The following is a 144,179-nucleotide window of genomic DNA, read 5'->3' as shown; positions in this document are numbered from 1 at the left end:
GGCGCTCACCTGCACGGCGCCAAACATGCATACGACCATCATTGGCACCAAGGCAGAAGCGACTCTCATCGCTGAAGACGACACGTCTCCATTCGTCCCTCCATTCACGCCTGTCGCGACACCACTGGAGGCGGGCTGCACGATGTTGGGGCGTGAGCGGAAGACGGCCTAACGGTGTGCGGGACCGTAGCCCAGCTTTATGGAGACGGTTGCGAATGGTCCTCGCCGATACCCCAGGAGCAACAGTGTCCCTAATTTGCTGGGAAGTGGCGGTGCGGTCCCCTACGGCACTGCGTAGGATCCTACGGTCTTGGCGTGAATCCGTGCGTCGCTGCGGTCCGGTCCCAGGTCGACGGGCACGTGCACCTTCCGCCGACCACTGGCGACAACATCGATGTACTGTGGAGACCTCACGCCCCACGTGTTGAGCAATTCGGCGGTACGCCCACCCAGCCTCCCGCATGCCCACTATACGCCCTCGTTCAAAGTCCGTCAACTGCACATACGGTTCACATCCACGCTGTCGCGGCATGCTACCAGTGTTAAAGACTGCGATGGAGCTCAGTATGCCACCGCAAACTGGCTGACACTGACGGCGGCGGTGCACAAATGCTGCGCAGCTAGCGCCATTCGACGGCCAACACCGCGGTTCCTGGTGTGTCCGCTGTGCCGTGCGTGTGATCATTGCTTGTACAGCAGCCCTCTCGCAGTGTCCGGAGCAAGTATGGTGGGTCTGACACACCGGTGTCAATGTGTTCTTTTTTCCATTTCCAGGAGTGTAGTATAAAATTAAATGTAATGGAAGAAATATATTTCTGCGTGGAAACGGGAACAAGAAACGGATTTCAAATTACCTGAGCAATCAGTGTGAAACATTCATATCTGAAACTGTTGAGTGCAAATCGACAGTGGTGAAGAATATTCGACAAAGAGCCGAGATGTAGATGCTCGACAAATTTGTGAGAGTTGTAAAAGACTCATCTTTGCTCGATAGTCGTGATAAAATGTTGCTCTGAGATCAAACACAGTTACATCGCAGACAGAAAAATAGACATGTGTAACGGATGCGAAAGTAAAATTCTGCCTACCGATCTGAGGGTAAATCTTAAAAAATTATGGTCTTACTTTAAATAATTTAATGGATCAAACCGTCCACCCCCGGTAGCTGAGTGATCAACAAGACATAATGAGAATCCTAAGGGCCCAGCTTCCATTCCCGGCTGGAGTCGCAGATTTTCTCCGCTCAGTTACTGGGTGTTGTGTTGTCCTAATCATCATCATTTCATCCCCATCGACGCGCAGGTCGCCGCAGTGGCGTCAGATCGAAAGAATTGTACCCGGCGAACGGTCTACCCGACGGGAGGCCCTACACGACATTTACATTTTTACTTTAATGGATCAAACCCATCTGTCAGCACAGTTAGTGGCTTAATGGCATCAGAATCGAAGATGACTGAGAGAAGGCTGAAACACTACATTCCTTTTTCAAAGATCGTAATTTGGTTCTGTCTTTCAGTCATGTAACTAGCGTCAAATGGAAACATGGTTTAATTTGTCATCATGGAATAGAAAACCAAAAAAAAATAATCGATGTAGAAGGGCAGGTGGATATCAACATGTTTCCACAGGGTCTTTCAGATGGCCCCGTACTTCTCATGACTGTAATTACATTTGTAAAATGCCAACCTAACTCAAGAAACACGGTCACCAATACATGAACACATGAAGTCACTTAGGGATATGCCTGCCAAGGAGGAGAGGAACCCAGTGTTCAGAGGATGTCGGCCCAGACGTGGAATGGACGCTTCCGGATGCCAAAAGAAGCACAGGTTACAAAAAGGTGCAAGCTGTGGCTCATGTCCGCACTGATGATACATGTCGCTATGGATCCAAAGAGATTCTCTAATGTTTCCGGGGACTTTGTGACGTGCTTGCTGGATGAAGCCGAGCGGAGTGTCTGAATCAGAGGCTCACAGGTTCTTGCGATGGTGTAGGCTGTAGATTCCGAAACTTCTAACATTGGGTGGTCTCGGGATCCGTTTCATAGATCAGTGGTCCATTACACCCATGAGAAGTCTACATGGATAACGGGGGCTGTGTAGAATGGACTGGTTAGTATTTGGTTAGAGCAGTGTCCTCAACCATTCTTTGTTCACCTTACACAATGTGGCAAGGTCCCGCTGCACACTGACATACGAGTTGGCAGCACCGAGACGGGGCTAACGTACGAGTAAGAAACAGTACGACAGCCTCGTCCAGCTCGCACCATCAAACCTTGTCTTTACGGCTCAGTTGTTTGTTGAATCGTTGTCCTAACGCAGTCCGTGCTGTGCCATATTTTGGGGCTTTTATAGCGATGTACGTGTATACAATGTTCGGCTAATACGTGTAAGGAAAAGAAGGAATTGCGCAGACGTCAAGTGATAAATTCGTCGGGTTCTTGAAAACATTTATAATATCGAAATGATGCTTCCTCTGGCTTTCGAGATAGAGCCACATGGTGACGTAACTTACGAAACCCCTTTAAATCGCCTCATGGTCGTTGAGAATAACATGGCACAATATTTTCGCTCCACAACTGTCCATAGATATGGTTGGTTCCATAATCCTTGTGCTGGTTCGCCAGAATCCAAACCGACCTTTCACTAGAGGCAGAAGTGCAGCTCGCAGAACTCCAGACAAAGAGAACATTTTCCACCGGACGATGAACCACCTCTTATCAAGTTTTGGATGATAGCGAAGAAAGAGCACCCAGTAATAAAAGTGAAAGCAGATAATACCCTTTATCATATATCCACCTCTTATTTGTGAGAACGATTTTCGGAACGAACCGAAATAAAAAAGGAAAAGTGAGAGACTTCTGTTCGATGAACCGAAAGTGCCTTTGTGATTACCTTCAATTTTCCACCACGAACTGAACCTTTATGTAAAAAGGGACAGGTTCAAGTCTCTCACTGATAGTTCAAGGCTGTAATGCGTTGACCAGAAAATGACCTGAATATATGTTTATGTTCTGGAATATTACTATATATTGTGGTTATTCTTTTATAATAATAAATATTCAGTGAAATTACTTCAATTTTGTTTATTAGCAATATCATACACCCTCAGAATGATCATGCAGAACCAATCAAATATTGAGACACAGTATTGTTTCATGGCACACCCGTTGAGAACCATTGAGTCAGAAGGTCTCTGAAAGGTAAACAAGAGATAAGTGTCAGAGGGTACAGGTCCGACACAGGACGAATTTTAGACCTAGGGAACACTTCAGTATCGTACTGATGAACTGTCGCAGCTGTGTCGGCAAGTAACCAGAACCCTAAGCGCTAACAAAACGTATTGAAGCTGATATTGTTATAGTTGCAGAAATTCGGCTAAGGCTGGAGATAAGTTCAGCGGAAAGTTTTACAAGGACGTAACGGCATACAGAAAGGGCAGATTAAATTCAGTTGGTGGTGTCTTGTTTGTTGGAGTTATAGTAGTTTATCTTCTACTTATATTGAAGTGTGGAATTGCTGAGAGTCAGATTGCTCAGAGTGTATACTTGACAATGGAGTAAATTAATAACTGGTTTCCTTTACTGATCCTCGACTCCGATGGTATAGCTGCTAATAGATTCAAGGATAATTTGAGTCTCGTTTCGGAACGGCAATTGACTCATACAACTATGATGGTCTGACTTTATTTTGTCTTCGGTATCTTGGCGAGAACACATGTTTAAACCCCGTTGTAGAAATCAAATATCTTATGAAGTTCTACATAAAGTTTCCTTTATAAAATTATTTTCTGTGAAGAGCTTACATGAAGCACAAGTGATTGCGATAATACGATTGTTTTGGACATGTTCGAAAGAACAGAAACCAAGCATTCATATAATAAGCTGAATTTGCCGGCGAATCTGTGTTAGGGCCGATGGAACGACGCGGCCGGGTGGCCCGCCACGGCCACTCCAGGCAAGCTACGTGCGTTAGCAAAGCAACGGATACAGAGAAAATCTGAGCTCTAGAGGATAATCAATAAGCCAAAAATTGATTATTTTAGGAGACTCCTCAGAGACATTCACTGGACATGTTTACACTGCTCATGGCATGGATGAAAAATATAGCACTTTTGCTAGTAAAGTGCTTACCTTATTCGAACACTGTTTTCCCCCAAAACTTACCAAGGTTAAAGCAAAGTCTGCAAAGAAGCCATGGATTACTCGAGAAATTGGGGTATCTTGTAAAACAAAAAGAAAACTGTTTCCGTCAATCCGAAACAGTTCCGATGTTGTTGCTACGGCACATTACAAGAAATACTACAAAATATTAAAGATTGTAATACGGACATGAAAGCAAATATATTAGAAGGAAAAGATAGTCACATCAGATAACAAAATAGAGACTATATGGGATATAGTGAAGGAGGAGACCGGTAGAACCAGGCATGAAGAGGGACAAATAGCATTAAGAGTATACGATACAATGGTGACAGACGCGTATAGTGTTCCAGAACTTTTTAACAAACATTTTATAACTGTTACTGACAAGATGGGGTTGTCAGGTTCTGTAGATGCTGCTATGGAACACCTCAGACCAGACATTTCAAGTAACTAACATAATATGAATTTGACCCTCACTACCCCAGCAGAAATAATATCCATCAAGAAATCTTTAAAATCAAAAACATCCAGTGGGTATGATGAAATATCAACAAAGTTAATTAAGGAATGTGATTCTGTGTTAAGTAACATATTAAGCCATCTGTGTAACCAGTCATTTATCAGTGGAATATTTCCTGAATGGTTAAAATATGCTGAAGTTAAGCCACAGTTTAAGAAGGGAGATAAAGAAATAGCATCAAATTTCCGCCCAATTTCACTTTTGCCAGCATTCTCAAAAATTTTAGAAAAAGTAATGTACAATCAGCTTTATAACCCTCTTATCTCTAATAACATACTGTCAATGTCACAGTTCGGATTTCTAAAGGGTTTGATATTCAGAAGGCTATCCACACTTACAGTGAAAATGTGCTTAATTCATTAGACAAAAAATTGCAGGCAACTGGTATATTTTGTGAACTATCAAAGGCATTTGACTATTTAAATCACAATATTCTTTTATGTAAATTGGAGTATTATAGTGTAACAGGAAATGCTGCATAATGGTTCAAATCTTATATCTCTGACAGGAAACAAAGGGTGTTATTAGGAAAGAGACATGTATCAAGCTATCAGTCATCATCCAACTGGGAACTAATTACATGTGGAGTCTCACAAGGTTACATTTTAGGGAGCTTACTTTTTCTTGTGTATATCAATGACCTTTCATCAGTAACATTACTAGAAGCCAAGTTCGTTTTGTTTGACGATGATACAAACATTGCAATAAATAGCAAATGAAGTGTAGTCTTAGGAAGGTCAGCTAATAAAATATTTGTGGACATTAATCACTGGTTCCTAGCCAATTCTTTGTCACTAAACTTTGAAAAAACACACTACATGCAGTTCAGAACTTTTAAGGGGTGTCCCACAGCATGTGCCTAACATACGATGACAAGCAGATAGAAGACGTGGACACTGTTAAATTCATGGGATTACACCTTGATAATAAATTCAACTGGGAGGAGCACACCACAGAGCTGCTGAAGCGTCTTAACAAATCTCTATTGGCAATGCGAATTGTGTCAGACATAGGGGATATAAAAATGAAGAAGCTGGCATGCTATGCTTGCTTTCATTCCTTAATGTCGTATGGGATTATTTTTTGGGGCAATTTATGTAGCCAAGCTAAAGTTTTCCAGGCACAAACACGTGCAGTAAGAGTTATATGTGGTGTGAACTGAAGAACATCCTGCAAAAGCCTGTTTAGGGAACTAGGGATACTAACTACTGCTTCCCAATATATTTATTCCTTAATGAAATTTGTCATTAAAAATATATCACTTTTTCAAACCAACAGCTCAATTCATGGAATTAATACTAGAAATAAGAATAATCTTCACAAGGGTTTAAAGTCACTTAGTCTTGTACAAAAAGGTGTGCATTATTCTGGAACACAATTTTCAAAAACTTGCCATCAACCGTAAAAAGCTTAACAACCAATGAAATTCAATTTAAGAGAAGCCTAAAGGATTCTTTGGTATCTAACTGCTTCTACTGCATTGATGAATTTCTCAGTGCAACCAATATATAACTTCTGCACAATTTCAGTGCAGTAATGTGTTCATTGTCAATAAGTGTGTGTGTGTGTGTGTGTGTGTGTGTATGTGTGTGTGTGTGTGTGTGTGTGTGTGTGTATGTAAGTACAATATAACTTCTGCACAATTTCAATGCAGTAATGTGTTCATTGTAAATAAGTGTGTGTGTGTGTGTGTGTGTGTGTGTGTGTGTGTGTGTGTCAGTACAATCTAACTTCTGCACTAGTTCAGTGCAGTGACGTGTTCGTTCTAAATAAGTATTTAGTAGTTGTATTACACGTTTATTACCTTACAAATAAATAAAAAACTTTTTGTTATTTTAAATTCAGTGCATTAGTATTTTTAAAATGATTCTTTCATGTAGCGTTCATTAAAAAATGTCGACCATGCTCCTTGGGACCTGTGGAAAGGTACATAAGCTTATTTGTATTTGTAAATATATGTCATGTATTGTTGTTTTTCGGACATGTTCTACATCGTGGAGGACCTCCTCACTACGGATGGAAGTAAATCTAATCTAATCTAATCTGTAGGGCTTTGGACGGCTGTTAGGTTGTATCCTACTTGAGCGACAGAAACGACCGACAGGGCGCGGCAGATTCGGGCGACAAAACACGACCGCAGTTACGGAAATGTCCAACGTGGCGGCATCCGTGGCACTGTCTGTTCTCTGCTACAACTAGCGACGCTTGAATTCAAACGTGTTTGAATCTTGTCGCTGCAGCACGCGCGATAGTGAGAGCGACAACCACGGGTCTTCTCCACAAAGCAATGGAGGTAACACTCATCATCCAATTATTCGGTGAAAAATTTTGATTCCTCTGCATCTTTTAGTTGATACTATTGGTAGAAGGTATGAAGGCATTTGTGTTATTCGCCATTGTTACTGTGCTGCACGTAACTGAGTATATGGCTGCACGAATTTTTTAAGAATTTGCGGAGGTAAAATCACATAGCATATACTTTCGGTATAGTCCATTTAAAGCCATACATTATTGCGTATGAAACACAACCAGTATATCTAAATTGTATTTAATGTTCAGACCGGAATGATATTTCTTTTCATTCTTCAGATATCGGCTGACGGGTCGATCGATTGGGGAATCAAGTGGTCGTAAAACCGTCGTATCTCATAAACGGTTCAAGATATCGAAGCGTTGTTCTTGAGAAATGACAGCACGCAGAAAGGACTATTTTATCATATTATGATTAACACTCGATACCTTTTTTGTAAACGCGTGAGCAGAGCGAAAACAAGACTTCCTATAAATTACACCGTGATGTTTTGTCCAAATTTTCATAGCCAAACAAAGAGAGAGGGAAATGCAAGCAGGGTATCAAAGAGACTAGCGTGAGATCTATTTTTGCATGAAAATATTTAACTGCTTCAAAGTAGTCAGGGTAATTAAAGAAAAGTTAATAAATGAGTTGAGGAGAAATTTAAATATTTCACGAAAAGCTGCTGCCAATCTGAGCAGATGAATTGTCAAAAAGTTCATGTGTTTAAAGCCTACCTATTTTGCACATAAAAAAATACGTTGATGCGGTATTTAAATGTCAAAAAGGCTTCCTTCGAATCAACTACCAAAGTTATAATTTTCGAGAACATAAGACGTCAGGAAGGCAAACAAGGAGTAAGTACATCTACATCTACATGGATACTCTGCAACCCACATTCAAGTGCCTGGAAGACGGTTCATCGAACCACCTTCACAATTCTCTATTATTCCAATCTCGTATAGAGCGCGGAAAGAATGAACACATATATCTTTCCATACGAGCTCTGAGGAGGAGATTAGTGTTTAACGTCCCGTCGACAACGAGGTCATTAGAGACGGAGCGCAAGCTCGGGTGAGGGAAGGATGGAGAAGGAAATCGGCCGTGCCCTTTCAAAGGAACCATCCCGGCATTTGCCTGAAGCGATTTAGGGAAATCACGGAAAACCTAAATCAGGATGGCCGGAGACGGGATTGAACCGTCGTCCTCCCGAATGTACGAGCTCTGATTTCCCTTATTTTATCGTGGTGATCGTTTCTCCCTATGTAGGTCGGTGTCAACATAATATTTTCGCATTCGGAGGCTAAAGTTGGTGACAGGAATTTCGCGAGAATATTCCGTCGCAACGAAAAACGCCATTCTTTTAATGATGCCCAACCCAAATCCTGTATCATTTCAGTGATACTCTCTCCCATATTTCGCGATAATACAAAACGTGCTTCTTTGAACTTTTTCGATGGACTTCGTCAGTCCTAATTGGTAAGGATCCCACACGGCGCAGCAGTGTTCTAAAAGAGGACGGACAAGTGTACAGTAGGAAGTCCCCTTGGTAGATCTGTTACATGTTCTAAGTGTCCTGCCAATAAAACGCAGTCTTTGGTTGGCCTTCCCCGCAACATTTTCGGTGTGTTCCAATTTATGTTTTTCGTGACTGTAATTCCTAGGTATTTAGTTGAATTTATAGCCTTTATATTTGACTGATTTATCGTGTAACTGAAATTTAACGGAATCCTTTCAGGAAATCGTGTGGATGACCTCACACTTTCCTTTATTTAGGGTCAACTCTCAACTTTCGGAACATTTAGATATCTTTTCTAAATCGTTTTGCAGTTTGTTTTTATCTTCTGATGACTTCATAAGTTGGTATACCAAGCGTCATCTGCAAACAACTGAAGTCAGCTGCTCATATTGTCTCCCAAATCGTTTATACAGATAAGGAACAGCAAAGGGTCTATAACACTACCTTGGAGAACGCCAGAAATCATTTCTATTTTACTCAAGGACTTTCCATCATTTACTACGAACTGTTACCTCTCTGACAGGAAGTCACAAATCGAGTCACATAACTGAGACGATTTTCCATAAGAAAGCAATTTCGCTATATGCCGCTTGTGTGGTACAGTGTCAAAAGCCTTCTGGAAAACCAGAAATACGGAATCGATCAGAAATCTCTTGTCAATTGCAATCAACAGCCGTGCGGTTAAAGGCGCTGCAGTCTGGAACCGCGAGACCGCTACGGTCGCAGGTTCGAATCCTGCCTCGGGCATGGATGTTTGTGATGTCCTTAGGTTAGTTAGGTTTAACTAGTTCTAACTTCTAGGGGACTAATGACCTCAGCAGTTGAGTCCCATAGTGCTCAGAGCCATTTGAACCATTTGAACCATTTTGCAATCAACATTTCATGTGAATAAAGAGCTAGTTCTGTTTCACTAGAACGATGTTTCCTAAACCCATTGTTGTGGCGGCTTCTGCCGCTGAATGTATCAGGATGACAAAATGTAGCGGGAAGACACAAAATGTAGTGGATAGGGTCAGGAGGTGCCGTATTAAAACTCGGCGAGAACTTCCAGATGATTTATTCGTTCCCACTACAGTGGTGTGTTCACGCTGGTCCGTGTCACAGGGCCCTGCAGTGCTGAGGAAGCACCCCAGCCTTGTAGGACCGCGTCGTCAGGGCTGCGCCTGCAGCCGGCTCAGCGGTCTTCTTACCCGTTGACTCAGTGCTGCTCCGCCGGGGGCCGCTGAGCAGACCGCTGCTTCCTTCCTCATTGGCGTCAAACAAGCGCCCGTGACCCGGCGTCCGAATCTGCATCCCTCGCCTCAGGAAGTCTCCGGCGTGGGTCGGGAGCCGAGAGGACTGCCCGCTGTAGCGAGCTGAAAAGTGGCCCGCCGCTGGCTGGCTGCAGACCCCGCGTTGGCCTCAAAGAGTCGAACCAACGACCCACCGTGGACTGGGATGCTGGGGCCCCATCTGTTGCTGCATGTAGCCCGGTGGTGTGATACACCCCACTTTCCAGGAGAGCTGCCACACTCGAATGAATCTCGTTAGAAAACGGCACCTATTTATACTCGGCTATGCACCTCTGTTTTGCCCAGCGCCCTGCTTCACTTCACATAAGCATAACTCTTTGGTTGGCCAGTGACCCTCTTCTTCCTGTGACTTGCGCCATGGAAACTGCCGTTTGCGCTCCGTCCGGCAGTTCTACACCCCTGTGGCCTGTACTTGCCTGCGCAACTGCTGGTATGCATAATTTACTGCAATCCGGGCAGCACATGTACGTTACTCATGCTCCGAATATCACACAAAACTAACTTTCCCTTTCCTAAACGGTGGTACCGCTACATTATTACCCTCTTCAGAAAGACATGGTCCCCAGGTTGTCCTTTAACTAACTCTTAAAGTTGTTTGGATTGGCATTTATGACATACTTACTTACTATTAGAAAAATCTTAGACGTGGTCTAGTGCTCCTAAGCACATGACATGAGGGAAAAAACATAAAAAAATCCTTAATGGATGACAACTCCGCTGAACGTTCGTTCAACTGCTTACCTACAACCTCAGTATCCAGTCTACTGGGACTTGGACAACCCTCGGATCCCTCTGGGAATTGGCTCTCATCCTGATCAGAAAGGAAACAACACATAACAATGTTAAGGCTGCGATGACACGTGGCACAGAGGTGCTGAAAATGATCATTATTTGCAGTTGCCTTTCCCTATACTGAGCGACATGTTGAACAAGCTGTTCAGCTGAAATGCGCTCCGCTTGCTCTAAAACGAACTGGTTTACGGATCTCAACAGACCTGGCTCCAGAGTTTGATTTAACAATGTCAGATTATGCTTTGGCAAAAACCTAAAGTGGCTTCTGGCCACTACAGTTCTGGCTGTGTAACATTCAATTGCGTAACTCCTGAAATTGACGCTGGCAGGTGGAAAATTGGTCCTCTAATGTTACACCTAGTTCCATTGACTAAAATTCTGCTCCCCTCGAGCTCTATACGTTTGGCTTATGTAAATACTCCCCGCTCAAAACAACTTTCTACAACTACCAAATTCTCGTAGGTGGAGAAGATCCAGCGCATCCTGACCTGTTGCAAGCTCAATTTTGGCTCCGCGATGTCCCTTGGACAATCTATTCCTTTCTCCCTGGCCAAATGTAACTCCAACGTCCATGTGCCCCGTATTTGTAGCTTCACAGATTTCCTTCCAAAATTCACTATTTTTCATCCAAACTCAACACTGATTGTGTGACTACTTTCATTCTTAAATTTACATTATATGAACTGGTGCAATAAACATGACTTTCCTGACCCAGCACTGTCGATAATTAAAAATTTAAACAGGAAATCGTTCAATACAAATTTATTACGGCTTTGCCGCAAAATTTACTCCGACGCTTTTATTTCTCCTTTCTGGATCGCAAAGCATGTGGTACTTCATGCTGTACTCTATTTTCCTGATTTTCTCTGTGCTTAACACCTCTCTTCACTCTCTCTATCTTCCTCTTTCCTTCCTGTGACACGCCTGGAATCACATCCGGGCAACCCTTAAATGGCCGTAACCGCCCACCGTGTACTATCGAGGTTCTAGTGGACAGCTGAAGCATAACATTAACGGGAGATGTGGTTTCAACAACTTGGTATAGCCCTTGGTACCTCGTGAGGAACTTCTTCATTTACCCTTGATGCGTATAGAGGCTGGACAGCATTATCCATTGCCCTACTGTATACTGCGGTAAACTTCTTTCCACTTTACTGGGTCTTACTGCCTTTCAGAAGCCTTTGTATTCGCCATTTGAACCCGTTTCCCACCATCCTGAATTGTTCTCGCGAATTGACGTACAGATTCATAGGTCCTTCCTTTCTGTAGCTTCACTAAATCAAACGGTAACGGCATTTTTCGCCCGTACACTACCTCATATGGAAAGAAACCGGTATTTGTATGGACTTTGGCATTGTATGTGCATACAAAATGCTTCAAATACTTGTCCCACAGATGGAAATGATAATCCACATAAAAACTGAGCATTCTCCCGATTGTTCTGTGTACCCATTCTGTCCTTCCGTTGGCCTGTGGATACAACGCACTCGTCCTCAACTTCCTTACATACAACAATTTACACAGTTCCTTCATTAAATCCGTCATGAAGTTGGTCCATTGGTCAGTAATTATTGTCTCTGGTACACCAAACATCAAAATCCAGTTGTTTACTAACGCTTGCATGACCATTGCTGCCTGTTGATTTTGAATAGCCACCATCTCCACATACCTTGGAAAATGGTCTATTATTGTCAGAACGAATCTGTTCCCTAATGGTGTTCACCTAAAGGATCCTAAGACATCAATCCAGAGCAAAGAGAATGGACATGTTGCTTCCATTTATATTTGTAGCTGTATCTGTTTCAGACTCAAATCTGCTCTCTGCTCACACGGTACACAATTCTTAAAATACTGATCCACATCTCCTTTCCTACCTCTCCATCAGTACCTCTCCGCCACTCTCCTATTCGTCGCTCTACACCCTCCATAACCAGATAACAAGTGATCATGTGCTTCCTTTAAAACCTCATCCCTCAACTTCGCTGGCACTAGTACCCTTGGCTCTAACTTCGTTTCCCTGCACACAAGACCGTCGTACATATTAAATGGTGGCTGCGTCTGATACAATTTACAATCGTTGTCCGCGTCCTGTAATACTTACCATACTGCTAGGTCATAACCTATGACTTCTACTTTTGCCGCCTTCCTACTTAGTGCATCCGTATTACTGTGCTTCTTCCCGGGCTTGCGCACCACCTCGTAGTCGAATTCACTAAGCGTAACAGCCCATCGAGCGAGTCTAGAGGACGGATCCTTCAACCGCAACAACAACTTCAATGCAGCATAATCTGTCACTACCCGAAATCTTCTCCCATAAAAATAACATTTAAAATATGTGATTCCATAGATTACGCTAAGCATCTCCCTCTCTGTTGTCGAGTAACATCTGCATTGCTATGACGCAGAGAAGCCATTGATTGTTTCTTGCCGCTAACACACTTCACATATGACCAGAATCTCTTTGCATTTTATGCCAAGTTTCGAGACAAAGTTTCGTTGTGGAAACTGTTATAAGCATCTCGCATTGAAGTCCATGCTAAATTTCGAGCTTCTGTAAAAGATCGCCAATGTTGGGGATATTACGTTTGTTTAAATTTGGCATGTTTGTTTCGTTGTTTCTGCAACAGTGTTCTGACCTATTTTGTATACCAAGGAGGATCAGCTCCGTCGTTTGATAATTTATTTGATATAAATCTCTTAATTGCTGCCGATACTATTTCTTTGAATTCAAGCCACATCTTGTCAACACTTACATCATTAATTTGGAAGGAGTGGAGAATCTCTCAGGAAGACGTCAAGTGAATTTTTATCTTATTTTCTGAAAAGGTATATTTTTCGTTTATTTTTGGAGAATTTGGGGGTTGCAATATTCAGTCTCGCTACGAGAACCTTGTGTTTACTAATGCCCGTATGCATTTTGATGCTCGTTATTAACACAGGATTATTTGTTGCTAAGAGGTGAAGAGTGTTTTGGCAGCCGTTTGCTATTCGCATGGGCTCCTTAACTAACTGCTCGAAATAATTTTCAGAGAATGCTTTTACCACAATTTCGGGTGACGCCTTATGCGCACCTCCAGAATTAAACATGTATTTCCGCGAACATATCGAGGGTAAATTAGAGTCACCATTAAGTATAACCATCTGAGACCAGTACGTGTTTGAAATCAAACTCAAGTTTTCTTTGAGCCTTTCAGCAACTGTATCATCTGAATGGGGAGGTTTACAATGACCTCTGCCCATATTAACTCACAGGAACCATCTACTTCAATTTCTTGACAAGATGAACTTCTTCTAACACCAACAAAAACGCCACCGCCAACCGTGTTTAGCCTATCCTTTTAAAACACCGTTAGGTTCTTCGCAAAAAATTGAGCTGAGGTTATCTCAGGCTTTAGCCAGCTTCAGTGCCTATAACGATTTGAGCATCAGTGGTTTCTATTAGCCCGTGCAGCTCTGGTACTTTCCCAACAAAGCTACGATAATTTACAACTGTTATAACGATGGTTCCTGTATCTACGTTCCTCCTGTGTTCGGCCTGCACCCTTTGTGGCTGAAACCTTTCTTGTGTTTTCCCGAGACCTGCTACACGTGTAGCCACCTGCAGCGTATAGTGGACATTGTGATCTATTCAGCGGATCCCGAAACGCAACCACCCTTCTGCGCAAGTCGAGGAATCTGCAGCCTACACGGCGCAGAACCGTCTGAGCCTCTGATTCAGACCCTCAACTTGGCTGTGTAACAAAGGCCCGCCATCGGTCCTGTCGACTATGCTGCACATGGTCAGCTCTGCTTTCATGTTGCAAGCTAGACTGGTAGCCTTTACCACTTCTGCTAGCCGCTCGAAACCAGAGAGAATCTCTTCTGATCCAAAGTGACACACATCATTGGTACCGACGTGAGTAACGACCTGCAGTTGGGTGCACCCTGTGTTTTTCATGGCATCCTGGAGGACACATTCCACATCTGACATGACTCCATCCGTTATGCACGCGGAGTCAACATTGGTTTTCTTACCCTTCTTGGCAGCCATGAGCCATGTCCTGAAGGGGCCCCATAATGCACCTAACGTTGGTGCTCCCAACTACCAACAATCCCACCCTCGGCGATTGTCCGCATCTTGCAGGTTGAGGGATTCCTCTGAAACAGGACCGGCGACAGCATGTGGCTCAGCGACAGCGTCAGCCACAGACAGCGCCTGGAACCTGTTTGTCAGACAAACTGGGGAGGCCTTACGTGCGGCTGCCTGGTAAGTCTTTCGCCGCCTGCTACGCCCCAGGGCGACCTCCCACACGACGACAGGTGAGGGGTCAACCTCAGTGCGAGCAGTAACTGGGCTGTTCACTGGTGAGGACCGCCCGTGGACTCGGACATGCCGGGCGTCCGCTGGATCCCCACGGCCGGCCCACAACAGTGGTGCCCATCCACAGCAGCTTCAAGCTGTGTAACCGAAGCCATCACAGCCTGAAGCTGAGAATGAAGTGTCACCCACTTGGCTCGCATCCGCACACAGCAATCGCAGTGTTTGTCCATACGAAAGACCGTGGAAAACAATACTATGCAAATAAACGGATTGTCAGCACTTGCTGTACAATTCTACTGTAAACCTTGACAAAAACACAGGAACTGTGTTTAATTAATTAGATTAGCACGAAGAAATTCAAAAAGCTTACTACCGAAACAGTGAGGTGAAACTAAATAATTCGGCCCTGATTAGGAACTTGTAAATTGTCACAAAATCGATTTAGTTTCCGACGCAAAAGAAAACACGAAAAATGTGGCTATTAGATACTAAATAAACACCCAGAAACACAAGAACGGAAACTACTGAAGCACACTGATGATGTAATAAAATTCGCATCTGGTTAGGAACTCGTAAAAGTGAAAAAATCGGTTACTTCCCTGTTGCTGCTTGTGTCGTGGCCGGCTTCTGCTGCTTGACTTATCATGCTTTCTGAATAAAACTGGAAAATAAAACACTGAAGGAATCGGTTAAATATTTTGTGAAATAATATATGCGAAATAAATAAATAGACCAGAGAAAATTCTATAAGACTCTGAATGATGCTGGAAATCATGAACAGAAAATGAGGTGCATCAAAGGTTTCATACTTTTAGACTGATCATTTCACAAAACGTTTGACTTTCTTTTTAAAACTTCTACATCATTTCCTGTTACTGACTATAAAGTTAACTGAAACGCTTCGCCGTAACACTGGTTGCTGATGAATTAAGTGCCCAACATCAAATTTCTGTAACATTTCGCGGTTGTTCGTTGTAATTTATTAGGAATTTAATGTGTGTGATATCCTGGGATAGGTTGATTCATTTCTGAGTAGTGAAGTGCGCGCGGACCGGTTCCGCCGCGTGGGGAAGTAGTGGGGGGTGTCTGGGAACAAACTGATGCTGCAGCATCTGCCTCCGAAACACTGGAGAGTGCGCATCGATTGCAGCGTGAGTGCGTGTGTTTGACATCTGTCGAAAAGTGGGAGAGGCGGAAATGGAGCAGCGTTATGTGATTAAGTTTTGCGTGCGACTGAACAAAACCGCCATGAAGGCTCTCGGTGTGATTCAAGAGGCCCGTGCAGTGGTTTTCATGTGGTACAAACGTTTCAAGGATGGCGCAGGAATGTTGAAGGCAACGACCGCTCTGGGAAGCCATCATCAGGCCGAACGGATCAAATTGTGGAGAGAGTGCGGGAACTCTTAAACAATGACCGTCGTCTTAGTGTGAGTGCTCCGCCGCTTGAGAGATCAAGATCGCCGCGTCCGCCCGGCGATCAAGGGCGAGTGGAATCTCAACCGCGACAATGCGAAGTTTTGGTCACGTTCAACGTGACAACACTGCCGCAGCCACCCTACAGCCCCGACTTGGCTCCAAGTGACTTTTTCCTCTTAACCCGAATCAAGACAGGCCTAAAAGGGAAGCGATTCGACTCCATCGACGCCATCCAGCAGGCTTCGACGAGAGCCCTTGACATCATGACGCCCGGGGCCTTCCAGAAGGGCTACGAACAGTGGAAGAAGTGCTGGCAGCGCTGTGTTGATGCTGAAGGATCATATTTCGAAGAATTTTAGTCCGCTGTACTTAAATGTCCAATAAATTTCTAGTTCTGAGTTGAGTCGTGGAACTTTTGAATCACCGGAGGAGAAACATACCTCTGAAGATGTCCAGCGCAGCTCTGGACGAAACGTTAGGAGCCGAAGAGTTTCATGGACCACGACCTTACATCCCGGAAGGTTTACCAGAAGATACACCCTGTATACTTCATGATGCAGTGTAAACAGTACACATAAACCTTAGAATACGGAATGGTCGCTCAGTCAGTTAAAAATAGGAAGTGGCAGGGTAAAACGTACGACCCTTCCGTAGCCGTACTCATAAACTCGGAACGCTACCGTTACTCCACGGCTCATTCTACTTTGTTCGTGTGCATTCCCGGCATTTACGCTAGTCACTCATTCTTCCGTATTGATAGGTTATTGATAGTCCTTGATCATGTAAAAAACATTCGTCTTGAATTTATTGATGACATAGTCGAATGCTTCTCTGCTCATTCACATGTTCTCGAAGAATTGTCTGGTGATCTTCGTAGTTGATGATATACATTATGAAATTCTCCATGAAAATTCCTCCCTTTGTAAATTTTATGCACAACATTCCTTTACGCTTTGTTTAGCTAAGCAAAGCTAATTTTGTAGCCTTACTGTCCAGCTACAGTGGTCTACAGTTTAGGGGCGCCGTTTTATAGTAACAGCTGGTCGGCTCTAAACAGCCATCTTGTAGCGCGACATGGTCTCTCGCACGCAGGGCACCCGACCTTGTTGCACGACGCTGCTGCTTGTCACTGGAGTGTCTTGAATCCAGAAGTCACTGGCTTATTTAAATGTTGATTCCAAGTGCTATTAAAAATTGGGCAAATTTAAATGTGGTCAATCGCACGTGTTAGGCATGCCGTCTTTGTAAAGGAATGCCGAAGGACACTTCCGAGAAGCAGGCCTAAGGCATAATTATTCTTTGACAACAATTCGATGTCATTTAAAGTGAGCACACTTGCACAAGATGCTTGTTTAGTTATTTACGAAACAGGTTATTACATTTATGTATTGTAAAGGGTCTGAATACAACCGAATGTTTATATTTCTTTTTATTATTATTTTTATGGCCTTCATTGGGCCACTCTAGTCAGTTATACAGAGATTTATACAGGTTGTTGTTATTCAATAATACAGTACATTTGAATAATAACTGAATAAGAAATTCAATAGTACAGTAATTATTCAAGGTTTGAATAATTTATTACTATATGACTGGTGTTTTGCCCTTCTGTATGCACAGTACTTCTTCATTTTTTCACATATTTTCTTTCTTTCTTGATATGAGATCACTATTCCTTTTATTGATATTCGTTTGTAGCTGGTTTGTGTATTGGAGTATTCTGGTTTTGTCTGTTTGGTTTTTATGTCGTCAGCTGTCATTTGGAGTTCTCTTACATCATCCTTAATTTGTGACATGCATTTAATGTTGCTCTCACTAGTCCGGAGTTTTTCTATTTTTCCCCTACTAATTCAGTTTTCTTGTACTCTCATCAGATGTCCAGGAAATGAGATACACATCTTCCTTACAGTGGTCATTACTGGTTCCATTTTCTTGTACACTGTCTCATTTGAAGCTATTCCCCAATCTTTATTTACTGGATACTGCAAATTTACGTATCCCCTTATTATCCTTCCTCCTATCTTAAGTATTTTGCCACCTTCTGCTGTCCTAGTTGTTCTGAAGATAGTTTCACCTGCGTATGTTATTTCTGGTTGTGTAACTGTTTACAGTGTTTTAATTTGGCATCTACGAACAGGCTTTTTTTCTTGTGTGTGTTTTTGGTAATGTGCTTTGCTAAGTTTTTTATTCTGTTTTGCCATGATGGTTTCTCATTATGGTTGTCAAGTTACGATTTCACCTAAATATTTCAATTTCTCAACAATTTAGATTCCTTGTTCTCCTACTATAATTTTGTTTCCAAGTGGTGTGTCGGTTAGGACAATCTCAGTTTTTTCAAGTGATGTCTAGAGGCCAATTTTCTGGAGTATTTCTTGTAGTGATTCCACTTGTTGCCTGATTTCTGGAACAATGTTGACTAGGAGAGGAAGATTATCAGTAAATCTCAAGCGGTTTAAAGTTATTTTACTTTTATAACTTTCAATCCTTATGTTCTATTGGTTATCCTACTACCATTTTATCATTATGTATTACAGGACACATCTGAACAATAATGGTGATAGACAGTCTCCTTGCCTTAAGCCTGTTTTTATACACAATGTTTCAGTAATGTCTTTTCTTAAATTTAGTTTTCGATGCGGTGTTGGTTGGATAAGTCCTATTAATTTACTTTAGGATAGAGTTCCAGACTCCTAAGAATTTTTAATACTAAAGACCTGTGGAGGTACTCATATGCCTTCTTAAAATCTACAAATGTTACTGCAAGAGTTTTGTTTCGTTTCATGCAGTATGAAATATTCAGTTTTAAACCATTGATTTTCTGTGCACAGCTTCTCCATTGTCTGGAATCTCTCTGATATTCCCCTAAGTCCTGTTGTAGTTGTTCGTTGATACCTCCATACACGATCTTGTGTTTGGTCCGCTGGAGATATTTTATTGCGTTCAAGTCCTTCCGTAAGCATGTTAGGATCACCCCATCCGCCACCTGGAAAGCTTCAAGTAGGAGTATCACCTCTTCTCCTGCTACGACAGCGTAGTAGGTTTGTGACGGATTTCTTGTAGTGAAATATTGCTATAATATATTAGTTTAGTGCGGGAAAGTGATCATGTTTAATCAAATCATGTCTGCAGAGCTTGAGAGATATGTATTTTTGGTGGGGATCATCTTCAGACAATGAGAGTCGGACAGTGGCGGACCACTGTTGGAGTCCAGTGGAGACTGGGACTTCTCGGGGGAAGAGCTTAAGGGGGAGATTCGGGACACTTTATGTCGACCTCTTCAAGAAGTCAGACCAGCCAGAGGTAACGTGTGTCACTCAGTCGTATAGGTGATTGTGGGCGGTGAACTGTCGCTTCCATCACTTTGCTTCTGAAGGGACTTTATACTTGGAGAGGTCTGAATGTGTTCCTTTATAGGACAGTAAGTTTTCCTACTTGACTTACTGAACTGTGAACAGACAGAGTATGAGTTACTATTTTTCGCATCGCGTGTGTTAATTTATGAATCAAAATGTTGGACCTTCAACGATTTTTAGCTGGCGAGTCTTTAGTGATTTGTGATCACGAAATGGACGTAGTTTTCGCTAGTATTCGATGACTGTTTAGTTTGGGAGTTTATTACCACTTTCGTAACGCTTTCAATGTAACTTTACTACATTCGATAAGAGTGTTTTCTTAATGTATTTCAATGCATTATCGCAAGACGACATCCCATTTATTAGAGATGTGTTTTCTTGGATCATCTGTCGTCTTCATCAATTACAGACGTTGTAGTAGAACCTTTTTATAAAATTATTGCTTTATCTTCCATTTTATATTTCTGTGTATTAGGTTAACTCGCGATTCTAGCCAAAGCACTGACTATTTGACAGCAGGACCACAGTTACATGTTATTATTTGCTGCGAATTAGTTGCGAAGCATGAAACCAGACGTGCGTGGCTCGACCCTATGACTACATCGAACTGTTATTTTTAAACAGAGCCGTGCATAGCCCCAGTACCTAAAGTACGAATAATTGCAGGTAAAGATGCAGCTGGGTCACTCGTATCATGCTGTTTGGGAAGAGCAACTACACAAGCAGTAATCATTAGGTACTGTCGCAAAGTGCCTACACTATGCTTGTCCGCTCTCTTCCGGAGTATTGATGCGCAGTACACAATACAGTTAGGACTGATGAAGGACTATGAGAGATTTCAAAGAAGGAAAGCACTTTTGTAATATAGCGGAACACGGTTAGGTTCTCACATATACACTCCTGGAAATGGAAAAAAGAACACATTCACACCGGTGTGTCAGACCCACCATACTTGCTCCGGACACTGCGAGAGGGCTGTACAAGCAATGATCACACGCACGGCACAGCGGACACACCAGGAACCGCGGTGTTGGCCGTCGAATGGCGCTAGCTGCGCAGCATTTGTGCACCGCCGCCGTCAGTGTCAGCCAGTTTGCCGTGGCATACGGAGCTCCATCGCAGTCTTTAACACTGGTAGCATGCCGTGACAGCGTGGACGTGAACCGTATGTGCAGTTGACGGCCTTTGAGCGACGGCGTATAGTGGGCATGCGGGAGGCCGGGTGGACGTACCGCCGAATTGCTCAACACGTGGGGCGTGAGGTCTCCACAGTACATCAATGTTGTCGCCAGTGGTCGGCGGAAGGTGCACGTGCCCGTCGACCTGGGACCGGACCGCAGCGACGCACGGATGCACGCCAAGACCGTAGGATCCTACGCAGTGCCGTAGGGGACCGCACCGCCACTTCCCAGCAAATTAGGGACACTGTTGCTCCTGGGGTATCGGCGAGGACCATTCGCAACCGTCTCCATGAAGCTAGGCTACGGTCCCGCACACCGTTAGGCCGTCTTCCGCTCACGCCCCAACATCGTGCAGCCCGCCTCCAGTGGTGTCGCGACAGGCGTGAATGGAGGGACGAATGGAGACGTGTCGTCTTCAGCGATGAGAGTCGCTTCTGCCTTGGTGCCAATGATGGTCGTATGCGTGTTTGGCGCCGTGCAGGTGAGCGCCACAATCAGGACTGCATGACCGAGGAACACAGGGCCAACACCCGGCATCATGGTGTGGGGTGCGATCTCCTACACTGGCCGTACACCACTGGTGATCGTCGAGGGGACACTGAATAGTGCACGGTACATCCAAACCGTCATCGAACCCATCGTTCTACCATTCCTAGACCGGCAAGGGAACTTGCTGTTCCAACAGGACAATGCACATCCGCATGTATCCCGTGCCACCCAACGTGCTCTAGAAGGTGTAAGTCAACTACCCTGGCCAGCAAGATCTCCGGATCTGTTCCCCATTGAGCATGTTTGGGACTGGATGAAGTGTCGTCTCACGCGGTCTGCACGTCCAGCACGAACGCTGGTCCAACTGAGGCGCCAGGTGGAAATGGCATGGCAAGCCGTTCCACAGGACTACATCCAGCATCTCTACGATCGTCTCCATGGGAGAATAGCAGCCTGCATTGCTGCGAAAGGTGGATATACACTGTACTAGTGCCGACATTGTGCATGCTCTGTTGCCTGTGTCTATGTGCCTGTGGTTCTGTCAGTGTGATCATGTGATGTATCTGACCCCAGGAATGTGTCAATAAAGTTTCCCCTTCCTGGGACAATGAATTCGCGGTGTTCTTATTTCAATTTCCAGGAGTGTATGATGTCCGAGTTGTGGTGATAAACATTGAAACGGACGTGGTGTTTGTTGCGGTGAGATATTTTAACGAAATTTTAATCACCTACACGTACACCTCCGTAGCTGAGTAGCTACGACGACCCGTAGCCCTTGTTGGATTCCCGGCTGGGTAGCAGACTTTACACGGTCGATGACGTGGTGTTATGTCGTCATCATATTTCATCCTCATCGTCGAGCGAGTCCGCGAGGTGGCCTGAAATAAAGATATCATGCACCTGGTGGCCGAACAACCATAGATGGGGTCTCCTTGGCCAATTACGTCAAATGATCATTTTCTTTTGTTTCAATCAGCAACATTCTGCTCCGAATCATATATATTATGTAGATACTCACCTACATTGCGATGAATGATCATTATAAAATAGGAGAGTGGAACAATCGAGGAATACCCTCCGCCAAGCACACACACGTAGAAGTAGAATTAGCTATAGATGCAATTGTAAATGTGGATGTGTAAAGGAATTAGACCGATGTTTGAAACGGGACGATGTGCGCGATCGTGGCTGTCAAGTCGGAGATTCGAGATTCGACAGGCCTTTGTGGTGACACAGGCGATGCGATTGGTTAGCACACCACTCCTTCCGCCTTTCTTAATCTTGGGGCAGCTACTTCTCAATCAAACAACTCCTAAATTGACATCAAAAGACAGAGTGCACCCCATTCCGGCCTTTCCACCAACGAATAATTCCCGACAGTACGAGGCATAGTGGCTAAATATGTTGACCACTGAGCTACAGAAGAGGATACACATAAAGTAAGAGAGTAATCGTAATCTTCAAGCCTCCTAGAGTCATAAAAACAAAAGATAGCTTCAGGCTCCCGGTATCCAGCTTCCCAGCAATTGCAGTATGACGGGTCGCTTGTCTGAGAGAACAGACACACACACACACACACACACACACACACACACACATATATATATATATATATATATATATATATATATATATATATATATATATATATCGGTAAGAGCGCGACGCTTCCTTCGCGTTCACTGATGCGCTAATATCCCCCAAAATCCCAAGAGGTTCAATAATTTGCAAGTAGTGAATTAAAGGCGAGGGATGGGCATTTCAGCTTCGGCAGGTGACCGGTGAGGACGTCTTGTATCCGCCACATCCTTGGATAAGCGAGCGCTCGTACTTTTTTACTTCCTGGCCGGAGTTAGTACTTCAGTCAGTTGACATCGAGTCGCTATGACTAGTTGTCAAAGAAAAGCAACCAACAAGATGAGCTTCCAACCCGACCACACAAGACAACGAGTCTTCAAAGTAGAACTCTTTACCCGTAACGGTATTCAAATACAACCATGGCACATCGTCGGTATTCACCCATCCCTCAAAAGCAGCACCATTTACGTCAAGATTGTCGATGAGGCGATGTATAACGCTGTTGTGAGCAGATGTGGGAACAAAGTTCGAACAATCCGATGTCCATATCGAGGTGGTTAATGTTGTCACCGCGGGACTAGGACTACGCTGTCGACGAGCCTTCTAACTCCAGTGCTAAGTCCTGCTACACATAATCACCTCGGCTTCAGAGCATACTGGACAGTCGTTATCCAGGGGCCGCAACAATCGAACATCTTTCAAACGTAATTGGTCCTCAACAGCGTACGACATGCAAAAATTAAATTTGCAAATTAAATGCCGCACTATGTATTCATAGGTGGTTGTCGGGCGGTAGTCCTGCGCGACGAGAAGGCATGTAAGGTAGGTCATGTACGATCTGCGAGTATTCACCTTTGGTTTACAGAAACCCCATTACGTGCATCGGCGCCACCCTCTCAATTAGGCAGGGATAACAAAGTTGACCGTCATGTCAGGCGGAGGACCACCTGGAAGACAGGGAACATCAGACCTCACAACCGCAGCAAGTTTACGATGGACCGCAATCATCACAGAGTCGTCACAGATTGAGGAAATCCGCCCACCGACTTCGCATGGAGATTCGTACAAGAGAATGGAAGTCGAGACGACGTTGTACCGCCCTCTGTGTTCATCCCTGAGGCGGATGAGGGGAAGGAACAGCACATTAATTCGGGTATGGATACTCCCACCTGCATACAGACCTTATCGACGCCGCACAAATGTCTCTGAGGTCATCAGTCCCTTAGACTTAGAACTACTTAAACCTAACTAACCTAAGGACATCACACACATCCATGCCCGAGAAGCTGTACACCCTACCACGATTATCTCCTGCGGTCGTCTACCTCGGTTCTGCACCGGAGGGCTTACGAAACAGGAATCTTGAATGCCACTAGGTCGCCCTCACTTGTTACTTTCCCACACTTCGACACAGTCCTCTACGGTCCCTCAGACGAACAGATCACGGCGACAGCGCAATTCACTGATACACGGCAGGCAACAACTGCAGATTAAACTTAGGTCACCTTGCTTGCAACTGCTTCACCACAGAGAAGTTAAACTTACGTACCTCCAGCTGACAACATTCAAGAAGATACTAAGGTAGCGAGGTGTATGAGGAGAAGGGTGTCCCCTCACATACCTCGGCCGCTCCCGAGCTGCAGCAGAGTAGGGAGCAGACACAGCCTACGAGTGATAGATCTCAAAATTTACGGCAACACTGAAAGCGACCATGAAAGTTAGCACCATTAGGAATGGACAGTATAATGAGTACAGAGTACAGAATAAATCGGAAAAAGAGAAAAGTGATGAGTAGTAGCAGAAAAGAGAACGGCGGGATACTCAAATTCAAAATTATTGATAAAGTTAAGGAATTTTGATACTCGGGCAGTGAAGTAACCGATGACAAAGGGAGAAAGCAGGATATAAAAAGCAGACTAGCACAGGTAAAAGAAGGGCTTTCCTGACAAAGAGATTTGCAGGTATAACCCACAGGTCTTAATCTGAGGCCGGCCGTTGTGGCTAATTGTTTCTAGGCGCTTCAGTCTGGAACCGCACAGCTGCTACGGCCGCAGGTTAGAATCCTGCCTCGCGCATGGATGTGTGGTTTCTTTAGGTTAGTTAGGTCTTAGTAGTTCTAAGTTTAGGGGACTGGTAACCTAAGATGTTAAGTCCCATAGTGCTTAGAGCCATTTGAACCATCTTAATTTGAGGAAGACATTTCTCAGAATTGTGTGGTAATGAAACGTGGACTATGGGAAAACCGGAGCGAAAAAGAATCTAATTCTTTACGGTGTAGTGTTACCTAAGAACGCTGAAAATAAGACGGCCTGATATGCAATGCAACGAGGAAGTACTGAGCAGATTCGCAGAGGAAAGGAATATATGGAAAACACTGAAAGAAAAAGGCGCTGAATGGGAGGACATCTGTAAAGATGTTCTAGAGGGAGCTGTTAAGGTTAAAAGCTGTGGAGGAAAGTAGAGATTGGAATGCACACAGCAAGTAACTGAGGACGTAGGCTGGGAAAGTGTTGCTCTGAGATGAAGAATTGGGCGCAGGAGAGGAATTCTTGGCGGGTCTTATCGAACCAGCCACAAGACTGATGACTCAAGAGTCATCCACGTTAGGTAGATTTAAGAGCCTTCCTCAAGTTAATACCCACGTCTGATACTAGCAATCTTCTCTTGCCAAGGAATGCCCTCTTTGCCATTGCCAGTTTGCTTTTGGTGTCCACCTCGTTGCGTCCGTCATGGGTTACTTTGCTATGTATATTGTAGTAGAGTTCCTTAATTGAGTCTACCTCTTGATCCTCAAATCAGATCTAATTTTCCCGCTGTTCTCCTTTTTGGTACTTCTCTTTACACTGTCTTTCTTCGATTTACATTAGGCATTTGTCCTCGGAGTCTTTCGCGACGGCATGCATAAATAAAACGTTCTCGGTTTTCAAGCCGCGTCAGTTCGAATAAAATCCTCGATCTTTCGATCATCATCTCGACCAGGGTCGTCAGGAGTTCACTGATTGACTGAGCTGCCACGGTTTCTCACTTATATAGGCATGATGACATCATCAGCGGCCAATCAGATAGAGCCAAAGTGGCAAGCGCGCGTAAGTTGACCCGGGTAACTAGCGGAGCTATTGCCCGTGGCTGCAACGGGGACGTCAGGTGGCGCCGCATTTGAAACTGCCACTCCCGCGCATCTGTCTTTGCTTTCTTTCGATGTCCAGCGAGGATTTTAATCGAGCTGGAGCGGCCTGAAAACCTAGAACGTTTTATTTACACTACGTTTTGTAAGTTTCCCATCTTTTCCTGTAGCTTACCCCTATTTGTCTCAGTATTTAGAATATCTAGCATCATTTTAAATTGTCGAACGCGTTTTCCAAGTTAACATTGCCTATGAATCTGTACTTTTTTCTTCACTCTTGTTCCCCTTATCTACCACAATGACAGAACTGCCTTTTTGGCGCCTTCGCATTTCCCAAAGCTAGTCTGTCTGTCATGTGACAGATTCTCTACTTCCCTTTCCTTTCTTCTGCATGTTATTCTTGTTAACATCTTGGATGTATGAGTTCTGAAGCTGAATGTGCCACAATAGGCTGTTTTCATGTATTATAAATATGGTTCGGATTGCTGTTATTGGGCTCAAATGGCTCTGAGCACTATGGACTCAACTGCTGAGGTCATTAGTCCCCTAGAACTTAGAACTAGTTAAACCTAAGTAACCGAAGGACATCACAAACATCCATGCCCGAGGCAGGATTCGAACCTGCGACCGTAGCGGTCTTGCGGTTCCAGACTGCAGCGCCTTTAACCGCACGGCCACTTCGGCCGGCGATTGCTGTTATTCTGATTCACTATACCTTTTCTGTAGCGTTTATGATCAGTTTCCTCACAAAATAGTTACTTTAATGTAACTAAATCTTAAAACTCGTTAAATATCAAATTGCGGTCACACGATCTAAAGCGCTCAGTTACTATCTGATGCTCTAGTGACGTCGCAGCGTAGAAGGAAGACTTAGCGATACTTACGAGGTCTTTACATATCTTTTCTGCAAACTCTTTGGCTATTTAGTGACGGAAAACGCAATTACAAGACTTAAGTAACAATAGAAAGAAATTTTGTGAACGCTGATAGTGTAACCCTTGCGAAAGTTGATGCGCTTGTGCTCCACCAATTTAGAACGGCGGTATGTGCAACGACGGACATTCTTTTCCCTACTCCCTACAACATCATTAAACTCGCTCAAAACCGAGGAACTGTAGAACTTTTTGCATCTGTATCCACATGCTATAACTAGATTGTCGACTGGCATGATCTACGATCCAAAGCGCAATAAAATCATCCTTTGCAAAACTTAGTGCTCATTTCCCCTGTAGAAGACACTGTGGAGAGATACAGTTTCTAGGAAGCGTTCAGTGGTGCGCGGGATAGCGCAAGCAACTGCAGATTGAGATGTCACATGTTGAAGTCGAGTGAGGGTCATACATTTTTAAAAGCTTTACACGGATTACGAAATAAGCGTTAGTAAGAACTGATTCTAGCAGCTGTTTTCATTGTGGTATGTATGATGTATAGCTTCACATTGGTCTTAGTCTGGGTAATGGACAACTGAGCTACCGAATAATTCAGTGGTAGATGCAAACAACGGTAGTTCTCAAGGGGATTATAATTTCGCTGAATGACACTATCCTTCGTTGTAACAGCGGGAGAGCATATCTTGGAGGTTAAGTTAACGTGTACTTCATAGTTCAACACATTTATAATTACGTTCGTGAACTTGTGCGTCGACGTTTGGCAATATGCCGGTGCAGTGCAACCACATTTCAGGCACCTTCTCGTTCTCCGGAACACTCAGAAACAACTTTTCAGAACTTTTTATAAACGTATTTGTACAATATGGCACTAAGCACCATTTTTATCCCATTTCTTGAAACGTAAACTCCTAAACAAGACATTACTGCGAATTACCAATACGACAGTAGGAGCAGTGACAGTCGTAGGCATCACATTACTCGAATTGAGCGTTAGCACCCTTTAAAACTGTTTAAAATTCAATTCAGTTTTTATGAAAGAATACTGAAATTTAATAGGAAAGAAAGCATATTATGAGTAAAAAATGATGTAATTCATTATTTAATACAATTTCGAGAAAATAGCCAAATACCCAATTCTAGCAAATGTCGGCTCTTGCAATATTGGGAATTGTGTGAATGACGTTTTTCCGAAAGTCTAGAGGTCTCATACATTCTTCACTCCAACGTGAACAATAATTTGGTCATTAGGTATGACACTGAATACTGTGAGAAATATAACACCCATATCTCCAGACTCAGACAGATCGGTTCCAAAGGCTGTACGTCGATGGAGTATCAACCGAAACACCGGTGTTGTTCGTGCTGTGAGCTGTCGTCCAGTAGAAGATGTGTGAAGGGTAATTAAAAATAGCACCAGAACCACGGAGCATAGGAAATCGTGTCTCTGAGTGGCTGTGTTGAAGATCTCGCGTGGGCGAATCGGCAGAGCGCTATATCGATCTTACCACAGGTCTCGCGTTCAGACCCCACTGATGACAAATTTTTGTATATGTTTATGTGTAAAACTTGTCCGAGAGAACACCTGCCTTCACAAACGTACTCCATAGATTTGCTACTTTCAAGTAACGAAGCGAAAGCAGACTGCCTAAAAGTCATTCCTACAAACTCCGAAAAGTCTTTTTTCAGGTCAGTACACTTGTTCTCCCATATAAAAGTGTAACGCGTACACAGTTAAAAACAATAGCTTCACTGGGGTTTGAATGCGGTATCCGTAGTGCGACATCCGTAGGCTGACCGACTCACCCACCCGAGATCTTCAAAACAACTACTCACACATAAGATTTTCCTGTGCTCCATAGTTTTGGCTTTTCTTTCAATTACATTTGACGTATGTACTACAGGACAACAGCACGTAACACGAACTAAATCGGTGTTTTCATTGACATTCTATCGACGTTTGATACAGTAATGTCCCACCTCCTTCCACTTACTGCCCACATGAAATAATGCCCAGTCCAAGTAATTAATAAGCAAAGTCTTTTATGAAGCGAGAGGAGCGAAGATTACAATAAACTTTCAAGTGTACTTAGCTTGTCAAGTTGAGATGGCTCCAGTTTTTCTTGTCTAGGGGTCTGATTCTTACAACTGAGAATCTAATATCAGGTCCTCACGGTCGGTATCAACTAAAGGAATCGGAAGATTATTGTTGCAGAATTTTTTACAGAAATATATTTTCCACTGATTTTCTCACATTTTAGCATATCATGCACTATTTGGATTTTTCACATTAACAAAGCAGAAATTACATTGTTCACACCTATTATATAAAAATAAGTCCGATCACATCAGAGGCAAGCTGGGGAAATAGAAATATTTTAATAGGTTTACTATTTTTCTTAACAAATGAGTTCCTACTAGTTTTCATTACATTATTAATTTCCATTATTATTTCATAAATGAATCCAGAGATAAACATTGTTAACAGTACAGAATCGCATAATTAAAAATATAAATTTTAAGTGTGCACATAATTTGTAATTTCAAATCTTTCCAAAAAGGAATAATTTTAACTGTCTATTCAGAACTAGAACTTATCGATTATAACATCGAAACTAAAATTTCTTATAAAGTAATTTCTTTTCATAAATTTTAGCTTGAAATATAGCACACTGTGTATGAAATTGTATGAAAGTTTTCAGGAAAGCAGCTGAAATAATATTAACCAGCCAAAAATTCGAAAAAGAATGCTGGTATCGACAACTACTGTTGAGGAAAGATAATGCTAGACGACGAAGTCCCATTACAGTACCGATGTGAGGGTCTGACATATGGAGGTTTTGGTGTAAGACTAGCATGACGTTCAGTGAAGATTTCTTTGGCAACTCACGTTCCCCTTGGCCCTGAAACCATCAGCTCCTCCACTGTACCGTTGCGCACACATGACACCGCGAAATGCAACGCCAGTGTAATGCTCGAAGGCTGTTGCAGATAGAGCTCACAGCGGAATGGTTCCGCTGGCGTGCACTGCCCGCTTATATAGAGACCGCGTGACCGTGATTACATATGAGCGCTGATAACGGACTTAGACCCTGCGCGCACCAGCGGCAGGAGCAATATAGCGTACGCGCGCTCTAGTCTTACTAAGGCCTGGCCAGACAGAATGCGGCCTGGCCGTCCGGCCTGTGGCCTTGAACCGCAGCGGGCAGGCCGCACTGTTGAATCGCTCGTTATTGTATGGTGGCTGTCACACAGAGTGCGGCTCTGACGCACCGGCACGCGGCCTGCCGCACCGGCCGCCGCCGGGTTGTCACAGATTACAGATTCGCCGCAAGCCGGAGCGGCTGCTTGCCTCCGTTGGCGCACTCAACCGCTCTGTGGTCACACTGGAAGCAGCGGCGTGAGGCGGTTTTTGTCTTGCAGCTCGTTGGGCATGCATCATGGACACAGAAAGACTTATAGAGGAGGTGAGACAATATAACTTTTTGAACGATACACGAGATCCTGATTTGGAGGTAGAATAATTTTGCCCTCGATATACTGTTGATAGAAAGCTGAATTCTCAGAAATAGTGTTGTCACTGTGACGTCCATAATTTCCAATATCAACTACTGTAAACTCGTAGTATGGATCAACGATCGCCAGGAGAACCAGCGAAAAGAATTGTTTGTAACAGAAGAACTGGGATCCACTATCCTTCGGGCATTTTAACCTGATATGCTTTCCATCTATGCTTCCAAGGCAGTTCAGAAACCCCCAAAGTTCTAGAAATCCTTTTCAGATTTCTTCCACATCTCTGTTGTAGGAGTGGGTAAATACTTGGGTTGTAGAACAGTCCATATTGCCTGGCACATTTGTTTCACAATTTCTGAGACTGTTGAACGTCCTAACCGAAAAGAAAAAGCTATGGTCTGCTGACTGTTGCCTGTAGTCAAGTATCTTATGCCGATAGAACGAATAGATGAGTTAACGGTCAAAGATATGTTTCCAGAATGAGATTTTCACTCTGCAGCAGAGTGTGTGCTGACATGAAACTTCCTGGCAGATTATAACTGTGTGCCCGACCGAGAGTCGAACTCGGTCCCGAGTTCGAGTCTCGGTCGCACAGTTTTAATCTGCCAGGAAGTTTCAAAGATATGTTTGTTTAAATTCAATGACAATGTTATGAATACAATGAAACAAAACAATCTATTAAGTAGAAAGTTCTCTCTAGCGGGACATACGGAACTAGATGTAACTATCGTTTGCTGTATTCGTAAACACTGCAGATAAATTTATCACTCCACTCGTAACTACGTTGTGGGATAGTACTTTCTTCCGCCGAACCTTTCATATGATACAGCAAAACTGAAATGGAATAAATTATAAGACTTCTGTTTGAAGCAAAAAAGGCAAAAAATGGTAAAACTTACCGCAAACAAATGGCTAGTCTGTGCCCTGTATCAACTGGCTTTCTCCAGTTCATTGTGCACTTCTCGGTGCTACCTTTTTTATCAGGCGATGCAGTTCCTCGAAACATTCTCGCGACATACGAAAATATTTGAAGAACCTATCTTCGTCAGACTCTAGATCAATACACAGATGATAGTTTTCTCCTAAGCTTTCTCTCTTGCTATTAATGTCGTGCACCCAACGCCTCCTCTTCTTGGTGCAATTTCGTATGGCTAGTGCGAGCTACTCATTTCTGCACTTAAAAAAAATAATAATAATAGTAACTCGCACAAAGATAACGTGTCCCGCGTGAAGCTTCCAAATCGTCTAACGCCAAGACGATTGCGCTACGCACGCAAGCTTAATAATGGGGTTCGGCCCTTTCTATAGTGTTAATAGCTGACGCATCACGAGTCGCTGCGGCGGGCCGTTGCCTGTGTGGCGTCCCTGGCCGCTGACTGGCCCGGCCTCCCGCTGCGCTGTCCGTCTCAGCGGCAGCGGCAGGCCTGATTCTGTCTGGCCAGGCCTTTAAGGCCTGGCCAGACAGAACGCGGCCTGGCCGTCCGGCCTGTGGCCTTCAACCGCAGCCGGCAGGCCGCAATGTTGAATCTCTCGTTATTGTATGGCAGCCGTCACACAGAGTGTGGCTTTGACGCACCGGCATGCAGCCTGCCGCACCGGCCGCTGCCTGGTTATTACAGATTCGCCGCAAGCCGGAGTGGCTGCTTGCCTCTGTTGGTGCACTCAACTGCTCTGTGGTCACACTGGAAGCAGCGGCGCGAGGCGGTTTTTGTTATGCAGCTCTTAGTGCACCCATCATGGACACAGAAAGACTTATAGAGGAGGTGAGGGAATACAACTTTTAGTACGAAACATGCAATCCTGATTTGGAGGTAGAATACTTTTGCCCTTGATATACTGTTGATAGAAAGCTGAATTCTCAGAAATAGTGTTGTCACTGTGACGTCCATAACTTCGAATATCAACTACTGTAAACTTGGTAGTATGGATCAACGATTGCCAGGAGAACTAGCTAAAAGAAATGTTTGTAACAGAACAACTGGGATCCACTATCCTTCAGGCATTTTAACCTGATAGGCTTTCCGTCTATGCTTCCTAGGCAGTCCGCAAACCCCCAAAGGTCTACAAATCCTTCTTCAGATTTCTTCCACATCTCTGTTGTAGGAGTAGGTAAATACTTGAGCTGTAGAACAGTCCATATTGCCTGGCACACTTGTTTCACAATTTCTGAGACTGTTGAACGTCCTAACCGAAAACAAAAAGCTAAGGTCTGGTGACTGTCGCCTGTAGTCAAGTATCTGGAAAAGATTAAAATCAATCATGCCGATAGAACGAATAGATAAGTTAACGACCAAAGATATGTTTGTTTCAATTCAATGACAATGTTATGAATACAATGAAACAAAACAATCTATTAAGTACAAAGTTCTCTCTAGCGGGACATACGGAACTAGATCTTACTATCGTTTGTTGTATTCGTAAACACTGCAGATAAATTTATCACTCCACTCGTAACTACGTTGTGGGATAGCACTTTCTTCCGCCGAACCTTTCATATGATACAGCAAAACTGAAATGGAATAATTTACATGACTTCTATTTGAAGCACAAAGAGACCACAAACGGTAAAACTTACCTCAAACAAATGGCTAGTCTGTGTCTTGTATCAATTGGCTTTCTCCAGTTCCTTCTGCACTTCTCGGTGTTACCTTTTTATCAGGCGACGCATGTCCTCGATACATTCTCGCGACATACGAAAATATTTGAAGAACCTATCTTCGTCAGACTCTAGATCAATACACAGCCGATGGTACTCTCCTAAGCTTTCTCCATTGCTATTAATGTCGTGCACCCAACATCATCTCTTCTTGGTGCCATTTCGTATCGCTAGTGTGAACTACTCATTTCTCAATTTAAAAAAAAAAAAAATGATCTCTTACAAAGGTAACGTGTCCCGCGTGAAGATTCCAAATCTTTTAACGCCAAGACAATCGCGCCACGCATGCAAGCTTAATAATGGGGTTCGACCCCTTCCACAGTGTAACAGCTGACGCATGAAGAGTCGCGCCGGCCGGCCGGCCGTTGCCTGTGTGGCGTCCCTGGCCGCTGACTGGCCCGGCCTCCCGCTGCGCCGTCCGTCTCAGCGGCAGGCCGGATTCTGTCTGGCCAGGCCTTTTATGAGCGCGCGTCTGCTGGTGCGCCGGCCTAGCGCCGAGCCAAGCGGGTTGCGTCACCAGCTGGCTAGGCGCATAGCGGGCAGTGCGGCACTATCCTTTGTTAATTTTTTCAAATTGTTGCCTCCTTGAGCCCCCAAATACCAGATGTACATCTAGCGGTTCTCGGCTGACACCCCCGGCTACAGGAGTCAAGGATAACACTTTATTAATAATTGTAATACAAAGTAATATCACCAGTAACAGTTACATTCTCAGCAAGTACACCAAGCCCTTTAATCCATACATGTATTTTCTCATCATTAGAAACTTTTCTACATGAACGGGTATACAGAGTAAAAGGCATATTACTATAAACAAAACTAGGTCTAGTTTGTGTCTTCGGGTCGATTCCACAGTGCCAGGTCTTGTAGGTGATGACATCTCGGTCGGCAAACGATTCTAGTCCAGGTAGCGATGCGTTCTCACAGCGGGCCACTGCGAGTGTCAACCACCCTCTGCCAGCTGCTCCAGTAGCATCCCGGCGGCGGACAGGCTGGTGCGTGGCGCTGATTGGTTCCGCTGCCGCCTGCGCGCCGCCATAAGAGCGATGGGTGCGGCCCGGCAGCGGGCCCGTTTTGCGGATCCTCTCCTGTCCCCAGGCGCCATTCATCATCTCGGCGGGTATTTTTCACGCACAAAACCGGAGGCGGCGGTGGGAAGCTGCAAGCTTGTTTCTGCTGCGCTCGCACCCTCTCCCAACGTGTTGCGACAGCGCGGTAGGACGGATTCTTCCCCTTCACACGTCACGTTACGAGTGTTGGTGCGTGGGCTTCTACGAGCTGTTCGCATACGTCTCCGGTGCTTGGAATGCGTTATACGTGGGACGTGACGTGCCGCAGGACGGCTTTGATTAATGGTGCGAAGCTGCTGGAAGCGGACGACATCAAGAGATGTCTCTTCCACACGGGACGCAGCACAGAATCAATAATAAAAGAAGAAGTATTCTCCTTTCTGAACGAGCGTCAAGAGGAGAGATTCACGAGGAATATTTATAGCCTCCCACAATAATAATATCATTCTAGACTTTTGTTAATTCCAGGCTTCTTGTGGCTGAGACATAGAGCAATGTCAATGATGAAGATATGAAATTTCTCATAAAGTAAATCGACATGAATTTGTAACTGTATCATGCCTTATATAATGAAGATAGAATAGAGTTCTTCCTCTTCTTTTTCTTCCTAGGCTTTTCGTTGTCTCGACTGGTGCAGTGTGTTATTTCGGATTTGGCAGTATTAGCGGTAGCGAGTGGATGGATGCCCTTCCTGACCTTCTCCCACGGGTAGACGATGTTTGTTCACCCCATCTGCCTGTCTCAAGAGTTATCTCTCATTCAAGTCGAGTGGGGTAATGCAATGGTTAGTAGACTGGACTCGCTTTTGGGAGCACGACAGTTTAACCCCGCGTCCGGCCATCATGATTTAGGATTTCCGTGATTCCACTAAACCGCTTAGGCAAAAGCTGCGATGGTCTCTTCGGAAGGCCACGGCTGCTTTCGTTCTCCATCCTTGCCTAATCCGAGCTTGTACTCCGTCTCCAATAACCTCGATGACGACGGGACATAATCACTTCCTCGTCTCTTATTCAGCTGTGAGAACGTTTGCTAAGTCAGCATTATCTCTCTACGAATTGTCGTACTCTGTAATATCAGCTTTCATAAAATAATTACATTTCAGAACTTAGTTTTCTTGAATTCCTATACAGTATTGTTTAATTAATCTAGATGGTGTTTTGACACCGTGACTTTGAGCAAGACACAGGGTAACTCTCGCAAAGAAAAAACAACAACCACGCACTATAAATAAGGTTTGTTTACACAAATAGCGACGTTACCGGTTTCGAACCGACAGAATGCTGTTAAGGCAGCATTTCACGTTTCGATAAACATCTATTGTTGCTTACGTTGGTTTTCCGGTCTTTATTGCTGAAGACGGAGAAAGTTCGCTAGTATAGTCCTGCCCTGGTGCATAAAAACCTCGAGGGAAACGGTTTATTTAACTGTAACTCTACCTAATAAGGAATGAACACAATGTACACAAATTTTTCAGACAGAAAAGTTCACCGCGCGGGATTAGCCGAGCGGTCTGGTGCGCTGCAGACCGCTGGTCCCGGCTGAGGGTCGAGTCCTCCCTCGGGCATGGGTGTGTGCGTTTGTCCTCAGGACAATTTAGGTTAAGTAGTGTGTAAACCTAGGGACTGATGACCTTAGCAGTTAAGCCCCATAGGATTTCACACACATTTGAACATTTGAACAGAACAGTTCCAGCTTTAGATTACTTACTTTGAAAATTTTGCGTTATTATGTTCAGTATTGACTCCAGTTGTTCAAAAAACAGGTCGCACCACCCAGACCACCACCGAGAAGGTCAACAAGTCATAGAAATGGCTTTGCAGGACATACCTGCGTCCTCCTCGGCTCTAGCGCTAGGGTTAAACAGTGTAACACATGGTACATTATCAAGGGTAACAGCCTGTCGCCGGTTATTACGGTACGAGTTACGTGCGCATCGTCCACGTCTCCCTCAAACTTTAACGAACGTGCAGAAATATGCTAGACGACCATGGTATGTGCAACAAGAGTACTGTGCAAGGAAAGGCATGAGATGGTGTTTCCGAACGAGTCCAGGTGTTTTTGTTGGAAAATGATGGCTGCATTTTGGTTCACCGCAGAGAGGGGGAGCGGCATAGCAGTGACTGCATTCACCCAACACACACAGCGCCAACTCAAGGTATTAATGGCGTGGGGTGCTATTGGGTACAACCATAAATCAAATTTGGTGCGTGTCCAGTCCCTGTGACCAGTGTGACATACGTGAATGACATTCTGCTACCCGTAGCCATATCCTTTCTACAGAACAACCCAGATGCCATTTTTCACAAGACAATACACGACCACATGTTGCTACACAAACATGTGTCTTCTTGGTGTCACAGGATGTCAGCCTTTCAGGTTGGCCTCGCAGGCCACCAGAAATACGTGGGATATGGTGTAGTGACAGACTCGGCGCTGTGACCCAATACCAACCACTGCAGATCAAATTTGGAACCAAGGTGAATGCAGCTTGGATGGCTGTACCACAGGACGCCATTCGCACCTTATACGCTTTGATTCCATCACGCATGGAACATGTTATCAGGGCCGATGGCGGACCCTGTGCCTCGTACGCAACAGGATACATCGTGAACCGAGGTGACTGAAATGCTAATCATTTCTACAGAACATACTAATAGACATACCCTGTGAATATGAACGTTCTATCACCAGTCTTTCAAGATGTTCTTTTTTCTCAGAACATGAGTCTATTTTCTGAGAAAATTTTTGTTGGAGAACATCGGTTATTTTATCACTTACAAATGAACGTGTAAAGGCGCAACCAATTGAAACAACTTTTCTTATGATGTTACCGGTTTCGATCTACTTCAGATCTTCTTCAGACCTCACACCATGCTGGTAGACGGTGACAGTTAGCGTTCGTGGTGTTGTAGCGCCTGCTCGGTTCAGTTTTAGTGACTGAATGAAAATTTTGAACAAATATTAGGAAGAGTTTTCAGTTAGCGAAATTTCATCTAAGTTCAACCACTGCATTTTTGTAATTGAGAAAATTTCAGTTACGTAACTCTTAGTCATTCTGCATGTTCTTGTAATTTGTTCTTTTATGCACTGTGATCAACAGACATGCATTTTTGATTGATCAAAATCACACTCAGGAAAATGAATTTGCGAAAATAAATTCATATTCAAAAATAGGGTAGCTTTGTCGATTGTAGATCAGAATCTGTACTTGGAAGTTTACAAATCATATTTGTTTTCAGTTCGTTATCGTTTTTCTTTTTTTCCTTTTTTACTATTGGGCCAAACCGCTAAGGTCACCAACCCCTACGCTTACGCACTACTTAATCTATCTTAAACTAATTTACGCTAAGGATAGCACACACACCCATGCCCGAGGGAGGACTCGAACCTCCGTCGGGGGGAGCTGCTCGAACCGTACCAAGACGCCCCAGACCGCATGGCTGCGTACTGTTCCAATTCACAACCATACAGATAACTTTCAATGAGTTTGTTATAAAATGTAAATGAAGTGGCGTTGTGTAAGTATTGTGGTATAAACAGGGGGCAAAATAAATGATTAGAAGTTATACACAAAAGTTAGAACAGTGGAACATCTGATAACACACTTTTAAAGCAGTATATATAAGAGCTCTTTTCTCATTCAACAAAGAAGTCCCTGAGGACGACTATTTGCAAAAGTAGACGAAACGTTGGATAATTTTACTCACAGGAAATGCCTTACATACCCAGAAGAATGTATTGAATGTTTTCTTACTTGTAAATTGCTGGTTCTCAAATGCATGGGCTGGAGCAGCATTTATTTCTGAATAAAACGCCATGATCGTTGGGTTATACGGAAGTGAGGGACAAATTAGCTGATTATTTTTTAAAGCAAAAGTCTAGTAGCGGCGGCACGCCATAAATCTATAAAGCAATTGTGAAACCTAAATAGTGTCTTAGGGAATCATTCCGGGCTATAAACTGAAGCGTGAAAATCGGGACTGTAAACTTTCTTACGCCAATACACTGTAATGATCTTATTGCCATAAATACTCCCTCTTTGGAGGAAAGTGTACAGGTCATAAAAATTTTTGAAAGAGCAAAGCAAACGAAAAGACCTCTCGATTATGGGGGAACTAACGTTTTTAAAACACATCTTTAGGACAGACTTTCACAGTGGCGAAAATATTTGAGGTTTACAAAACTTCCTAAAATACTGGGGGCAGCTAAACCCCACCAAATGAAGTCAAATCAAAATTTGTTGGAACCCCGCCATCTAAAGCTATATCTCGTACTCGGTGTTTCGTGAGTCATTAGAGGCAGCGGTGTGGTTACACAAACAGAACATGACAGTGTCGGAAAGGAACGTAAGGTTATATAATCGGAAGAAGGGTCTAAAGCAGAGGGTTATTCAGTGAAGCAATGTTGCACCATCAGGTTCTCCACTTACATAGATGACGCACAACGAATAAGGGATGACTTTCAAAATTGTATTTACAGCATTATTTCTCGACGAGATAAAGCAGTTATAGTGTGTGTAGGGCTCAATGGACTGAATATACAATTTCATGGTGGTACATATTCCCCTAAACTAAGTATTAAGAATCCTACTATGTTTCTACTGGTTCTCCACTTTTCTGCATATAACATGGCACGCTATCAAGTAAAATTGACCAGCTAATCTGAATCCAAATCTGCTGCATTGCGACTGTCAGGTATAGAATGAAACAGGTGCGAGCACTGCTGATGATGAAAAACCCAAATAGGCAACTTAATGGAACTGAACCTTTCTCAGCAGTATTGTTTCACCGTTTAGGATTCGGCCAAACGTATCCAAGTGAGGGGCATCACAGAACCCCAGCTTTCCAGGGCGTAAGGCTGCGCATCCCTGGAGTTGGTCACACTCATATTACGCCGGTCCTTTTCTGACCAATTGGCTGACTGTCATTATCGCTAACTCAGGGTATCAATACGCTTTCTGTAGGACCAGTACGCGGACACCCTAAACATTCAAGCCTCAGAAAGAGATTTTCTTTGTGGAGTGTCTTCCTACAGCTGTTGGTATGAATAGTGGCTCGCATTTCATTAGATATGGAGATATAAGACGCAAACACATGGATCAGCTCGTATCTAAGGTGGAAATATTTCTTCTTTGCAGGTATTAGAGACCTGTTTCAATTCCTGGTGCTTCCAACACAGCAACCCCTGTTTCAACTCCAAGTAATTCCAACATTTACATTTACATCTACATCTACATGGTTACTCTGCAGTTCACACTTAGTGCCTGGCATAGAGTTCATAGAACCATTTTCATACTGCTTCTCTACCATTCCACTCTCGAATGGCACGTGGGCAAAAGAAAGACTTCAATCTTTCCTTTCGAGCTCCGATTTCTCTTATTTTATTATGATGATCATTTCTCCGTACGTAGGTGGATGTCAAGAAAATATTTTTGCATTCGGAAGAGAGAGTTGGTGATTCAAATTTCGTAAATAGATCCCGCCGCAAAGAAAACCGCCTTTGTTTCAGTGACTGCCACCCCAACTCGCGTATCATATCAGTGACACTCTCACCCCTACTCCACGACAACACGAAACGAGCTGCCCTTCATTGCACTGTTTCGATGTCCTCCGAAAATCCTACCTGGCAAGGATCCTACACCGTCCAGCAATATTCCAACAGAGGACGGACAAGTGTAATGTAGACTGTCTCTTTAGTGGGTTTGTCGCATCTTCTAAGTGTACTGCGAAGAAAGCACAGTCTTTGTTTCGCCTTCCCCACAATATTATTTATGTAGTCTTTCCAAATTAAGTTGCTCGTAACTGCAATTCCTAGGTATTTGGTCGAATTGACAGCCCTTAGATTTGTGCGATTTATAGTATACTCAAAATTTATCGGATTTCTTTTACTACCCATGTGGATGACCTCGCACTTTTGTTTGTTTGGTGCGAATCGCCACTTTTCGCACTATACAGAGATTTTCTCTACATCATTTTGGAATTGTAATTGATCGTATGATGATTTTACTGGACGGTAAATCACAGTGTCATCTGAAAACAATCCAAGGGGGCTGTTCAGATTATCACTTAGATCATTTATTTAAATCAGGAACAGCAGAGGGCCTGTGACACAACCTAGCGGAACGCCAGATATCAGCTCTGTTCTACTCGATGATTTACGGTCTACCACTACTAACTGTGAACTCTCTGAGAGGACATCACGAATCCAGTCACACAACTGAGACCTTACTCCATATGCACGCAATTTGTTTAATAGTAGATTGTGAGTAACGGTATCAAAAGCGTTCTGGAAATCTAGGAATATGGAATCGATCTGAGATCCCTTGTCGACAGCACTCATTACTCCATAGGAATAAAGAGCTAGATGTGTTGCACAAGAACGATATTTCTGAATCCGTGTTGGTTATGTATCAATAAGCCATTTTCTTCAAGGTGATTCATAATGTTCGACTACAGTATACGCTCCACAATCCTACTGCAAATTGAGGGCAGCGATATGAGTCTGTAATTCAATGGGTTACTCCTATTTCCTTTCTTGAATGTTGGTGTGACCTGTGCTACTTTACAGTCTTTAGGAACAGACCTTTCGTCAAGTGAGCGGTTTATATGGTTGCTAAGAAAGGCGCTATTGTGTCTGCATACACTCAAAGTAACCTGATTGGTATACGATCTGGTCCGGAAGATTTACTTTTCTTAAGTGATTATAGTTGTTTCGCAACACCTAAGATCTCTACTTTTATGTCACTCATGCTAACAGCTGTTCTGGTTTCGAATTCTGGAATATTTACTTCGTCGTGTTCTGACGTGTTTTGTGTACCATGGTGGATCAGTCCCGCTTCTTATTAACTAATGGGGTATGAATCTATTGCTGTCGATACTGTATCTTTGAATTTGAGTCATACCCGGTCTACACTTACATAATTAGCTTGGAAGGAATGGAGACTCTCTTTTAGGAAGGCAACAGACGAATTTTTATCTGCTGTTTTAAATAGATATATTTTGCGTTTATTTTTAGTGTTTTTGGTTGATATGGTTTTGAGCCTTTCTACAATGACCTTGTGTTCATTAATCCCCGTATCCGTTGTGACGCTCTCTATGAGATCAGGATTATATGTGGCAAAGGGGTCGAGTGTGTTTTCGCAACCATTAACAATTCGTGTGGTCTCAGAACTAAGTGTTCAAAGTAATTCTCAGAGAAGCCGTTTAATACAATTTAGGAAGATATTTTCTATGTACCACCAGCTTTGAACATGTATATTCGCCAATAAATCGAGGGTAGATTGAAGCCTCCACCAATTATAATTGTTTGAGGGGCTACTTATTTCTAAAGAGATTTAAGTTTTTTTTGAACCGTTCAGCTATTATTTAGTCTGAGTCGGGGGGTCGGTAGAAGGAGCCAATTATTATTTTGGTACGGCTGTTGAGTATCACAGTAATTCGTAAGATCTATCTATTTCAACTTCACTACTGCCAACAGACACAAACACACCACCACCTACTTTATTTAATCAATCCTTTCGGAACACGCCTTGTTCCTCTGTAAAAATTTCGGCAGAATTTATCTCCGGCATTAGCCAGCTTTCTGTTCCTATAACGATTTCCGCTTCAGTGCTTCCCTATCAGCGCTTGAAGCTCTGGTACTTTTCCATCAAAGCTACGACAATTTACAACTACAATACCGGCTGTTGCTTGGTCGATTCCCGTCGTTTCTTTGCTCTGTACCCTTTGAGACTGGAGCCCTTTTTGATCTTTTCCGAGACTGTGTAACCTAAAAAGCCGCCCAGTCCACGCCACACAGCCCCTGTTATCCGTGTACCCGCCTCCTGTGTGTAGTGGGCACCTGACCTATTTAGCTGAACCCGACACCCCACTACTCTATGGCGCAAGTCGAGGAATCTGCAACATATACGGTCGCACTACCATGTGAGCCTCTGATTCAGACCCTCCACTCGGCTCTGTACCAAAGGTCCGCAATCGGTCCTGTCGACGATGCTGCAGAATGTGAGCTCTGCCTTCATCTCGCTAGCAAGACTGGCAGTCTTCATCAACTCAGATACCCGCCTGAAACCAGAGAGAATCTCTTCCGATGCATAGCGACACACGTCATTAGGTCCGACATGAGCCACCACATCAACCCAGGAAGGGTGAGCCACAGAACCACAGTAGCCTGCCAGTTCTGACACACTGCCACCACCAGAACTTAATGACACACAGTCCAGCAGGGACAGTACGGAGGCGAGGATCTAGGTGCACTTCGTCTGCAAGCCACAGTAGTAGCCGCTGGGAGAGGAAGGTAGTCTCTCATGTTACTACCTCTGCTAGATATTCTGCCCCTATGTCATGGTGACAGGTGGGTCGGTCTACATTAGGCTGAAGCCAACAAGAACCAGAGCCAGAAGCGGCTGCTACAACATTTTCGACGCCCGTCACGCACACCGATCGGGCAGAGAATGATATAATTCTGCCCGACATCTCGTGATTCCCAACATCAATCAGCATGGCTACTTAACTTGTGCCCCAGTGAGTTACAGTCAGGTATTTTCGTGTGGATTTCGGATGCTAGTAACAGTCTGAAGAGAGCCTAAGCCAGACAGGACTCAGCACACTACAGCAAACAGTCTAAGAAGATAGCAGCTGCTACAGCTACTATCGCTCAGTGACGTCAGTAACGCACACAGATATGATGGTCTTTATTGCTGGGAAGTGACCGTACCGTGTATTGCACTTAGTCTCAGCCTCGACGGATCCATATTAGTCCTTAACTGGCGGTCTCTGAGATAAGTAATTGAGTATTCTTGTTCTTTGTGCTTATTAATATGGTTGCACTGTTCAAGAACCCATTCGTTACAGCGGCTCAGTGATTTGAAACAAACTGAAACACATCAGTTCTCGCCAAGGTAATTTCCTTGCCAGTCCTAGTAACAACAATAATCACGAGAAACACAAATACACTCGTGTAGGTGTTCTAACTGTCACAAAGAATTGTGACTGTTACATATAGGTGGATGGTGTGTTCGTGTACGAAGTTAAGATTGACATCCAACGCATAATGACTTACTCGACATCTGCAGTGTAGATGTCTTCTTGATTTGTTTCGTTGACATAGCGGGAAGCTCGTCGTGTGACAGACAGAAACTCAACTGAATTTTTATTCTACAAATGCTAGGAGCAACGTGGGATACTTGAGACCCAAGCCATTACAGAGTTGCGGTTCTTCTCAGCCATTTATGTGAGCCAATTTCATTTCCATCGTCAGCCATGCAAACCGGGTTCATAGCCTCGTGTGTGTGTGTGTGTGTGTTTGTGTGTGTGTGTGTGTGTGTGTGTGTGTGTGTGTGTGTGTGTGCGTGTGTTCCCGCTTCTTGAAGCATTAGACTCTTAAGTACCATCTAAATCTCTTCATATGAGAAAATTATTAAGAAAACCAATGAGACAATTTTACTGTTGGTAATCAATGTAAATATTTGTCAAAGAAGCCAAGTTCATGCAGTTTGTAGAATTACTACTCTATATTCTTTACAACAAGATTAACAGCCAAGTTAATTTGTCTTGTAAATGATTCCTTTGACTTTTACTGCATTATTTCGAAGATTTAGGATGTAAGTGAAATATATTCCTTTTTGTTGACAATAATTGACCTATCTGTTAGATTTAGTCGTATGTAATTGTTTTAGAATTAATTAGCATTAACATTTCCTTTGTCATAAACATAATTGAAATGCCTGGGCTAGCAGGACAGAGCGAAACAGATTGTGGAAAGGGCCCAAAATTAGTTGCTGTCAGGTGCACTTAACACAAAAACATTATTTATCAACATACAGTATTACAACAAGGATGCAAAACACTAAAAACCTTAATCGACCTCCTTTGATTAACTCTAGATCGGATGAAGGCCACACTCAAAATCCAAGGCATAAGGTCTAGCCAAGAAATTGAAATAAAAGGTTCTTCTGGAGGTTTCACCCACGAATATTCTCTAAATCTTCAACCTAAACGGTCTGAAGGCCTCACCAATTTACTTTTAATGGATCTTGGCTGGAGGACGCATATTAAGCAATGAGTTTCAATCAAAAGGCAGAAGGACTTATCTTAAAACATTTCGTGCAAAATTCGGGTGAAGGCCCCATAAAAAAGCATAACTATCTTATGCCTGAAGGCCAAGACAAGAGCATTAATATAACAGATATTAAAACTCAGGTGAAGGCCTCACATCAGCAAACAACTTAACGGCTTAAGGCCTAGAAAAAGAGTTTCAATTTAAAAGGCAGAAAGCCTTATCCTAAAACATCTCATGTAAAATTCGGCTGAAGGCACCATATAAAAGAACAACAATCTCGTGCCTTAAGGGCAAGACAAGAACATTAATTTAAGAGATTGATACTCAGCTGAAGGCCACACATCAACCAAATAATTAAACCCAAACAAGAAAATTACTATGTAACACACAAGGAACGGTGCTTAGAAGTTTCCAAGGGTCGGCCTGTGATTGTAACACTAACGCCCGTTCAGGTGAGGCATGCAGTCTGTCCAACGACTTCTTAATCTGAAGGCAATCCAACCGCCAGACAGCCCAGCGACCAATCAATAAAATCAGTTCCACTCCACGCAACCAGCAACCAGCAAACGACACACAGAATATTGGCGCCAACAACGACCAACAACACCTCAGCTGTCGAACTACGCGCACGCTGGACAGCAACGACATGGCGAGGAAAATACACTGCAGAAAATTAGGTCAACGACCAGAGCAGGTAACTGGAACGTCAACGGCCCAAGGCAGAAGATACCGCTGGTCGAGTCCAGTAACAGAGAATAAATTAAGTTAAACTCCACAGGAAGACGCCTGGAATCTTAGCGGACTTGAATACACACACGTTGTTGCTCATGGGAATGTCCCAAAAGCGACAACCCGGATCAAACGAAGTAATGTAAATAGTCGAGGCTCGATAGTAGCTAAGTAAGGACTCAACTCTCATGTCCAAGATCGGTGGGCGACGAACTTCGCAGCACTCGCAAGCAGCACCTCACACTCCAACCGCACGTGCACACCGCCAGCAGCCCCGGCCCGATTACGCACAAGGGAGACTTCTTTGCTGCTCCACACCAACCGACCGACTGGTCACACACTGCCCAGCTGGAAACTATATCCGCCACACCAAAGATAGTACAGCAGTACTAGTAGCGATACACGCTGCCGCTGCCACTCACGGAGAGGACAGCAACATTATAGCGATAACTGCAGGAGAAATAAAACTACAGGACTGCAACGAAGGTTTAACCCAAGACAAGCATGACTCGAGCCAGCCACGTCTCAATAATTTCCATTGATTTTTATTGGTCTATAACGGCTGATGGCATGAAGTTGGAAGTGGATTGTTCCATGATGAAACGACAGAACAATGTAGGTGTTATATCGCTAATTCTTCATTAATCGGAGACAGAAACCTCATAAGATTAGTTTGCCTATTGTTTTCGTTGTCTTGCGTAATTTTCTACTCAATATTGTTTTCCAACCGATTGCTCACCCAATATACTTACTGGCCAGATGCACTCCTTTTTGTATTATTTTCTTTCTGCCTGCCAGACTGGCCGAGAGTTCTAGGCACTACAGTTTGGAACCGCGCGACCGCTGCGGTCGCAGGTTCGAATCCTGCTTCGGGAATGGATTTGTGTGATATCCTTAGGTTAGGTAGGTTTAAGTAGTTCTAAGTTATAGGGGACTGATGACCTCAGAAGTCCCATAGTGCTCAGAGACATTTGAACCATTTTACTTCTATTGTTATTTTTATTTTTATTTTTTTACTGACGCTGATATATATAAAAGTTAATAACTTTAATTTTTAAGAATAATCAATAATAGTAATTAACTTCACGCTGCATGTGTGGAAAAGATATTTTCCCATCACTATGTATTCTTGTTGCAATTATTAATTTACCTCAAGTCCTGCATCATTCACTGTATCTTGTATCGTCACTTAGTGAGAACCTTTTCACTGAAATATTTTAATGTACAAGAAAGGTACGTTTCATCTGGCAGCCAGTATGCTATTCCAAACGTGAAATTTGTCTCAAATTTAAACGTAAGTTGTATTAATCTTATATTAGTTGATCAACATTGAAGAAAAATTATAGAGTAATGCTTCGAGAAAGGCTAAAGCGCAATTAAATTTTACATCGTGGCTCATACAAAACTTCTTGATATTGAGGGGAGCCGCGGTACATTACTAGAAAACGTTAGGACACAATATTTCTATCGCTTGCATTGACGTGTCACGATTTTTCAAACATTGCACTGAATGGATCATAACCCAATCCAGTGCCAAGGAATTTAATTTTTAAATTCCACTGTTGTGAAAAAACGTGTACAGTGTGGCCTATTGAAAGGATGGATTTAAGATGCTCTTCTGCTGTTTTAAGTAGTGTTACGAAACGGAGTACCTTACAACATATTCCTTTCCGCGAACCAAACGGGGGGGTGGAGGAGGGGGCGGTGAAACAAAGAATTCGAGAAACACTCATTTCATTGGTAGGCACTGATTGTTTGTAGAAGTCAGGTTATGAGAAAAACTTGTGCCACGCTCAAAGCTTTCAGGTGGGTGAGAAAATACTACTCAGCATGCATCCTAAATCCTCGCATTTAAAAAGAGATAATAAAAAGTGGCAGTCAGCATACGATGGCCCATACAAAACAATAAAAGTCCTACCCGAGAGACACAGTCTTGTAGTATATCCCGATTCCAAATCAATTAAAAGCATATATCGTCAGAAAGATCTCAAAACATAAAAACAGTGAAAAATTGGTATTTATATTTTTATTCACATCGTTCATCTGTCATAATCGGTGAATTCAAATAACTTCTTTGAATTTTGTGTGATAAATTCATGCTCTAATTGGTAATGCAGAGACATTACTTGGAAACGAAATATCTGTGTACTCAAATATGAAACTGAAGCACAACACCTCCATTTATATATGCTGTGTGTATCCCTCTGTTGTAGTTTACTAAGTTAAGATTACGTAGTCAGTAAGAGAAATACGCAATGAACTAAAAACTTCAATTTTTGTGCACATGTGGACAGTCTTTGCATCTTTGATATGAAACATTGTCAGAAGGGAGAGAGTTTGCTTTGCAGAATAGCGCCTCCTAAATATTTGTGGAGGTATTAAATGAAGACAGACAGTTTCTCGTTAATCATCTTGCCATATGGAATAGTCATATAAAAAAGAAATATAAGTTTTGATTATTAGAAAACATGTATATTCATAGCGAGAGCAAAATCATTAGTGATTGTCACCTTGAGTGTAGTATGAAGCTTCCGAAGCAAGACAGGAGCTTTTGTGGTACACAAAACTGAATAAGTTGTATTCTCTAATCAAAAGATGGAACTGTTGAAAAAAGATTTCTCTTTGTTCAAATAACGAACTATGCCGAAACACTGCAAGGTAAATCACTTTAGTTCATTGGTACACGAATGACAGAGCAAATTTTTGACATGTAATTGCCTATGAAGTGATTTTTATATTTCTAATTACACTGAGACGAAGGATTAATTTTTATTTGTAGTAACTATGTGATCGTTCAATTTTTTTACATGCAAGTAACGAAACGTCATGGTGCTTGTGGGAATGTGGGCCACAAACTATTTATTGAATGTTTGATCATAATTAACGCCATGCCTTTTTTACGTGCCTATGCATGCATGTCCTGATCCGCTTGCGTGGCGAATTTGGTTTTATCCATTTTTCTTTCAGATTCGCTCTGAAATGTGTCAGAATCCGTCTCGTGCGGGTGTAGAACAGTGCTGTTCTCAGCATTAAAACATGTAACCTTATTCTTTAAGGGAATATTTTGTCTCAGGCCACTGAGTTTAATACACAGAAATTCGGCCTGATATTTCAGAAAAAGAAGTTTTTGAAATCTACGCTTTGCAACTATTATAAATGTTATTTCACTTTTAGTAAATACAATCTGGGGGACTGAAATGAAAGACTATACACTTCCCTGCGTGAAAGTAAACATGAATTCTGACCTATGTGAATATGGTGCTTCTGGATATAGATAATGTTAGTAAAGTGGAGAATGTAGGACACCCTCAACACTGACGCTGTTGGTCGATACAAACGGACAAATATTTTAAGACGAAATGTGAATGTGTGCTCACATTTGCCCAACTAGAAGTAGTGTGTAAGGTTATACTTAATCCACGGGCACTTTCTCCCTTGTGAGAGCACTGCAGGTGGCGTTAAAACCAAGCACTTTTAAGAAGCCGCAAGAAAATTAGTGCTCTAGCAAAGGACTAAACGACTACCGTGCCGGTGGCCAACTATAATAATTGCTACAGCTTCAATTTTCGTCTGTGATCACTCTTGTTGCTTAATGGATAAGAGTTTCAAAGTGCGCAAAGCACGAGTTTCTACACTACAGAGACACTCAGCTTAAGTGTGTACCATACCCATGACGTTATTGTGAAAGTTAACGAAACTAGTGCGACGATATGAAAACAATCGTAAAAACTAAAATATTGATAAAAGCCATAAATACGATGTGTTGTGATTAATTCAGTGAAATATTGTAAAATAATATAGAAAAAGAACAATGAAAATTACAATTAATACGAAATTTACGTATTTCAAGGATAATCTGTGAACAAAGATAAAAATGAGTAGGCAGTCCTCTAACGACAAAGCAAGAGCAAAAACTAACTACTCTTCGTATTGTTCTTGATTGTAGAAGGAGGCCTTTGACGATTTGTGATGAGAATGGTTAGTGTTTGTTACTTATACTGTAAGAAAAAGCATTCTTATAATAATAGTAATTAATTCTATAAATGGGTAAACTTGTGTTTTCCTTACAATAGTGTAAGTGAAGGTACCCCATAATTATTACGGAATAATTTTCCGTTTTCATATACTGAAATGATTTTGCTTCGAAGACGCCATTACGGGCGAGAGCATAATTTTAATTACGCCACATGGCTTAAAAATAGGAACTCAATCGCTGAGAATTATCTGCTTAAGTGTTTCACTTGAAAGTGAATTAATATTTCATTGCAGAAACTCTTTTTGTGTTAGCCGGGACCAGGTCTCACACGATTCACAACAATTACAAGTAATTGTAATTCAGGTTTAAATAGGAAATAGCTTTTAAAGTATTTTAATCAGTGCTATAACAAGATTTCAATGCGAACCTCACAGGAAGCCCAGAGTCTTTTCTCATTAACAGAACAATGAAGCTGGTCGGATTTAGTGTGCGTGACATTTAGCTTTGCTACATTTAATGTCTAATACGTTAAACACAAACATGCTAGACTGCTTAAACTCGCGGCTGAAAAGAAATTAATATTACTCACACAACACTCAAAGCCATTCACGTAACTGTCAAGATTTTGGTGCACTTCAACACAGCATTTCAGCTTCGTGTTGCACAGCGGCACTGCGCGTCTGCAAACGACGAAAGGTATGTGAAACATAATAGTCTTTAAACGACAGGCCCTCAGAAATTTAAAGTGTCTGAAGCCAGGGCGCCCAAGAGAAGTACATTTCATTTTATTGAAAATAGTAAAGCTCCATTAAGGTGGCTTTAATGGTGTTGAACTTTGTAATTTGCAACCTTTCATATCATAGAACATCATTACGTGCTAATAGAATTGAGTACTCTGCATTTACAACTGCATTTACCAATGATACTGAGAATAAGTCATCTCATTTATTTATTGTGCTACACGAAAATAGACTATAGCGTCTTACAGTACGGAAAGTATTACAACGGTTGAGTAGATGAACAGTGTTAGCAATTATGCTACAACTTAAGAGAGAGGCGGTTGACTTTGGAATGATGTAATAACTTAGAGACAGAAAACAGGGTTACCAAGTAACAAACGAAGGAAAATGCAAGACCTCGACGACTGTGGATAATGCTAATGTGTACTTAGGTGAATTAAATTTTCTCATAAAGTAAGTGTATTAACCCGACTTTATTCCAGTGCATAATAGCGATTGTCAAATTTCTAAGTAACATTGATACTGCCCTTCGGACTGTTTAATGCTTCCTTGTGGCGAGATGTATGAAGATGTAGCAAGAGAAGGTGCCAGACCGACTTGGCGTGCAAAAGTCGGCTGTTTCCTGAGACTTCTACACAGGTGTTCGTCCCGAACTCCGTGAACTACTCTCAAATGGGTAGAGAATCTTAAATGCGATACTTACATGAGCCATATAGGTCAATTCACTACTAAATCTCCATCTGACACTTCTCGAGCAAGTGCCAACGGCATCATACATGGCCTAACACCAATCGTCAAATTCAGTTTGTTATAACTACTGTAACTACAAGTCCTTACCGATACTGTCAGTCCTATTTATTCATTCATTCTATGATTTGCCAGTTTCTGCAAAAAACAGTATAGTATATAAGACTGAAATTTCGTACATCCATGATGTGACAGAATGCTTGAAGTGCTGGTTGCTTACACCATAACAGCCACCATTCAAGAGGGTGATTTTTCAGTACTCTCTAAAACACGCAGTGTGAGAAAATTATAAAAAATCAAAGGGTTAATTTTTATCTTCGTAATCAAAGTAAATATTTGTCAGAGAAACAAAGCCGCTCGAATTCTGTAGAATTTCTACTCCATATTGTTTATAACAAATGGATGGGCATGTCCAGTTATTTTATAAATGATTATGTGCGCTTTCCCTGTGTAAGATCGCAGAGATCAGACGAAAGTGTAAAGTAATCCTGTTTGCTGGCCATGGTTGATCTATCTGGTATACACAATCGTGTGTAATTATTTTAAACTCAATTACCTTCCTCATTTCTTTTGCCACAAACATAATTAAATTGAATTCTTACGACTTGTAGTGGGCGATGGCACGAAGTTGCAATTCGATGACGAAACGGCCGAACATAATTCGTGTTATATTATTAACTCTTCACTAATCGAAGACACAAAACTCCTGAAAATAACGTGCCGATCATGTTCTTCGTCTTACGCAATTTTATGCGTAATATTTGTTCACAGTTGTCCGACCGCACATCATAGAACTTTAACGTCATTCAGCGTACTCACTGGCTGATACGATTCTATATTTTTCACTGACATCAGTATATTTAAATATTAATAACTTTCGTTTATAGGAATCAGCAATTTACTCACAGTTCACGATACTTCCATTAGAAATATATATTCTCATCATCATTGGAACGTGCTTTCTTGCCGCAGTAATTCACGTATGCAAAGTCTTGTATGATTCGCAGTATTTTATATCGTCGTTTATTGAGAGATTTTTCAATGAAATATCTCAGCATACAAGAAAGCCAAGGCTCGGCTTGTGTGTGTGTGTGTGTTTGTATGTGTGCTTTCAATATTAAATGAAACGAACTTGTAAAGTAACTGCAAAAAAAGTGTATATGCTTTAATTTACTCATTGGTTAATTCTTTAAATGTGTATGTGGTGAGTAATATCCGAGGGTTTGAAACCTGAATTTAACTTTTGTCTCAGACGGTTAATAGAATTATTCAAGCAGTGATATTTGGTTGGATAAAATATCGTTGAGCACAAAAAGTACATTCCCTCTGGGACATCACTGAAATTCACATTCGTCCCTTCTTCTGTCATACAGGTAGGTACGCAGTAATCTTTGGAAGTGAACACGTCGATCTACTGTGAGATGAATAGTGGGTCGAAGCTAACTTTTTTTTATCTGCAGAAAAGAAATATTTTCTGATTTCGACATCTATTTCTTTCGGGTTTGAACTGTTTTAGTATGTTTAAAACTAACGCCTTCTTTTGTACATAGTATTTTTTAATGTTTTTGTACTTTTAGTGAAAGGCTCCCTGATCATACTGACAACGTACATTTTATCTTTTAGTTGTGTACGTCATGATGTACGTTCCAGTGTGCAAAATATGTGCCATTCTATTGTACTGCAGTTACGTTGTTGTGTGTCCGTAACTCTCTGATTGCATCGCTGCTATGAAAAGATACACTTTTTGCATTTAGTAGAGGATTATCATGTGCAAAACTTCAGAAACGGTAATCAAAGATATGTAGGATTTCACACTAATCCGACTGCCATTAACTGTTTCAACATGTGTTGTTACTAAGATTTATGTAGGCAAGTAAGAAACAAACGAGAGTATTGTTAGTTATTTGACATAGCATAAATATAAATGTGAGTGTGGCAAATGTGAGTGTAAATATAAGTTGGAAAACAGCTTAATGGTAGGATATAACATCTACTTGACGCGTAATGTGATTAACAGTCACGGTGTCCTTATTGCAAGATATGGAAATCTATCTAACAGATTATTTTATATATTTCCCATACGTTAATAAAGAAGTAGTACAAGCACACAATGTCCCAAACGTAACACTTAGTGTGTAAATCAACATATCAAAAGAACTTAATGTGTCGTTTTACTCTGTGCTAATATTTTCTGATATATATTAGGAAATTCCCAAAAATAATATAGGAAATGCACAGGATATAAGTCACAGACTGTTACGGAATCTACATGCTCAGCACAAAAAAAGCTTAATAAAATGTCTAGGATGACAACAGGAGAATGTCAACAATATGAAAGGGAAAGTGACTATGAGAAGACATGTATCGTGAGAGCATCTCATTTATTGATAAACTGGTGACTCTTCAATAGGATAACAGAAATTATCATCGAAACATGTATAAACGTAAGCACAAGCTGAGACAATATTAAAAACAATCCGAAAGTTTCCTAATAATATCGTAAGCAGTGAATTGGCTGCCAATGTACTCGTTTCGAAATTTGATCAAATAGATCTTGCCACCTCTTGTTGATAATATTTTAGAAAATTTTCTGTAAATAACTGTAAACGAGGAGGCTGGATTCAATTACAAGTGACATGTCAAACAGACTCTTTCATATATTCCGTTGCCTTTTATTTCATGCACGAGTTCCATGTATTTTCAAGCACGAGTTTGTAACCAAATATGATTCGGAGTTTGTCTCTTATGGTAGAAAAAGTAAATCGTAAACTGTAAGAACCGAGTACATTCGACTATATGGGCTATAAGGAAAAGTCCAATCTGATATCCATCTAAGTTCTTGGCCTCTTTTTCCAGTTAAACTCTTCCCAAATTACCCACGAAATAATTTTACGAGAGCTTAAGTTAGCTGGAAAAGTAAATGTCCAACTTCGTAGGGAACTCTCTTGGAATACTGCATGTGGGTCAACATTTCATTTCTGAAATGCGACGATACAAATTCACGACAAGCCTTACCGCGTTTCAAATAAGAGTTCCCTTAAAGGAGACATATCTGTAGCGCTCCAGCTGCGTGGAGGAGATCTGGGCCTTTAGCATAAAGCCAGTTTTCCGATAAAGGTAGCCGAATATGGCCCCCGGCAGATTCCAGTCGCGGCGTACACATTCTGAGCAGATCTCTGAGCCCTCTACTCCAGCAATCAGATGCCCGCCTCGAGGGTTAGAGCGTTGGAGCGTGAAAGCATTTCAGGGCACATAACGCGATGCTCAGTGGCTGCTGCCACGCCGGTGCCTCAGCGCCGAAATGGCCGAAGTTTGTCTAGCACCTCGCCACGGGCGCCTCCCAAGTTTAATTATTGAGGTCCCTAAACAGAAAAAAATGGGTCGTTTAACGCCCGAAACTGAGGCAAGAATCCGATCGTTAACGTAGTGCACTGTGTGAAAATGGATACAGTAGTAGTGGAGGAAGGAGAAACACTGGCAACGAAGTACTACGCAAAGATTTTGTTAACAGTTAACAAGTGATACACTTTAAAAGCAGCTTAAGAGGTTTTCTACAGAAAGGAACACAGTTTTAAGTTTCCTTTTTCACCCTATTGCCAGTACTTCGTTCTTCATGAGCACTATACTATGAAACAGTGTTACACTTTTCAAACGTATCCCTCCCTTCGATTTCCAATTTAGACTGTTCACATGAAATTATGTGAGCATCGTAACACGATTCTCGAAAGCTACATTCTTTCATAAGTGAAAAGTAGTTTGCGAGAACTACATCCACTGCGAATCGAATGCCTCAGAAGGGAGGCTTTCGTTACACATAGCCTAAATTTTCACGAAATAAAAATTAGTTCAGCTATAACATAACAGAGAGCATCAGAGAATTTTGATAAATAAATAATGTGTTAAGGTCCGATTCTTCATGACTTAACAGGGTCGGGTGGACCACGCTGATGTTCACAGCTATCTTAGTTGAGGGACCCAACCCAGGACAAATCAACGAACGCGTCGCAAAAATTTACTACCGGTTCGTTGCGTACCAATATTTAAAATCTCATGAAGATGCAATTCTGATCTCCTGTCAGTATACTACACGGAGATTTAGTCCTACACAACAATTCCCTAGAAATCTGTTCTCTATATGGCAGGCCGCGATGCGAATACGATTGGAGTAGCTAAACTGTACAGCAAGAATACAGCAATGTAAGTTATTTACAAAAGAAATAAATAGGAAGTAAAGAGCCGTCAAAGCGACTCTTCTGTTATATGTAGAGAATAGAGTGGGTATGAAGTAAGAGTACATTTTAGAACTCTTTGGTGAGGGGTTACAACTGAAGAAAAAGTAAGAGAAGGAAAAGAGACGAAATGGAAGACAAGGATAATACAGAATTATAATTGGCATTTATTCTTCTAAAGACTTCCCAAGTTTTCTGTAATAATTGCCTGTATGTGAGAAAATCGAATTTCTTGATTTCAATACTTCCCCCTATCTAAGATGTAATTTAGACATAGCATTCACTTGCTGAGCCAAAACTGGCTGTTGGTCAGCCCTGTGTTGCGCATGAAAGCAGTGTGGGGAAACAAACTTCAAACGTAACGAAATGCAAAATTTGAAATAAAGAGAAATGAAATTAATTAAATGTCAAAAGGAACTGACTGTGTGCTAATTGAAAACAATATAACTAAACCTGAATACCGAAGTGCATTAAGACTGTTGCGTGATAAGGAGTGCAGTGTTTGACTTGGAATATACACAAAAATAGCCGGCCAGTGTGGCCGAGCGGTTCTAGGCGCTTGAGTCTGGATCCGCGCAACCGCTACGGTTGCAGACTCGAATCTTGCCTCGGGCATGGATGTGTGTGATGTCCTTAGGTTAGTTAGGTTTAAGTAGTTCTAAGTTCTAGGGGACTGATGACCTCAGATTTTAAGTCCAGTAGTGCTCAGAGCCATTAGCACCATTTAAAAAAAATAAATTACTACTCCACACGGAAGAAGACAACTGTTTGAGAAAATCAATATTGTTCACTGAAAATTAATCTGCTTACTAGACCGACACCTGACATTCCCGACTACACACTGTTTGCACAAGAATGCAAGGTGACGTCCACCCTGAATCAAAAGTGACTTACCTCTTGCTCAGCATGCCATTTTCGTTTCTGGAGCACTGACGTTCTCGAAAGTAAATAGAAATTAGTAGATGCAGCAGCTAAAGGACAATAAACTACTCCAAAACCGTTTGTGCGAAACAATCTGTGACTTTGTGTGGCGTAAGGTGCAATACACACACGACAACATCTTCACAAGTTTTGTATGAATCGCGGAGGTGGGATTTACTCCTAAGAAAAACGTTCTTGATAAATCAAACTCTGATTATTGAGAATAAGATGGCACACCATAGGTAGATTCTAACAATTACGAGATTCTGTCATTACAAAAATTACAAATATAGCTTTAACTTTCTCCAACAACTTCTCCATCAATATAAAGCACAAGGAAGAATTATAAATTAGTTTTCATCTCCATAATAAAGTATTCCTGATCGTTTCTCCCAGATTCACGAATAACAGATCTCTTTCTCTGGAAAACTCAACTGCTCGTATCTGTGTCTCAGGTAAGAACTACCCAGCGCTGGAAAACTGACTAGCAAGTCGACCACAAATAAAACTGAACACAGAGTCAGGAATCTTATTTACTACTCACTCTGGGCTCTTATTAATCTACGTACCAGTACAGTAAAGGTGCATTATTTACAACAGCATTAAACACGTGAGGACGTAACAACTTGAGATCAAATTAAGCAGAAGCCATAGAACTTATATCTACATCTTACGGAAATTCTAATCATTGGGAAATGACAATCAAACGACTTTAAAAGTTAGCTTGTAGAATCTATAAGATTGTTGGTATACCATCAGACGCTCGAAAAAACATCATTCACACAGTTCTAAAGATATCAAGAGCATATAAGGAAGGAACTGGCTTAGAATCATCTTAAAAACCCACGCATCGAAGCTGCTGACAAAAATTATGCGTATAAGAAAGGAGAAGAAAATTGGGGATGTGTTAGATGACGATCGCATTGGCTTTAGGGAAGTTAAAGGCTCCAGAAGACTGGTTCAAACGATGAGCTTGATAACGGAAGTGAGACTTGTGAAAATTAACAGACTTTCACTTTATTTGTTGGCACAGAAAATAGATCGTCAGTTTAAAATGGTGTATAGTGTTCGAGTAGTGGAATAAGCTATAGGGAACGACGGAACTATTCAATATTTACAAGAATTAAGAAGGACTAATGAATAAGGAAACCAACTGCTTGGATTGAAAAAGATATGAGACAAGGATGTAGTATGTCACACATACTGCTTATTTTGTAAGTTGTCGAAGAAGCAATGACAGAAATAAAATAAAGGTCCAAGAGTGGAATTATACTTCGGGTTGATAGAGTATCAATGATAAAATTCGCTCATGACATTTCTATCCACAGTGAAATTTGAGAAGGATTATAGGTGGCACTGAATGGGTCAAACTATCTAATAATTACATAATACAGATTCAGCGTAAAGCGACGAGAACTAGCAGGAAAGACGTCGGTGCGAGACTTACATCAAATTTATTGTCAACCTCAGAACACAGGTTGGGAAAGGAGTTAGGCTGTCTTGCATACAAAATAGCACACCACGGATGAAGTATGAAGCAGCAGATTAGCGTAGGAAAAGATGGCACTCCCAACCAAGCAAAGTAAATTAGTACCATACATTGCCTTTACTCTGAGGAACAAGTTTCTGAGAATAAACATGTGGAACACAGCATTGTAAGGTAATGAATGAAGGACTGTGAGAAGACCAGAAAAGAAAAGAATCGAAGCGTTTGAGACGCGATGCGGCAAATGGATGTTGAAAATATGGCATTCTGATGAAATAAAAGAATGAGGAAGCCTCCTCAGAATGGACGAAGAAAGCAAGATATGGGAAAATGCTGACAAGAAGAAGGGGGACAAAGATAATAGTGTCAAGACATCGGGGAATAACTTCCATGGTATCAGAGGGACCTGGCGAAAGCAGAAACTTTATGGGAGGGCAAAGACTGTAATACAGATAACAAGTAATTGAGAACGTAGGTATAAAGCGCTACTCTGAGACTAAAATATTAACACAGGAGATCAATTCGTGGCGGGCCGCATCACACCAGTGAGAAAACGGTTGAAACAAAACGTATGGGCGGGGGGAGGGGGAGGGGGAGGGAGAAAAGTTTCCTGTAATTCCTGTAATACGATCTCGTGGAGAATAAATATGGTTCCTAGATGTATTAGTTGAGAAGAGAATTGATGTGTTGGCAGAAGAGCCAACACCGTGTCGCTAGAGGAGGCCGAAATGCACGCGTTCGAGCTCACGCAGACTGGCGTGAGGTCTGGAACAATTAAAGGAGTTGAGTCTACAAAATAAAGTACGGAATTACTTGAATACTTAACTTTAATCCACAATTGGAGAACATCGCTCTTGATGATACATAATTACAATCTCAATATAAACTGGCAATGGCGCCTTGCTAGGTCGTAGCAAATGACGTAGCTGAAGGCTATGCCAACTATCGTCTCGCCATATGAGAGCGTATTCTGTCAGTATATCATCGCTAGCAAAGTCGGCTGTACAAATGGGGCGAGTGCTAGGACGTCTCTCTAGACCTGCCGTGTGGCGGCGCTCGGTCTGCAATCACTGACAGTGGCGACACGCGGATCCGACGTATACTAATGGACCGCGGCCGATTTAAAGGCTACCACCTAGCAAGTGTGGTGTCTGGCGGTGACACCACAAGAATCATTAAAACCACACCACACGTCTTACTAGAATCCGTGACTGCTGTAACTAAACATCATCCATGCTATTTTCACATTACTCCAAAAGAGTTAAGCATTCTGGTATCCATCGTTATCTTTCTATTATTTTCCTATTTTCCTTAGAGGTTTTTGCACACAGTGAATGCGGTAGTTGAGATTATCCGGCGGATGTTTTGTTTACAATATGAAGCAATAACTACTAGTTTCTGAATCTACACTTGAATATGCATTGCAGAATGACTAACTATGAGGGACGTCCAATGAAAACGGAACATCCGCTACAATGGGACGACGGAATAATTCCATTCGAAAGTAATCACCACACACGTTAAGACATTGTCTCACAGTAGGGCGAGACGATAAGTTGTTTCGTAGAACGCGGTCCGTCACTGACGGATCCACATCCGTACTCACTCTTGCACTTCTTCGTCCAACTGCAATCATCGGCCATAAACGTCTTTCTGCAGGTCAATAATGATGTGAAAATCAAACGTGAAAGATCCGGAATACACGAAGAATGTTGCATTGTTTTCCAATCTAAACGCTGAAGTGTATCCTTCGTCCGATTGGCAGTGTGGTGTCCGATGTTGTGCAATAGGCTTATTGCGTGCGACAGCCCGACGATAAAGGGAAAAGCCAACAGTGGAAACATCGAACTACTGCCTCGCCGAAGAAATCCAAAGCTCGTCACACAAGTGAACTTCTTCAACTGCAGGACCCTCTGCTCGACGAGTTCCTCGAGAAATCAGTCCGCAGCGCTGTGAAGACACTTTGCAGAAACTGCGACAAGCCGGAAAGTCAAAAAGCCCAGGAATGTTGTCGGATGGAATCATTGCGTTACACGACAACTCCCTCAGCAGCACTACCAATCGGACGAAGGTTACGCTGCAGCTATTAGGATGGTAAATATTGTAGTATCCTCCGCTTAGCCCGAATTCTTCAGTCGGACGAGAATGTGGGAATGGGTGCAGCTGTGGATTTGTCAGTGGTTGACTGGATTTTACGAAACAGGAATTGATCGTGTCATCTGTGAATGGTATAAATGTTTTAATGCTTGTGTTAATTGCTTTTGAAGGGAACCGATCCATATTCACGTCGTGGCAGTTGTTCGATTTTCATTTTACTACCCGTTATATACGGCGTATGTCTACAAAGTTCCAATACTGATGTTATTCCTGACGTATAAGCGACGTAGCCGCAGTAACTGCGGTGGTAGCTTGAACGAACTACGGTAAACAAAATATGTACATCCGACCTGACAACTGTTAGCCTAAGATATTGGACATGCGGCCGTAGTGTGTAGACGTTGTTGACTCGCGGATTGCAAAGGAGAAACACTTATAACCAGGTGCTCAATAAATTCTCCAGCATCTTTAATTAAAAAAAGTGTGTGCAAAGACTGCCCTGGCATATCCATTGACTTCCGAACAAAGAGCGATGTGCGGACGCCTGGCACGAATTGTTTAAAACTCAAAATGCGGGGACATCTAGAAAATATTATAATCGGTTACGAGACATTCTACTGCAGAACAACGAACTGCAGAAATTCACATGCAGAATCAACGTTTTGATGACATGACCGACATTCAAACAAAAAATATCACAGCCATGACCCGTCCTCACAGCTTTAATACCACAAGTACCTCCTCTCCTACCTTCCAAACTTCACAGAAACTCTTCTACATACCTTTCAGAACTAGCACTCCTGAAAGAAAGGATACTGCGGAGATATGTCTTAGCCACAGGGTGGGGGATGTTTCCATAATGAAATTTTCTCTCTGCTAAGGAGTGTGGGCTGGTACGAAACTTCCTGGCTGAACTGTGTGGCGGACCGAGACTCCAAAGGCAAAGGTCCCGAGTTCGAGTCTCGGTCCGCCACACAGTTTTAATCTGCCAGGAAGTTTCATACCAGCGCACACTCCGCTAGAGATTGAAAATTCCATTCTGAAAAAATATCACGCCCAACTTGAACGACATTCCAAAAAATCGCTTTTCTGACAACTTTACATGGTTGTACCAAGTTTCTGTGAGTTGTACTTAAGTAGGAAGTGGGGCTGATTGAGACTACGTGGAACATCTGAGTGTGTGTGTGCGTGTGTAAGTATTTATTATAACATTAACATGTTACTAAACTGGAAGAAGAGCATAGTAACTTTGGACATACATCGATGAAAAAGAAGTTGTGATACAATTGGCACGATATATTGCAAAATATTATTGTTACATTGTCTTACATAGTCTATAATAACTAGTCAGACGTTTACTCGGTCAATGTATTCTTGCAGTCACGCATTTTAGCACCATATCAAATTCCTGAATACTATTTTAATTTCATTATATTAATGAACTACATCAAACATATCCATAAGTTCTCGTAACTCGTGTGAGGACGTTAGATTCCCTATGTAAGGGACCTGCAAGGATATATCAGCTGCTTATTGAAGTAATGTTAGTAATCCAGCTAACTGAATTTCCGATCCAATCGTTCGCTCTACTTCTATAGCACTGGGCAAGACATGTCAATTAAGCTCTTCTTCCAGTTTAGTAACATGTTAATGTTATAATAAATACTTACACACACACACACACATATTCTCCTAGATATAAATTACGAATAGTTGTATTGACTCGATTCCTAATAACGTTAACAGCTTACTCCTAGGGTTAAAGCTATTGGTAGCACTGACTGGAAACACCTTCTCTTATATTCCCTAACGGGAACGCCTTTACTCCCACTTTCAGCTTACTGAAGATTGATTTACGATGTATGGAACGAGAAATGAAACGAAAGTAAGGATATTAGAGAGAAACAACATACTGCAATCTACTTACTAAACCAGACTTGAGAAAAGCTGTTTAAAGTGAGTGCTGCAATTTTAGTTACAACAAACAAGATGTGACATTAAAAAGTGTTCACTGGAAAAAGTGATCTCAACAGTAGGTGTCAGAAATTGCGTCTGTGACGGTGTATCGCGAACAGAAGCATCGTGTGTTTCAGATAACCGCTCTTATCAAGAAGTTCTTATCAGAAGCTAGATTCCAGATACAGCTACAACAGAAGCAGGGCAGTTCAGTGACATTCAGACCAGCTTCCGTAGCTCTCTGCTCTGATGCTTCTTCTCATCCCACTGGTATCTGTGACTGTGATTTAGAAAGGGGAAATTCATCTTCAAAATGTGGTACGTACTGCGACGAAGTGTTACATGTGGATACTGCTGCTCTAAATCAGGAAGAGTGGAAAAAGTATTACCAAAAGCAATGTTCTGTGTTTGTAACTAGGAGATGTTACACGTCCGTATACGGTTCTCACAAAAATATATCCTTTGTCTACCCTAGACCATTCGTTACACATATTATACACTAATAACAATTTTTCTGTGTCATTGACTTTGAGAAATTGTTGTTGTCGAGAATCACTTACGAAGAGTCTCTGTAAATTTAATGAATCTCTCGAGGATTGTTCTCTTTATAATGCGAATCTATCTGTCATTTCGGGAATTTACAGGTACTCAGTTTTTCCATAGTTACAGATCGTGTACGAATGAAAAGAGATATTTACCTGAAAAGTGTCTCTTTCTACGCGAAAAGGCCACATATGTTTAGAAGTTTCAACCTGCCAAACTTTCGTAAGGGCAACGTGGATTATTCACTTTTATGATTGCATCTTAATCTGATGGAAGATTATTGCTAAGCTTATCATAATAGATGTGGTTTGTTTTCAGTATTAACACGAAAAACCTAAATAAATAAAATTTACCTAAATATAGAAAAATTAATGTTGTTGGTTGAAGGATACTTATACAGATTTATTTCTTGGTCTCCAACAATCCACAGTTTCCTTTGTAAAATACTAGCACGTCGATGTCTCGAACTTTTTTTTATTGTTGTTTCTCTTTAGCTACGAAGTGAATATTTGGCGACGGGCTTGCGAATCATTCGTCCTTCATCACCAGCTGTAGGGCAGGTAAGGAATGAAACCCGATTACGACACTTTGATACTTTATTTAGATGATTTTGGGCATGTATGTCGTTATCAGACAGCGAAAGCAAAGAAGGCGAAAATATAAATCATCTTTCACGAATTCTTGGTGTTGGTCAGAGATATTACATTTTCGTTCATTCATGTGCGTATAATCGCATTTGAAGTATCGTGATTCAATTGGTATCTTATGATTTACGAAACAGTGATTTAACGTAACAAAAAAAGAAGTTTCTGGACTATCCAAACGAAAGCCTCCATGTAGAGAAATCCGAGTATTTAAATAGGTGTCCTTTTTGTGTTTGGAAGGGAGACGGGTGGAGATGGAAAGCTACCAGCGCGTACTGTACATATACTCGACAGTCCTTACCCGGTGGGTGGTTCTTTTGATATTGCTTCACCTTATATTTACAGAAATACTGGCCTAGAATATCTTTTGAAAGAGAAGAATGGGCCGCTGCCGTACTGGATTCATCTGGTAACAGCAGTTATGGTTATTATCCGGATAACTTGTCATATTTTGGCCTTCGACTGTGCCATGAGTCTCTGGTGGACTTTCCTTACCACTCTGAGCTAACATTGTAGCTTGCTCCATCAGCGAGTCATTCATTACGTTTGAAAATGAAAGAAGTGAACTGCATAAAAAATTTTTCGATCTTTTGGCAGATCTTGAAGTATTTGCTACATCACAAGAGACGTATTTCTGTTCTTCGTTTTTTCTTCTTATAAAAATAAGTAGCTATTAAGAGATTAAAGATATCTTGCTCATACACAGTCTTAGAGCATAACATATAATAGCAAGTTTATTTCAAAGTAATACATGTTACAGGGGATTTATTCCTTCAATGAGAGAAGCATTCAACGAATTCGAACATAAAACATTGGCAAACAATCTAAACAAGAACCCTAAAAAGTTTTGGTCATATGTAAAATCGGTAAGCGGATCTAAATCCCCTATTCAGTCACTCGTTGACCACGATGGCACCGAAACAGAGGACGACCGAAGAAAGGCAGAAATACTGAATTCAGTGTTCCGAAACTGTTTCACTGCGGAAAATCGTAACACGGTCCCTGACTTCAGCCGTCGCACGGACGCCAAAATGGAAAATATTGAAATAAACGATATCGGAATTGAAAAACAACTGCTATCACTTAGTAGCGGAAAAGCATCCGGACCAGACGAGATACCCTTAAGATTCTACAGTGATTATGCTAAAGAACTTGCCCCCTTTCTATCAGCAATTTATCGTAGATCTCTGGAAGAACGTAAAGTACCTAGCGACTGGAAGAAAGCACAGGTCGTTCCCATTTTCAAGAAGGGTCATAAATCAGATGCGAATAATTATAGGCCTATTTCACTTACGTCAATCTGTTGTAGAATAATGGAACATGTTTTGTGTTCTCGTATTATGACGTTCTTAGATAATACAAATCTCCTTCATCATAACCAACATGGATTCCGCAAACAGAGATCATGTGAAACCCAGCTCGCCCTATTTGCCCAAGAAATTCACAGTGCCGTAGACACTGGCGAGCAGATTGATGCCGTATTCCTGGACTTCAGGAAGGCATTTGATACGGTTCCGCACTTACGTTTAGTGAAAAAAATACGTGCTTACGGAATATCGGACCAGGTTTGTGATTGGATTCAGGATTTCCTAGAAGAAAGAACACAACATGTCATTCTTAACGGTTCAAAATCTGCAGATGTAGAGGTAATTTCGGGAGTACCGCAAGGAAGCGTGATAGGACCTTTACTGTTTACAATATACATAAATGACTTAGTTGACAACATCGGTAGCTCCGTGAGGCTATTTGCAGATGACACGGTTGTCTACAAGAAAGTAGCAACATCAGAAGACTCGTACGTACTCCAGGAAGACCTGCAGAGGATTAATGAATGGTGCGACAGCTGGCAGCTTTCCCTAAACGTAGATAAATGTAATATAATGCGCATACATAGGGGCAGAAATCCATTCCAGTACGATTATGCCATAGGTGGTAAATCATTGGAAGCGGTAACGACCGTAAAATACTTAGGAGTTACTATCCGGAGCGATCTGAAGTGGAATGATCACATAAAACAAATAGTGGGAAAAGCAGGCGCCAGGTTGAGATTCATAGGAAGAATTCTAAGAAAATGTGACTCATCGACGAAAGAAGAAGCTTACAAAACGCTTGTTCGTCCGATTCTTGAGTATTGCTCATCAGTATGGGACCCTTACCAGGTTGGATTAATAGAAGAGATAGACATGATCCAGCGAAAAGCAGCGCGATTCGTCATGGGGACATTTAGTCAGCGCGAGAGCGTTACGGAGATGCTGAACAAGCTCCAGTGGCGGACACTTCAAGAAAGGCGTTACGCAATACGGAGACGTTTATTATCGAAATTACGAGAGAGCACATTCCGGGAAGAGATGGGCAACATATTACTACCGCCCACATATATCTCGCGTAATGATCACAACGAAAAGATCCGAGAAATTAGAGCAAATACGGAGACTTACAAGCAGTCGTTCTTCCCACGCACAATTCGTGAATGGAACAGGGAAGGGGGGATCAGATAGTGGTACAATAAGTACCCTCCGCCACACACCGTAAGGTGGCTCGCGGAGTATAGATGTAGATGTAGATGTAGAAATATACCTCTACGAGTTATGCATGACTGATCTTGATACAGAGTTAGAAGATTGCACTTCATATTACATTTTTAAATGTTGCGACGTTTCCTTTCTCTTTTTAAGACAATATTCTCAGCAGTCTATTGCACAGTCCATGGTTGAGGGTGTTTTGAACGCATGTAGCTTCCTCTGCTCAAAGTATCTTTTACCGTATACCATACAACTTACAAAGTACATCACAGTATACATCCTCCCAGTCACCTCATTCCCGTTCCTTAACGAAGTCCATCGACTCCTCCTGACCCATGTTTCCTCTGAAATCGCACGTGAAAGAGAGAAGACTCTCAAACCTTAAATTAGTCTTTATGTTCATCTCGGAAGACACGGGAGGCAGTACGTGACGAAACACTTGTTTGAAACATCTCCCCGCAGAATTTACTTACAGTAAGCATTCCCCTCGTGCGCAAAAATTCTCCTCTTGCGTCTGACACTCGACAATTTTGATAATCTCTGGACACTCTTGTGCTAACAAAACTAAGTCATGACCAAAAGCGCAATTCGTCCTTCAATACTCCCAGTCTCTTTTATTAACCCGAAAGTTCTATACCGCCGAGGAAAATTCAAGAACCGCTGGATTAGCGATTCTGTGCGTTTCTTACTATCACAGAAGAATCTCATTGTCTTAGGAATCTTCCACTGAGAGATGTATGGTACCTGCGTTTCTTACACTTTCCTTCCGGATTTATGTCCTTCAAGTACTCTTCGATTTTATCTGTTTAATGACAGTTTGGTAATAATATAATCTAACAACAGTAAGTCTTTTCCCATCTTCACGCGCAAACCATTATATCTGTTTATGTTGACAGTCTCTGTCTCTGTAAATATTCCAAATTTTTTGCCATTGATTGGTACGTATTAAAAGTTCCTGCACCAAAAACTGAAGTAATGTTTATGTTTATGTTAGAAGGAACTTGTCCATCAATTACTCTTCTGTGTTTGTGAAAATTTCAGCGAGAATAATGTCGTGTAGCTTCCACTTACGTAAGCAATACTCGGATACGCGGCTTAACTGAGTCACTCGTCTGGTATCCACATACTATACACCATACATCCGTATCTGTCTCACCATGTGGAAGCCATCTATAAAATCGTACAGTTAAATTTACTACATTCTCAAAATCGTGTCAACTGAGTATCAAGAACCTTCCTTAAAAAGATCACAACCGACTTCATTCCTCATCCTTGTATAATCCGAGCAAACGCTTTACTTTTAATGGCTTCAAGACGACGGGACATTAAACAGCTTTCCATCCGCCTCTCTTCTTTCCAATGGCTACTTTCTCAGTCGTCTACACAACTTGTCACTATGTAACTAAACCAAATGTTGTATTACGACTTCGAATACTTTTGGCTACATTTGCAAGCTACTGTATACTTTTCACACAAGTTCTCATAACGTGCTTAGCAACTAGGCCCGTATCACAAATTACGTTGCACCACAGAGCAGTGAAACGACCAATTAAATTTTTACTTTTGCTTGCCAGAACGTAAACCTCTTGTCTGAAGTATTTGCAATACCGTGATCTACATGTCTTGTGTAAGAGAGATTACATGTCGTATATGACAAATCATATCATCCGATAAATAACCATTGAAGATCATGGATTCTCGAAAAAACCACTCACGTGATATAGCCAAATAACTAGTAAAAGATTTAGTGGCACGTTTTGTAGTGCTCATCCCAACTTGCATTAGTATCTCAGCAACACGGATCACTTCCTATCATTTGAAATTGCACTTACACACTTTACTGAAATATTTTCTTTTAAAACAGGACAACTTTCAAATACGAACCCTTCAAGGACGAAAATTTCGATTACGTAGCTCAAAATGGGAGCGACGTGTTTAGTCAAGGTGTCATCCGTGTGTCACCATCTGAATGCGTTCTGCCTGCAGCCTACATGGAAATCGCCCTAAAGATAAAGAATTTCAAAGTCTATGAAGACGATATTTGGGTTGTGTCGTTCCCAAAGTGTGGTGAGTATCGTAAGGACAATCTGTATTTTCTGAAAATACTCTATAGTATTATTTTTGTGGTTTGAAAACAATATAATCTTATGTAGGCTCTTCATTGACACGAGAGATGGTGTGGTTGCTAATGAAGGACTTGGATTTTCAGACAGCGAGGAACGTGGACCTGGTTGATAGGTTTCCGTGTCTGGAGTAAGTTTCTTAACCATCGCTAACTGCTGTCATTCACTGGTATTTATGAATGTTACATGCTTCCCTGTCACAGGACCTAACAGTAAATAGAAAACAGATTTTTCACGCATATGCACACCGCTGCTGCAAGCTATTCGAGATTTTTTATTCCGTTTTATGTATATTTCTATTCAGCATTTCCCATTACATTTCAATATTACATGTGCGAAGGTTAACTGAAAATGTTATACGCATATTTTAGATTAACTAAAATAGTGCTATTCATACAGTTACATAAGAAACATTTCTTTCAAACGCTAAATTAGAACATATCTAGACTCATAAGATTCATATTTACAAATACAGATGTTTATCTTGAGTTGTGATTACAAAGCCATTAGCCTTCTAGCATTCATTCAATGTTTTTGTGGTATATGTGAAGTTATAGAGGAACCAAACGACTGCCACACAACAAAGAATCCTACTGAACTATAAAAGTTGAAAAAAGTCACTAATTTATGAATTAAGTCTTATTTTTAGATGAGCTTCCGCAATATTTTTTCAGTCATTTGGTACCTGAGATTGTGGCTCTCTTTCGTTATATTACGGCGGGTTAAAAGCAAATAATCAATAGTTTCATCTCCTCTAGATTTTTATCAGTTATTTTGTAGAGTTTGTAGTGAGGTGTCAGGAGGGTGGGAGAGGTTAAGTTCACCAATATAGTTTATGGTCCAACTTAATGTTGACTTAGTTGTTACTTGAATAAGTTTCACGTCAAAACCGAAGTAACTGTTCCTGAAGAAATCATAGTTTCTGCTCCAACCGTCCTACAGCCGTATTTAGACCTTTTCAATAACAGCTTACAATGGGCACTGGTGGTTGGTCCGTGAAATATATCCAATGCCTCCGTGATCTCTGGAAACAGGGAGGCCATTCCAAGGCCATCTGAAGACAACTTTGCGCTTCTCTCCCACCTCAGAAAAACCGTACATCGCATGCTCCTGCAGCAGTATGGATCACTTGGGGCAGGACTACACAAATTCTAGTTGCTATATGTTACTTCGAAATCATGATACGCCCATCCTAATCCTTCAAATGATTATTTACTGTGCAACAAATATCATTTGAGTTATACTCCCAAACGAAATTAAGCAAAGTCTCCAGCTCACGGCACTAAAAAGACGCATAACCAATATTGCCACAAAACTGCAGAAAACAAAATATAATAGTTAATAATGACTGCCGTGATCGACAATCTCCCATGCACATAACCACAGAAAGTGATCACACGAAACTAATATCACAAGCAAAGTTCATATATCATATTGTTGTGATCTTCAGTCCAGAGACTGTTTCGGTACAACTCGCTATGCTACTCTATCCTGTGGAAGCTTCTTCATCTCCAAGTTACTACTGCAAACTGTATCCTTCTGAATCTGCTAGTGTATTCATCTTTTGGTCCCCCTCTACGATTTTTACCCTCCATGATGCCCTCCAATACTAAATTGGTAATCCCTTGCTGCCTCAAAACGTATGCTCCCAACGCATACCTTCTTCCAGTCAAGTTCTGCCACAAATTCCTCTTCTCCACAATTCTATTCAGTAACTCCACATTAGTTACGTGATTTACCCATCTAATCTTCAGCATTATTCTGTAGCACCACGTTTTGAAAGCTTTCATCCCCTTCCTGTCTAAACTATTAACCATCCATGTTTCACTTCCACACATGGCTATGCTCCATACCAATACTTTCAGACAAGACTTCCTAACACTTAAATCTTCTTCAGAAACACTTACCTTACCATTGGCAGCCTATATTTTATATCCTCTCTACTTCGATCATTTATCGGTTTTTTGCTCCCCAAATAGCGAAACTCATTTACTACTTTAAGTGTCTCATTTCCTAATCTGATTCCCCCAGCATCACCTGATTTAATTAGACTACATTTGATTATCCACGTTTTAATTTTGTTGATGTTCATCTTATATCCTCCTTTAAGACACTGTCCATTCCGTTCAACTGCTCTTCACACATAATGCGCTTAATATTTCTCCTCTTTCTGAGTCCACTGTGTGCAAGTAACACACGTAACTGCATGAGAAACATTAACAAAACCGACTTACTGCAGGGACGGATTCTAGACAGGAAATGGAGAAGAAAATGTCTATGAACGTGTGTCTCAATCTGCATCACTGCCACGGTAGATGGCGCTGACGAGTGGAAGTTTCTCCACGTGCCCTGTGTTCCTTGTGTCTTGCAGGCTGTCGGTATCAAGCCGAGATGATGTTTAGGTACAGCCAAGCTGTTGGAAAAGGACGAGAGGCAGCGCAGCTGCACCAGGAGAAGTACCCTCACAGACATCTACCGTAACATACAACATTTAAAGCCTTTTTTGGGCATTTATATCATATGGGTCCTTTCAGACAGACGAACGTTCAGGGAAGCAGCAGATTGTGCCTGCGCAAGACTTGGAGGTTCGAGTTCTCCCTCTCGGCCGTTTCCATTGGCTTGACCGTGCATAAAAACCATCTCAACTTGTTCCCGACAAGAATACCTGACCATTCCGCTGCTTACAGCACGCTGCATCATTCACACAGCCTGCAACATAAGGAACACAAGACACGTGATTAGAGAAACTTCCACTCGTCAGCACCATCTATGACTGCAACGATGCATTTCCGGACCCATCTTCATAAGACCTTTCTCCTCCATTTCAAATCACGAGTTCTTCCCTGCAGTTTGTCGTTTTTCTTTATTGTTCACCCTGTGTATTCTCCATAAAATACTGAAAACTCTACTCCTTTTATCTGATATTCTTTTCTGCTGTGAGATAATAAATACACATAAATAATAAAAATGTCCATTTACCGCTTCTCCTCTCCTGGTCTCAATGCGTAGGGAATCTGCTAGTGTTTTGTGTGAGTACAGCTGGCTTCCTTTCTTCCTACCCTATCACTCCTTCCTAGAGAGCGCTGCCATTAGAGGTGGCTACGAATCTAGTGCACCTCCAAAAGGACTGACACGTACAGCATGTAAGTTGGTCCTACATGTTGACAATTGTAGCTTAGCATTCACTGACGAGGTCATCCCAATAATCTGTCACAGACCTGGGTAGCAGGTAACAAACCTCTTATTCTTTAACTTTTTGATGTGTCAGCTTTTTAGCAACACCCACAGATCGACGCGATATGCTGGTACGTTACCAGTGTCGATATGTGGTCAGCCGTTAATGGGGAGTGGAGATCACACAATGGGAGTTTGAACATCGTTCGTAGCAATAATACAGTTTAATTAATTTCCCAGTGGTGTCATAAATAGACAGACTAATAACAATACGAAACGAAAAAATAAAGGCTGGGTGGTTTTGGAGAACAGTAGGTCTACTCCCCAATGACACATCAGGGGACAGAATTCAAGCCTGGTGTCACCCACTGGTCTGGTAGCTCCACAGAACGCACTGCTCAGGTAACGCGAGCTCTGTGCAATTCTGTAAGACATACAGAAAGTATCTTAACACACACATAACGAATGCAGATACAAGACCAAGTTAAACCATGGCAAAGAACAATCCGATGTGGTGTGGTCGTTGGCATGGAAGATAATCACTGTGGCCTTTGAGCTATGTTTAAGTCTCTTGGTGAAGGATGGCTGAAGATAATATAGTTTGCTGCTGGTATGGGTTTATTGGAAAGGAAATTTGCGGGACTCCCTTGCCACAAACGCCGGAACTTTATCACAACTGGTACCTTGGGCGGTCCTAACAGGGAAAAAATTCTCGTCAAATTTTGAATTGCTGCAGTTATCTTATCTCTGGACATTAACCAAATAAAAAGCGAAAGGGTTTCCACAGCTGCAGAAATATACTTTTGGTCATACTGGATGTGAAACAACGCTCCATCGTAATCAGTGAACAGTTGGTCCATGGGATGTACGGCACAGGAGGCCTCCATAAGCCCCCTATCACGTTAGTATTAGGTTTGGCGATCTTGCAAGTTTGAAAGTTTGACACTTGCCCAACAATCTCTGGAAATCTTTATGTAAGGACGACCACGTAAGAAGCTTCTTAGTCTAATGGACGGTTTAGGTGTCCCCTATAACAGACTCATGGTAGTACTTCAACACCGCTGGGACCACATGGCAGGGAAGACAAACTTTTAACATCCCGTCCCTCTACATACAATAACAAACCAACCCCTTCTGTGTCTCACAGCCCCGTACTTTCTCTCCTGCTGCCACCTTCAGCTTAGTCAGACCAAAGTCAGATTCTTGCTTTTGTCGTTCTCGAAAATCGTTGTACAGAGAGGGTACTGCAGTTAACACAGCGAATACACAACACACCTCCACTGAATTTTCGGAGGTAACGGATTCATCTATCAATTCCTCAGACATCCGACTAAGGACGCGGGCGACATTTTTGTGACCCTTAATGTACCTGACCGAAAAGCAGAATGCCGAGATTCACACCTCTGAGCGGGCGATCCCAATCGTTTCACGCAGACGCCCTATGATAACCGACATTTCTCGATAACTAAAAGCACAGCGAGAGCCACTAACCAGCAGATCGTGCCATCGTGCGACAATCACCGTCCAACTCTTGCAACAATAGGGCCCAACACCTGATTTCGAAGCATGATAAATGGCTTCGCAAATTCCGAAAGCGCCAAGACGTGGACGTTGCTCAGTGCCCAGACGAGGCGTCGGGAGTAGCTTCCTGGCCGCCGGTCCACCTAAATGGACAGCCAGTTCTGCGCAACTGGTTTCAGGCAGCATAAAGTTCCGTAAAGAAATTTCCTGAAAAGTTGCTCCTAGGGAAGGGGGTGGACTTCTCTGACGACGTGATAGAAGAAGAAACAGGAGTCGACGTGGAAGAGAGAGGGGATCCAATATATAACACTCCATTGGAATTTCTAAAACCACGTCGTTACCTAGCTGCAGCGGCTAAGTCAACACAGCCATGCATAAACACCCACCCACCTCCCCAGGGGTCGGAACCCCTGCAACCCATAGATTATAATAATGAATAATAAATTGATGAATGGATCTAAAAGATAAGATTTTTTCGTGAACTTGTAAGTAAGCTTTAAAAAAAAATCTCACGAGATAGATAAGGATGATTAGCAACTTTAGAAACAAAAATAAAAAAATTAAAAACATAAGAATATAAAAGAGTGGGCAAGAGTGAATCCAAAAGTGCAACAGTGAGGTTCCCAGAGTCCACCAGGGAGCATCCCAGAGTGCCCCAGAGAGCATCCCAGAGTGCCCCAGACAGCTAAAACACTAAGAAGAATCGCTTCTCGGCTTTTGGCCAGATCAATGTGTAGAAGTACATATCAAATAATAAACTAATTAAATGACTATTCACTCTGGTGTTGCGGTCGAAGCATGGCCATTTCCTAACTCTGTGGTGGGTGACGAATAAATGTTCTGTAAAACGTGGCTAAATAGGAGTCAGTCAGTTCACCTTTCCACTATAAATCATCTCTGCTAATGAACGAAAATATCACTCACACACACAAACCAGCACAATACAGTTCAGTGGGCCTCCGTAATTTGTGATTCGGCTTCATAATGTAGCTTCCTCTTATGTCTAAGGACGCCAGCTCACAACTGTCAGAATGTACTCAAAATATTTTTTTAAATAAATGCATGCAGGAACTGGTACACTAGAAATTAGGTACGCACTTCTGTTTGGTTACTGCTTTTTTGAAATTCGTTCCTTTTCCCATCAACACCAAAAACAAAACAAAAATTAAAAATGTCTTTCACAGTTTACCCTCGAAACTCACAGTCCGATCGAGAGTTGATGTATCTGTCAAGGGTATCACCTAATTCACGGTAGATCCCCATGAGGTTTTCGCGAGAAAATCGTTAAAATTCTGCAGTCCCACTTCAAACTACAAGTCGCACACTGACTTCACACTAAAATTACTCTCTACGATATTGCAGTGCCTGTGTTGCTCTGAATTAACATACAAAGGAACTGGCTCTGCGGCGGCTACACGTGCTGTGAAAAACATTTACGTTATTCGCCATTGCGAATATGGACAACCATCAGCTGTGAACGGAATAACGACAAGTTTATCCAGACCGTGACTCGAAACCGGATTTCCCGTTTGTCGCGGGCGTTCGCGTTACCATTTGGCTATCCAAGCACGGCTCAGAGGCAGGCCCAAACTTTCATACTTTGTCAACGATGTGTCTAAAACCTGTACTCGTACATCCACTTTACTCACTCACCCGGTGTCTAGGGCGCTGCAGTCATGGACTGTGCGACTGGTCCCGCCAGAGTTTCGAGTCCTCCCTCGGACATGTGTGTGTGTGTTTGTCCTTAGGATAATTTAGATTAAGTAGTGTGGAAGCATAGGGACTGATGACCTTAGCGGTTAAGTCTCATCAGATTTCACACACATCTGAACCTTTGGACTAGCCCGGTGTCGGCGTATAAATACGATATTGCAGTACCTATGTTACTCCAAATTACTATGCAACGTTTTTTAGGTAAGTCTGTAACGCTCTCGCACTGACTAAACGATCCAGTGAGGAAATGCGGCGCTCTTCGTTGGATCTTCTTTATCTCTTCTGTCGCTTGCCCAGTCAAGCGACCTTCAAGTGCAATGTCTCCCAGTAAGGGAATATACATAATGGATATGCTAGTAGAGGTTGTTGACACATGGTTGAAGAAACATAGAAGTCTGGGTTTAGCCATCAATTCTGCAGGCATGGGTAAATGGTAAGGCGAACGCTCTCTGTAAGCGGGACATTCGGGTTCGAGTACCGGTCCGACACAAATTTCCATTGTCGTCATTACATTCTGGAGCTGATTGTTGTCCATACTTGAAATTGTGAATACACTAAAAAATTTAGTCCGACTTTTAGTTGGGTGCGACAGCCTAAAACTGAAAACTGCCGCTCGAGCTTGCCACACTCAAAACCAACACCCCACCAAATTCTCTATTCCAGATTTTATAATTCCACAGAAGCAAATCGAGAAGAAGGCGACCCATAACGAAACTATTATTCCAGAGTTGGCGACTTAGAGTAATTCAGCGCTCACAAACCGCGACTCTGTTCCCGTTCATCAAACACAATTACTCACAGAGACCGCCCCGAAAAAAGGCTGTATCGAATCCCCTGTTAAAAATTGTTGATCTACGACCACTGCAGTCAAATCAACAGCTTAGTAAGACGAATGCTGGAATTAACAGTTTAAAAATTTAAAATGTCCATTATATGTGGGTTTATACGGAAATTTTCCAAGAAATCTCATGCTGTCGTTCGTTTTCTTTTATTTCTCATAGTTTCTTTGTAAGTAACATTTTTCTGCGTCTATCCTTAGTTTTTCAGGTGTTTTGGAACGAGTATTAATAAATAATTTAAACTATACATTCTAATAATTTCCTTCTTATTTCTGGTTTATTGTACTGGCACTGCTTTTACGATTTTTACAGTTTTTTATCACGAAAAATTCTTTTGCTGCACGAAACGCACATTTAGGCCTGTCATTTAAAAATGTGTACATTTTCAGTGAGTTTGTTGTGACTGTTCGATACAGCTGTACGTGATGTATGCACAGACAGCTTGTTCGTTGCAACCGCACGATTCGTTGCCGACATAGTTCTTTTATGGTTCAGAAAATAGACATAATACTTTTTCAAAATAAGATGACAAACTAATGCAGATGTCGTGAGCTCGTCCCAGTCTTGAAATATACTATTTTTTTTCTGCTAGGGGTGAGCATACTAGCTCCTCAGTTACATACATGGATCAATAATTATTAATTTGTGAATAAGTTTATTTTTCAAATGGTTCTGCGAAAGCGGCCATTGAGCATATCTCCATTGTCCCAATCAGCAGCCTGGCCTCCCGTGGCGAAGCAGTGTGTCTCTGTCCTATGGGTTTTCATGACTCAAGGACACTGCCATCTGTGGAGAGAAGTGTGAATTTTCCCAATACGTGCTCGTGTCAAACAGAGTTTGGTCTAGGCACTCGCAGTCTCTTTTTTAAGTCTCAAATAAGGGTTTCTCACCTTTCCAGTGGGCAACCTCTTCACAGTGTTTAGATTGTATGAGACTGGCGGTATACCATTAGACTTCCTGAAAAACATCATCGAAACAATAACGAAGATAGCAACAGCAGACAAGTGGAAGAATTGTCGCACATCAGCTTAACAACTCACTCATCCAAATTGCTGAAAAGAATAATGTACACAAGAATGGGAAAGAAAACTGACGATGTTTTAGGCGGCCGCTGTGGCCGAGCGGTTCTAGGCGCTTCAGTCTGGAACCGCGCGACCGCTACAGTCGCAGGTTCGAATCCTGCCTCGGGCATGGACGTGTGTGATATCCTTAGGTTAGTTAGGTTTAAGTACTTCTAAGTTCTAGGCGACTGATTACCTCAGCTGTTCAGTCCCATAGTGTTTAGAGCCATTTGAACCATTTGAGGATGAGTTAGATAACGATCAGTTTGGGTTTAGGAAAAGTGAAGGCACCAGAAGCACTTGATAATGGAAGGAAGGCTGAACAAAAGGATTTATCGACCTGGAGAAAGTGTTGTTGTTGTTGTTGTGGTCTTCAGTCCTGAGACTGGTTTGATGCAGCTCTCCATGCTACTCTATCCTGTGCAAGCTTCTTCATCTCCCAGTACCTACTGCAACCTACATCCTTCTGAATCTGCTTAGTGTATTGATCTCTTGGTCTCCCTCTACGATTTTTACCCTCCACGCTGCCCTCCAATGCTAAATTTGTGATCCCTTGATGCCTCAAAACATGTCCTACCAACCGATCCCTTCTTCTAGTCAAGTTGTGCCACAAACTTCTCTTCTCCCCAATCCTATTCAGTACCTCCTCATTAGTTACGTGATCTACCCACCTTATCTTCAGCATTCTTCTGTAGCACCACATTTCGAAAGCTTCTATTCTCTTCTTGTCCAAACTGGTTATCGTCCATGTTTCACTTCCATACATGGCTACACTCCATACAAATACTTTCAGAAACGACTTCTTCTTCAGAAACGATTTCCTTGCCATTGCCAGTCTACATATTATATCCCCTCTACTTCGACCATCATCAGTTATTTTACTCCCAAAATAGCAAAACTCCTTTACTACTTTAAGTGTCTCATTTCCTAATCTAATCCTCTCTGCATCACCCGATTTAATTTGACTAGATTCCATTATCCTCGTTTTGCTTTTGTTGATGTTCATCTTATATCCTCCTTTCAAGACACTGGCCATTCCGTTCAATTGCTCTTCCAAGTCCTTTGCTGTCTCTGACAGAATTACAATGTCATCGGCGAACCTCAAAGTTCTTACTTCTTCTCCATGAATTTTAATACCGACTCCGAATTTTTCTTTTGTTTCGTTTACTGCTTGCTCAATATACAGATTGAATAACATCGGGGAGAGGCTAAAACCCTGTCTCACTCCTTTCCCAACCACTGCTTCCCTTTCATGCCCCTCGACTCTTATAACTGCCATCTGGTTTCTGTACAAATTGTAAATAGCCTTTCGCTCCCTGTATTTTACCCCTGCCACCTTCAGAATTTGAAAGAGAGTATTCCAGTTAACGTTGTCAAAAGCTTTCTCTAAGTCTACAAATGCTAGAAACGTAGGTTTGCCTTTTCTTAATCTTTCTTCTAAGATAAGTCGTAAGGTTAGTATTGCCTCACGTGTTCCAACATTTCTACGGAATCCAAACTGATCTTCCCCGAGGTCCGCTTCTACCAGTTTTTAAATTCGTCTGTAAAGAATTCACGTTAGTATTTTGCAGCTGTGACTTATTAAACTGATAGTTCGGTAATTTTCACATCTGTCAACACCCGCTTTCTTTGGTATTGGAATTATTATATTCTTCTTGAAGTCTGTGGGTATTTCACCTGTCTCATACATCTTGCTCACCAGATGGTAGAGTTTTGTCATGACTGGCTCTCCCAAGGCCATCAGTAGTTCTAATGGAATGTTGTCTACTCCCGGGGCCTTGTTTCGACTCAGGTCTTTCAGTGCTCTGTCAAACTCTTCACGCAGTATCTTATCTCCCATTTCATCTTCATCTACATCCTCTTCCATTTCCATAATACTGTCCTCAAGTACATCGCCCTTGTATAAACCCTCTATATACTCCTTCCACCTTTCTGCCTTCCCTTCTTTGCTTAGAACTGGGTTTCCATCTGAGCTCTTGATATTCATGCAAGTGGTTCTCTTCTCTCCAAAGGTCTCTTTAATTTTCCTGTAGGCAGTATCTATCTTACCCCTAGTGAGAAAAGCCTCTACATCCTTACATTTGTCCTCTAGCCATCCCTGCTTAGCCATTTTGCACTTTCTGTCGATCTCATTTTTGAGACGTTTGTATTCCCTTTTGCCTGCTTCATTTACTGCATTTTTATATTTTCTCCTTTCATCAATTAAATTCAATATTTCTTCTGTTACCCAAGGATTTCTATTAGCCCTCGTCTTTTTACCTACTTGATCCTCTGCTGCCTTCACTACTTCATCCCTCAGAGCTACCCACTCTTCTTCTACTGTATTTCTTTCCCCCATTCCTGTCAATTGTTCCCTTATGCTCTCCCTGAAACTCTCTACAACCTCTTGTTCTTTCAGTTTATCCAGGTTCCATCTCCTTAAATTCCCACCTTTTTGCAGTTTCTTCAGTTTCAATCTGCAGTTCATAACCAATAGATTGTGGTCAGAATCCACATCTGCCCCTGGAAATGTCTTACAATTTAAAACCTGGTTCCTAAATCTCTGTCTTACCATTATATAATCTATCTGATACCTATTAGTATCTCCAGGATTCTTCCAGGTATACAACCTTCTTTTATGATTCTTGAACCAAGTGTTAGCTATGATTAAGTTATGCTCTGTGCAAAATTCTACAAGGCGGCTTCCTCTTTCATTTCTTCCCCCCAATCCATATTAACCTACTATGTTTCCTTCTCTCCCTTTTCCTACTGACGAATTCCAGTCACCCATGACTATTAAATTTTCGTTTCCCTTCACTACCTGAATAATTTCTTTTATCTCATCATACATTTCATCAATTTCTTCACCATCTGCAGAGCTAGTTGGCATATAAACTTGTACTACTGTAGTAGGCATGGGCTTTGTGTCTATCTTGGCCACAATAATGCGTTCACTATGCTGTTTGTAGTAGCTAACCCGCACTCCTATTTTTTTATTCATTATTAAACCTACTCCTGCATTACCCCTATTTGATTTTGTATTTATAACCCTGTAATCACCTGACCAAAAGTCTTGTTCCTCCTGCCACCGAACTTCACTAATTCCCACTATATCTAACTTTAACCTATCCATTTCCCTTTTTAAATTTTCTAACCTACCTGCCCGATTAAGGGATCTGACATTCCACGCTCCGATCCGTAGAATGCCAGTTTTCTTTCTCCTGATAACGACGTCCTCTTGTGTAGTCCCCGCCCGGAGATCCGAATGGGGGACTATTTTACCTCCGGAATATTTTACCCAAGAGGACGCCATCATCATTTAATCATACAGTAAAGCTGCATGTCCTGGGGAAAAATTACGGCTGTAGTTTCCCCTTGCTTTCAGCCGTTCGCAGTACCAGCACAGCAAGGCCGTTTTGGTTAATGTTACAAGGCCAGATCAGTCAATCATCCAGACTGTTGCCCCTGCAACTACTGAAAAGGCTGCTGCCCCTCTTCAGGAACCACATGTTTGTCTGGCCTCTCAACAGATACCCCTCCGTTGTGGTTGCACCTACGGTACGGCCATCTGTATCGCTGAGGCACGCAAGCCTCCCCACCAACGGCAAGGTCCATGGTTCATGGGGGAAATTGTTGTAACATATACTAAATCCTGAGATAAATAGGGGTAAGCTATTAGGAAAGCCATGCAATATGCTAAAAGTACAAGTACCAAGAGGGAACAATAAGAATTTAAGACTAAGAACGAAGTGCTCCGATAAAACAGGATCGTAAACCAGGGAAGTAGTCTTTCGGCTCTATTGGCCAATCTGTGCAACGAAGAAGCAATGACGGAGACAAAAAGATGGTTCGTGAGTGGGATTGATTCACGGTGAATGCATAACTATGATAAGATTCGCTGATAACACTTCCATTTAGAGTGAAAGTGAATAAGGACTGCAGGATGAGTTGAATGGAATGGGCAGTCTAATGAGGACAGAATATGAACTGAGGATAAATTGAAGATAGACGAAAATAATGAGAAGTAGCAGAAATGAGAATTGCGAGATAGTTAATATCAGAAATGGGGGATCATGAAGCAGACGAAGGTAAGGAATTCTTCTAGCTAGGCAGCAAAATAACCCATAATGGACGGAGCAAGGAGGACATAAAAAGCAGCCTGCCACAGGCAAAGAGGGCATACCTGGCCACAAGAAGCCTACTCGTGTCACACATAGGCCTTCATCAGAGGAAGAAATTGCTGAGAATGTACGTCTGGAGCACGGCATTGAGTGGTAATGAAACATGAACCATAGGAAGACTGAACTCTTGTCATAGCATTTATTTCCACCAGTGGCTTTCCTTTGGAAACAGCACCGGCCAGGATTTTTGCAAATTCTGCACACACCTTTCTTGACATATCAGGTGGCAGTCCCCTCAACAACGCATCTATTGCTTTAGGTTCTGTTTTCTGAAGAATGATTCTACTCATTTCGTCATTACCCGTCAACTAATACGTATTCACCTATATTCCCTGCCTTCTACCTAGAAAACCCTCATCGACTTTCTGCTTTTGCGACACCCCTTGTAATTGTTTACGAAAGAATCTGTAGTAATTTGGTTCAAATGGTTCAAATGGCTCTGAGCACTATGGGACTTAACATCTGAGGTCATCAGTCGCCTAGAACTTAGAAGTACTTAAACCTAACTAACCTAAGGACATCACACATATCCATGCCCGAGGCAGGATTCGAACCTGCGATCGTAGCGATCACGCGGTTCCAGACTGAAGTGCCTAGAACCGCACGGCCACACCGGGCGGCTGTAGCAATATCCCCTTTTATAACTTTGTACCAGCCCTTCCCTGAGTTCCAAATGTTTAATTATTCCCTAGGTCATTATGATAAGTAACATTTTCACTTCTTCTGTCCTCTGTAAGAACTAGTCGTCAGTACAATGTCCCAACTTGACAATGGACAACAGGTTACCTATAAATGGTATTATATCCACCCAGACATGCCCAAAAAAGTTAACTAATTCATCGGTAGCTGAATGTAGGGTGGGGATAGTCAAACTGGACGAGACCCTGTCCTATTTTATTGCATCCAGCTACTGGTGCAGTTCTGCATTATTCTGCTCGAAAGTATCTAATCGCTTATGCATATCTGTATTATTCACTATCTTCTGACCTACCTGGTCTCTTATGCATTTAGTCACTTCCAAAGCGTTAAGTTCTCCTGTTGTAGTTCCTGGTATTACGCAAATTTTGTCTAATACACGAGACAACAAGAGTAGAAACAAAATGATATAAGTAGAACATTTAAATATAACGATATCGTAACAGTTCTTGTTATTACTCAATTTCTTCACCTCAGTGGGGGCTCAATATTAACACTCCACACATTCCGTAATAAACTTCATGCAGTGATAGAGCCATGATCCTCGGTTCACGTTTCCTTTACTCACACCAATTCCCTTGCCAACGAAATGCAAACTAGCGTACATTGCATCCTAAATTTACATTACACACCTTCAAATCATCGTCTGCAACCAATGTGTTTGAGTTGAAGATCTGCATAATCAGGAAAAGCCACAAAAGTACAGCTAGAGCTCTCACCGAAATGACTTTCTTATGCTGCTCACCGCGGCTGTCAACATCGTTCCAAATCCACTTGGCCACTTGTGCCTCAGGTTTCCACAGCCCAGAGACCTGTCGACAGTTGTAAAGGGTTGTCAGGGTGGTAGCTGAATTAGGTGTCCCATTATGTCACGATGGCTATAAGACTAGATTCAAAGTTTGTATTCATTTTCCATGATGGACCGGCCTCTACCGTGTAACTGCTGATTGAACTTCTGGTTCGGATATTTCGCCTGCATTTTCCTTCTTCAATACACTGTTACTTCTATTGATCTTCTCAGCCGTTTCATCAAATGAAGCCACTCCGATGCCTTTTAATTTTGCTTGTGTCCCGGAAAGAGTAAAAAATCACGTAACTGGTACCTGTCAAAGAGGCTGAATAATTTAGAGAGACAACACCGCAACCACAGTGAAGTCAACTGAACCGACCTCCGCCATGTTCTCGGGGATGGAAAGAAATAGGCGTCGAGCGTACCAGTGCGTAAGAAAATTATGAAATTGGAGCTGTTAGTTTTAGCACTGTACGAGTAGCTTTCATTTAAACACCTTGACCCAGACAGTCAATAGCAGAAAATTTACCGTCAAAATACATTCTTACAGTTTAGTTTAACATCCATCTTCGTTTTGTTTTAGTGCACCCTCTTACACAGAAAACTTTCAAAGAGTAACAGTGGTTTCAGAGACCAACGTTCTACAGAAAAATTCCTTTAACTTTGACTGTGTATACTACTCATTTCACATTTGACACAATAAATTAATAAAAATAACTGTGTAGCACTGAGCAAGGAAACATCACCTTATAAATCCAGTATATTACTATTTAAGCCTACCAGGCAGTCCAATATGCAATGAAGCTATTTTTTATCTTAATTTTAATGAAGTAATAGCCATATACCACCCTGTGTTTCTGCTGAATCTGGTTACATGTCTTACATGTAAAACCTAATTATCCCACGTTACATAGTGGGCGCTGCAACCCCTTGGATGATTCGTAGTTTATTTCTTTCTTTTTACTAGAAAATATTTCCCATCATCCTGTTGACTTTTATTGTCAGTGTTTTCCGTTAGCTACATTCCACGTCGATTTTCCGATGAACTTCCTCATTCCGTACCTTATCAATCCACCTAGTTTTCAATGTTCTTCTGTAACCCCACATTTCAAATGCGTTTCAGTACCATACAATTCTGTGATTCAGACGTACGTTAGCAGCAAATTATGTCTGAGACTAAGTTCGATGTTTGATACCAGCCGACTTCTCTCAGTCAAGAATGCCCTCTTCGCTGTGATAGTCTGCATTGTAATGCCCCCCTTGCTCCGTCCATCATGGGTTTTTTGCTACCTGCGTAGCAGAATTCGTTAACGTCGTTTAATCGTGGTTCCCATTTCCGATGTTAAGTACATCTCGGTTTTCATTTCTGCTACTTCTCTTCACGTTCGTCTTCCTTCGGTTTACTCTATATACATATTCTGTACTCATTGGAATGTTCATTCCATTCAACAAGTCCTGTAAGGTTTCTTCACTTTCACTGAGTATAGCAGTACTATCAGCGAATGTTAACAATGTATACTTTCACCTTCGATTTTAATCCCATTTTCGAAACTTTCTTTTATTTCCGTCATTGCTCCTTCGATGTACAGATTGAACATTGGGAGCGAAATACTACATCCTTCTTTGTATGTATGTTATTGTTTCCAACCTTTGTGGTTGTCTTTCTTACATTTGTCCCTCATTCTTCAACTGAACTGCGCACAAGGGTATCCATTATTGCAGTATCTATAGCCTCATAGAACGTCAAACGTATCTCTTCGTTACTTAGTACCTCCGTACCCCACTTCACTACGCATTGCTTCTTCCTCCCTAGCCTCTTACACTTCAACCCGCTATTCATCATTACAAATCTTATTAGTAATAAAACCAGAATCTTCCCGTATATCACTGTTTTTTCCAAGTATGTGTGATTCTTGACTATTAGATTTGGATCTCACTTTACGTAGTGAATTACCTGCTCAGTATCGTCATACATTTTCTCTATCTCTTCATCTTCGGCATACAACACTGGCTTACACAATTGAACAATTGTTGACTCTGTATGTCTTCGCAGGATGTAGAACGTCGCTTCCAGCAGATTTATCATATGAAATATTGTACAGGTCTCATCCTGCCTTGTATTTACTGACCACATTACACGTCTGGCAAGGTTATAGGACGATTTGCTTTTAATACATGATGGGAGCATATATTTTCCTCAGCTACTTTTCTGACACACGGCGAAGGCAATTTATTTTTGAGGATATTTTATCGTCGATGCCCATAAATTGTTTATCAACATTCAAACCTGACGATGCCAACCTGAAGATGCCTTGAATTAGGACAGAAGTGTGTAATTTATGACTAAATAAACAGAAATTTTAACATTACAACCAAATCTGTTTTCGCTTAGTCATCATTGTTGTCGGTGTTGGTTTGTTGTCGATTCTTATGCAATGAACTGTTAACAGTAAAACACTCTCTGCCATGTCTTCCTACTCATAACAAATCGTACTTCCGTTACACTATTTTCTACTTCTCTTGGTATTACCCTTGACTCATCTAACCAGATATCCTTGTCATCTCCTCATTTCACTTCACTGACCACCACCATCTCACAACTCGATCCGCAAAACGTTACCCTTTCGTTGGTTATTCAGACTTTTTGTCATAGCCACCTCCCTTTTACAGACTCCAAAAGAAATCCGATTGGCGGACTAGTCCGCAATTTTTTGCCAGTGCAGGGCTCATCGAGACATTTTTTTCAATTACAGGTCATATCTCCTAAGAATAAGTCTTTAAGGCAGAGGGTTTCGTGCCCTCTGCATCCTCACTGCGCTCACCCTTGCTGATTTTTCAACCTTATGGGGGCAGATTACAGCCCAAGAGGCGAGAGAGTGCTCTGGACCTCTGCCTGCTTCTCTTTGGCAGAGCAGCGGGCAGAACGGAGGTGACTTCTTATGCCGAACGCCATCGACTGTCATTGCTTATAGATTCTAATGGAAATTTAAACAATGACGGGGGTCAAACTGTTGACCCAGGACGTTACGATAGCTAGTGAAAGTCGCTACACCTAGACCAAGGGCTAGATGACGGTTCTTCAAATATGTGAATAACAAATTACTTAATATTCATTAAGCAGAATTTGCGCTTTTTGCGGTCGATACTAGTGTCATAACGATTCCCATAAGATTAAAAGCAACAAACGTGACTGGTACGTGGTTCCCTATTTGTATCTCACTTACCCATCATACCGTAGATACCATAACTGAGGGAGCTCGATGGAATCATGGTTGGTAGTCACAATTTATAAACAATATAGTTTATTGACATTACGCCTTTTAAGGAATTCGACAGTTACAAATTGTGGACGAGCCACTAGATAAAGCTTTGTAATTACAAATAGAAATCCAACGTACTCAGTAGTCAACCAAACAGTCTCTTAAGAGAAAGTTATAAAAAACTTAATTTGTCAGGCCTTTATAGAAACCTTAAGCACAGCAATTATCAATTACTTCACATAGCCACTTCATCAAACTCCTTAAAACCAGTTATTGCATTAAGAAGGCCGCACTTAACAAATAGTTCAAATGGCTCTGAGCACTATGGGACTTAACACCTGAGGTCATCAGTCCCTTAGAACTTACAACTACGTAAACATAACTAACCTAAGGATATCACACACATCCATGCCCGAGGCAGGATTCGAACCTGCGACCGTAGTGGTCGCGCGGTTCCAGACTGAACGCCTAGGTAAGCACCAAAGGCAGGTTTAAATCTAGCTGTCCTGATCCGACGGTGGTCGCAGCATGCTTAGCGTGAATCCGTCAGTCAAATACGAAGCGACGTGATATTTGTCAGGTCTCCCGACTCCTTGGTACGCGAGCGGCTTGGTGTAAGGGAATAAGTCGGCAGCAGGGTATATCTCAGGTTTATGGGGTTTCCACGGTTGGAGACAGAAAGAAAGACTCGGGTACCAGGCTAGGGAGGTGGAAATAAAGAAAAGAGCTCTTGAGTGGTATCTTGGTATTGATTTTCTTGCTTCTTACCGAATTTCCATGAACTTATCGAAGAGTAAAGACAATGGGTCGCAGTTTCAGTGATTGTGGAACATACATGGTGCTGACTAGATACTCAGATTTTTACAACAAATAGCCTGGCTGGCTCGAATCGTGATAAGCTACCGGTTACTTATTGCTCAGACCGAAAACTCAGGGTCCGTTACACGTCACACTGTAAGTGACCATAGGTACAAGTAAGCCGTAAGAGACTAACAACCCACAGTTCAGAGGTACCTAAGTCCTCTTAGTCTACAAGCTTAACTGAATAGAATTCTCTACGGACATAACTGTCTCTGACGGCTGACGGACACCCGAAGTTCATCTCCTGGCAGGAACTCCCGAACTGTTCGACTCTTCTCTGGCCCTGAACTGGTGACCTCTGTATATTTTGCTGGGGGTGTTTGCTTATAGAAGGTACGTGACCGCGTCGCATTGTTACCCGCGAATCGCAATCAAACAGCTCGAAATCAGGGATTTCTTAATGTTGGCGACCTCATATTGGACTGGCAAAAATGTCAAGCTCTGTACGTCTCCACCTATATTAACAGGCTTGTTAAAATTCTTACGAAGATGACTTATTATATTTCTTGCTGGCAATTCCCTCATGAGTCGGTCGTTATATAAACTATAATGATTTCTCCGGGAAACCACTTCTACAACATAAACGAGTGATTGTTTAACAACCGGCAGCCTGAAAAAGAAAAGGAATGAGCGAAGTCCTTGGTTCTAAGTGTCGTTGTATGAGTGGAACTAAAAATTACGTTCATTGTTGTTAAAACTAATGTAGACACATCCTTCGAACTGAGTTTTATGGTGTCACTATGGAGAACGGGGTAATCAGTGTGTCAGGGATAACCTACATGGCCAGCATTAGCTTCTTAGTGACATTTAGTGCATGCAACTTAACGGTACCTCTAACAATTTTTCAAAGGATGGTGATCTGGAGTGACGTCCACCCGACTACTCAAGACATTGGCAAAGACAATCATTCAATATTGTACATAGTTATGCTGCATATAAGCCGGTACACTTTGAGTGATGCATTCAGTGGTATCCACTGCATTGTGTATTTACACATATAATAAAGGATGGCTGTAGGTAGGAGGTCTTTAAGAAAACTGAATGTGACGGTGTTTTATGCAACAGCTATCGAATCGAAAATTATTACAATTTTTGTGTGTATGTCTGTACGCGCAAAAACTAATGTACGGAATACGATGAGTTTCCCAGTTGTATTTTTCCAGGTCTAACTTAAAATGTGATCAAGATTTCATTTTGACACGCCGGGTAGTCTTCCCATAAAAGCACGTGCTGTTACACGCCACATTACACTGTCGCTTGCTGCAAACAATCAAATGTGCCGGCAGGACGGCATACTAAACGTCTTTTTCCAAAGCTGTTTCACAGAGGAAGACTGCACTGTAGTTCCTTCTCTAGATTGTAGCACGGATGACAAAATGGTGGATATCGAAATAGACGACAGAGGGATAGAGAAACAATTAAAATCGCTCAAAAGAGGAAAGGCCGCTGGACCTGATGGGATACCAGTTCGATTTTACTCAGAGTACGCGAAGGAACTTGCCCCCCTTCTTGCAGCGGTGTACCGTAGGTCTCTAGAAGAGCGTAGCGTTCCAAAGGATTGGAAAAGGGCACAAGTCATCCCCGTTTTCAAGAAGGGACGTCGAACAGATGTGCAGAACTATAGACCTATATCTCTAACGTCGATCAGTTGTAGAATTTTGGAACACGTATTATGTTCGAGTATAATGACTTTTCTGGAGACTAGAAATCTACTCTGTAGGAATAGGCATGGGTTTCGAAAAAGACGGTCGTGTGAAACCCAGCTCGCGCTATTCGTCCACGAGACTCAGAGGGCCATAGACACCGGTTCACAGGTAGATGCCGTGTTTCTTGACTTCCGCAAGGCGTTCGATACAGTTCCCCACAGTCGCTTAATGAACAAAGTAAGAGCATATGGACTGTCAGACCAATTGCGTGATTGGATTGAGGAGTTCCTAGATAACAGAACGCAGCATGTCATTCTCAATGGAGAGAAGTCTTCCGAAATAAGAGTGATTTCAGGTGTGCCGCAGGGGAGTGTCATACGACCGTTGCTACTCACAATATACATAAATGACTTGGTGGATGACATCGGAAGTTCGCTGAGGCTTTTTGCAGATGATGCTGTGGTGTATCGAGAGGTTGTAACAATGGAAAATTGTACTGAAATGCAGGAGGATCTGCAGCGAATTGACGCATGGTGCAGGGAATGGCAATTGAATCTCAATGTAGACAAGTGTAATGTGCTGCGAATACAGAGAAAGATAGATCCCTTATCATTTAGCTACAAAATAGCAGGTCAGCAACTGGAAGCAGTTAATTCCATAAATTATCTGGGAGTACGCATTAGGAGTGATTTAAAATGGAGCCGGTCGAAGTGGCCGCGCGGATCTGGCGCTGCAGTCTGGAGCCGCGAGACCGCTACGGTCGCAGGTTCGAATCCTGCCTCGGGCATGGATGTGTGTGATGTCCTTAGGTTAGTTAGGTTTAACTAGTTCTAAGTTCTAGGGGACTAATGACCTCAGCAGTTGAGTCCCATAGTGCTCAGAGCCATTTGAACCATTTAAAATGGAATGATCATATAAAGTTGATCGTCGGTAAAGCAGATGCCAGACTGAGATTCATTGGAAGAATCCTAAGGAAGTGCAATCCGAAAACAAAGGAAGTAGGTTACAGTACGCTTGTTCGCCCACTGCTTGAATACTGCTCAGCAGTGTGGGATCCGTATCAGATAGGGTTGATAGAAGAGATAGAGAAGATCCAATGGAGAGCAGCGCGCTTCGTTACAGGACCATTTAGTAATCGCGAAAGCGTTACGGAGATGATAGTTAAACTCCAGTGGAAAACTGCAGGAGAGACGCTCAGTAGCTCGGTACAGGCTTTTCTTGAAGTTTCGAGAACATACCTTCACCGAGGAGTCAAGCAGTATATTGCTCCCTCCTACGTATATCTCGTGAAGAGACCATGAGGATAAAGTCAGAGAGATTACAGCCCACACAGAGGCATACCGACAATCCTTCTTTCCACGAACAATACGAGACTGGAACAGAAGGGAGAACCGATACAGGTAGTCAGGGTACCCTCCGCCACGCACCGTCAGGTGGCTTGCGGTGTATGGATGTAGATGTAGATGTAGAGCCGCCACCCTAGCCGGCGTCTTTTATGAGCGGACGATGTCTCGGGTAGAAACTGGTGGCAGTATAAAAATATACAAAGCAAAGAAGTCTCTGGTAGAAGTTACAGACTAATAAAGCACGTGAACAGTTTCAAACCAATATTTCGCTGGAAGTGGCGGAAAAAATGCTTGTACTGGAGAGCGGTTAAGTGTGCGTGGCATTCGCTTTCTCTAATGTCCGTTGAAGGAAACAATTTAGTTATTTTTTTTAGCAAAGAGTGTTTATTAATATATTGTTTCCAGTCATTCTAATTTCTCTGACAGTAGAAACAAGTCCGGGCTTATCTGAGACATTCCCTCCCCGCAATGGAGAGCCTTGGATGTGGTCAATGTGAAGACCAATCCAGACTTGTGACAACTCCAAACCAAAAGGCAATCTCATTCCACCTGGTTTTATCGTCATTCCGGAAACAGCAGGCTCTTTAGTTCCCTTTTCTTCATTCAGCGACAAGGTTTTGTCACCAGAAAACTATTACGGAATGAAAACTAATCTGCTGTAATCTTGTATAATTTTAGAAAACATGTCCTCTCGCGACATCTGTCAGTATTCCTAGTCTATAAAATGACCTGTGTGCTAAAATATGATCCTTATAAAACAAACTTTGTTCATCTCGTACCCCTTGTATGCACTTCGCTTCTGTTAAAAGTAGAAACAGACGTGGCAGCTAGTGTCGATCTGCAGATACCATTGGCATGTTATGTACAGTATTACTGACGCAGGCACTGCGCGAGTGTGTCGTCTTTCGTCCCTTTTTGATAGGAGGACGACCATACGTGATTTCTAAAATGTCGGCCTAACGAAAACTCACATAGGCATAGTAGCTGGGGTCTCATTGAAAAATTCTTCACACACAGTAAATATGACTGTTTCGTAACTATATCTAGTTGTCTTGTTGTATAAGAGTGGTTACCTTCCGCACGACAATAGAACTCCTGTTGAATACGTACACCCACGTAACAGATTATTTTTTTTTAAATTGGGCCCACTTCTATTGTGGCTATAACGTCGCCTACCGTCACGTTGTTGTAGCATACGATATTAAGTTTATGTAGATCGATTATTTTGAGCTTTGCATACATTTACACACGCGTATATTGCTTTCTACCCTATCTACTATTCATTTACAGATCGTTTTTGTTATAGTAATTAAAAATCTTCTTGCCAGCTGTGAAAGATTCTCTTCTTTTTAGTCTTCCAGAAGACAGTTTCGTGTACACCCACGCTATCATCTAGAGCTATTACCGATGATTTTAAATCTTCAGAACAGTCTTCATTATCACTTACTTCCACATTTTAGCGTCCATTGTCCATACCACCAGTCCGTTCATGATTTGCATCTTCATTTGGAAAGTGGTATACAGTATCTGCAACGATACTGAAACGTATGAATAAGAGCGCAAAGAAAAGCCCATAAACTTCAATTTGCATGTGTAATATCCGGAAAGTAATGCTTTTAGTCAGTCACGTGTTTACTAGCTCTCTCTATTTTACATTCAGCCGTTTTAATTTGTCTGTCTTTCCACTTAAATCCAGGAACTGCCGCACTGTAGTTCGTGGGTAGCCTGCAAGTGGAGGTTAAGTATGTACATTGCGCGTAGGCTTTAAATGACTGTAATGTGGCACAGCGAGCGACGAACAACCAGTGCTCACGAGTATAGTCAGATCTTAACTACATACTCTCACTATATGGCCCACATTCTCAAGCTAGGTCGTTTGCGGGAGCCGACGTTTTACCAGCGTGCATCCCTTATTGAATGTAAAACATGAAGCCGAATGGATGATGCTTTATTGAGAGAGATAATTAGGAATAACTTAAAGATGTGGCTGAGTTTGTATTTATGGGCAAATAACAACTGAGTTCTCACCCTCGACTCGTTTCCTTCTTCTTCCCGCATAAATTTTATGGTCAGAGATTCAATAGATCTCGATAGGCGGGAAGTTGTGGTAGTCTCAACTCTTGGAAGGCGACTGTCGGTTTCGCCCTACTCTCGTATACTGCTAGTTAGCCGACTCTCGCTTCTGCTTAAACGGCACGTATCATTCGCAAAAGTTCTATGAGTGAAAAACTCTATAGCTTAGCATTTGCGCAGTCAACTCTCACTAGCTTCAATAAAAATGGACGTATATGATTTACGATACTTACGCGTTACGCAATCCGAATAAATAGTAGTGTTCCATTTTATTTTGTAATTTATTTTCCCTTCTACACAGATCGATATAGCCACCATGGGCAGCAGACAGAGAGATACTGAGCACCACTACGCTTCTGGAAGTGCAAAGCGTAAAGCAAGAGACAAAAAGTAGAGAAAGATACATGCTGTTATATCTAAAACACATAAACTGTCTGAGTTTTTTAATGTACAGAATGATTTTGTCGAAAGACAGAAAATTAATTACAAAATACAAACGCTGTAGTTGATTGTGACGATGATACGAGGGTAATCCCAAAAGCAAGGTCTCCTATTTTTATAAGTACACAGACCAGTATTCGATCACATTGGAAGAAAGTACCGCGCTGCATGTGGATATTACTATGGTATCTGCAGGAATGACTAATTGTCACAATACATGAATGGCCCCATCTGCGGATGAACATTTCTTCTCAGCTGAGCTGGCCAGGTGATGAGTATCAGCAACAAGAGTTCTTCCAATAGCGGCCAGTTTACTCACTGATAGATGGAATACAGCCCAAAAAGTCTCATCTGAACTATTTCTGACCGTCAGCGGGCTCAAAGGTGACAGATGGCCTGAATCAACCACTATACATGGAGCTGTGGCAGAAGCTGTAGCAGATCAGGTATACCATGCGGGGGCTTCACACTGCTTACTTGTTTTTGGCGAAGAGACAACGGATAGAATATGTGTCACCGATTGCCGTTGCCGGTTTTTCTGTATATCTTGTATACGTGACACGTGCGTCGTGTCAAAATACTGCAACGGAAATGTTCGACGCACACACGAGCTCTGTGACTGATGTCACTTCGTTGACCTCAAAGTTCTCTCAATTTGTGGACATTGTTGTTGTTGTGGTTTTCAGTCCTGAGACTGGTTTGATGCAGCTCTCCATGCTACTCTATCCTGTGCAAGCTTCTTCATCTCTCAGTACCTACTGCAACCTACATCCTTCAGAATCTGCTTAGTGTATTCATCTCTTCGTCTCCCCCTACGATTTTTACCCTCCACGATGCCCTCCAATACTAAATTGGTGATCCCTTGATGCCTCAGAACATGTCCTACCAAACGATCCCTTCTTCTGGTCAAGTTGTGCCACAAACTCCTCTTCTCCCCAATCCTATTCAGTACCTCCTCATTAGTTATGTGATCTACCCATCTAATCTTCAGCATTCTTCTGTAGCACCACATTTCGAAAGCTTCTATTCTCTTCTTGTCCAAACTATTTACCGTCCATGTTTCACTTCTATACATGGCTACACTCCATAGAAATACTTTCAGAAATGACTTCCTGACACTTAAATCTATACTCGATGTTAACAAATTTCTCTTCTTCAGAAACGCTTTCCTTACCATTGCCAGTCTACATTTTATATCCTCTCTACTTCGACCATCATCGGTTATTTTGCTCCCCAAATAGCAGAACTCCTTTACTTCTTTAAGTGTCTCATTTCCTAATCTAATACCCTCAACATCACCCGACTTAATTCGGCTACATTCCATTATCCTCGTTTTGCTTTTGTTGATGTTCATCTTATATCCTCCCTTCAAGACACCATCCATTCCGTTCAACTGCTCTTCCAAGTCCTTTGCTGTCTCTGACAGAATTACAATGTCATCGGCGAACCTTAAAGTTTTTATTTCTTCTCCATGGATTTTAATACCTACTCCGAATTTTTCTTTTGTTTCCTTTACTGCTTCCTCAATATACAGATCGAATAACATCGGGGAGAGGCTACAACCCTGTCTCACTCCCTTCCCAACCACTGCTTTGCTTTCATGTCCCTCGACTCTTATAACTGACATCTGGTTTCTGTACAAATTGTAAATAGCCTTTCGCTCCCTGTATTTTACCCCTGTCACCGTTAGAGTTTGAAAGAGAGTATTCCAGTCAACATTGTCAAAAGCTTTCTCTAAGTCTACAAATGCTTGAAACGTAGGTTTGCCTTTCCTTAATCTTTCTTCTAAGGTAAGTCGTAAGGTCAGTATTGCCTCACGTGTTCCAACATTTCTACGGAATCCTAACTGATCTTGCCCGAGGCCGGCTTCTACTAGTTTTTCCATTCGTCTGTAAAGAATTCGTGTTAGTATTTTGCAGCTGTGGCTTATTAAACTGATTGTCCGGTAATTTTCACATCTGCCAACACCTGCTTTCTTTGGGATTGGAATTATTATATTCTTCTTGAAGTCTGAGGGTATTTCACCTGTTTCATACATCTTGCTCACCAGATGGTAGAGTTTTGTCAGGACTGGCTCTCCCTAGGCCGTCAGTAGTTCCAATGGAATGTTGTCTACTCCGGGCGCCTTATTTCGACTCAGGTCTCTCAGTGCTCTGTCAAACTCTTCACGCAGTATCGTATATCCCATTTCATCTTCATCTACATCCTCTTCCATTTCTATAATATTGTCCTCAAGTACATCGCCCTTGTATAGACCCTCTATACACTCCTTCCACCTTTCTCCTTTCCATTCTTTGCTTAGAACTGGGTTTCCATCTGAGCTCTTGATGTTCATACAAGTGGTTCTCTTATCTCCAAAGGTCTCTTTAATTTTCCTGTAGGCAGTATCTATCTTACCGCTAGTGAGAAAAGCCTCTACATCCTTACATTTGTCCTCTAGCCATCCCTGCTTAGCCATTTTGCTCTTCCTGTCGATCTCATTTTTGAGACGTTAGTATTCCTTTTTGCCTGCTTCATTTACTGCATTTTTATACTTTCTCCTTTCATCAATTAAATTCAATATTTCTTCTGTTACCCAAGGATTTCTACTAGCCCTCGTCTTTTTACCTATTTGATCCTCTGCTGCCCTCACTACTTCATCCCTCAAAGCTACCCATTCCTCTTCTACAGTATTTCTTTCCCCCATTCCTGTCAATTGTTCCCTTATGCTCTCCCTGAAACTCTCTACAACCTCTGGTTCTTTCAGTTTATCCAGGTCCCATCTTCTTAAATTCCCACCTTTTTGCAGTTTCTTCAGTTTTAATCTACAGGTCATAACCAATAGATTGTGGTCAGAATCCACATCTGCCCCTGGAAATGTCTTACAATTTAAAACCTGGTTCCTAAATCTCTGTCTTACCATTATATAATCTATCTGATACATTTTAGTATCTCCAGGGTTCTTCCATGTATACAAACTTCTATCATGATTCTTAAACCAAGTGTTAGCTATGATTAAGTTGTGCTCTGTGCAAAATTCTACCCGACGGCTTCCTATTTCATTTCTTCCCCCCAATCCATGTTCACCTACTACGTTTCCTTCTCTCCCTTTTCCTACACTCGAATTCCAGTCACCTATGACTATTACATTTTCGTCTACCTTCACTATCTGAATAATTTCTTTTATTTCATCATACATTTCTTCAATTTCTTCGTCATCTGCAGAGCTAGTTGGCATATAAACTTGTACTACTGTAGTAGGTGTGGGCTTCGTATCTATCTTGGCCACAATAATGCGTTCACTATGCTGTTTGTAGTAGCTTACACGCATTCCTATTTTCCTATTCATTATTAAACCTACTCCTGCATTACCCCTATTTGACTTTGTGTTTATAACCCTGTAGTCACCTGACCAGAAGTCTTGTTCCTCCTGCCACCGAACTTCACTAATTCCCACTATATTTCACTTTAACCTATCCATTTCCCTTGTGGACATTAGTGAGCATGAAAATGTAATTCACACTAAATACGGAATGTAAGGTAGCCATAATTTCATTCATATTAAGGAATAATTATAAAATTTGTCACAATAAAGGATGACAGCCAGAAACAGTTGCAGGATAGAATTTTTTATTAAAATTCTTGACCACGGTTTCGGTACATATAAATATACCTTCATCAGGTATATTTATATGTACCGGAACCGTGGTCAAGAATTTTAATAAAAAATTCTATCCTGCAACTGTTTCTGGCTGTCATCCTTTATTGTGAAGAATTTTAACAGTTGCTGCTGCAGCCATGTTTAAAATCTTGATATAAAATTTGTGATGATATAGCTACAGAATTTAAGCTAACTATAATATCATTCTTTTCAGGAATAATGTCACACTTCGTGATGAAAAATTGTGAATCAACTATTTCTAATCGATATCAATCGATTCCCTTTTTTTCAAGTAATTATGTGAAGTAACCTAATATTTACTCTCGGTGTTTTTTATTTGGTGAGCTATGCATTTCCAGTAAGATAAATAACAATTTAAATTACTATTCATAAAACGGAAAGGAAATAAAAACCTGGATTGTATTTATAACTGTCTTTAATTTAAGTGAGTTTCCAGAATGAGATTTTCAGTCTGCAGCGGAGTGTGCGCTGATATGAAACTTCCTGGCAGATTAAAACTGTGTGCCCGACCGAGACTCGAACTCAGGACCTTTGCCTTTCGCGGGCAATTGCTCTACCATTTTTTTTTTTTTTATTTCTCATTTTGTCAGCGTTTGTTCGTTGTATCTGCTCGGGGCGGACGTCGTAAGACATCCGATTAAGTTCGTTGATGATCGATTAACTCAGTTTTTTTATTACAGAGGGTACGTAACCCTCTGTTCGAACACGCTGAGCTACCGTGCCGGCAATCACGCTATATCCTTTCTTTCAGGAGTGCTAGTTCCGCAAGGTTCGCAGGAGAGCTTCTGTAAAGTTTGGAAGGTAGGAGACGAGATACTGGCAGAAGTAAAGCTGTGAGTACCGGGCGTGAGTCGTGCTTCGGTAGCTCAGATGGTAGAGCACTTGCCCGCGAAAGGCAAAGGTCCCGCGTTCGAGTCTCGGTCGGGCACACAGTTTTAATCTGCCAGGAAGTTTCTTAAGTGAGTTTATTTAATTTTTAACTTTTGTTTATCCTAGCTATGTTGTATTTGGTTTACTTACCTTCTAGCTGCATGTATAAATTTGGTAAATAATATGTGAACACTAATAAAGTTATTGTAACGCTCTCTGCTGCAAATCATTTTAAGTGAATGCGTTGTGCTCCAACCCTGAACAGCCGCTGTACGGAAGTCTTTTCATCACTGAGGCTTCCGTTGCATAGACGCAAGTATTTTCATTCCTTTGTTCCTATGCATTCAATTAGCATCAATATTTCGATATATATTCGACTCCATAACATCTGCAACATTCATCAAGTGGACTGGTCTCACCATTGTCAAGTTAACCACATTTGTGTTACTTAGCGCCATTGGTAACAGCTTGCCTCCGCTTAATACTGTAAAAGACATGTAAAGCAAAGAACAAACTCTCATCACCCGTAACACTGATGCCCCTTGGTGCTTTAGGAGTCGGGGTCCCGTTAGAGGTGGTGAAATTGCCTTCCTTCAACCTTTGATTTGTCGTGTCTAGCCAGCGATAGGCGGAACTACAGTCCAACTTTTATGGCGAACTATACTGTAGTTGACCGAGTGAACACTCGCAAGCGGAAGGACGACGGTTGAAATACGCGTCTGGCCATCCTGATCTAGGTTTTCCGTAATTTCCCGAAATCGCTTCAGGCAAATGCCGAAATGGTTCCCTTGAAGGGGCACGGCCAATTTCCTTCCTCACCATTCCTTAATCCGACCTTTTGCTCCGTCTCTAGTTACCTCATTATCGACGGGATGTTATACACTAATCTCCTCTCCTCCTCCTCCATACAGGAGTTCGTAATACTTCCCAATAACAAACTCTACGAGACGCCAAAGAAATGCATATTTTCAATTGTTTCTCGAGTTTCTCCACATCTTATTTTTACGAGGGTTGTCCAGAAAGTAAGTTCCGATGGGTCGCGAAATGGAAACCACTGGGAAAATCAGGCAAAGCTTTGCACAGATGTGTTGGGCAGTGTCTCTAATATGCCCGTCGACCGTGTCGGGTCGCTCTTTTCAGTTTTGAGTGAACAGCGAGCAGGTAAAGATGCGTACGGAACAGCGTCTCCCGCCATGTATGGGAGCCTCGTTGGAGATTTCGCCTTTGCCATGAAGTCCACAACTGTCGAGCAGTTCCTTCTTCATGGCAATTCTCGGCCGCACACTGCAGGGGCAATGAAGACGCTCCTGCACCGTTACCGACGAGAAATGTTTGATCACCCACAATACAGTCCCTAATTGGATGAACCTGAGTCTCACCTCTGCTCACAAGAACCCTGGCTAAGAAGATAAAGTTTTTCCACCGACAACGAGCTGCAGACCAGTGCAGAATACTGGCAGAAAGCACAGGCGGCTGCTTTCTATGACGTGGATATTGGAAAATTGACACAACACTACGGCAACACTCGAAGTTGGAGCGACGACTATGTAGAGAAGTAGGTGGAAGGTGTACATAACTGTTACAAATAAAACGTTTCTGGTTTTCACTGTGGTTTCCATTTCACTACCGATCGGGACCTACATTCAGGACAACCCTCTTATTTCCAGACAATAGGGTTGAGGTTAAATGAAATTTCTTCCTATACTTAGTTATTCGTAATAACTACTGATTTCTGTTATTAAGGCGCTTTTATTCATTTCTTCTGTTACGAATATACTCCTTGTGGTTTTGTAAATTTCATTTCATAGGTAGTGGCAAAATATTCCTCGTTGCAAAATGTTTGTCGCAGTGAGCTATAGGTCGTGCCGCGCTGATGAACCACATAATGCTGCTCTCGACTAGCGGAAACTGTAGCACCAATCGACTCTCAACACAACGAAAAAATAAATTCAAAACTTTGCCAAACTTTTCCTCACCCTGACGTTCCTCCCTTCCCCCCCCCCCCCCCCTCAGCCCCCCAAAAAAAGAAAAGAAACACAGAGTGTAAAGGGAAAATGTTTGTTGCTTGCAGCATTTCAGACTTTGGTTTGCTAAAAATGCGGCGTTGTATGTGATATTTTAATTTATTACTTCGTTTTTACTGACTCTATTGGCCAGAAAGTTTGCACGCGTTATCCAGATGTACTACTGAAGCCAACTACAAAATTATGTTAGTTCACGACAAGTAATTTACGAGATATGGCTGCGATAAATATTGAGTAGAACGATAAACCGACTTTTCTTAAAAGCTTAAACATTACTCCTCGGGACCGATGACCGTAGCAGTCTGGTCCCTTTCATCCCCCAAACCAACCAACCAACCATTACTCCTCAATAGTACGAAATTTTCACTGAATTAAAAAAAAGTGTCAGAAGGTAGTTCTTGTATCACTCTATCATCTACAGCTGTCAAATTATAAAAAGACACCACTTTCACTTCTTACGTTCTTTTGCGTACCGCCCTGCACGGAGAACGTTTCAACAGCTGTCCGGCGAGCATCGGACAGCGAAAGACGCAACCGTATCCCGCAGCTCGTTCCGATAACTACTGCACATAGGGAAACGTAGCTGAACCAGTCCTTTCGGCGTGCGCTCTGTAGTCTTTCCTTTCTCAACGCATCAATATGACTTTCTGTTATCTCCCTCTTCCTTTCCGGCTCTGACGTTATCTTCCAGTATGTGTCGCGAAAGACATCGTACTGTTCATGGAATTTAGTTCTTCATTCGGAGATGGTGCGAGAAAAATATTAGAATCCATAGTTTGAAAATATCTAGGATTCCGTTTCCCCGATATGTTCGTAAGTGGTAGTAACGTATGCTCTGACAAGAGAGGATGAGGTAATAGAATCTTAACTTTCTTCTTCCGAAAAACAGTTTATTGTCACTATGTCCTAATGAGGTTTGATGGATGTACGTACATATGGTACCTTAAATTTTTCGAGGGAAGCAGTTTTTATTTTACCCGTGAAATGCCGTTCTCTTCACTGATGTGCATCCTAGACCCCGCAACAGCGCTTAACGAGAGGTCGGAATTAATTTCTTTGTGCACGTGGAAATGTTCCTCTCTCTTCGCCTATTTACGGTTTGCTCCAGATATGGCCGGCAGGCTACTGCTGCTGGTCTGGACACTTCGACCGTAGCAGTAGCTGGCGAGTCGTGTAATCTTTTTCTCCAGCTGTCTCGGAGGGCAACTTTGCCTCACAGCAGAGGGTTCCAAGCGCCTAGAGCGAGTTCTCGAGAAAAGGTTGACTGCAGCGTTTACCCAACTGCAGTTCGTATCTAGAGATATACGCCAAGGTAACCTGGGATATTTTTGCCGGCGTACAAAGTACAAAGCCGCTTCTTCCCTCCTACCTTACAGATCGTGGCATCAACACCCCTCTCTGCCCGTTTCCCTTTTAGTTCTCACCTCATCCTAACGCCACTGCCGCTATAAGACTTAACCCACATCTGACGCTGAACGTTCCTCTTAAATCTCTGTCACCGTACCACTCCATCAGAACTGTCTTCTAAAACGCCTGTGTCATCAAATTCTCCCCAATTTCCGTCCTCACACTGGGAGTCGCTGCATTCCCTACTCTTCCAAATACGCCACCAACGAAAACACAAATTTTAGTCCGCCAATCGGCAGGGCTAAAAGTCCACTGAACATTTTCTTGATTTATTAGTTCGCATGACCTCTTTCCTGCTAAATTATTTACATATTCCATTCAGAATTTCAACATTTATTTATTCCTGCAGTCTAACATTCATTTACGTTCCACACGTGGATTGATTCTTGTATTAAGGGAATCTACTGTTAATTAACGATATAATTACAAAATTTTGCACTTGAAATTTATAATCGGCTCTTACCATACCTCTAGTACTTACGTGCATATAACCAAACTTATTTTTTGTTCAACGGAAATGACTACAACACAGTGCACATTTTACCCCCTAAGCTATGACCGGTTGAAATGAAGCGCGGATTCTGGTGGGACGAACGAAAATCCGAAACAGTTTATCCAGCTAAAAAGTAAGTAGCGGACTGCTTCGAATACAAACAAATCACATGCAAAAACAAAACAATATGATTTCAGTTTCAGTTCACTGAAGACGACTAAAAAGGCTAATGAGTGTGGCACGTTGATAACTACTAGATTGCTTTATGGAAAAGACGAGTGACTTGATAAAACGAAGATTTACTAATTGCTGTAATGGTGAAATATTGCCACTCGTTGGAAATTATTTTAACCTGTACAGATGATGTTTGGTTTGTGCGGCCCTCAACTGCGCGGTCATCAGCGTCCGTACAACGTCCCAGTCTTTATACAGTCGAGTCTAGCCACTTTCAGGAATGATAATGAAATAATGACAAAAAAACCACCCACTCCCCGAGCAGAGAAAAATCCCCAACCCGGTCGGGAATCGAACTTGGGACCCCGTGATCTACAGACAGCAACGCTAGCCACTAGAACGGGAGCTGCGGACCTACGCTGCACAGCAAATTGCTGTTATTCATTCCCTCACTGCAGTTCCCTACTGAAAGCCATAGAATCGTTAGTCTCTATTTGTGAAGGTTGCTCAACAACGAAGTTTCGAGAGCCACGAAGAACAAAAGTGATGCCTTTCATTCTATATACGCTGAGGTGAGAGAAGTCATGGATTGGCGATACGCATATACAGATGGCCGTCATATCGCATACACCAGGTGTAAATGAGTAGTGTATTGGCGGAACTGTCAACTTTACTCAGATGATCCATGTGAAAAGATTTCCTATGTAATCAGAGGCGCACTGCCAGATTTGTTACCGGTAGGTTAGAACAACACTTAACTGTTACGGAGATACTTCGGGAGCTCAAATGGGAGTCCCTTGACGGAAGGCGACGTACTTTTCATAAGATACTGTTGACAAAATTTAGAGAATCGGAAGTCGAAACTGACTGCCGAACGATTCTACTGTCGCCAACAAATTTGCACGTAAGGACCACGGAGATAAGATTCGAGAAATTAAGGCTCATGCCGAGGCATATAGACTGTCGGTCTCCCCCCCCCCCCCCCCACTCTATTGGCGAGTGGATCTTGAAAGTAAATCTGGTAGTACTGGTGGTATCATCCGTCACGCAACGTACCGTGGCTCGCGGACTAAATGTGTGAATGTAGACGTAGATTAAGGCCGCTCGAGAGGAATTAACAGGCTTTGAACGCGGAATGGTAGTTAAAGCTAGACGTATGGCACATACCATTTCAGAAATCATTAAGGAACTCAGTATTCAGAGCTCCACAGTGGCAAGAGCGTGACGAGATTACTAATTTCAGACAAGGCATTGGTCGAAGGACTGCACTTGACGAGTGAGAGCAACGGCGTTTGAGTAGTCATTGCTAACAAAGAAGAAAAATTGTGTAAAATAACGGCAGAAACCAATACAGGACCTACGCAGAACGTGCCCTCTCCAGGGCTCATGACCTTATTTGTTGGACCATACACGACTGGAAAACCTTGGCCTGATCAAACTAGTATCGATTTCAGTTGGTTGGAGCTGATGGCATTCTTCGAATGTGGGGCACACCCCACGAAGGCATGGACCCAGGTTGTCAACGAGGCCCTGTGAAAGCTGTTGGTGGCTCCATAATGATGTGTGTTGTATTTATATGGAAGGGACTTGGTCCTCGGTTATGTCCGGCTACTACGCGTTTCACGACAGGATCGTCTTGCCGTCGCGAAGGCGTTATGGAGGTGCTCGACAAACTACAGTGGTAAACACTACATCAGAGAGAAGTTTGCTATTGAAACTAGGAGAGAGGACGGTCTGGGACCATATTTTGGACATATTGGTGACATGCTGCTTCCTCGTGAAAGAAAATCACAGAACTTGGAGCTAATATGGTATTCTGCCGACAGTCATCCTTACCATATACTATTCGCACATGGAACGGGGAATGGTATATAAGCAGTTGGTGCAGAAGTATCCTCAGCCACACAGTTTCCGGCGTTTTGGGTAGACGTACAGATGTATACTTCTTCTCGTCATTCTCATAGAGCTTGTCACACTCTACTTCCTGCAGCAGAGATAATATTTTAAATAACTCGCCAAGAATCCACTACCTCTAGCGGATACAAATGATTACCACAAGGAAGGCTGTATCGAAATCACCGCTGGTTCACAAATGAGGCGAAATAAGAAAATATGGATTTTTGAAAAAAAAATTTGGGGTATGGAACTTTAAGTTTAGGATTTTTGAAAGGCTTTTATACGGACTGTACGGATTGGCTTGAATTCGGACAAATTCAGTGCTGCGGGAGATTTACCTGTAATATACACTCCTGGAAATTGAAATAAGAACACCGTGAATTCATTGTCCCAGGAAGGGGAAACTTTATTGACACATTCCTGGGGTCAGACACATCACATGATCACACTGACAGAATCACAGGCACATAGACCCAGGCAACAGGGCATGCACAATGTCGGCACTAGTACAGTGTATATCCACCTTTCGCAGCAATGCAGGCTGCTATTCTCCCATGGAGACGATCGTAGAGATGCTGGATGTAGTCCTGTGGAACGGCTTGCCATGCCATTTCCACCTGGCGCCTCAGTTGGACCAGCGTTCGTGCTGGACGTACAGACCGCGTGAGACGACGCTTCATCCAGTCCCAAACATGCTCAATGGGGGACAGATCCGGAGATCTTGCTGGCCAGGGTAGTTGACTTACACCTTCTAGAGCACGTTGGGTGGCACGGGATACATGCGGACGTGCATTGTCCTGTTGGAACAGCAAGTTCCCTTGCCGGTCTAGGAATGGTAGAACGATGGGTTCGATGACGGTTTGGATGTACCGTGCACTATTCAGTGTCCCCTCGACGATCACCAGTGGTGTACGGCCAGTGTAGGAGATCGCTCCCCACACCATGATGCCGGGTGTTGGCCCTGTGTGCCTCGGTCGTATGCAGTCCTGATTGTGGCGCTCACCTGCACGGCGCCAAACACGCATACGACCATCATTGGCACCAAGGCAGAAGCGACTCTCATCGCTGAAGACGACACGTCTCCATTCGTCCCTCCATTCACGCCTGTCGCGACACCACTGGAGGCGGGCTGCACGATGTTGGGGCGTGAGCGGAAGACGGCCTGACGGTGTGCGGGACCGTAGCCCAGCTTCATGGAGACGGTTGCGAATGGTCCTCGCCGATACCCCAGGAGCAACAGTGTCCCTAATTTGCTGGGAAGTGGCGGTGCGGTCCCCTACGGCACTGCGTAGGATCCTACGGTCTTGGCGTGCATCCGTGCGTCGCTGCGGTCCGGTCCCAGGTCGACGGGCACGTGCACCTTCCGCCGACCACTGGCGACAACATCGATGTACTGTGGAGACCTCACGCCCCACGTGTTGAGCAATTCGGCGGTACGTCCACCGGGCCTCCCGCATGCCCACTATACGCCCTCGCTCAAAGTCCGTCAACTGCACATACGGTTCACGTCCACGCTGTCGCGCCATGCTACCAGTGTTAAAGACTGCGATGGAGCTCCGTATGCCACGGCAAACTGGCTGACACTGACGGCGGCGGTGCACAAATGCTGCGCAGCTAGCGCCATTCGACGGCCAACACCGCGGTTCCTGGTGTGTCCGCTGTGCCGTGCGTGTGATCATTGCTTGTACAGCCCTCTCGCAGTGTCCGGAGCAAGTATGGTGGGTCTGACACACCGGTGTCAATGTGTTCTTTTTTCCATTTGCAGGAGTGTAATTGACAATTCCGATTAATAATATTTTTGAATTGTACGTCAGTGTTTATTTGAGTTCTCACCTTAAACGTAGAATTAGTCCTTCTGCCACAATATTAACTCATTAGTCGCCATCGATGTTCTTCTCTTTGTTGACCGTGCGTATCTTCCTAAGTCACCATCGGTTTACTTCACGAAGACGGTGGAAACGGAGGATTACAATTCTACGTCGCTTTAAAAAAAGTCTCGTAAAACTTAGATACTTTTCACTATTTTTTATTCACAAGACAATAAGACTTGCTATGCTCGTCGCACAAATCATTAATACTAACAAGATGGCTCCCTTTCAGCACACACCAAAAATTGCGTCCATCCCCTACAATGTAACAAGCGAGAGTGTATCTTAACTCTTTCTTGGAGTATGAAAGAAAAGAGAATCAAATATGAAAATTACAGAGATTATATTCTACATTCCGCTCAATTTAATCTTTGATGCAGAATTTAAAGTACTGTATCTCTCTGCGTCGTAATGTGTCACTACTGATACCAGTGATGACGACATTTCTTAATCCCTAATTTCAATTTATGATGCAAAAATGAAAGAAAATCTTACTGACAAAAAAAACATTTATTTAAAAAACATGAAAGGACGGAGATTAAATAAAACTAATTAGAGACAGACAGTTCGACTAAAATAGTAAACCGTTGGTTACGATAGCTTGTTGAAATCAATCACTACTCTTCTGAAAGCCTGCTGAAGTGTTCTCCCCCCCTACGACTTTGTCTCCCTTGTCAATCACTTCACCAAAGGATGGCAACTGTACCCAATATTCCAATTTCTGTAGTCTCCAGTAATTTTTGCCCCTCTCCCCTCCAGGCACGCACCAGCCGCGTCCTACGGATTCCACCACAAACACAGTGGTTTCTCTCTCTTGTCTTAAGATTTGTGCTAACGCATTCCCCGTCATACTTGTTAGTGTGTTCCTTTCCTTGGCGAATCTGTGAAAAACTCATTTTGTCTCGCCTTGATATTCAGCATCCTTTCTCTCAGATCCTCTTCCGCTTTTCCTAAATTCCACATTTTCCTTCCGTGTTATTTTCTGCACAATCCTACATTCTCAGAAATGTACTTCTTACATGCTGGATTATGAGTCATGTATACATTTAATTTAGCGAGAAAGGCTTTCCTTGCCTGTTCCTTATGACCTCGTTGCTTCATTTTACTTTCCTTTACTTCCAAGATAGCTGTATTACTTCACTTGTCTAACAGGTGGTACCCAATTCTGATAAATTTGTAAGTAATCCCATTTCCACTATTTTTCACTATTTTCGTGTTTTCTTCGATTGTTCCGAATCATATTCTGTACTCAGCAGACATTACATTTAATTCTTCAAACTCTGTGATTCTTCCTCGCTTTCACAAACTGAAGAAATGTCATCAACAAATCTTATCATTATTAAGTGATGCTCTGACATTTTTGCCACTTCTGAAACTCTGATTTACCTCTTTCATTGGTTCTGCCATAGACAGCGTGAACCGTTGGGACAGAATGCGGCATTTTTATTCAAATTATAATCAATGCCTCTTAACGATCTTGGCTGGCTGAGTTTGGTAGTCAGGACTCAAATTAAAGAGTGCCGTACAACGAACAAAGATCACGGTATGAAACACACCTCGTAAGTAATTAATTAAATTTCAGACATGTAGACGCGCAGATTCCATCTCTTCGACTGTTATTTCTTCCAGGAAATTTCAGTCATCCCTTGAGTGAGCCAAAATCCTCTTACCTCACTCAGAAGAAAGTTACGCGTCTATAATAAGAGTTGAAACGATGGAAATTTCAATCACCCTTCCAGAAAATTGGCGTATCATTTTTACGCCATAAAAAGCTGAAAAGGACATATCCATCAAGCATTGGATCTTTCACTCTACCTCGCCGTACACTTTGTTGTCAGAAACATTTATGAGGAACTCGTTCTCGAATTGTGCCTTAATGAAACGTGATATCGCGGAGACGCGGAGATTCCATCTCTTCGACTGTTATTTCGCCCAGGAAATTTCGGTCATCCCTCGAGTGAGCCAAAACCATCTTGTCTCACTCAAAAGAAAGTTACGCGTCTATAATAAGAGTTGAAACGATGGAAATTGCAATCGCCCTGCCAGAAAATTCGCGTATCATTTTTTACGCCATGAAAAGCTAAAAAGGACATATCCATCAAGCATTGGATATTTCACTCCACCTCACCGTACACTTTGTTGTCAGAAACATTTATGACAAACTCGTTCTCGAATTGTGCCTTAATGAAACCTGATATCGTGAAAATAATTTCCTCATATTAATAATATAGGTATGACTGAAGGGGTTCTCTTTCTCTTGCCCGAATTTACTACCACAAATTGTCTTCGTCCTTAAGGTGCTTTAGTCATTTTTCCCTGCGTTAGTTACGATAGGCTTTACTTGAGATTAGGGGCAGACTAATTGATAAAGATAGTAGTTAGTGTACTTTATCCCATTACGTAGCCTTCGAAGTTATTTATTTTCTGCACACTTCAAAACATATACAACACATTAAACAAACTGCTCTTGATTGAGAAAGTAATGATTTCTAATAAGTTCAGTCTAACATGCATCCTTCGATTTTACTTTGCTTCATATTTGTTGACAAGAGTGACACTGTAAAAAACATGATTTTACACTCTTTTCTGTGTTCCGAATGTTTGCTGAAAGTCAGTACCAAGCCGCGTATAACAGAGCAAAAGGAATATTTATCTGTCACACGTGCCAATAGTAGGTCGAAAATATGGCACCGATTAGCAGATTTATATATTTTTATGTCATCAGTATTTTAATTGTTTCAATGCTGTCCTCACTCCATCTCTGCGTAACTACCATATGCCTCATCCTTTATGATAAGTTTCAGTTTTTATCTGCCCCTTCTTTTTTCGGAACTCCAGGTTAACTATTTCTGGATACCGAACGCCAGGCTAACTATTTCTGGATGCCACAGTAGACGGTCCAGTAACATGTACCCTCCCTTTCCCTCATATCTCATTTCTTATTTTCAGAAATTCTTTTTGTGCTCTTTGTTTTCGTTAGTTCTCCGGTAGCACCACACTCCAAAATCTCTCACATTCTTTCTTCTGCGAATTTTCGATGCTCTGCATAACGTTCCCATACAACACTGAGCTCAAGGCGTATTCTTTCAGGAATTTCTTTGACATTTCCTTTTCATTTTCGGATATCTATTTGAAGGAAGAAACCTTCTTGGCTTGTCCTAATCTTTTTCATATATCGCCTTTCCGGCAGCAGCGAAAAGAGGTGAATCATTCATTTCCTTACATTGCTGGTGTTCCAGCTGTCTACTTTTAGAAATGTTTGCCGAACATTAAGATCTACAAGTAGGGTCTTGTAGCAAGGATTGACCTCTTTCTCTGTGCTTCCTTGCTTCTTATATCATACTTGTTTCGATCATCACGTATTATTGTTCCTCGAAGATCTTAGAAATTTTTCACTTCGTCTGCTGCGTGGTGCCCAATTTAGACGTTAACTTCATCGCTAATGTAATTTCAACCACACGTCATTGCTTTCATCTTCCTTTGGTTTACTCTGAATCCATATTCTGTCTCCATGAGACTGTTCATTCTCTTCCTACTGTTCTGTGTCCGCCACCGGTAGCTGAGTGGTCAGAGCGACAGAATGTCAAATCTAAGGGCCCAGATCGGAGATTTTCTCCGCTCATGGACTGGGTTGTCCTAATCGTAATCAATCGATCCCCATCGACGCGCAGGTCGCCGAAGTGGTGTCAAATCGAAACACTTGCACCCGGCGAACGGTCTACCCGACTGGTGGCACTAGTCACACGACATTTACCATACGTCCTGTAATTAGTTGTCACTTGTAGTGAACATATGGAATGTCATTAGAAAATATTCTGCCCTTCCACCCTTAGTTATAACCACAGTAATGAAAGTTTATTTTACGTCCGTCGTTGATTCTTCGGTGTACAGAATGGACAATTAGAAAGAAAAATTGCATCATCCCTTACGCCCTTCTTAATCTAATAACTTTTCTTATTCTCTTCCATTACCATGGCTTGCTTCATGGTTCTTGTAGATACTTTATACCTCCCGTCTTTCGCTACATTTATTACCAATATTTATTAGAATTTCAAACAACTTCTATCATCATGCTTTTCCTATCTACACCATTCCACAAAGTTGCATTTAATTTCCATAAGTCTTGCCCCCATTATCATTCGTGAGACGTGCCTCTCCTCTGCCGTAACTTTTATTAACGAATACTCTCTACAGCTGACAAAATATTTTTTCTTTTAATAGATGATAGATTTCTGCGTTAATATTGAACCCATACCCTACAGGTTCTGATAACTGTGCTGTGCTGAAGCAACTCCCATAGCACAATTTTAATCTCCACTAGAAAATGGATTCAACATAAAATAGTAGAATATCAAATAAAAACATGTCATTAATTCAGAGCACATCTGTGCAGCAGAAACAAAAGGAGATCTCTACGGTACTAACAGGGAGAAACTAACAAGCTGAAACTGTTCTGAGAGGCGGAAGATATATCTGCAGTTACATAAATCCTACACAGTGCTTTTAATTATCCTTGGGATGCCAGTTCCTAAAGATTTTATAAATTTGGATGGATTGTTATCTATGCTTTCTGTCTTTTTGTCTTCAAACTTTTGTTAAATTGTGACTCTGTTGCTGGATCCCATATGTTCTCCAAAACATCAATTTCTTCTTTTCTCCCACAGATAGTTCCTCCTCCGTGTAGAATCCGTCAATGTACTCTTTCCTCCTAACCTTTTTTATCGTTTGACAGTGCATTCTATGTTCGGCACTAATTTTTAGTTCCCCAGTAACGATAATTCTATGCTCGAAATGTGATCGTAACTCATTAGTTAACATTTTTACCTCCTATTCAAACAACAGTCTATCTGCTACATTTTGTTTATTTATTTGACCTGACCTACATCGGAGCATGGTTTCACACATACAGTACTTTTCCTACATCATAGCCACCTAAGAAATACCTACTTTAATATCACAAACAGTATTAAATGATTCGAGTGTCTGTAGCGGCAATGTGAGGAAATGATACTGACAATGAAAACGCACTGAAGTAGTGGGATCGAAGTTTTCCGGAAGTGAGAGCAGCAAGTATATTCAGGGAGAATGATGGTTTCGTGGCGATGGCCCGTGGGGTGCATCAGTCGTTAAACTGCTGTCTCCTGACAAGAAAACATAGAAATAATAATCTGTGCACAACCATGTTGAAAGCAAAGTGAACGGAATACTACAGTGTATACTATTAGTGCGCTAATGATGAATAACAACAATAATATGGTGTTTGAAATAATCAGCAACCAGTTGCCAAAAGGAATTATTCTTCCTTTTACCGGTTTCAGGCACTTAGTGCCCTTCTTCAGAAGGTTACAATAAAGTAGTAGTACCAGTTTTGTAGAAGCACTGTGAACCACAAGACCACAGCAATATGAGAATACAGTTGCTGACGATGGATCAAATAGTAAAGAATAACACTGTAATAAGTTGACAAATAAATATGGAAGTACGACTAATTGGTTACAGATAAGAAAGAAACAATAAAAAACAAATTAGTAATGAAGTAAACGAAACAGTTAACTCAGTATTTAAGTTAGGATTAACTATAATCCACAAAAACAGTGTAAACGCAGAAACTAACTGCACCAAGAGCTGACATGTTTTTAGCTCCCTTAGTAAGGCTTCCAAGTTTTCTTGAATTGCAGACCGATCTCTTTTCCATGTTTGATCTTCAGCATTGTATTGCCTTCATTTCTCCATATGTTTTGTAGCCCAAATCTCGAAATCGCGGTGTTCAAAATGTTTAATCTTTCAGAGATAAGATCCTGTCGCAATGTCAGACTTGTCTGCAGATTTCAAATCCTCCTCTCTACGATATGAATGTCACTATTATTAGTCTAGATTCAGTAGACCCTAGCGCCCTATGCCCTAATCTACGACTTCTGTCAACGCTATCATCGTCATCTGTAGGCCTAGATTCTCGCTCACATGATTCGTCACTATAGCGCTCTATTCTCAGTTTGTTTTAATGATTTGCTCAGAGCAAGATTTCTCATTCATTCACCTCTGTACGACAGCACCAGTAATGATTTGGGCAACAAGCCTGAGTGCGTCCTATGCTTCTAGCATGAGGCTAATGATGACGTGAACGAAGCCGGGCTATGGGGCCACAACTATCAGTATCGGATTTTTTGAAATGGTGGTGTAAGCTTTACTGTGTAAAGAATTTCAGCATCTGAGCAAATATTTGCGAACTAGCTGAGTTGAACACATAGAGTGAAGAATCGCTTTACGAGAAGAATATCGTATTACGTATATACACGTATAAAGCAGACTGTAATTTTCGTAAGAACACTCAGATGAATGAAGCAATGAAGACATTTGCTGTCAACGACAAATAGCACGTTCTGCTTATGGACTTTCATTACGAGCGTAGTTTTCGAAGAATATCCGAAGCTGAACTGGTTAAGAGTACATCACTAAGCTACGTCTGTTAATACTAGATTATTAAACTCCGTAAAATATACATTAACTAGCTATTTAAGTACTTCCGGTATTTCAGATAGCACGTACTATAATGTAATTTTTTTAGGCTTATATACAATGCAAAAGCAAAGTTGCATGAATTTTTTTTTATTATTATTACACTGACACATGTTCCTTTCCTTCGTCTCCTGTACGAAAGATAACAACTAAACACGATGCATGTTCTGGCCGTTATGTTAAAACTCTAAAGGTAACGTAGCTGTATCAGTTTACTCCCATTTCTCAAGAGTGTTTTATCAGAAAATGAACAGCTGTTTACATGTCCTTTGCGTCGACGCCATATTGCTATTCTAGACTGCTGGCTTCAGTGACACCAGTGATACTGTGTACGTTACTGCCAGTCTAATAACGGTTTTCTGTGTGTTGTTGGCGGTGCTGCACATTGTTTGACGGTTTTTGATTTTAGGAGCAAATTGACGGAAGATATACTGAAAGTGAATTGCTATTGTAACACAGGGCACTTGTCACACGAATCTTGATTATATAGGCCTTACTGCTTCATAACACCGGAACTTGCAAACCGAAGTGGCGCACGTTACTGACTCGCCGTCGAAGTGATGTCTCTTTACATCTGCCACATGTTTCAGTAACTACGAAGGTACATCAGAGCCCTCTTGTCTCATTATTTGAACGCAGATCATTTAGGGCCCTGTTAAACTCTGAGCGCAACTTTGGTTCACTTATAACGTCCACATCAGTCTCCTCCTTTTGTATAACACACTGTAAGGTACTACATAAACAATGGGCTGTTATTGTATTCTTAGAGAAACGAGTTCCAAATTCTCTTCCTGCCATCTTGATCAAAGTTGGGTGTTCTCTAAACCACTTCAGGCCAACAGCGAGAGTAACCATTAATCGTAATCACAGTAAGTCTCATAGCTAATGTTTGCCGAAATCTAACTCGTGCCTCGTTTCTAAAGAGGAATCGATAAGTTCCACACCTCTAACCTTTTGTCGTCCATTTTAGTGTCAACTGCGAATAGTCACAACTCAACTGTTCGTGATTTACTCAGATACATACAATATCACCGATAACAAATATAAGCCGACTGGCAGATTTCTCGTGTGAGTCCAGTTCGCGAAATCTGTTACGGCTATAGATTATACAGTGGTTGTGAAAGCTTTAACACCTGACCATCGTTATTATACGTCACCTACTCATATGAAAAGAGAAGTGCTCTTCTCCCTAGCACATTTATGGAAACATTATGCTATAAGTTCAAAGTATGGGCACAAATGCATTTAACTACAGAATGGGTCGCTTGTTAGCCTGCAAACTCTAGCATCGTTACATGTACCGTTTTTATCTAGTATTTGTTAGTTGGTAATTCTCTTTTCCAGGTTCAACAGTATCCTTCTGAGAATCCCGGAAGTGAGTTATGCAGTGGACCTCTGCGATAGGATGGAGCGTCCGCGTTTCATCATGAGTCACTTACCAGTCGAACTGCTGCCAGACGGCCTCTGGACCGTGAAGCCAAAGGTCAGCTAACCGTAACAAAGCATTTACGTCTCACACTGGGAATCTCTACCGTTCTTTCGCTGTAGTAAATATGATTCATTTTGTATAATACCGACAGAAATATTTCACTTTCAGTTGTTATCATTTTTCTCCGAAACAAAAACTGTTAAATTGAACCTCCACAGTGAAACCTTACTTCGATATCAAAATTCAGTCCGAACTGTCACAGATCACGTACATGAGACAAAAATAATACGACTCGATGAGTAGACTTCGATATTGAGCTTTCGTCTGGCTTAGTACATTTGTACGTGGGGGTTATATATATGCTACTTCCAACTGAAGTACAGCCATTATTATACGTAGGAACGGTATTGAAATCAGTGTATTTGAAAGTATTAGCCATAATCTGTTCCCGGATATTAGTGGTTAAATCCGCTACAGTTGAAAAAATGACTTGTTTCTAAAAAGTGAAGCACTACCCCGCTTCAGGACTTGTATCCCATATTCAGGTGCATCTGCAAACAAGCAGCTGTAAACATTGTTAACACAAGAAAAGCTAAACAATGCCACCAGGAATTCTTTGGAAAAATAACCCATGTGTACATTAAAAAGTGAGTCCATAAAGCATGCATAACTATGGTTAAAATATGTTAAAACAATGCATCCCTGGTACATGGCTTGAAACGTTCTATCCTCTTTAATCACAGGCCTACAAGAAAGACTTTTGCAGAAGAGGACCTACATAAAGGGACAAAGGTCCTCAGTTAAAGGAGAGGAAACACCTGTTGCAAAAATTTGTAAGGTATTAATGGAGTGACATCCCAAATCCTCATTACTAAACATACAACAGTCCTAGCTTCAGATCCTGCCAAAACTGGATAGGTGGTCTTTCGAACAGTAAAATGTCCAAAAATAGGTTTATATAGATTTCTGTCATGTGTGAAAACACAATATAACACTATTAGTCAAATATGGGACTCACGAGTGCTGCATACACACCCATCACACTTGTACCAAAAACAACCCAACGTTGAAATGCCGGCGGGAGTGGCCGTGCACCTATAACGTAAGCACGAGCACTGGTCACTCTAGCTGAGGGTAAAAATTTGAGTTAAAAGGAACCAGAAAGCAGCATTCACTGCAGTGAAGCTAACTTCTCCTATCCATCAGTGAGCCACTAATTACAGATTACTGTGTCTACACGTGAATACATTGCAAAACAATGAATAGGGTCCAACCATAACAAGTGGACATAATTCTTTAATGCCACTAGAGAACTCATGTAGCACAGTTAGAGAGCATAATCCCAAATTGTTACTAGTTTGTACTTATACAAAGCTGTGGAAGAACTAATGGAAATGAAAAGAAAGCTACCCGCTATTATAGCAGAAGTAGCTACAAAGAGAAAATTCCCAGATGTCAGCAAATGACCATGATGAAAGGCAGCGCGTGTGCAGAGGGGACAAGTTTGTGCAGCATATAATTTTTTGGCTTGTGCCCAGTTTTCTTTTAAAGAGTAAAACACACCACGAAAGGTAACTTGGCATTTTAGGTTTAGAGGAAATATTTTCGAAACTATGATACATAAAAAAGTTTTTCATATAATAGGTGACAGGTAATTAATGTTCTTGAAAACTGTGTAATGAACTTTTGTAATAATCAGAAATTTTTCAAAACACCCCATCATGATTAATTAATGTCGGCGCCTGTGGCCGAGCGGTTCTAGGCGCTACAGTCTTCAACCGCGCGAACGCTACGGTCGCACGTTAGAATCCTGCCTCGGGCATGGATGTGTGTGACGTCTTAGGTTAGTTAGGTTTAAGTAGTTGTAAGTTCTAGGGGACTGATGACCTCAGCAGATAAGTCCCATAGCGCTCAGAGCCACTTGATTAATTAATTTTGAAAAGTTAAATCTTTTGTTGGAACATAAATCAAAGAAACTTTCAAGTTATATACCTTCCTGTGTAACAAAGTTGCTTTCTGAAATACGATTTCTGGAAAATAATCCGTACACAATGTGTTGTCGGAATGAAACATCTGGCAGGTTAAAACTGTGTGCCGGACCGAGACGCGAACTCGGGACCTTTGCCTTTCGAGGACAAGTGCCGGCGCCGACGTACCATGAAACCCGTTCTAGCTCTTCGTTGATCCGTTCACTCAGTTTCAGAGGGCAGCTAACCCTCTGACTGAACACGATGAGCTACCGTGCTGGCAACTGAGCTGCAAAAGCACGACTCACTACCCGTCCTCATAGCTTCAATTCCTCCAGTACCTCGACCCCTCTCTTTCATACTTCGCAGAAGCTGTCCTGCGAACCTTGCAGAGCTAGCACTCCAGGAAGAAAGGATATGGCGGAGACAAGAGGTAGCTCATATGGCACGGTGGCTCAGTGTGTTCGATCAGAGGACTGGCTGCGCGCTGTAATAATAATAAAAAAAAATACTCAGTAAAATAAGCAGCGATCAACTTAAACGGTTACCCTGTGACGTCCACCCAGACCAAACGCAACGAACAATACCGAACAAAATGAATAGCCGTAAAAAAAAAGAAACAAACAATGATAGAGCACTTACCCGCTAAAGGCAAAGGTCTCGAGTTCGAGTCTCGGTCTGGCACACAGTTTTCATGTGCCAGGAAGTTTCATATCAGTGTACACTCCGCTGAAGAGTAAATATATAATTCTGTTGTCAGAATGTTTTCAACACATCAAATTAAATTATCTGAAGTATATGGTTTTGTTTTAAATTGTTATTTACGTTTTATAATCGAACCGAGAATTCGAGAATCTCTTTTTGAGCCCCCAAATATCCTTCTTACAGGAGCGAAAACTGGTAAACAAAAAGTGTGACCAATTGAAATATATTTGAAAGACATTTTCATTTACAGTGAGAGAGGAGAAACATTATGGTCAAGCTGCGCTCAGTGGTACATAATCAGTTCTCTTCGACAGGGCTTATCAAAGTTTAGAGGATCATCCTTCACAATTTGATATCCTGCTGAATTTTGTTTTCTATTGCCTTCTTCCCCTCAGGTATATTTCGTGAAAAATTTTCATTCACTTTATGTGCTTTATTTAAAGGAATCATAAATTTAAGCATTATTTTACAGGCTATCATTACTGCAATTACTTTCTGTCATAATAATGAGTTACTTCTTATTTTTAATTAACAACATATATAACCTAAAAAACAACGAAGCCATGAATGTAAAACGTAAGTTACAATATAAAAGATAAAACGTATATCAGTGAAATAAATAATTAGGATGGGAATGGAACTTGAGATATTTTAATTAGGCGCGCTGAAAATAATTTGACAGCACATTGTGCAGAGCTTATTTTTCAGAAATGGTATATTGCGAACCAGCATTATGGCTCAAGGATGTCTGTGGCTTGAAAGTTTCTTTAATTTATATTGTAACAAAAGGTTTCAATTTTCGGAATCATTTAATGGTAATGGGGTATTTTGCAAAATTTCACACTATTAAAAATGTTGACTGTTCAGTTTTCAAGAATATTAATTACGTGTCGACTTGCATATGAAAAGTGCTTTTTATATATCGTCGATCATCGAAAATAAGAGAAACGTTGAGACGTCCCCTTTGAACAATTATACAAGACTGTGCTTAAACTGACGCACAATATTTTCAGCGCAACGCAATCTGACTTTCAATAATCTCTACAAGAGAATGGCCCTGACTAACATTAAACTATACCTTTTACAAATCACTTACCTCACAAAAATCTTCGCTACTCAAGCCACTGCAATACAGCGAGCGCCACTACTGCCAGCTAAATAAAAGATTCAAACTACTGAAGGCACTAACTACTGATAGGGATAGTTAGCAAATGAAAAATATTAATAGAGAACAAACAATGTATTTACCTTGATATCATCATATATAAATATAGCAGTTCATGACAAATTACAAAACTCCGCCATCTCTCTCCCCACATCCACCACTGCTGGAGACTCACCTCCAACTGCGCAACGCTACGCGCTGTTCGCAGCCAGCTGCCTAACACTACAATGACGAGTATTACAACAATGCAAAGCAGCCACAGGCTGCACACAGCACAGCCAGTGATTTTCTTACTGAGGTGGCGTTACCAATAAAAAAACCTAAACAGCCTACTTACATAGCCCCCATGCTCCCCACAAAAAACTTTACAAATTTTTTTGGGCACTGGCCAATACATATTTGTTAAAATTTTTCATAATCGTAATTACAATAACAAAGAAATCAAATGCACACACTTATTGATACAATGTTGGTCAAAAGCTAAAATTTTCTCACAGTCCATAAAGACAGTCCTGATCATTCATCACAATAACATTTCAGTGTTTTTCTCAAAGTCTGAGCAGTAAATGCACACAGAAGTAGTGGATTTCCATGCAGTCTTGAAGAAGTAGCGTTGTCCTTCCAACGGAAAGACAGTGCTGATTCTTGACATGCTGACAGGTAATGGGCCACAACAGAGCAAACCCACAGCGGAGTCAGTCGAAGTTTTGAAGAGTATTGGTGGTTAGGTCATCACAGAGCAGACACACTGTAGTCCTGGTAGAGATTACGGTATTGGTGGGCCACCAGAGGTGCAGACCCACTGCAGTCCTTGTAGAAATAATGGTACTGGTGAGTCAGCAAAGACGCAGACCCACTGTAGTCCTTGTAGAGATAATGGTATTGGTGGATCATCAAAGATGTAGACCCACTGTAGTCCTTGTAGAGATGGCCAGCAGCCATCTGTTGTGACTGTGCAGGTGCACAATCACCATTGAAGAGTCTTGCGGAGAATAGAGCAAGTCCATAAACCACCACTTGTGCACTCACAAAGTTTTTGGAATTGTCCTTAGAACCAGCAATGCTGTTATCCACTCCCTTGCTGAATTATTAACACACATGCAAACACTATCAGTCCCTACTTCTCACATATTGTCCATATACTATGACCAACAAAAACGTGTGCAGTGAAATGTAACTTACAAGTTGCTTAATTTGATGAACTGGTGTCAATTACAATTTTATAACATAAGAACACAATAACAAAGGTACAAAACACATCATTAAAGAACATAACAATACAGATAACATTTGTAGTACAGGTTTTACAATAGAATAGAAATAAACATATACATCAGTGTTACAAAAATAATGACATAAGTACATACATAAAGATCAGAATAAATTGTGAAACATCAACTTCACACATGAGCATTAAAATAAAACAGAATAAATAATGTCTAAACATCTTTACAAGTTAAATAACATATTATTAAAACCAATTATATTTAAGGATAACAGTATTCCTCATCATAGTGAATAGTATTAGAAAAAAAATTATATGAAACTACACAGAGACAAGAAGAAAACAAATACACAAGGGTACACAAACACATAGTGGGATAACACAAGGGAAGGACAGGGTTTGTTTTACTGCAGTATTTTGCAAACAAAACTTTCTTTACTTCTCGGAGATCTCCCTTCGTTCTTCATTATTTCCAAAAAGTCCTATCTATACCTGCTTTCTGTACTTTTTTTTGTATAACTTCTCAATGCATTTCTTCCAATTCATCACAACGCAGTCTCTTATATAGTCTACCCCCTCTTAAGCTAAACTAAATCTACTGAGCTCAGATGCTAAACTAAAGGACGAGGCAATGCAGCAGCATAAAACAATTAACACAAACAACAATGATAAAAAATAGAAAAGGCAAAGCAAGCAGCATAAATTAGCAAAGCAAATGCAATATTACAACTAATATAAGGCAATGAGCTGCAAACAAGAAATATAAATCTGGCTTAGCAGAGTAACACAAATTAAAATTCAGTAGCACTATGCCTGGCAAACAGCATAACTTATACCTAAACATGACAAAGTTCAAGCAGAAAAAGTATTACACTAAAAATGGCCATGTCTAATACCTATGTCACATCTTAACACTAGAGTGCTGCATCACGAGAACTTACACTAGCAGATAAGTTAACAAATCGTAAAGAAATTATTTATGCAATTCCTGTGAAGAGAAATGTCTATTTATGTGCCCTCATTTTCTTGGAAGTAGATCATAAATTTTTTATTGACTCGATCTGTAGGCATAAAATAACTACATTAGTACATAATATATTAAATTTTATTTTAACCAATGCTGCAGTGCAGCTAGAAACTAGATATTAAACAAAATGAGTAAATATGTACAAAGGAAGGCATGAAACATTATTCATTAGCCATAGGGCATTTCATAAGGTAGTACAGAAAATCTCTCAACTCTCGTAGAAAGACGCTTGTCATAATCAGGTGTGCAGATGTAAAAATGTTTCCAAGTTATTATTAGCGTGTCGTATTTACGATGCTTTCTACAAAGGAATGTCAATAGCGAGGATAATAGCCTCCCCTTTTTTTTTCTACCACCTAATGGCTTTTTCTCAAGGCGGCTGGCACACCTGGCCACTCACAACGAATTACGTCATGGTCACTTGCTTTTCATACCGAAATATTGACGACAGCAGTTTTCGCTACAGTAACAGTCTCATATAAAAAAAATTCACAGGTTGAGAATTTGGTTACAAATGTGTAGAAACAAAATCTTATGAATATAACAGTGTCTAAAAAATTTTCGCCGGCATTGTGATACATTCACGCATTTACGCACATTTCATAATTCTAAAATACGATTCTTGGTTTCCAACATCCTTTTCCACAAAGCAGAGTCCCCCATTCATTACTCCTTACCTTATTACACATATACATATTCGTCGACACTTCTTCAATATTTCGTCATAACAGACATGTAGCATAATCAAATTCCTCATATAGCATCAGCTTCTTGACCATAAACATACCTCAGCAGCATAATACACATCGTCGTCGTGATAATAACATCATAACACCTCAGTCAACTCTCAAAATCGTCGTAGCTTCCTCCAATAATTTCAAAACCTAAAAAAAATTCTCTGCTCATGTCAAAAGTGTCATCTACCTCAAATGTACTTTAAAATCATGCTCCCTTGCCAAATACATCATTCAAAGCTCTCATAGTATCACAATGGTTCCTAAAAAATATGAACAGTTCACAAAGTACTGACAAAATGCAATTTCATACGTGTGAAGTTATTCAACTGTGTAATTATGTAAACATCTGTCACGAATGTAGTAAAAAAAATGTTTATCTCTCAGTTAAATGATCAGATAGCTGTGTAATTTGTGTGTTAGAGAAATATGGTACCGATGTGTAAAGTTGTATAAGCAAATACCATATTAGCTAGGGCTCCTTGTGCATGCCAAACACATAGTACACAAAGTAGGCGTGTACCCCCCTGAGGATTAACGTAATTATACCCTCAGGTGTTACAAATTTCAGCAATGGAATGAACTGTATCAAGGAAAACTTTCTTTGTAATTCAAAAATCTTTAAAAATAAGTGTTTTAAGTATAAGATTACTCACTCAAATGCGGGTACTGTAGCGCTAAACTGTGCGTCTTGTCGCAACATCATCTCCGTGGAAGTGTCGTAGTTATCGTCCTCCGAAAGCGAAGTTCTGCAGAAGTCAATGTACTTACCTCAAGATAAACAAAAGTGAAATGCTTTGCGTATAGATATCGTAGTTATTACGCTTATTCTTGTGATGAAGAAAGTACTGTACTGTAACGTATTGTTGTGCTACGGAAAACCCTGTCTCATTGTAGCTATACTACAAAAGTTACTACTAAAACATGTTTTACTTTCCGGAAGAATTCAGAAAAACTGTGCATATATAAAACAGATACACCGCAAAAGCAACAAGGTAAATTGTGTCACACATTAGTAGCGTCATGATATAGTCGTGTAGCTGTCAAATAAACTAACCACTGTGTCACCTGGTATCTCTCAGAAAGCACCTTGAATCCATAATGTATTTGCAAGTAAACCAAAATGTTGCATTAAAATCTCATTAGCAGTACTGGTAAATGTTCTAAGTATGTGAGCCTTATAGTCGTTACGTAATCGTGTAACTAACAAGCAAGAATGTACAAATAACAACACTGTGTTGTCTGTTCACAATAACAATGCATTCGTAATTTCTGTTTAAAAATGTTCCCTAGGTTCTAGACTGGATTTTCAACTTCAAACATTGTTGCATGTTAACAGTTTCTCAGTGTGACAAAGCATACTAGTAGCGTGAAGTGATAAATTTTATAGCGAAGACAAAGTTAAAAAGCAGATTATCTTTCAATAAACGGTTTTACATGTGAAATGTGGTGTAAACCTTTACTCTTCATAGTACTCAGACTTTCAACTGAAAAGCAATTGTCATGTTTTATACATCGGTAAAGAATGCTAAAATTTTTCTCAAGGCTAGCGTCTTATGTTATTTTTCTCGGAGCCAGCGGGCGCACGCGGCTCCCTGCGGTGCGAGTCATTGTCTGTTCCCTTGTTGGCGCGCGTCGTTATTGGGATTAGGAGACCTAGCTTCTACAAATTCACGTTGTCGAAAGTACCCTGCTCTGTTTAAATCCCGCCAGTTTTGATGTAATTCAGGTCTGTCGTTACGAATATATCGTCTGTCGTCATGTCGGTAGGTTCCGTAGTTTCTTCCTTGTCCGTCACGTGGTGGAGAATTTCTCCCTGAATCGTAACTGTGCGCCGAACTGTTGCGTCTGAAGTTATTCTGTCTCCCTTGATAATAATAGTTCTGATTCCCATATTGTCTGTTTCTATGGTTATTTCTGTCATATTCATTACTACGGAAATGCGATCTTTCTCTGTATCTATTATTGTGCCAGCGGTTGTCATAAGGGTGGTGTCTGTTTTGGTCACGATTTGTGTTGTGAGAATAGCCTTGTCGTGTCCAGTTATTATTTCTGTCATCACGGAAATGTGGCGGATGTGACCTGTAATTGTTGTTTTCATGTTTTCGCGTTTCGCGATTGTCAGTGTCAATTTCTAATTCTTGTAAGAGTCCCTGAAACGCTTCAATGTCGTCTTTGCAACGTCCTGCTAAAATAATATGTCGTAAATGTTCAGGCAGTTTGATTAAGCAAATTCGGATGAGTTCTGAGGGGCTGTATGGGTTTGAAAGATACTGATTCTTATGCAACATGTCGTCAAAATATTTCATAATACTGGAAAATTCAGATTGTTCGAAACGTTTCATCATTATGATGCTATGTTTTACTCGGTCTTGTGTAGCTTGAGACCAATATGCTGAAAAGAAGGCATGATAAAATTCTCCTTCACTGTGACAATCGTGAATGGCCGATCGCATTCTTACAGCTGGTTCATTCTCTAAATAGCCACACATAAATTCTAATCTGTGTTCTAACGACCAGTTGGGAGGAAAACAATGAGAGAATTGGTGGAGCCACGCTTGTGGATGAATGTCGTTGCCAGAATTCTTAAATGTTTTAAATTTACGTGTAGTAATGAAGAGCTTATAGTCAAAATCATCATGTCGGCGAGTCGCATATCGGTCATTGTTAGGTCGTGTCGGCCGTTCCATCTCAAAATTTGGTGCACATTGCCAGTTTCTTTCATAGCTTCCGAAATGCCCTGTGTTATTATTTAGCGTCTTTTCCGTATTTCTAAGTCCCTCTTCCCGTGTTGGGGCGCGAGTGTCCTCTGAAATACGTAATTCTTGTATTACCTGTGTCAGCTGATCTTGTACTTCCCGGATTTCTCTTTGGTGTTGCGTATTAATTTGATTCTGATTTTGTTTGAATTTCCTAATTTGTTCATACTCTTCTGTGTCAGTGAAGGCTACGGGTCTTGTGTCATTCAGATCATCATCTACCTTTGTAGATAAGTTAGTAACCTGATCCAAAAGTTCGGCTACTTTCTCCGATAGTGAACACATTTCATCAGTGTGTGTTTCTGAACCAAGTTTCAGAGTATCTACTGTGTCCTTTAAGTTTTCCTGAGTTTTTGCAAGTTGCGTAACCGAATCGGTAGATGCAACTGAGTCAAATTTTGCTTGCAAGGTCTCATGATTTTCATGAACAATAGTTTCCAGTTCCTTTATGGCTGCTTCGTGATTCTGTAGTGCATTTTCATGCCGCGAAAAAAATAGGTAGAAAATGGTCACATATTTGTGTTTTTACGTCATTACATACTTTTTGACATTTAGATTCAATGTTATGTAACTCAGTAGTTAAATCTTCACGTGTTTGTTCAAGCGTGGTGTGAAGATTTTGTTCCATTTCGTCTAACTGTTGCTGTGTTTGTTTGTGGTATTGTTCCATTGAGTCTAACTGTTGCTGTGTTTGTCTCTGATTTTGTTCCATTGTGTCTAAATTTTGAAGATTTTGTCCCATTTGTCTCTGATTTTGTTCCATTTGTTGCATTAATTGCAATAATAATGTATTAGTGTCTGGAATCTGTTTCTCTATGCTTTTTGGCAGTGCATTTTCACCGGCAACATGCACATTTTGATAAGCAGAAAATGTGTCTTGACTTATTTGAGAAAACGGTGAGGACCCAAATCCTGAATCTACAGTATTTGCGAGATTGTTTCCTGTCATTTCGGATTCCTGAGGCGAGCTGTTGCCGACCGGTCGATCGATAATGCTTCTCTGTTCTCTAATTGTTTCACTGTCTACACCATTGTTTGCCGCCCGCTCCATTTCCCTATGCACAATTACCAGATTATTACTTTGAACATCAGTTAATTCATTACTCGGTGGCGCTAACACACTGCTCTCGTTTTCACTGTCATTTCGCAGTTTACTTTGGAGCCTAGTATTACGTTTTTCACACGCCATTATTGTCACAGTATTTCACACGACAACACAGAAAAACACAATTTGAAGAGCAAAAATAAGAAAACACATTAACATAACACTGAAAATAATATCTAGTTAATTGCAGCTGCGAAATACTTGGTGCAAATGTACATGCATACCACAACTGTTTTACTGTACAACAATGAAAAACTACAACTACAATGGAAATTCTCTCTATAATTACGCGCTAGCAATAAACAAAATCTACACTAATTACACAAACTACAAGAAAAAATCAGAAGATTCCAGTGAGGTATCCTCGGCTAAGGGTCGACATATGAGACGTCCCCTTTGAACAATTATACAAGACTGTGCTTAAACTGACGCACAATATTTTTAGCGCAACGCAATCTGACTTTCAATAATCTCTACAAGAGAATGGCCCTGACTAACATTAAACTATACCTTTTACAAATCACTTACCTCACAAAAATCTTCGCTACTCAAGCTACTGCAATACAGCGAGCGCCACTACTGCCAGCTAAATAAAAGATTCAAACTACTGAAGGCACTAACTACTGATAGGGATAGTTAGCAAATGAAAAATATTAATAGAGAACAAACAATGTATTTACCTTGATATCATCATATATAAATATAGCAGTTCATGACAAATTACAAAACTCCGCCATCTCTCTCCCCACATCCACCACTGCTGGCGACTCACCTCCAACTGCGCAACGCTACGCGCTGTTCACAGCCAGCTGCCTAACACTACAATGGCGAGTATTACAACAATGCAAAGCAGCCACAGGCTGCACACAGCACAGCCAGTGATTTTCATACTGAGGTGTCGTTACCAATAAAAAAACCTAAACAGCCTACTTACAACGTGTTGACTATTTTGCCCCTCTTTAGAGACCCACAAAGTACCATCGTTTATTGACGCTCTGGAATGTCCCATGCTAGTTCAGTGGACAGTCCACTTGCGCGCTTGCTAGTGGATTTGCGCCCATATCCGTCTTGCTCGAGGTTGGGGCCTCAGCGCCCTCACAGGGAATGTATCAACTTTCCAGTCTGTGACATGTCTACTACAGCCTGAAGATGGGACACTGAAGCGCCGAAACTGGTTGCAACAAAATAATTAAAATCGTAAAGACGGCTGTAGGATGAACATATAAAACGGCTGGAGGATGAACATATAAAACCTTAATGACACGTCAGTCCCCCTTCGTCTCCTTCCTCTTTCAATGCACTTAATACGTCTCAGCTCTCTCTCTTTCTCTCACTCACACACACAGACACACACAAGTGGAAATTCAGTGTCACCCTTTCACTTTTATAAAGAATTTAGCTAATCTGGCGTTCATTTATGATGTATTCGAGGTCCTGGCCGAGAATCATTCCAAACATTCTAATAAAACTATGTTCGACCTTTCAGAATTTCGTAAGTTTTATAAACTTTCATTTCTAGCCACTTACATACAATTTTGTTTTTATTTTTTTCAGGTTATCTACGTTGGTAGAAATCCTAAGGATACTGCAGTATCTTTGTACAATCATTACAAACTAACGTCACATTACAGTGGTACTATGGAAGGATTTATGAATGCATTTTTAGGAAACGTAAGTAAGTATAAGTACCTGAATATTTGTGTTTATAATAGAGAAGTTTATTAAAACTGGTACATAGGCTGGTCTTACATGGTGACTAGACGAGAGTGACAGGACAGGATTAAGATACAAAATGTGGCGAGTGTATGAATGTAGCGCCGCTTTCTAGCGAATTTCAACAGGAATCTCAGATATGACAACGCAGCTTTTTGGGGACGGCGTTCTTGAATAAATGCTTCAGGGGGTTACTGACACGTAACATTTCTAACCAATCCGAAGTTTTCGGCGACTTAGACGTCTACATCTACGCACTTCGTAAGCTACTGTAGGAGGTATGGCAGAAGGTACCTTGAACTCTACTACTCACTTCCTTTCCTGCCCTCACAGACCGTGCAAGCGAAAATATTTTTCTGTTTACGCAGATACAAGCAGGACCGATTTGAAACACTTTTCCGCACAAGCGATTTATTTTGAGTGCCAGCTTCCACCTCCTTTTTCCACCAATACTAATTGTGAGGCCGAGCGGTTCTAGCCGCTCCAGTTTGGAACCGCGTGACCGTTACGGTCGCAGGTTCGAATCCTGCCTCGGGCATGGATGTGTGTGGTGTAGTTAGGTTTGTTAGGTTTAAGTAGTTCTAACTTCTAGGGGACTGATGACCACAGCAGTTAAGTCCCATATTGCTCAGAGCCATTTGAACCATTCTGAACTAATTGTGATACGCACTGTATGTAACTCTTTTCAGCCTTTTGTGTGACGTCTGTGTAGCAACCTTACAGTTGTAGAGCCTGTGGTTCCCTTTCCAGCTTGGTGCTGCAAGCCGCATCTTGTGCCGCTCGGGTCTTAAACTGACCCCGAGTACGATCCTTCATTTGGATTACCTTGCTTTCGCGGTCGCTACGCGCAGTTTTGGAAGGGGTACAGCCGTTCTGCAGCCGGATGATAATGCCTGTTCTTTAAATTTTCTCAATAGTGTTTCTCCAAAAGAATTTCCCGCATTGGGTTCCCAGTTTGGTTCACGGATCGTCTCCGAAACACTCGCATGTTGATGGAACCTATTGGTAACACATCTAACAACGTGCCTCCGAATTGCTTCGATGCCTTCCTTTAATCCGATCTTGTGGTAACCCCAAACACTCTAGTAGTACTCAAGAATGGTTCGCTCGAGAGTTCCATTCACCGTCTCCTTTGTAAGTTAGCTGGACATTCCTAACCCTCTCCCAATTAAGTGATATCGACCATACGCCTTGTGCTCATTCCATTTCATATCGTTCTGCAGTGTTACACCTGTGTGGAGCAACACGCTACTAACACTGTATTCGAACATTATATGGTCGTTTTTTCTACTCATCTTCATTAAATTACATTTTTCTACCTTTAGAGCAAGATGCCAATTATCATACCAAACAGAAATTCTATGTCATCCTGTATTGTTCTACGGTCACTCGACGACGATACTTCCCCCATCCGCCAGACACTTAATTGTGACTTTCAGAATAATCATGTAGATGTACACTACTGGTTCATCGGCAAATAGCCGCAGTTAGCTGCTCACTCTATCCGACAGAGCCTGCCGGAGTGACCGTGCGGTTCTGGGCGCTACAGTCTGGAACCGAGCGACCGCTACGGACGCAGGTTCGAGTCCTGCCTCGGGCATGGATGTGTGTGATGTCCTTAGGCTAGTTAGGTTTAATTAGTTCTAAGTTCTAGGTGACTGATGACCTCAGCAGTTAAGTCGCATAGTGCTCAGAGCCATTTGAACCATTTTTTTATCCGTCAGATCATTTATATGTATTCAGAACACCGTCAGGTTATTTCAGTAGGTCGCTAGTATTTTCGGCCAGCTACATCTATAACCTCACTACACTGTGAAATCTTCTGATGATGGCGACGCGAGAAGTAGTCGAAAACCTGAGACAGATTCTCATTTGGTGCTGCAGTAAGTCAGTGAACCATTTTTTCGTGAAACTTAGATATCTTTAGAGGTTAAAACCACTGGAGGGAAGAGTGTTGAGAAATTAGAGAACCGGAATTTGCGGTTGACTGCAGAACCGCAACCAACGTGTACATCGCGTAAGGACCTCGAAGACGACCCATTAGAGCTCCTAGAAGTAAAGCTGTGAGTACCGGGCGTGAGTCGTGCTTCGGTAGCTCAGTTGGTAGAGCACTTGCCCGCGAAAGGCAAAGGTCCCGAGTTCGAGTCTCTGTCGGGCACACAGTTTTAATCTGCCAGGAAGTTTCATATCAGCGCACACTCCGCTGCAGAGTGAAAATCTCATTCTGTATCTTTAGAGGTTGATGACTAACAATGGCGGATACCCAGATAGAGACATACGGATGATAAATTTCCGCAGTCGACTGTCCCACGGAAAAGAGAAGTACGGCAGACGTCTATCCTATAGTAACCACTGCAACCGAAACATAACTCACAAGGACACCGCGCCCACTCATCAACACCGATTTGGTCTAAATTTGTTGTATATGCAGGGCTCGTTGAGGAATGAAAGCGACAGCATCGGGAGTTCCAGATAATCAAGCGTTTAGAATAAATAGCATTTTTGCTGCAGGCTGCACGACCCATGAGCCTTTTATAATACCGTAGTATCCAGGTACAAGTCTGTATGCTCATAATTTTTCTTTTTTCTCAATTTTTATGCTCCTTTCCACGAAAAAAACGAAATAATACCCAATATACAGTAATTCTTTAATATACTGATGGAAAGAATAAAAAGTCAGTGCAAATTTGGGACTGCAGTTAAATTTCCATGGAAGACTTACACAAGAAATTCATACGTTAAATTAGATACTTTTGTTATTTCACAGTTGATTTATACGAGATGGGGTGTAATTTGACGCCAAAACAGGGGTAGCAGTAGTTTTCTTGATATTTTGCACCTACATCAAAAACCCCGGATTTTAGCAAACACATGGTTATTTTCAAGTTTCTGTAGAAAAAGAAACTTCGTTTACACTCATAAACGACTCTCAACCGCTGCACTGTGTGGCAGCAAACCAGGCACAGTTTCATAAAATATAGGCAACTTAATCCATTTTGAAGTAGTTTTCTGAGGATGCGATTTCTTTTTCTTTCCCGATGGTATAAGAGCTCGTAAAATCCGTGTGCCCGCATGGTAATCGTTTTTATATGTGCAATTGGAACTAACTCTGGTGTTGGAGGGTCAGGATATTTTGAACAGACAGAGATTTGTAATGTACATGATAGTCGAAAAAGTGGAAAACGTTTTCGTTCATCGTTTATGTGCGGCTCTGTATTGGCAGGCATCCTGATCTTTCAAAGACCCCGTCATTTGTCTTTGGAAACAATATAAGGAAATTTCAAAATAGGGAACATTATTGCAAAATAGCGATCTTGTAATCCATGTAAGGTTAGTGAAAAGCAATGGCAATGGTTAATTTATTTAAAATGACCAGGTTTCGGCCTAGTTTTAGGCCACCTTTAGAACGGCACCATCAGCTGGTGTTCCAGCGACTGAGGTCTACCGACTGCCCTGGACATCGTCAGCTTCAGCTGATGGTGGTATTCTGAAGATGGCGTAAGACTAGACCGAAACGGTCATTTGAAATAAAATAACCATTGTATTGTAGACTGTTTCTCATAAAATCAAAAAATTTCAAAAATTTTGTACAAAGAGAAGAACAAGGAAAAATAAGTGCGAATCATGGGGAAATGGAAAGTAGTGACGAGGTAGCTTGCATGCATGAATAGGATCAGCTAATGGAGTGCTCCGAGCATTCTAATTTCCAACGCATTTCGTCGTCTCCACATTTCTTTGTCACTAAGTACAGGGTTACTGTAATTGAAGTTAAACTTTTAAAATGCTTTATAAATAACACCACTGGTCAGGATGACGTCAAATTGGAACAGAATATTATCGGTGTAGGGGGAAGACATTAAGCAGAAAAAAATAGAATGAAAATCGATCACTAGAAGGCGCTGTATGTGTCAGAATATGTAAATGAAAACACCTGTTGCCCGCACACCCACTGAAGTTAACGGCGGCTGAGGAGATGCGAACATACGTGAAACTGCTGAATAAATGACCACCATCATAAACCAAGCGGCTTCCAACAGCGTCTGCTTAACACCGTTTAGAGAACGTTGCTGCGCTGTACAATTGCAGCAGTCGCCTGGTTCATACACCGCTGCTGATTGCTGTTAATCGGAGACGAAGGCAGGGAATTTCACACCAGTATCGGAAATGGATGTCCACCGAGTGGTGACAGATGGCCTTTTAAGATGAATCATGTTTATGGTCCATCGAACAGATGGCCGTTGGCGTGTACGGAGTGAAACATCTGAAAGCAAAGGGTCTAGACTGGAGCAAGGAGCGTTATGGTGTGAACAATAGTTTCGTGCCATTTCCTGGGTGATCTCGTCATTCTTGAATGCACAATTGATCAACACAAGTACTAATCTATCCTTGGGGACCATGTACACCTTTACGTGCAGGTTGTTTTTCCTCGGCACGATGTCATTTACCAGCAACACATGTCACTTACGTGAGGAAGATATTTTAACCAGTTTTAATAAATTATTGACTGTCATTGACGTATTCACGATAGTTAGGAAGTGCTGTAGTCCGTAGCCAGCCATGAATCGGAGAGCACTTCCCACACTGGCTGGCTAGCTGACGAAGCGACCATATGTCGCGTGTAGTGGGGTGGGGCTTGGCGCTGGGCCGTAGCAACAAGCGTCAGCCTGGGAAATATACATGACGGGAAGTACCGCCATCTTGGCGCCACCTTCACCGATTTTCTTTATTTATATTTAAAAATTAAATTCATTTATGACAACCTGAATATGAAACGTCCCCTTAGAAAAATTATAAATGACTGTGCTTAAACTGACACACAATATTTTTAGCGCAACGCAATCTGACTTTTAATAATCCCTACTAAAGAATGGCCCTGACTAACAATAACCTATACCTTTCATGAATCACTTACCTCACAAAAATCTTCGTTACTCATACTACTACAATACAGCGAGCGCCAATATTGCCAGCTAAATAAAAGATTCTAACTACTGAAGGCACTAACTACTAATAGGCATAGCTAGCAAATGAAAGATTTTGATAAAGAACAAACAATGTATTTACCTTAACAGTGTTCGAAAGTCATAATATATAGCAGTTCATGACATCCAGTCTTACAAATTTGCTGTCTCTGATGGACACTCGTCCAGATCATCCACTCTGAAAACTCCGCAATCTCTCTCCCCACATCCACCACTGCTGGCGGCTCACCTCCAACTGCGCAACGCTACGCCCTGTTAACAGCCAACTATCCAACACTACAATGTCGAATATTACAACAAAGCCAACCAGCTACAGACTGCACACCGCACAGCCAGTGATTTTCATACAGAGCCCTACGTGGCGTTACCAACATAAAAACCTAAACAGCCTACTTACAAATACTAGGAGGAGCCTCTGGATGTTTAAATCTATTTATCATAATTTTGCCTCGTTAAAATTCACACCCGTTCATTAACAAATGCATATCTTACTAAGTACGAACTTGACCGGAAATCCACGAACTGTGACGAAACTAGTAAGAGATACGGATTGCGCGCCAAACTCGGCAGTCGGCGCTAAGAGCTCTTCCTGTCTTGTTCGATGGTAGCCATTCTCTCGGTTACGAGTAATTTGTGACATGAGTGTTTCATTATTGATCTAATAGGTATAAAAGTGATATTACGGCATTCTGTATGTTAATTTCCAGTAAATTGACACCCCAAAGTTGATCGACAGCAGTTTCAGATAATTAGCTTCCACCGACAGAGACATCTAATGCGCCAATGAAGAATCTGCAAGGGACGACATTTAAGAGAGCTGCACCGCGCACACGTAGGAGGAAATCCGACGGCACGACCCACCAAAGCGGATCAAGGAAGGTCCGACTTACACTCGCAAATTCCGGGTGGAAATGCTGACCAGTCATACTGTAGTCACATATACCACCCTCTACGGACTCGCAGCTAAGCTGAGTAATAACGGTATCAGTTTAGAAGCGAGGGATCTTGCAATGTGCATGGTTCGAAGATCACCAGGATGAGATTATCTTTCTGCTCTGGCCATCAATGCCCTCGGATGTAACCCCAATCGAGTATATGTGGAACACGACCTCGATCGGGCTGCTCGCCCCATGGACCTTCAACCGAGAAATTTAGCGCAGCTGGCCACAATACTGGAGTCGGCCCTGCTCCACATACCCTCCAGACACTCACCGACAATGTTCTTGCTTATCTCGTATCGGTCACCTCTGCAAAAGATGATTGTTGAGGCTTTTAACAGTTGGTCTCATTAATGTAACTGAAAAGACTATTTTGTAAAATTGGGACGGCTTCTCCTGGGGCTAGGTCAACGAAAAGTAAGTGTTACAAATATACAAAGATTTCGTAGAATAATATGTTGTGTTATTCAGTTTTCGTAGTGGAAGACAGCAAAACGTTGGACAAAATAGGAAAGAAAATAAAATTTTCTCTAGGAAAACATAATAGTGTTACTAGAAATAAGCTGCGATATCAAAATAAAAACTTACAGTTACAATACATTAGCAGCAACGAGAGAGGTGAAGCAGTGAGCTACTTTTCCAAAGGCCGGAGTTTAAATACCCGTCCCGCCATACAAAATTTTGATTTTCCGTGATTTGCCTGAAGCACTAAGATAAATGTCAGGGCTTTTTGTTCGTGATGCCTGGGCTGACATTCTCACCCATCCTCTCCCCAGTACGAGCTTGTGCATAGTCGGTAATGATCTCGTCGACGACTTGGCTCTACTACTTAGTCTACTTTGTATTAACAGATTTGATTGATTTCAGAAAGGCAAAATCTGTTAAAGGGAAAGCCATTCAATAACTGTGTAATAATGAGCAAACAATGCAGGCTTGCATATTGGGAACCAGTAGCACAGACGGCGAAACAAACAAAAGGACTAAATAAAAGACAGAAGTGCAAATGAATCTGAAATCGAAATATAATCCGGCGACACATGTAATAAGACGTATGGGCGGTAGATGATGATGACGGTGATGTATGGTTTGTGGGGCGCTCAACTGCGCTGTTATCAGCTCCCTTACAAATTACCAACCTTTGTTCAGTCCAAACTCTCCACTCGCCACTTTCATGAATAGTGATGAAATGGTGAGGACAACACAAACAGCCAGTCATCTCTATGCAAGTGAAAATCCCTGACTCCGCTGGGAATCGAACTCGGGACCCCGTGCTCGGGAAGCGAGAACGCGACCGTGAGACCACGAGCAGCCGACTGGATGATAGAGAGACAAAAAATGTTTTTTTCTGGATTCCATGAAATACATAATGCCGAAACGACACCCAGGTGTCACGTTATGAGATGAGACGAACAACATAAGTGAGTGGCACTGAAGATTCTCGTGCCAAGAAAAGCCTTCTTCAGGAAGCCTTCGTCCAAAATAGGATGCCAAATGATTTTCATGCCTAGTTATGCTATAGCAGTCCCTCTAAAATACTTCTGCAATCACCGCTTCTTATTTTATTGCACGTTTTACACGAAAACGTCTAAGGCGAGAAACAGAGACTTAAATGAAGGAAAATCTGAGAAAAATCAGCCAGTCCTACACATTAAAATGAAACTCTGCGGCTGAGACAGGATATTTACCACAAAATTTTATATCTTATGCCGCGTGGGCAATGTGCGTAAGAAACAACACATGAATTTATATGAGATTTATAGGGTCCAAAATCGGTCGACGACGAAGACTTCAATTTTGTAACCGTTCTGCCTTCTGGCAATCAGAATAATCTACAGACAATTCGTTCCCATTTTGATGCGAAAAATGTCAAGAGAATTACGTCGTGTTCTAGCACACTCAAGCAGCCGGTTCACCCCCACCTTGGAGTCTGGCTGATTTATTGAAATACCGTCAGGGTTTCCAAATGACCTCATCAGCGAGGGATGTGAAAGAGAGGGTTGCGAAGGAGTCCACGTTTCAGAGGCACGCCGCCCACCCGACTGGAATAGATAACACAGACTCGTCTCCGAATTTCAGAGCAAGCTGAGGACGGAATATTTCTGAAGAACTCAAGACACATTGGTTCTGTACCTTTAGAGATGTACCGTTAGTAGAACTTCAAATTATTTCCTCAGTCAACATAGAGTGCAGTTGATCGAAAAGGCGTAACTGATCTTCGTAAAAATATTACTTAGCAGATTATTATAGATTCAATTTTTTCAGGAAATTTCTAGTGACTATGGTATGGCTGCCCATGTTGTTGCACAGTATGGTCAATGGTATCACACAGAATATTGCTGTTGTCAGAACTATCGCTGTTCTCACTTACGGAATTTTATAACAAATATTGATCTTCACTACGATTTTCAACATCTTTACCTCATGCTCAGGGGCAGAAACATTCACTAATTTACAAGCAGCAATCTGATATCAAGATATCAACCATAGACAATATTTCGACTTAGACTATTGAAGGTTGGGTGAACTGCACCTTTGTATGAATTTCATACCATTGAAATGCTAGAAACGTCACAAATATTTCTCCAGAGGTGAATATAGAAGACTTAAAAACGCACTCAGAACAGAAACCGACAAAGTGAAAGAAAAGTATATAGATGAAGTGTGAGACGGAATATAGGGCCTACAAAGAAGAGGAAGGTACGACCTTATTTACTAGAAAGCAAAGGAGCTGAGAGATAGAGAAAAGAAAGATCTTTCAGGATAGAAGACGTTAGAGAACAGATGGTTGCTGAATAAACGGAGGTGGTAAAAATGTGGGAAGAATATGTAAAGGAACTCCAGGATCAGGAACATCGCCCACAAGGCACTGAAATAGAGACAGAGGAAGAGATTGACGAAGACGAAGAAGGATCTAGCATTCTGACAACTGATGCAGAGAAGGCAGTTAATGACATGAAGAGGACGAAAGCCACAGGATATAACGACATACCAGTGGATTTGCTGAAAGAATTCGGTAAAGAGCGTTTGAAGGCATTGACTCATCTCACAAACAAAATCTACGAATGTGTGGAGTGGTCTAAGGACTTTTTGGATGTCACAGTGGTTGCCATTGAGAAGAAACAGCAACCCAAGAAATGTAGTGATTTCAGAACAATCAGCTGAGTCTTACACGTAGCGAAGATTATTGCAAGAATACTCAACAGACGGCTGGAACCCGAAATTGAAGAAGTAATAGGGCAGGATCATTTTGCATTCAGGAAGGGAAAAGGAATCAGAGACACCATCCGCGTGGTGAAGATATTGTCCGAGAGAGTTTTGCCTGTTAACGAAGAAGTTTGTCTTTATTTTATAGACTTGAAAATGGCCTTTGATAGAATCAACTGGATAAAATTGATGAACATCCTTAAGAGATAGGAATAAACTAGAGAGACAGGAGACTAATTCTCAACTTGTACTTGGAACAAAGAATAAAGATGCGGCTGGACTATGGAGAAACTGGCAGTGTGCAAATAGGAAGAGACGTGAGAAAAGGGTATTGTCTATCGCCGAGTCTCCTCAGCCTGTTTGGGGAATGGCTGGCGATAAAACCTTTGAAAGGATGCGGAAACTTTAGATAAGGAGGATGACACATGAGTACCATCAAGTATGCAGAGGACTTTGTAGTGCGTGCTAAAAATCAAAATACAGCTCTAACTCATGATTAACCAGATGGTGGAAACTGAAAGGAAAAGTGATGCGGATATGAAAAAGGGAGGACGTTTGAGGATAGCGATCGACAGTTGAGAATTGGAGGATGTGAAACAGTTCAAGTACTTGGGACATTTAGTGACGAAAGATGCCCAATGCACCAGTGAAATTCCAGCAAAAATCGCTATGGCCAAAACTGCATTCAATAAAAAGAGGATTCTGCTGACCGGCAAAGTAAGCTTGGAATTAAGGAAGAAACTGGTGAAGCGCTACATCTGGAGCATTTCACTGTATGGAGCAGAGACGTAGACCATTAGAAATAAGGAAAAAGAATACCTTGAAAGTTTTGAAAAGTGGTGCTGGAGGAGAATGGAGAAGATCAAGTAGACCGATCGGGTGACGAATAACGATGTACTGATAAGAGTGGGACAGAAGCGCGACATTCTGAATACAATTTTTCGGAGGAAGTCCAACTGGATCGTGCACATACTTAGACACAGAGGGCTCATACACAAAGTCAATGAAGGGAAAATTAAAGGAACGGCAGGACGAGGAAGAAGAAGAATTCAAATTTTGGATGATTCCAAAGAAGGAAAGAGGTACAGCAGACTGAAAGAAGAAGCTGAAGACAGGGAATATTGGCATCAGAAATTCTCCGTACGAAAACGCAGACCTGCTACTAGCAGAGTATTACATAATAACATAATAATAAGGGGTGGACATTGAACTGATGCTTCGTTACTGTGAGTGTCAGAAACCCACCTCCCTCAAATTTTGTCCATCACTCGATGGGAGCATGACCAAGGCTGCAGTTTAACTGTCTAAGAGAGGAGGCTAATTTGGGTCCAATAAATTTATAATTTCAGTTAATTACAACTGACACCTTTTTGAAGACCAAGAGTTTATTTCCAAACAAACCACGGCAAGAATCAAAAGGTCAAATCAGATATTGAATACCGGTAAACGTTTCCAGTGTACTTCCCTTGTAAACCCTCTTAGAGTTCACCACTTCTATTGTGACCACACATTGTAATGAGGTGTACAGTGATATAAGTCGAGAGCCGTTCTCACGGTTTCCATCAGCTGTTTTTTGCTACTTCGAATATACCGGGACTAAAGTGCGCGCCACGCACATCTCCAAGTCAACTGAGCCTCCTCATCTTCATGTAAGTAGGAAACCAATTAAACATTATTCGTACCGCGTTATCGATATATGTAACTGCCTTACGCTATTTTCTCAGAATTTGAAGAAATATTCCGTATCTATCATCATGTATGCAACACGTATCATATTTCAAGTCAATAATTTCATAAACGAGGTTGAGCTCCATTATTCTTTCAAACTACAAACAGCTATCAATCTCTGACCAAAATGAGTTCCGCTCTGAAATAAAAATAAATAATCCCCATCATCATCGTCATCTTCGCTTTAAGGATTAGGCGTTTCATGTTTTACATGTCCCATGTTACCCATCGCTTCCTCGATCTTTCTTGACGTCTTATTCCAAGTGGCTTTAATATTCTTATATGCAGAGGTACTCTTTGTCCACTCATTTGATCGAGATAATCGTTTCACTTCCTCCTGTTTTCTTGTATTGTTTTGAGAATGGTGAAAACATATGATTCTTTCATAGTTTCAGAATTTCCAAATCTGTCTGCAGTTGTGCTTCCCTTTACTGCTCTTAGAAACCTCGTCTCAGTAGTTTATAAGCGACGTGTTTGATGTTTACTGATGACACGCGATTCAATTCCGTATACAAGCACTGGATTTCCCATCGTCTTGTAAATTTTCGAACTTGTTTCTTTCTTCGTTTATTATTTTAGACATCTGTTTTTTGTTCCACATATACTCCCAAACCTCGTTATTTCAAATCTATGTCTTTGTTATACTCATACGTTATGTCACAACCTACAGAGTTAAGACGTTTTACCGCCTCTACTGTTGTTTAATCACAATTGTTGTCAGTACAGGATATTTTTCTTTAAGAGCCTCTGACTTGGTCTTCTTTTCTAAAATTGTCGCAAGATGTTCTTCACAAATCGTACGTAATAAATGAATCCCGATTTGAAGGTCACCTTCATTCTCTGACAACAGGGTGGCCTTGTCTGGAGAAAAAAAAAAGCAATTCGAGCACTGTTAAAAATCTCCTTCCGTTTCCGAAAAGCGTTGTGCAAATAAAAATTAAAAACCATAGGTGAAGTGCTGCACGCTTGTCTCCCTAGCTACTTTGTGACTGTACAGTACCATTTACAGCTAAATTTACAATCGTTTGTTCGTACAGATATTTTAAAACGGTTATTTGGTGTTGTGGAGACTTTTTTCATAATTATCTGCATTATATTTCTGTGAACATTATCGAATTCCTTAATAAAATCACTGTACGCTAAATGGGTTTTCCTATTATGTTCTCTCTGTTTTCCGACTGTTTGTATAATTACAAATATTGCACCTGTTGTCGACCTGCCCATCCGAAATCGCATTTGTTATTCTAATAAAGTCTCAGCTATAATTTTAACCTCTGGTTCACTATTCTTGCATTAACTTGGTATCTCGTGTTCAGCATACTGAATACACTATTGTAGAAGGTTGACCCCATATTTCAGCAGTTCAGCGTTCATGCCATGAACACCTTTAGCTCTTCTATACGTTGAGGAGTTAAGGGCTTCTCGTAGTTCATCTTTACATAAATCGTCCACGCATCCTACTTCAAATTCATCTTATTTGTTCTCTGTGGAACATGTTTGCTCATACCGCAGGTTCATGTCATGTTCTATCCATTTTGCTTGTTGGATGTTATTTATTTTAGGAATTTATTTTTCTGTTTGATTAAGCATCTTCACTGATTCATAAGCTGTCAATCTCCTTCCGTGAATATCGTCTTCTATTACACTAATAAACGTATCCCAAGATTCTTCATGAGCTGGCTTCACTGCTAGATCTACTGCATTCTTCTCTTCTTTGTAAGTTTCATGGTTCTCCTCTAGCAGTTCATTGAGACACTTAAGATAACATTCTTCTTTCTTTAATACCCTTGTTTGTGTGGCCATCTTCCGGAGCAGCTGCTATAATGTACTATCTGTCTTGAGCTGACTGCAGTGTAATTAAAAAGAACTACACCAGATGCGTTTCGCTTCTATTTACAAAGCATCTTCTGTGGTATTGGTGTTTCTTTACATAGTCTGCACCTTCCCCTCTTCCTAGCAGTGGTTGATGTCGACATGCTTCATCTCACATCTGCAGTTTTTGGCATTTTGTGTTATTTCCTGCGCTGCACTATTTGTAACGGGCTTTCTTAACTATTTTTCATTCATCACTGCTACACGTATCTTTTCTTTATAACTTTACAACCTATAGTTCAGATGTCCAAAGTTTTAACAGTTTCTTCCTTATTACATTTTTCTTTCTTCCTAAAACGTCCTCAAATTCTTGCTTAACTGAAGTTTGTACATTTTTTTCATTCGTTCTCTACATGTTGCGCTTATTCTTTCTGCTCTAGTTATTGACCAAGTGTCTTTGGTACAGATGCCAGATGATGTCCGCAGTTAGTGAATATAGTTAATACATTTCCTTCAAAACCTTCTCTTCTGTCAATAGTTAGTTCTATCTGCTTATGGTGCTTACATCTGTATGATATATTATTAAGAAATGATCAAAATCTGGCATATCCTCTATATCCTCTTCATCTCTTACTTTTTAAAAATTTTCGTTCCCCATAATGTAGTCAATAAGAGCTTAGATCCTCGAGATGACTGTGGATGTCCTTTTTTCCGTAAGAAAGCATTAGTTATATTTATTTTATTAAACGAAACAAAATCTGTGAGCAATCTTTCAATACTGTTTATGATGTATTCTCACTTCTTTTCTATAAACTCACGTGTTTATTTCCTACCCTTGCTTTTAGGCGTCCTGTCATATTATTTGATGCTATTGTTGTATATTATTTTCGAATTACATTGACAATCAAGAACTTTCACGTACCATTCATATTTTCAAATATATGTGTTCAACTTCATCAACATTTTGGTTTAGTACTCCATTACTTGGTAAGCTTCATTGCCGTCCTAAGTTGAAGTTAGTAACCGTTTAACCAATATCCAGAATGAAACTTGCACTCTGCAGTGGAGTGTGCGCTGATATGAAACTTCCTGACATATTGTGACTGTGTTCCGAACAGAAACTCGAACTCGGGACCACCGCCTTTCGCGGGTAAGTGCTATACCATCTGAACTACCCAACGACGACTAATGGCTCGTCCTCGCAGCTTTAATTCCGCCAGTACCTCGTCTCCTATCTTCCAAACTTCACAGAAGCTCTCCAGCAAACCTCACAGAAACAGCACTCCTGGAAGAAAGGCTTAGCCATAGCCTGGGGGATATTTCAGGTTTTTACTATGCAGCGTAGTGTGCCCTGATATAAAATATCCTGGCAGATTTAAACTGTCTGCCGGACCTCGACTCGAACTCTGGACTTTTGCCAGGCTGCGGTTAAACCATGACTCACCAATATCCTTTCTTCCAGGAGCTCTAGTTCTGCAAGGTTTGCAGGAGAGCTTCTTGAAGTTTGGAAGGTAGCAGACAAGATACGTGCAGAATCACACGGTCGTCTGTCGTATTGCGCATCTCAGATGGTAGAGCACTAGCCCGCGGAAGTTGAAGTTCAGAGTTCGAATCTCGCCGGCCGGAGTGGCCGTAAGGTTCTAGGCGCTACAGTCTGGAACCGCGAGACCGCTACGGTCGCAGGTTCGAATCCTGCCTCGGGCATGGATATGTGTGGTGTCCTTAGGTTAGTTAGGTTTAAGTAGTTCTAAGTTCTAGGGGACTGATGACCTCAGAAGTGGAGTCCCATAGTGCTCAGAGCCATTTTTTTGAACCAGTTCGAATCTCGATTCGGCACACAGTTTTAATCTGCCAAGAAGTTTCGTTGTACAATATGTTTTCGATAAGTGATTTTCTACAGCTTGTAACTGTTCGAAATATGTCATGATTACCGCCTTCAGCTGCTAATATATTTCTTTTTTTATCAACCAGTTTCGGTGTAGAGACCAGGAACAAGTTCTTACTTAAAAAGATTTACAGCATCATAGTAGGCGAAGATATCATTTCCGCTAAATAATAAACCCCGTGTAACTGTCATTATTCTCACATACTAATACAAATTACATTGTCACTATATAAATAGTGTCAGGCAGTGCACTGCATAGCATTTGCATTGTGTTACGATGTGACATCAGAGTCGGATGAATGGTTTTGTTATCTCGAAGTCAGTGATTTCACCTAACATAACGCTGTAAATTCTTCTAGAGAACGTGATGATGGTCTGTAGACCGAAATTGCTTAAATGAAGAATGTTACCTGCAGCTCGAGACTGAAATATTGACATTATTCTAACCATTCCCCTCCCTGCCATCCAACAAAGTGTTTTGGCTTGTTTTTAGGGTTGTTGTTTGATAGCGCCAGGATTGTGTTCTATTGGGTCTGCTGTTGCTGCTCACGTTTTTTAGGACCCTATGACTGGCATGTGAACACGGAATCGATAGGTTCAAGAGGGTCATATTCAATGCCAATCTGAATGACCCCACCGTAGTAGCATTGCTGGTGACAATTTTGTATCGTCCGTACAGCATCTTACGTCCACGTCAAGTGCCTTGCTTAAGGAAGTGACTCGTTTACAGCACAGCAGGTATCCACACACATAACGAGTGGAGTGTTATGGGTTCTCAGGACGGCGACAATTTTTGCGTTGCTTCTCCCGTTGTCGCGGGAAAAAAAAGAGAGATGGGTAACCCCAGTCTGCACAACAATACTGGAAACAACACTAGCACCCCGTCACTTAGAACGACTCTTGGTTCTCGGTGCTCCGGTGCTCCGGTGCTCCTTTTCGCCGCGCCAGGGATGGTAGCTCTGCCTACTAAATATCGCATGATGTATACACAGAAATCATCTATAGATATAATTACATATTCTCCCTACCGTTACTGCACATGCACAGTAATTACGATAAATTTCGTTAATTGATATAGTTTTGAAGTAGCGATTTTAAGGGCCACAAGAGTATGTACAAAGGATCTCAACATTCCAAGCCAACATCACCTTTGGTGCTGCATTATACGGCAAATAATGCATATTAATTGTGCTGTTTTCATATACTCAACTATTTGTTTCAATTTTTCAGTTTTCTACACTCCATACTGGAACCATGTGTTGGGATTCTGGAAAAAGAGGGGAGAATCGCACCTACTTTTCAACACAGTAGAAGAAATGAAGCAGGTAATGGAATTTCAGTTAAAACTAGAGCGTTCATCACATTTCACTGTGTGTAACAAAATGTGCACAGCTTTACATAGCACGTATGAACGATACACAACGTATATGCAAAACCACTTGTACGGAATAGAGTATAGCATACGATGGCAGATGAGCTTCACATCTAAGACCATAGCATTATGAAGAACGGTAGAGAGTTCTATCATTTAGCAACATAACAGATTAAACATTTTTTTGTTTAAACTGTCTGTTGACATTTATTATCACTTGCACATATCTCTTCCGTAATGAATATGAGAATTTTAGAGATATTTTTATTGAATTGTTTACTGCTTCTTGACACCTATCCACCATCTACTTCCGTTTCCGGCACCAAAATTTGTCGAATAATTTCTCCCTTTTTCTCTTTAGTCATTCGAATAATTTTGTTTTCAGTCTCTCAAAGATTTAAGCTTCATTATGTTCTTGCAATTCTTTTTTGAGTTTACAGTGTTTGTTGATGCACAGTTACACATTTAATATGGCATTGGAGACAAGGTAATTCATTGCAGGATTTTTTCTTATGCATCATTTGTATCTCCAGTTACCTAACCTGTTTTGCGCAATTAAATTGTTGGGCTGTAGAATGACTGTCGCTTTAAAGGTAGGTCACAGAAGAGTGACTTAAAAGTAGAGAAAAGTATAACTTCTATGTCTGGTTCTTGTCAACGTCATTAGCAGTAGGGACTGGAGCAATTCATTGTTGTGTATTTATATCTACTGAGTACTGCTCATTTTATTTCATATTCTGAAATTTCGCACCTCAAAGGGTTTGAAAACCTGTGATAGTAATTTATGAGAAGAAAAGAGCATATGGACTTCGTAAGATGACACGTAGTCTTTGATGATCGAATGTAGAGTAAGTGCGATGTTCCTCATCATTAAATATCTTGACGGTAGTTAAGACAAAGCTATTCCAACTATTACTGGCCACTATAAATCTACTATCGATACAAGTCTTCAAATATTTTTATCACTATTTCGTAGGTACATCATAAGGTAGAAACATTACATATTGTTAGAAGATAACTTGACGGAACCAAATAAAAATTTTTAATTGGTGTATGGTAACGTCTGTCACAGTTTCGCTCTTATGGTGTTAAGTGAGTGTGCTCTACAAACAACTTAAATTCGATAACAGTTTTACGCTTCAGTAGTAACTCGGTATTAGTTGTAGATTTCGATGTTGGTTAAAAACATGTGTAAGCGCCTGTCGCCGGCCGGTGTGGCCGTGCGATTCTAGGCGCTTCAGTCTGGAACCGCGTGACCGCTACGGTCGCAGGTTCGAAACCTGCCTCGGGCATGGATGTGTGTGATGTCCTTAGGTTAGTTAGGTTTACGTAGTTCTAATTTCTAGGGGACTGATGACCACAGATGTTAAGTCCCATAGTGCTCAGAGCCATTTGAACCATTTTTTAAGCGCCTGTTATCGTGCTACTTCTTCTTTTGACAATAGGGAACTGGCAGGTGACAACTGAGTTTTATTTCTTAGAAACAGTGCCATTATGTAATCACGGCAATTAAAGAAACTGACTGATAATTGGCCACTTTCTCTCCATAACTCGTACTCAAGCTACATGGTGGAAGAACAATACGGTTTTGATATTTCTCGCGCTTGTGTCCCTCACCTCATCCGTCTTTGACAAATCCGTTTCTAGAAAGAGGGAGACTGCTTTTACCGAAAGTATTCGATCGTTGTTACAATTTTTATTCCATATTCATTGTGTCAGGAATCTAAATCGGGACGTTCTTATTCATAGTCAAATATTAAATAATCAATAATTATTTCAGTATTAGGATGTGTAAACTTCATTTTAGTTACATGCACGTAAATGTTCTCTTCGCTCGTTTCAGTGTCTTCAGGAAATCATCAAAAGAACTGCTGACTTCCTAGGCAAGAGGCTGACTGACCAAGAAGTGAACATGCTGATGGAACATTTGGAGACGTTTCAGTCGCTGAGGCGGTTCACTGGGCTCCGGATAGCTGCCAGCGGAGAGGACCCTTTGGGCACAGGAAACGACGACGTTGACGGTCGACTGACCCCGGACATGTTAGCGCGTTTCGACAGGTGGAGTGAAGAGTCCCTTCAGGGTACAGGATACACCGGGCCTGTGTAATGTTTGACAGTAGAATTACGGATCGTCAAACGCCGCTTCTGTTGTTCATATGAGAAATGACTACGGATAGCCATGACGCTTTGCCATTTCCTTTTTTTTGTTACTATATTTTCAGGATAATTTTCTCAATTACGTAAAGCATTTGCCAGTATTTTATTTAGCGTTAACTACGGCATGTATAAGAAATATGAAGGTAAAATGTGAGATAAAATCTGTGCAGTTCGTGTGTAGTAACCTCGCTGTGCCAGAGATGTACATACTTCATTATTCGGTAATTAATTATTCTTAGATTTAAAGCACTGTCTCAATGAATCATCTTCGTGAGTAATCCGTTAACATCAGATGTTTTATGTTTTCCTTCACAATGAACATCTTACGTTGTGTAAACGTATTTGAAATACTTTGATGTGAAGCTCAACAATAAAACATTTACGAATGCCAAATGTTTCTCAGAATAAACAGCTTTGAATTATTTCTTTTCCTACTCCGTTTTCCCACGTAGAACTACATATCCTTGCTCAAGATTCTCCAGAAGTACAAAGAGAACCCACTGAATCTGATAATTTCGCTACACTGCTGCAAATTAAAGTGTAAGTAAACAGAGCAATGCTCGTCTATGGTATCGATTTTCATGATATGATATCTACATCATTACGTAAACCTGCACTGGAAACCTCTGTAGAGTACATGGCTGAAGGTACTGCCAACTGCACTATTCATGAAAGCACCTTTTAGTTCATTTAGCGGCCAAATGAGACACTACATCCACATTCACTGGACGAATTCTTCGCTAATACAGTTTTAACTCGCTCCTCCCATCCCCATGGCCTTTCAGACTTTTAACTTGTTTGATGTGGCCTGCCAACCTCACCATGTTATAGCAGCACTTACAGCCAACATCTTCCACTCTTTCCAGTATATATTTCACTTTACGTTCTCCGCTGGCATATGCAATTTATTTCCGGATATCTTAATTCACTAGGTACCCCCCATTCTAGTTTATGTGAACCATGCAGTCATTTTCAAACAGTTCTACGATCAACGTCTTAATTACTTACTTTTCCTCTGAATAATCAGTATCCATCTGTAACACCACGTATCAAACGATATGAATCTTACTGTCCCGATTTTTCCACAGTCGACACTCCTCTTCCATGCAACGTTGTGCTCTAGAGATACGCTGTCAAATTAAGGCCTATATTACGATATCAGTATGCTTCTTTGGCCAGGAAAGCTTACTGGGACGATGATCTCTTCTTTCTTTTATATACGTCTCGTGAAATCTTGCAATTTATGAACATTAAATACTGTCATTGGTTTACGCGCACACTGAACTTCATTCCACTTCTCTTTCTTTTACTTTTCCTAAGTGCAGGTTAAACAGTATAAGATGAAGACATCACTATTCTGTTGCGTCATTTTAATACCCCATCTAGGTTTTTAAGTTTATGGGAGCCTTTATATTTTATGAAGTAACAGCTTTTTCATGACATGAGAAAACATTTTATTTTCGAAGCACTGATCAAAAACTGACAAGAATAAACAATTCGTAACCAAGCCGACTACGGCAAAGATAAATATCTATCAGCTGCAGCTTTCACCCGCTGGTTTTGGCGCAGTGGATAAATGACGTCGCCACATCAGCCCCCCTCCTTTTGAAACAGGGTGCACCAGGTGTGTGGGGAAACTTGCATTTGATTTTTCTACCAGCTCTCGTGAAAATATCTGGTGCAGGCAATGGCTGCTCCTGTTCTGCACTTGCTGCTTCGTTGTCCTCTTCTGAAACCGAGGGCTCGGCGAGACTCTCTGCTGTTTCTTTGGCCTCCACGTTTGAGGGTGACTTACAATACCTGTTTTTAGAAGTCTGTCGAACTCAGCTCGCGCCGCGAGCAGCTTCTCTGGAGGCAGACGCCGCGGGCGGAAGGCAACGGGTTGACCTTGTGTCGTGCTGATGTGGTGTTGAGTATTGTGTCTGCATTTCCTGGTTGCGTTGACGGGTTCGGTAAGTGCTGGAAAGTCTTGAAGCAGTTTACGAAAAAGTGATTCCTCCGACAGTGCTCTGATATTGCCTACAATATACGAATCGTTACGACTGTCGGGTGTCTTCTTGCGTGACGCACACGTGTACGCCCCGCTTAGTTGCGGGTACGAAATCGTATCACAATATCCCGACGTGGATGACGCGGTAGAGTAGCCGGAAATCTTCGTGCGGAAAGACACGGGCACATCGCACTGCACTTGAAACGACGCGGAAGACGCAATAGGCAATATCCCTTCTGTGGGAACTGTCACCAAACGACAGTTAACCAGGTCGGGCCTAAGTCGGTAGCTTTGTAAAAAGTCCGCTCCAACTATAGGACTCGGCACATCAGCAACCACAATAGTCCATTTTGGATGGAAGTTGTAATTAAGATGTAATGCCAACTGTTTCTCACCATAGATACTCTGGAATTGTTTGCCGCAGTCAGCACATGTTGCGTTGTTGTCGTGAGTATATCACCTCTCTTTCTTGGATAAACACTGACTTCTGAACCTGTGTCAATCAGAAACTTTTCACCTGAAGAGAGGTCCAACACGAACAATCGGTATGATTGGTTGACTGCAGATACCGTGGCGTTTTCACCTCTTTGAATCACGCTATGGCTCGGGCGCCTATGTTGTTGTTGACGAACGTTAGCGCCCTTTAACGCCCGCCTTTTAAGTTTGGGTAGCTGCAGGGTTGAATACATTGACGGGCAGTGTTACCGAAGCGTCTGTGGTACCAGCACCATTGATCTGTCAGATCCTGTTGGATAGCATTTCTTCGTCTTTTCCAACTGCGACTTCGTAGCTGGTGGTGGTGTGAAGTTACTTGCACGTTGAGTTTTGCCACTTGTGTTGCCAGTTGCTGTATGCTGGGTTCGGTCGATGAGCGCTGCTGTTGGGAAGCATTATTG

General features: G+C 41.6%; 1 protein-coding gene across 3 annotated transcripts; it reads left to right on the top strand.

Moving 5' to 3' along the window:
* The first annotated feature begins 61,266 nt into the window (after nt 1-61,266).
* On the top strand, nt 61,267-141,581 carry LOC126262951 (luciferin sulfotransferase-like). Of its 3 annotated transcripts, none has more exons than XM_049959895.1 (8): nt 61,283-61,382; nt 62,102-62,167; nt 66,638-66,840; nt 66,983-67,026; nt 110,731-110,869; nt 123,057-123,177; nt 138,995-139,089; nt 140,980-141,581. In XM_049959895.1, exons 3-8 carry the CDS (start codon nt 66,802-66,804, stop codon nt 141,241-141,243), a joined length of 702 nt encoding a protein of 233 aa, XP_049815852.1. In that variant the 5' UTR covers nt 61,283-61,382; nt 62,102-62,167; nt 66,638-66,801; the 3' UTR covers nt 141,244-141,581. The 3 variants fall into 3 exon arrangements, with proteins under 3 accessions (XP_049815850.1, XP_049815852.1, XP_049815851.1); XM_049959894.1 differs by having other exon boundaries at nt 66,927-67,026; XM_049959893.1 differs by lacking the exon at nt 62,102-62,167 and having other exon boundaries at nt 61,267-61,382; nt 66,927-67,026.
* The last annotated feature ends 2,598 nt before the right edge of the window (nt 141,582-144,179 follow it).

This window comes from Schistocerca nitens, chromosome 6 (genome assembly GCF_023898315.1).
Source record: "Schistocerca nitens isolate TAMUIC-IGC-003100 chromosome 6, iqSchNite1.1, whole genome shotgun sequence".
Lineage (NCBI taxonomy): Eukaryota > Metazoa > Arthropoda > Insecta > Orthoptera > Acrididae > Schistocerca > Schistocerca nitens.
Note: the sequence above shows the minus strand (reverse complement) of the source record. Positions and strands in the feature narration are given on the sequence as shown.

Excerpts from the sequence above, each read along its gene's own strand:
- LOC126262951 (XM_049959893.1), top strand. Across the intron at positions 110,870-123,056 it reads TCTGGACCGTGAAGCCAAAG|GTTATCTACGTTGGTAGAAA; the intron begins GTCAGCTAACCG and ends TATTTTTTTCAG. Across the intron at positions 123,178-138,994 it reads TGCATTTTTAGGAAACGTAA|TTTTCTACACTCCATACTGG; the intron begins GTAAGTATAAGT and ends TCAATTTTTCAG.